The sequence below is a fragment of the Heterodontus francisci genome, chromosome 30 (genome assembly GCF_036365525.1).
Source record: "Heterodontus francisci isolate sHetFra1 chromosome 30, sHetFra1.hap1, whole genome shotgun sequence".
In the NCBI taxonomy this organism is placed as follows: Eukaryota; Metazoa; Chordata; class Chondrichthyes; order Heterodontiformes; family Heterodontidae; genus Heterodontus; species Heterodontus francisci.
This window is the reverse complement of record NC_090400.1, coordinates 58,345,491-58,457,224: the sequence shown is the minus strand read 5'-3', so window position 1 is coordinate 58,457,224 and position 111,734 is coordinate 58,345,491. Positions and strand designations below refer to the sequence as shown.

General features: G+C 43.6%; 2 protein-coding genes across 8 annotated transcripts; one reads left to right on the top strand and one right to left on the bottom strand.

The window, feature by feature from the left end:
* Positions 1–6,169: 6,169 nt before the first annotated feature.
* Positions 6,170–61,560, top strand: LOC137346841 (transient receptor potential cation channel subfamily V member 3-like). Of its 3 annotated transcripts, XM_068010768.1 has the most exons (17): positions 6,231–6,245; positions 6,403–6,621; positions 22,104–22,175; positions 23,568–23,692; positions 24,569–24,721; positions 27,903–28,043; positions 29,994–30,274; positions 32,165–32,341; positions 40,852–41,010; positions 41,745–41,819; positions 43,515–43,588; positions 44,695–44,860; positions 46,769–46,835; positions 48,034–48,305; positions 55,819–55,916; positions 56,954–57,030; positions 58,322–61,560. In XM_068010768.1, exons 3-17 carry the CDS (start codon positions 22,108–22,110, stop codon positions 58,615–58,617), a joined length of 2,229 nt encoding a protein of 742 aa, XP_067866869.1. In that variant the 5' UTR covers positions 6,231–6,245; positions 6,403–6,621; positions 22,104–22,107; the 3' UTR covers positions 58,618–61,560. The 3 variants fall into 3 exon arrangements, with proteins under 3 accessions (XP_067866868.1, XP_067866870.1, XP_067866869.1); XM_068010767.1 differs by lacking the exon at positions 6,403–6,621 and having other exon boundaries at positions 6,170–6,245; XM_068010769.1 differs by lacking the exons at positions 6,403–6,621; positions 24,569–24,721 and having other exon boundaries at positions 6,170–6,245.
* On the bottom strand, positions 55,546–111,454 carry fam222ba (family with sequence similarity 222 member Ba). 5 transcript variants are annotated; one of them, XR_010968801.1, is made up of 4 exons: positions 111,326–111,454; positions 64,141–69,116; positions 60,433–60,730; positions 55,546–56,377 (listed from the first exon to the last, which is right to left on the bottom strand). XR_010968801.1 is itself a non-coding variant. In XM_068010775.1 (2 exons), the coding sequence occupies exon 2, from the start codon at positions 69,097–69,099 to the stop codon at positions 67,777–67,779; it is 1,323 nt and encodes a 440-aa protein (XP_067866876.1). In that variant the 5' UTR covers positions 69,100–69,116; positions 111,326–111,454; the 3' UTR covers positions 60,767–67,776. The 5 variants fall into 5 exon arrangements, 2 of the variants coding, with proteins under 2 accessions (XP_067866876.1, XP_067866877.1); XR_010968802.1 differs by having other exon boundaries at positions 55,547–56,377; positions 60,638–60,730; XR_010968803.1 differs by lacking the exons at positions 55,546–56,377; positions 60,433–60,730 and adding an exon at positions 60,767–60,948.
* Between the last annotated feature and the right edge of the window lie 280 nt (positions 111,455–111,734).

Sequence of the window (111,734 nt, the reverse complement as noted above, 5' to 3'; positions counted from 1 at the left end):
ATTGAGGCCCAGTGCACACTTTCAAACTTGTTTCGCCGGTACCAGAATGTTGCAGGGAGTTTCTGTCTTGAGGCTTAAGTTATTTCCCTGAGTCCCTGGAACTTTGTGTGAGAGAGAGAGACAGAGAGAGAGACAGAGAGAGACAGAGACAGAGACAGAGACAGAGACAGAGAGAGAGAGAGAGAGAGAGAGAGTTGATGGATTTCAAAGCTTTCCACACACACTTGGTGGGGGTGCAATTCTCACTCTTACACAGTCAAAGGATGTTGATCATCACTGTTGACAAAACCCATCTGGCTAATTGGACCAGGGAGTACTTCCATTGTCTATCTGGGCAACTGACTCTCAGAATGCAAATATGCAGCCATGTTTTCAGCCACTGCTCTGTGGTCTTTTTAAACAAGTTATTTCAATGTCCAGTAAACGTTCAAATAAAAATGCTCCATATGACGAAATTAAAATGTTTCCATTTGGCAGGTGTGGTTTTCTGTCACAGCTCCCAGTGAGCAACACTCCATGCGAGGTCACCTGAACAGAGAGTCAACCCTCCAATCTGGCAATCAGGTCTTTGTACTCACTCACCGATTGGCTTATCCTGACATCCATCATAGAATCACAGAAATATACAGCACAAGAGGCCATTTGGCCCATCGTGTCCATGCTGACCAATGAGTAACCATCCAGCCTAATCCCACTTTCCAGCTCTTGGTCTGTAGCCTTGTAGGTTACGGCACTTTAAGTGTATATCCAAGAATTTTTAAATGTTATGAGGTTTCTGGCTCTTCCACCCTTTCAGGTAGTGAGTTCCACATTTCAATGAAAGAATTTTCCCTTGAATCCCCTCTAAACCTCCTACTTCTTACTATAATTCTATGTCCCCTGGTTATTCACCCCTCAACCACAGGAAATAGTGGCCTTCCTATCCACTCTATCTCGACCCCTCTTAATTTTATACATTTTAATTAGGTCTCCCCTCAAACTCCTCTGTTCCAAAGAAAACAACCCTAGACTATCCAGTCTTTCCTCATAACTAAAATTCTCCAGTCCAGGCAACATCCTCATAAATCTCCTCTGTACCCTCTCCAGTGCAATTACATTTTTCCTACAGTGCGGTGACCAGAATTGTACACAGCGCTCCAGCTGTGGCCTAACTGGTGTTTTATACAGTTCCAGCACAACCTCCCAGATCTTTCTTCTATGCTTCGGCTAATAAAGGCAAGTATCCTGTTGCCTTCTTGATAACCAAATCTACCTGTCCAGCCACCTTCAGGGATCTGTGGACACGCAATCCGAGGCCCCTCTGTTCCTCTACACGCCTCTGAATCCTACCATTTATTGTGTATTACCTTGCCTTGATAGCCTTCCCCAAATGCATTACCTCACACTTCTCCACACTGACCACTCTAACTGTGCAAGATGGGGAAAGGGAAACAAAACAAAAGGAAGGAAATGAACAATTGTCACAGCAGAAAAAAGTCAAATCAATCAATGGATGTTCAGAGGTTCAGACTTAAAATGCTTTTTGTTCCTGTCAACTTGTCACTCACCACCAGACCAAGGGTTGTGAGCTCGAATCCCATTCAAGAGACTTGAGAACGTATTTCACCTGACACGCCCAGGGTGTGCTGCACTGTTGAAGGTACTGTCTTTTGAATGTGATGCTCAACTGAGGCCCCATCTGCCCTCTCAGGTGGATGTAAAAGATTGCATGGCCACTATTTTGAAGAAGAGGGAGTTCTCCCCAGTGTCTTGGCCAATATTTATCCCTCAACTCATATCACTAAAACTGATTATCAAGTCATTCACATTGTTTTGTGTGGGAGCTTGCTGTGCACACATTGGCTGTCATGTTTCCTACATTACAACAGTGACTACACTTTAAAAGTACTCAATTGGTTGTAAAGTGCTTTTGGACTTGCAAGATCATGAAAGATGCCATCGAAATGCATGTCCTTCTTTCTTTTACACCAACTCAGTAGCGGAGTTAGAGAGATGCATGTGGTGGGAATATTGATAGTGGCAACATCTCTGAACCATGGCAGGTGGTTCAGAGCTGGAGCTCACAAGGAGTAAACGGTCAAATTTATTGCTCCCATTGCAGAGTACCTATGCTGGAAGAGTCTCTAGGAACTGGAGTGTGGAGGTTAATGCCCCGATTGGTCAATTTCTGCCTTTTGGTGGATGGGGAAGCGTGCAAGCAAATGAATGGTGCACTGGAAATTAATCCAACATTCTGCTGCCGTATCCTAACTCACACCAAGTCCCAGTCACCCATCAACCCCTGTGCTCGCTGACCTACATTGGCTCCCGAACTGCCGATGCCTCAAATTTAAAATTCTCATCCTCATGTTCAAATCTCTCCAGGACCTCACCCTTCCCTATCTCTGAAATCTCCTCCAGCCTGTTATGAAAGTACTTCCATTTCTTAATATTTTTGTTAGGACCCCTGTTTTAAAATTGTGGAAATGAATTCCTTTGGAGGACTGAAGTGATTCCATAGATGCTGGACTTTTTTTTAAAAAAAGGTCATTGGAAGGACTTTGGTTAAAAACATTTACTAGGAGTCACATGTCTTCAGCTAAGTAAACAGCAGGTGCCTTCTGACTATGAGAGTTGTTTACAGAGAAGTGACATGTCAAAATTTATGGTGGTCAAGAGTTGGTTTCATTTTGGCTTGTTTTGAGTCAGTTGAGGGTCAGCCTGCTAAGAGAGAAGGCACCAGTTCATCCTGTCTCCATCTCTGTGAGAAACCTTGAGAATCCAGTGTGTGATAGCTGAAACCCCTGATACAGTATTTCTCCTGAAAAGCCTGCCAGACTAATTCTCAAGGCCGCCTGAAAAGAACTGCTCCAGAAAGATCTCAGTGAGAACCATCTACACGTATTTGGGTTGCCAGAATAATGGGACAGCCGATATCATTCCAAATCTTCTCCTTTTCCTTCAAGAATTAACAAGTATTTGGCCAAAGTGTCTTTTTTGTTTTTTTTGGAAAAAGATCTCTGCAGAAATAATTTCTTTATTTTTAACCAGTGTGTGCGCACACACACGTTGGGCTAAAGTAGTAGGGAATCTTCATATTTCAATGTGTGTGTTAATGCTTTGTATCTTTACTACATACATCTCATTTTACAATAAATTGATAATTTTGTTGTTTATTGAAGAAACCTGGTTGGTGGAGTTTATTCTGAAAGAAAAATAGAGTATATGGTTGACTATATTGGTAACTGGGTAAATATTTAAATATACATTGTGAGCTGTGGAGAAGTGGAACTAGAGAAAGACAGTGCACTCCTCTCACCATGGTCTTAACAAGTCCTACATCTCTCCAAGATCTCTGCACTCCTCCAAGTCATGAGCTTCCCTGAATTTAATTGCTGTACTGTTGGTGGCTATGCCTTCAGTTGTCTGGACCCTAAGCTCTGGAACTCCCCTCTGCCTCTCCCTCCTGCTTTAAGATGTTCCTTAAGACCTATAAACTTTGACGAAGCTTATGGACATCTGTCTTAATATCTTGTTATGTGACTTAATACCAAATTTTGTTTGGTAATACTCCTGCGAAATGCCTTGGCTCATTTTATTACATTAAAGGCACTATATAAATGCAAGGTTTTGTTGTCTTTGGTCTTCATCAGTTAGCCACTTTACCAATGTGCCTTTCCTTTGACCTTTGGAACACACATGACATCTTTATGCATTGGAACAGTTTATAAAGTATTCTCATCGATGCTGTAATTATCCTGATCTCGTTGAATTCCTCCATTCAGCCATGGTGCAATGGGTAGCACTCCTCTCATCAGAAGGTTGTAGGTTCAGGTCCCACTCCAGAGGCTTGAGCCCATAATTAAGGCTGACACTCCCAGTGTTCTACTGAGGCAGTACTGCACTATCAGAGGTGGCGTCTTTCAGGTGAAATGTTAAATTGAGGGTCCATCTGCCCTCTCAGGTTATTAGCACACTGATGTCTGTGGGAGCTTGCTGTGTGCAAATTGGTTGCTATGCTTCCTACATTACTACAGGACTATGTTTCCAAAGTACTTTGGTTATAAAGCATTTTGGGACATGCTGACATTATGAGAGGACACGTACATGCTCGTTCTTATTTTAATTCAGGTTGTCTGGGTTTGTTACAGGAAGACCAGATGGTGCCTGTAAAGCTAGTTTGTGAAAATGAATTTCCTTCCCATTTTGTGTTTCACAAGATCGAATGAACAAATGAATCATTTCAGAACTCCAGTTTCTTAGTTTAAAAACCTTAGCGTTTCCCCTGTACTTAGATCCATATTTGAATTTTGCACAAACTGTTTAACAAGAACAAGTGGTGGGAGAACCGCAAAATCCTGCAGATGCGGGAAATCTGCAACAAAAACCAGAGAACACTAGAAACAGTCAGCAGATCAGACAGCCACTGTGGAGAGACACAGGGTAGTAATTTCCAGCTTGTTCCCTCCACACCAGCTACCCGATCTTCTGCCTTATAACAGTTGTGCAAGTATAAATAAGCAGCAGTCCATTAATGAGGCTCCTCTGAACAGCCTTCAGTAATCAGGGTGCTACTGAGTAACCTTCGCTTTAAGAGGGATGTAGTCTAGAATAACCTCATTGGCTATTGGTCACCCCATCGCACCACTCCTACTGGCTGGGTGGAACTCCATCATCCCCAGCACAAAAGCATCCTTATTCCGAGAAAGAAAGATTTGCATTTCTATAACATCAATTTGCATTTATATAGAGCCTTTAATGTAATAAAACATCCCAAGGCACTTCACAGGAGTTTAATCAAACAAAATTTGGCAAAGAGCTACATAAGGAGATATTGGGGCAGGTGACCAAAAGCTGGGTCAAAGAGGTTTTCAGGAGCATCTCAAAGCAGGAGGGGTGGAGAGGTTTAGGGACGAATTCCAGAGCTTAGGACCCAGGCAGCTGAAGGCATGGCCACCAATGATGGAGTGATTAAAGTCAGGAATGCTCAAGAAGCCAGAATTAGAGAAGTGCAGAGATCTCGGAGGTTGTGGGGATGGAGGAGGTTACAGAGATAGTGAGGAGGAGGAGGAGATGGAGAAGTTTGAAAACAAGGATGAGAATTTAAAATTGGATATGTTGCTTAACCAGGAGCCAATGTAGGTCAGCAACCACAGGGGATGATGAATGAGTGGGACTTGGTGCAAGTTAGGACAGAGGCAGCAGAGTTTTGGATGAACTCAAGTATTTGGAGGGTAGACCAGCCAGGAGTGCACTGGAATCATCAAACCGAGGGGTAACAAAGGCATGGATGAGGGTTTCAGCAGATGAGTGGAGACAGGGTGGAGTTGGGTGATGTTACAGAGGTGGAAATAGGTGGTATTAGTGACGGGACAGATATATGTTTGGAATTTTCTCTCATGATTGTGAATAGTCTGGTTCAGCCTCAGACAGTTGCCAGAGAGAGGGTTGGAGTCAGTGGCTAGAGAACAGAGTTGGTCACAGGTGCTGAAAACAAAGGCTTTGGTCATCCCAATATTGGAGGAAATTTCTGCTCATCTAGTACTGGATGTTGGGCAAGCATATAGAGACCATGAAGATGTTAAGAGAGGTGGTGAGATAGAGCTGTGTGTCATCAACATACTTGTGGTAGTTGAAGTTGTGTCTTCAGATGATGTTGCAAAAGGGCAGTATGTCGATAAAAAATAGGAAAAGGCCAAGGATAGATCTTTGGAGGACACCAGAGGTAATGGTGCAGAAGCGGGACGAGAAGTCATTGCAGCACCTAATGCAAAGCGCCTTTTGCAATTTCTGGACATGCAAAGTGCTTTACAAGTTTTTTTTTTTAGTGTAGTCACAATTTATGGACAGCAAGATCCCACAAACAGCAATGTAATAACCACCAGGTAATCTACTTTGAGTTTTATTGGTTAAGGGTTACTATAATTTGGGTGAGAATTGACAACACTGACAGGGCAGCGATAAACCTAACTTGATCTGCTGTGAGGGACTGAAATGCAGACGCACTGCCTCATGGTGGGAATACAGCTCACTAGAAAGTCAAGGCAGCTTCAGCACTGTAGGTTTGTGTGCTCGGACCTCACCGGATACAATGTTCTGGATCTTTCCATTCATGTGTGACTGTTTCTTTAAGAGCTCAATGGCGCAAAATTTCTACACAGTTGATTGCATTTCCAGTTTCCATTTCCCCATTTTACAGTTTGACTGGAGCTGTTACCAGCAGCTTGTTCTGCCTCAGGGCCCGGGAAGGCATAAGTGTGAACCAGGTAAAGAAACTTCATCCAGTTGGAGATTGTCAACTGGGAACTGTGTTTATGAAATGGTTGATTTGACTGATGAGTGATGCAACAACTAAGTATTATAATATCTTAACAATTCGCTAACTTTAAATTGTTCTATTGCATCGTTTACACTTAATTGTAGACTGGAGACAGAGACAGAGCAAGAGAGAGAAAGGAGCACAGCAGGAGCGGAGGTTTAAAAAGCACGCCAAAAGTCCAGAGTCAGAGACAGAGCAATAGAGAGAGAGAGAAAGAGAGAGAGAGAAAGTGAGAAAGAGGAGCACAGCAGGAGCAGGGAAAAATTGAAAAGTGACAGAGTGTCGTCACAATCAACAGGAAGAGCAGGGAAACAGCCGTTGGGGTGAGTATACAGGTAAGCTTTTAATTTAATTTAAATCAAACATAGCATCAAACATCACAGGCAAACAGGTAGGTGATTGGTTTGGGAACAAGCTACCTGTTTGGTAAGTATCTGGTAAGTGATTAAGGTCCAGTCTAATGTTTAAAATAGTAAAGGTAAGCTTAATAAAATATATTAAAAAAGGAAAATAAAATAATTGAATAAAATAATTTAGTTAATTAAAACACATTAAGGATGGCAGGACAGGTGATGTGTCACGGCTGCAGCATGTGGGAGCTCCTGGATGCCAGTGAGATCCAGGGCAAACAAGTCTGCACTAACACTCTGCCTACCCACATGGCTTCTCTTTCATGGTGCTATCATTGTAGACCAATTTCATGTCAGACCAGCAGTGTAGTGGGACAGGTGGGTGTCCATAAATAAAAAAGCAGGGAATACTTGCATTTCTATAGCATCCTAGATGGGAGTGTGGAATTCGAGACAGAAACAGATCAGCCATGATCTTATTAAATGTCGGAGCAAGCTCGATGGGCTGAATGGCCTACTTCTGCTCCTAACTCGTATGGTCATATGATAAGCGCTCGGGGCTCGAAGAGCTTCGGTTCGGAGTCATTGAACTGGAGTCCGAGCTGCAGACACTGCGACACATCAGGGAGGGGGAAAGTTACCTGGACATTTAGTACCAGGAGGCAGTCACATCCCTTAGGATAGAGTCTTCTGATTTGGTCAGTGGTCAGGGACAGGAGAGTGTGGCTGCAGCTGAGGCAGGTATGGGGACCCAGAGGGCAGGAATGCAGGAGCCTCAGCCTTTGCGATTGTTCAACAGGTTTGAGGTTCTTCCAGCTTGTTTGGATGAGGGTAGGGTCTGCAGGGTGGATGAGCAACCTGACTATGGCACCATGGGCCAGGAAGCCATTCAAGTGGAGGGAGAAAAAAGGAATGTAATGGTAGCAGGGGACAGTATAGTTAGGGGGATTGACACTGTTCTCTGCAGTAAAGAGTGAGAGTCCAGACAGCTGTGTTGCCTGCCCAGTACCAGGGTTCAGGACATCTGCTCAGGGCTGGAGAGGAACTTACAGTGGGAGGGGGAGGATCCAGTCGTCGAGGTCCATATAGGTACCAATGACATAGGCAGGACAAGGAAAGAGGTTCTGCATAGTCAGTATGAGGAACTAGGCACCAAATTAAGAAGCAGAACCTCAAAGGTAATAATCTCTGGATGCAAATTGGCATAGGACTAATAAAATTAGAGAAATTAATGCATGGCTCAAAGACTGGTGTGGTAGAAGTAGATTCCAGTTCGTGGGGCACTGGCACCAGTACTGGGGAAAGTGGTGGCTGTACCGTTGGGACGATCTACACCTGAACTGTGCTGGGGCCGGTGTTCTAGCAAGCTGCATAACTAGCGAAGTAGAGAGGGTTTTAAACTGAATAGTGGGGGCAAGGGATCAAATTTGGGAAGATATGGTAAATCAAGGAGTAGAGACAAGGCAAGAGAGAAAGGTATTAATATGGGAAATGATAAACAGACTGTGACAGGAAGGGACAGAGTATACAAATCTAGAGTAAATCAACAGATAAGGCTAGATGTTACAAAAATAATAAAAAAGGATAAAACTAATGGCTCTCTATCTGAATGCACGTAGCATTCGAAACAAAACTGATGAACTGCTAGCACAAATAGAAATAAATAAGTACGATCTGACAGCCATTACAGAGACATGGCTGCAGGATGACATAGATTGGGACCTGAATATTAAAGGGTATATGGCATTTAGGAATGACAGGAAGCTAGGAAAAAGGTGGAGAGGTAACTGTGTTAATTAATGATGTTATTAGCGCAAGAGAGAGGGATGACCTAAGTTCAGGAGACCAGAATGTAGAGGCAGTTTGGGTAGAGATGAGAAATCATAAAAGGCAAGAAGTCACTTGTGGAAGTGGTGTACAGGCCACCAAACATTAACCACACTGTAGGAAGGGGTATAAAGGAAGAAATAATGGCAGCTTATCAGAAAGGTACAGCGATAATTATGGGGGAATTAAACCTACATATAGACTGCAAAAATCAGATGGGCAGAGGTAGCCTGGATGAGGACTACATAGAATGTTTTCAGGATAATTTCTTGGATCAATATGTTCTGGAGCCAACCAGAGAGCAGGCTATATGTATTGTATTGTGCAACGAGATAGGATTAATTAGTGACCTCATAGTTAAGGTGCCTGGAGGTAGCAATAATCATAATATAATTGAATTTTACATTCAGTTTGAGAGAGAGAAGAGTGGGGCCAAGACTAGTATTTTAAACTTAAATAAGGGCAATTATGAGCGCATGAAAGCAGATCTAGCTAAAGTGAACTGGCAAATCAGGTTAAGGGATAGGTCAATAGAGATGCAGTGGCAGACATTTAAGGGGATATTTCAGAATACACAGAATAGATACATCTCAACGAGAAAGAAAAATTCCAAGGGTGGGACCCGCCATCCGTGGTTAACTAAACAATCAAAGATAGCATCAAACTTAAAGAAAAAGCCTATAATTGCTCAAAAATGGGAGGCAGGTCAGAAGATAGGACAGAATATAAAAAACAGCAAAGAATGACTAAAAGATTGATAAGGTAGGTAAAAGTAGAGTACGAGAGAAAGCTAGCTAGAAATATAAAGACAGATAGTAAGAGTTTCTATAGATATTTAAAAAAGAAAAGAGTTAACAAAGTGAGCATTGATCCTATGGAAAGTGAGTCTGGGGAATTAATAATGGATAATAAGGAGATGGCAGATGAATTGAACAGATATTTTGCATCGGTCTTCACTATTGAGGATACAAGTAACATCCCAGTATTAGCTCTAAGTCAGGAAATGGAAGGGAGGGAGGAACTCAAGAAAATTACAATCACCAGGGAAGTGGTACTGAACAAATTGTTGGAACTGTGGGCTGACAAGTCCCTGGGTCCTAATGGAGCTCATCCTAGGGTGTTAGAAAAAGTGAGTAGTGAGATAGTTAATGCGTTCGTTTCAATTTTCCAAAATTCCCTAGATTCGGGGAAAGTTCCGTTCGATTGGAATGTAACTCTTTTATTCAAAAAAGGAGGAAGACAGAAAGCAGGAAACTACAGGCCAGTTAGCTTAACATCTGTCTTGGGGAAAATGTTAGAAGCTATTATTAAAGATGTTATAGCAGGGCATTTAGAAAAATTCACGGTAAGCAGGCAGAGACAACATGGTTTTGTGAAAGGGAAATCGTGTTTAACCAATTTATTGGAGTTCTTTGAGGGAGTTACATGTGCTGTGGATAAAGGGGGACTGGTGAATGTGTTGTACTTAGATATCCAGAAGGCATTTGATAAGGTGCCACATCAAAAGTTATTGCAGAATTTAAAAGCTCATGGTGTAGGGGGTAACGTATTGGCATGGACAGAAGATTGGCTAGCTAACAGGAAACAGTAGGCATAAATGGGTTATTTTCTGGTTGGCAAGATGTAACGAGTGGTGTGGCACAGGGATCTGTGCTGGGGCCTGAACTTTTTACAATTTATATAAACGACTTAGATGAAGGGACAGAATGTATGGTTGTTAAATTTGCTGAGGACACAAAGATAGGTAGGAAAGTAACTTATGAAGAGGACATAAGGTTAAGTGAGTGGGCAAAGACCTGGCAAATGGAGTACAATGTGGGAAAGTGTGAAATTGTCCACTTTGGCGGGAAGCATAAAAAAGCAGCAAATTATCTAAATGGTGAGAGATTTCAGAGCTCTGAGATGCAGAGGGATCTGCGTGTCCTAGTGCATGAATCGCCAAAGGTTAGTATGCAGGTACAGCACATAATTAAGAAATCTAATAGAATGTTATCGGTTATCGCAAGGTGAATTGAATACAAAAGTAGGGAGGTTATGCTTCAGCTATACAAGGCACTGATGAGACCACATCGGGAGTACTGTGTACAGTACTGGTCTCCTTATTTAAGGAAGGATGTAAATGCTTTGGAGGCAGTACAGAGAAGGTTTTCTAGACTAATACCTGGAATGGGTGGGCTGTCTTACAAGGAAAGATTGGACAGACTATGCTTGTATTCGCTGGAATTTAGAAGAGTAAGAGGCAACTTGATTGAAAGCTATAAGATTCTGAGGGGTCTTGACAGGGTGGATGTGGAAAGGATGTTTCCCCCTGTGGGAGAATCCAGAACTAGGGGTCACTGTTTAAAAATATGGGGTCGCCCATTTAAGACAGATGAGGAGAAATTTTTTCTGAGGGTCACGAGTCTTTGGAATTCTCTTCCTCAAAAGGCAGTGGAAGCAGAGTCTTTGAATATTTTAAGGCAGAGGTAGATAGATTGTTGATCAGCAAAGGGGTGGAAGGTTATCGGGGGTAGGTGGAAATGTGGAGTAATCAGTTCAGCCATGAACTCAATGAATGGCAGAGCAGGCTTGAAGGGCCAAGTGGCCTACTCCTGCTCCTAATTCGTACGTTTTATGTTTGTTAAATATACGGGGTGGCTTCTTTCATTCATTCTCAAAGTGTGGACTTCACTGGCATGGCCAGCATTTATTGTCCATCACTAGTTGCCCTGAGAAGGTGATGATAGGCTGCTTTCATGAACTGCTGTGGTGAGTTTAGTACAACTGAGTCGCTTGCTGGGCCATTTCAGAGGGCAGTTAAGAGTCAACTACATTGCTGAAGGTCTGGAGTCACATAGGCCAGATCAGGTAAGGACTGCAGATTTCCTTGCCTAAAGGGCATGTGAAGCAGTTGGGTTTTTAAGACAATCTGACAGCTTTATGGTCACTTTTACGAAGACCAGCCTTTTATTTACAGATTTTATTTTTAAAGTGAATTTATATTCTCAAACTGCCATGTTGGGATTTGAACTCAAATTGTCTGGATCACCATAACTACTACACTTTGAATATATAATGTTTTAAAGAGTTCCCTCATATTGGGAAAACTGTTCCCTCACTCTGCTGGTTGGAAAAGGTCACGGGAAGACAGGAGTCACTGGACCATCCAGTTCATCTTTACCTTCCCGCTAGTCACATGATACAACAATAATGTTGTTGACTAATCTTAGCAATCAATCTGTCAATTAGTCTCCAACAAATCCCTCGGAAAACTCCCAATGGTGATCAGCTTTAGGTTTCCAAAAACTGTCATAGAACGTCTACAGCACAGAACTGCCCACAATGTGACAGATTTATTCTCTCACTTGCGCACTGAACACTGTTGAAAATTCTGTTCTATTGTCATAGCTTACATTGTTAATAGACACTTGTACCCTCCTGATAACTGGAGACATTCCAGCATTTTCTGTTTATATTTCAGATTGCCAGCAGCCGCAGTGTTTTGTTTTGGTGAGGATGGTTGACAGTGCACAGTGCAATGAGACACTCACGCTCCTGTCTCCCCAGCTGTGTTGGGGAGAAGCTGATGGCTTCTGAATATAAGAATTAAGAGCAGGTGTAGGCAATTCTGCCCCTCGAGCCTGCTCTGCCATTCAATACAAACATGGTTGATATCATCTTGGCCTCAACAACACTTTCCTGCCCGCTCTCCATAACCCTTCAACCCATTTCTAATTAAAAATCCGTCTATCTCCACCTCAAATTTACCCAATGTCCCGGCATCCACCGCACTCTGGGGTAGTGAATTCCACAGACTCACGGCTCCTGATCTCTTTTAAATCTGCTACCCCTTATCCTAAAACTATGACTTCTCATTCTAGATTGTCCCACAAGAGGAAACATCCTCTCTATGTCTACTTTGTCAATTCCCTTAATCATCTTGTATACCTCAATTAGATCTCCTCTCATTCTTCTAAACTCCAGGAGAGTAAAGGCCTAAACTGCTCAATCTCTCTTCATAAGACAAACCCCCCCATCTCTGGAATCAATCTAGTGAACCTCCTCTGAACTGCCTCCAATGCAACTCCATCCTTTCTCAAGTAAGGGGACCAAAACTGTACACAATACTCCAGGTGCGGTCTCACCAATGCCTTGTACATTTTCAGCAACACTTCCCTACTTTTATACTCTATTCCTTTAGCAATAAATGCCAAAATTCCATTTGCCTTCCTTATTACCTGCTGTACTTGCAAACTAGAAGCAAGTCAAACCAGCAATACCAGTCCTCTCGAGAGAAGATGGAGTTAGTTTTTGATAGGATCACATGAACAGTAGGCTCAGAATGGTTTGCTGCCCAGGCATTCCCAGCTTCGGGTCACAGAATGAAGTAGCACAGAAAGAGATCATTCAGCCCATCATGTCTGTCCCAGTAGTTTGAAAGAGCTATTCAATTAATCCCCACTCTCCTGCTCTTTCCCCAAAGTCCTATTTTACTACTTCAAGTCACCTTTTGAACGTTACTACAGAATCTTCTTCCACCATCCTTTCAGACAATGCATTCCAAGTCATAACAATTCACTGCATAAGGGTCCAAATTATTAATGCTGTAAAACTGGTTATATTCAAAGCATGTACTTAAAACTCAAGCTGCCTTCCAACTCTAGGGTGGAATCACAAAATTCCAACATCCTATTAGTAGCAGTTTTAACTCACAAGAGGCAGCAAGATGTGATTGCAGTATAATCAAATCTTGATATAATGATGCATTGGCAAACTAAGTGCATCTTACCAACAGTCACATCATCCTCTTCCTTGCAGCACCACTGAGAATAGCTGCTGGGAATTAGGAAATTCTCAACAGCCATTATCTTTTTGCAGTGAAATTCTGGGAGATGGCTGGTACTCATTTATGGGTTCAAAGTTTGCAGCACACTCTTCTGCATTCAAGTCCAGTTGAGGCTATGCCAGTTATTCACAGGGGTTAAGCAATCTTGGCCTCTGGTGCACCCCTGATTTTAATTGCTCCACCATTGGCGGTCATACCATACCATAAGCTCTGGAATTTCCTCCCAAGACCTCTCGGGGGCCGCCCACACTTGCACCAGTGGTCGCCCAACATCACTATGCCCTGCTAGAAAGTGCTAGAAGGACTCTTAGTCCTAAATCGTCCAATTAGGGAACAGTCAAACATTCTTTGCTTTCCTCTATCTCCAATTTTTTGGAACAAACAGAAATGTTGAAAGAAATTGAAAATAATTTTTTTTTTTATCGTCCCTGTGATGCTGTGTGTGTGTCTGGGAGATTATCTTAAATTCCCTGAGACTCCAGGAAAGTCTGGGAGGTTTGGCAATACTAAGATGTGATGTAGCAAAACTTCAGTTTCCTCCTTCATGCAAAAACAGACAGTTTAGCAACCAGTTTGTGTAAAGTAACCCCTCAAATTTCCTCCACATTGACTCGTGGTACAGATGGGTTATGAAGTGGTTAGAATCTCTCTTGCTGGAGATGGTCATTGCCTATCACTTGTGCGTCTCGAATATCACTTGCCATTTATCAGCCTGAGCCTGAATATTGTTCAGGTCTTGCTGCGTGTAGGCACGGACTGCTTCAGTATCTGAAGAGTTGCGAATGGTACTGAACATTGTGCAATTATCAGTGAACATACCCACTTCTGACCTTATGATGGAGGGAAGGTAATTGATGAAGCAGCTGAAGATGGGTGGGTCTAGGACACTTTCCTGAGGAACTCCTGCAGTGATGTCTTGGGACTGAGATGATTGACAACCACAACCATCTTCCTTTATTCTAGTATGATGCCAGCTCTTCTGAGATTCGGGGAGCTGGTATTGATAACTGGCCAGGCCAATCTGCACGACTCACCTGAAAGCATTCACCCTCGACCTGTATTGGTTACTAACTCTCACGAAGGGGTTGGTGAGATACTCAGCTACAAGTCTTAATGTCAGTGCTCATAATTTAACTTGTTAAGCCCGGGTATCATTCTGGCGAATCTGCCCTGGAGCCCTTCCACAGCCAAATGCTAACAAATACCAAAACTGATTCTTTTCACCTGGACTCAGGGGTAGGACTCTCACCTCTGGGTCAAAGGTAGATTCAATCCCCACTCCACAGACTTGAGCACGTAATCCAGGCTGCACTGTCGGAGGGGGCATGCAGAGAGGGCGCTGCACTGTCGGAGGGGGCATACAGAGGGGGCGCTGCACTGTCGGAGGTGCCGTCTTTCAGGTGAGATGTTAAATCGAGGCCCTCTCAGGTGGTATAAAAGATCCCATTTCCAAGAAGAGCAGGAGAGTTCTTCCCCGGTGTCCTGGCTAATATTTATGCCTCAAGCAACATTTGCTAAAAACAGATTATCTGGTCATTATCATTTCTGTTTATTGGATCTTGCCGTGTGCAAATTGCTGCTGTGTTTCATACATTACAATAGTGACTACACTTCAATAAGTACTTCACTGGCTGTAAAGCGCTTTGGGACTTCCTAAGCTCTTGAAAGGCATAGAAACATAGAAAAATAGGAGCAGGAGTAGACCCTTCAGATCATGGCTGAAAAAAATTCAGTACCCTGTTCCTGCTTTCTCCCCATATCCCTTGATCCCTTTGTCATTAATATATCTATCTCCTTCTTGAATATATTTAATGACTTGGTCTCCATTGCTTTCTGCGGTAGAGAATTCCATAGGTTCACCACCCTGAGTCAAGAAATTTCTCCTCATCTTGGTTCTAAATGGCATACCCTGTATTCTGAGACTGTGACCCCTGGTTCTGGACTCGCCAGCCATTGGGAACATCCTCCCTGCATCTAGCCTATCTAGTCCTGTTAGAATTTTATAGGTTTCTAGGAGATCCCCTCTCATTCTTCTAAACTCTAGTGGATATAGGCCTCATCGACCCAATCTCTTCTCATATGTCAATCTTGCCATCCCAGGAATCAGCCTAGTAAAACTTCTTTGCACTCCCTCCACAGCAAGAACATCCTTCCTCAGATGAGATGACCAAAACTGCACACAATACTCCAGATGTGGTCTCACCAAGGCCCTGTATAACTGCAGTAAGACATCCTTGTTCTTGTACTCAAATCCTCTTGCAATGAAGGCCAACATACCAGTCACCTTCCTAACTGCTTGCTTTCAGCGACAGTTGTATAAGGACACCCAGGTCTCATTGCACCTCCCTCTTTCCCTATCTATCACCATTCAGATAATAATCTACCTTTCTATTTTTACAACCAAAGTGGATAACCTCACATTTATCCACATTATACTGCATTTGCCTACTCACCCAACGTGTCCAAAACACATTGCAGTATTCTTTGCATCCTCCTCACAGCTCACATTACCCACCTCTGCGCGTCCCCACCCCACCCAGCTTTGTATCATCTGCAAACTTGGAAATGTTACATTTAGTTCCCTCACCCAAGTCATTAATATATATTATGAATGGCTGGGGCCCAAGCACCGATCCCTGCGGTACCCCACTAGTCACTGCCTGCCACCCAGAAAAAGACCCATTTATTCCTACTCTGTTTCCTGTCTGTCAACTAATTCTCAATCCATGCCAATACATTACCCCCAATCCCACGTGCTTTAATTTTGCACACTAACCCCTTACGTGGGACCTTATCAAAAGCCTTCTGAAAATCCAAAAACACCACATCCACTGGTTCTCCCTCATCTATTCTACTAGTTACATCCTCAAACTCCAGTAGATTTGTTAAGCATGATTTCCCTTTCGTAAGCCCATGTTGACTTTGTCCAATCCCATTTATGCTTTCCAGATGTTCTGCTATCACATCCTTTCTAATAGACTAGCATTTTCCCCACTACTGATGTAAGGCTAACTGGTCTGTAATTGCCTGTTTTTTCTCTCCCTCCTTTTTTAAATAGGGTGACATTTGCCACCCTCCAATCTGTAGGAACTGCTCCAGAGTCGATAGAATTTTGGAAGATGACCAATGCATCCACTATTTCCAGGGCAACTTCCTTTAGTACTCTGGGATGTAGATCATCAGCCCCTGGGGATTTGTCAGCCTTGAACCCCATCAATTCCCCCAACACTTTTTTTTCAACTAATACTGATTTCCTTCAGTTCCTCCCTCTCATAAAACCCTTGGTTCCCTAACATTTCTGGGAGATTTGCGTCCTCCTTTGTGAAGACAGAACAAAAATATGAGTTTAATTGTTTTGCCATTTTTTTGTTCCCCATTATAATCTCCCCCGTCTGACTGTAAGGGGCCTACATATGTCTTCACGAATCTTTTTCGTTTCATATATTTATAGAAGTTTTTACAGTCAGTTTTCATGTTCCCCACAAGTTTACTCTCATACTCTATTTCCCCCCCTTAATCAACCTCTTTGTCCTCTGTTGAATTTTAAACTGCTCCCAATCCTCAGACTTGCTGCTATTTCTGGCAATTGTATATGCCTCCTCTTTGGATCGAATACTATCCCCAATTTATAGAAATAAATAATTGTTGTAATTCATGCACACGTTCTTTAAATATTATCCATTGCCTATCCACCGTCAACCCTTTTAGTAAAGTTCCCCAATCTATCATAGGCAACTCGCACCTCATACCTTCGTAGCTTCCTTTATTTAGATTCAGGACCCTAGCTTCAGTTTCAACTACTTCACTCTCCATCTTAAATGACAAATTCGATCAGGTTATGGTTGCTCCTCCCCAAGGGACCCGACACAACATTGTTAATTAATCCTTTCTCATGCACAATACCCAGTCTAGGATAGCCTGTTCGCGAGTTGGTTCCTCAATGTATTGGTGTAAAAAAACGTCACGTACACACTCCAGGAAATCCTCATCCACAGTATTACTAATTTGGTTTGACCAATTTATATGTAGATTAAACTCACCCATGTTTACAGTTGTACCCTTCATGCATGCATCTCTAAATTTCCTGTTTAATGCCATCCCTGACATCTCCACTACTGTTTGGGGGCCTATAGACAACCTCCCAACATTTTCTGCCCTTTGGTGTTTCTTAGCTCCACCCATACAGATTTCACAATGATTTTGAGCCAATATCCTTCCTCAGTATTGCATTGATTTCCTCCTTTACTAACGCTACCCCACCTCTTTCCCATGCCCTTCCTAAATATTGAATACCCCTCAATGTTCAGTTCCCATCCTTGGTCATCCTGCAGCCAATGTCTCCGTAATCGCAACTATATCATAACCATTTATATCTATGTGCGATGTTAATTCATTTACCTTATTGCAAATGCTCCACGCATTAAAACACAATGCCTTTAGACTAGTCTTTTTAACATTGTTAGTGCAAAATAAAGCTATGACGACTATGACCCCATTTGTTTCTCACCCTTCCACTTCTGCTTCTTACCTTTCTGTCTTTCATTTCTATCCTGGTTTCCCCCTCCTCTGTCTCCCTGCTCAGATTCCCATCCCCCTGCCATTCTAGTTTAAACCCGCCCCGACAGCATCAGCAAACACCCCCCCAAGGAAACTGGTCCCAGTCCTGCCCAGATGCAACCCGTCCAGCTTGTACTGGTCCCACCTTCCCCAGAACCGGTCCCAATGTCCCAGGAGTCTGAATCCCTCCCCCCTGCACCATTTCTCCAGCCACGTATTCATCTGATATATCTTGCTATTTCTGTCTCACTAGCACGTGGCACTGGTAGTAATCCTGAGATTACTACCTTTGAAGTCCTACTTTTTAATTTTCTTCCTAACTCCCTTTATTCAGCTTGTAGGACCTCATCCCTTTTTTCACCTATGTCATTGGTACCGATATGTACCATGACAACTGACTGCTCACCCTCCCCCCTCAGAATTCCCTGCAGCTGCTCAGAGACATCCTTGACCCTAGCACCAGGGAGACAACATACCATCCTGGAGTAAAAACAAGAAATGCTGGAACCACTCAGCAGGTCTGGCAGCATCTGTGAAAAGAGAAGCAGAGTTAACTCTGAGTTCCGAAGAAGGGTCACTGATCCCAAAAGTTAACTCTGCTTCTCTTTTCACAGATGCTGCCAGACCTGCTGAGTGGTTCCAGCATTTCTTGTTTTTATTTCAGATTTCCAGCATCCGCAGTATTTTGCTTTTATACCATCCTGGAGTCTCTTTTGCAGCTGCAGAAATGCCCGTTTGTTCCCCTAATGATAGGGGATTCAATCACTATCGCCCTGCCACTCCTATTCCTCCCCCATGTGCAGCAGAGCCACCCATGGTGCCATGAATTTGGCTCTTGCTGCTTTCCCTTGAGCCATCTCTCCCAATATCCAAAGCGGTATTATCTGTTAGAGGGGGGGATGGCCACAGGGGACGCCTGCACTACCTGCCTTCCTCTACTCTGCCTGGTGGTCACCCATTCCCTTTCTGCCTTTGCAGCATTTGCCTGCAGTATGACCATCATGCTAAACGTGCTATCCACGACGATCTCAGCATTGCGATCCACTCGCAGCTCCAGCTCCGTAATGTGGGTAGCCAGTAGCTGCAGATGGATACACTCCCTGCACACGTGGTCATCAGGGACACTGGAAGCGTCCCTGATTTCCCACATAGCGCAGGAGGAGCATATCACGGGTGCGAGCTCTCCTGCCATGACTTACCTTTAGATTACTTAGTTACTCCCTTGAATTAAAAAATACTAATTACGCTAGGGGCCTTGTTCTACTCCAAACACTACCCACTACAATCTCAAGTCCTTACCTTTACGTTTGAAGCTAATGGACTGCACTAGTATATATAGTAGAAAAACTCACCTGAACCTACTTACCAATCAGTTGCTTCCCCTAGTCAGTAAAATCCCTCACACACAACTCCTCAGTCTCACGGCGTCCAAACAACAGTATTCTAATCAGTAATATTAATTACACTAATTAAAACAAAACCTTAGTAGTACTAACCTGATCACTTACAAGGTAGCTGTTTGAGGGTTTAAAAACTCTCTTTACTTTAGTTACTAACCCAGCTTACCTGTTAATTCACCCTGGTGGCTCTCTGTTTCCCTGTTGGCTTGTTTATTGTGACGTCAGTTTGATGTCACTTATTGATTTTCCCCGGCTCTGCTCCCGCTGTGTTTTCTCTCCCTCTCCTGGGTTCTTTATGCTCTGCTGCGCTATTGCTGTTTCCCGCTGAGTGAGCTCTCGCTCTCTAAGCAGATAGACTTAGATGGTAAAGAAAAAATAAAAACCGGCAGGAAAAAGAAGAGAACGTAAGAAAATACCCACCAGATACTCACCTACCAGCTCCCTGTGCCTCGCCGCTCTCTCTCCCCTCTCATGCTGTTTGTAGCACCCAAGTCTCATGAAGCCAATCACCTACCTGCTTCCCTGTGATGTCACACCTCGATTTTTCTTTCCGAATGCTGGCAGACTGGTGGCAACAGCAGCAACAGACCCCGCTCAGATCCCGGTGAACTCTCGCTCTCTGTCTCTTTATGCCCCACTCAGATCTCACTGTTTCCTGCTGAACTCTCGCTCTCTCCCGGGCTCTTTATGCCCCACTCCGATCTCTGTTACCCGGTGAACTCACGCTTGCTTTCTCTCTTGGACTCTTTATGCTAAAGGTCTACTCAGGTTGGGAAAAAGAACCCGACTCGAACCCGACCAATCCACAGCAGACCCAAGCCTGACCCGGCCCAAGTCCCACCAATTTTGCCCCGAGCCCGACCACACTCGACCCAACCATCCCTTTACCTACCTTCCTACTGGGAAGCTCCAACGCATGCGAGATGACATCATAGTGACATCATTCGCTCACTGCGCAGTCTCAGTTTCATCCCAGACTCCCAGCTCAGGTAAGTTTTTTTATTTTTAATACTTACCGGCAGAGCACTTACCATGTGTGTCCAGCCCGACCCGACCAGAGCATGACCTGGACTCGACCCAACCCAAGCCCAAAAGCTGGACCCGGAAGAGGGGCCCGACCCGAACCCGACACGTCAATGAGTCCCGTCGGGTAGCAGGCCTTTACTTTATGCCCCGCTCCGATCTCGCTGTTCACTGGTGAACCATAGGTGCTATAGAAAGTCAAGTTTTTCTCTTCTTTTTCTTCAGGAAAAATATTAAGGCCTTAGAAAGAGTACAAGAGCACAAGAATTAGGAGCAGGAGTAGGCCATTCGGCCTCTCAAGTCTGCTCCACCATTCAATAAGATTATGGCTGATCTGAGAGGCCGCAACTCCACTTTCCTGTCTGTCCCTCATAACATTTGACTCCCCTGTTGATTAAAAATCTGTCTAACTCAGACTTGAATATATTCAATGACCCAGCCTCCACTGATCTCTGGGGAAGACAATTCCACAGACTAATGACCCTCAGAGAAAAGATTTCTCATCTCAGTCTTAAATGGGTGACATTCATTTTTTAAACTGCGTCTACTAGTTCTAGTCTCCCCTAAAAGGGGAATCATCTCAGCATCCATCCTGTCAAGTCCCCTCAGCATCTTATATGTTTCAATACAATCACCTCTCATCCTTCGAAACTCCAATGGGTATAGGCCCAACCTACTCAACTTTTCCTCATAGGACAAACCCCTTATCCCAAGAATCAGTCAAGTGAACCTTCTCTAAACTGCTTTCAATGCAATTATATCCTAAGTAAGGAGAGGGGGGGTCTGTTAGCTTAGTTGGCTAGACGGCTAGTATATGATGCAGAAAGATGTTAACAGCGTGGGTTCAATCCCCGTACTGGCTTTGGTAGTTCATGGAGACCTGCCTCACGCTTGAGGAGTGGTGACCCTCATGTGGAGAGATGCCTATGGTCCTTTGCGCAATGGCTGGAGCACTAAGTAAGGAGACCAAATCTGTACACAGTACTCCAGATGCAGTCTAACTAAGGCCCTGTAGTGTTTTTAAAAATTTGTTCATGGGATGTGGGCATTGCCAGCATTTATTGCCCATCCCTAATTGTCCTTGAGAAGGTAGTGGTGAGCTGCCTTGAACTGCTGCAATCCTTGGGTGTAGGTACATCAACAGTGCTGTTTGGAAGGGAGTTCCAATATTTTGACCCAGCAACACTTCCCTACTTTTACATTCTATTCCCTTTGCCTTCCTAATCACTTGCTGGACCAGAGTGCTAATTTTTTGTGATTTGTGCAATTAGACACCCACATCCCTCTATACCAGAGAGTTCTGCAATCTCTCTCCATTCAAATAATATACTGCTTTTCTATTCTTCCTGCCAAAGTGAACAAGCTCACATTTTCCCACATAATACTCCATCTCCCAAATTTTGCCCACACACTTAACCTGTCTACATCCCTTTGTAGCCTCATGTCCTCTTCACAAGTTAGTTTCCTACCTATTTTTGTCTCATCAGCAAATTTAGCAACCATACCTTCGGTCCCTTCATCCAAGTCATTTATATTAATTGTAAAAAGTTGAGGCCCCAGCACAGATCCCTGCGCCACACCACTCGTTACATTTTGCCAACCAGAAAAGTACCCATTTATGCCTACTGTTTCCAGTTAGCTTGCCAATCTTCTGTCCATGCCAATATGTTACCCCCTACACATGAGCTTTGATGTGGCACCTTATCAAATGCCTTCTGGAAATCTAAAAATTCTGTGACTTATTTGCCTTGATTTATCTGTTCTCGACTTCAAGGCAAGCTGAAGTGTGACTGGATTTGTGCTTTTCTGTTATTTTTACACAGGGCAATGGATATAAATTTCCTTGTGTTACTGCAACCTGATACAACAGATGGAGAGACTCAAAACAAGCAGAGGTCTGTAATTTTCCAAATGATATAAAACGAGAAGCAATATGGTCAGATTTATTTCCTTATGTCACCACATTCATGTGAGCCAGCCTTTGATTCAATGATTAGCACTTCTGCCTGAATAAGAACATAAGCAATAGCAACTGAATGATGCCATTCAGCCCCTCAAGCCTACTCCACCATTCAACAAGCTCATGGCTGATCTTCCACCTCAATTCCACTTGCCTACCCTATCCCCATATCCCTTAATTCCTTTAGTACCCAAAAATCTATCGATCTCTGTCCTGAATATACTCAACAACTGAGCATCTACAGCTTTATGGGGTAGAGAATTCCAAAGATTCACAACCCTCAGTGAAAAAGTTTCTCCATATCTCAGTCCTTAAATGATCAGCGCCTTATCCTGAGACTGCGCCCGTGTTCTAGATTTTCTGATCAGAGGGAACAATCTCAGTGTCTACCCTGTCCAGTCCCTTCAGAATCCAGTATGTTTCAACGAGATCAGCTCTCTCTCTTCTGGACTCCAGGGAATACGAGGCTAGTCTACTCAATGTCTCCTTGTAAGACAATTCCCTCATCCCACGAACCAGACTAATGAGCCTTCACTGCACTCCCTCTAGGGAATGTATGTTCTTCCTTAGGTAAGGAGACCAAAACTACACACACTGTGTCCCAGGTGTGGCCTCACCGTTGCCCTGTACAATTGTAGTCCGAAGGACTCCGGTTCGATCCTCTCTCCACAGTCCCAGTGACTGGAGACTAGAGCTCCAGTTTGGAGCTCTGATTGATGTCCAACAGGATACTCACAGCTGGAGGGTATCTCCCCCTCAACACCCATTATATGGGTTGTGGGAGCCCAAAAAGCCTTCTATGGCTGGTATAAAGGTGGTGGCGGCCGTGGAAGGTGCATTCACAACATGGCCTGTTGGAAAATTAATCAGCCCCCCAAAGCCTTCTGCAGCGTTACCATATTTCCCAAGGACAGAATGTGAAAACATCACAACCACACCACCTGCCCTCTCAAGTGATCAAAGAGCAGAGCAGTAGACCTGGGCTAATATTTGCCCCTCTACAAATGTCACTATATAAAAAAAAACTGATTCTCTGTAAATTGGCTGCAGTGTTTCCTACATTACAACAGTGACATGACTTCCAAAGTTCTTCACTGTCTGTAAAGCATGCTGAGATTGTGAAAGGCACTATATAAATTAAAGTTCTATCTTAGCAGTGCAAACAACCTAAGCACTAGTATTAAAATCAGCTTGAGATCTGGTGGGACACTGAGCAGGGGGGAGGGTGATAATTGGCCTCTTTGGAACCTTCCTGATTTACAAACAAGGTTAAGGTGAATTTCTTACCAAACAGTGAACAATTTTTTTTTTTTCTTACTCTTGACAGTCTGAAGCGTGATCTGAGAATGAAGTTGTTCTGCTCCATTGCTGCTGGGGATATGGAGACATTTGACAAACTAATGCACATCTTTCAGGTTACCAGAATGAAGTTGACAGAGCTGTGGCTCATAGGTATTGGATCACATTATTATATCAAATCACACAGAAACAGGCCATTGGGCTCAACTGATCTATGCTGGCATTTATGTTCCACAGAATCCTTTTCCCATCCTACTTCATCTAACCTTATTAATATATCCTTCTATTCCTTTCTCTCTCATGTGCTTATCTAGCTTCTGCTTAAATGCTATGCTATTCACCTCAACCACTGCTGCTACAGTGTGCCAGTGGTAAAGGGAATGAATGTTTAAGGTGGTGGATGCAGTGCCAATCAAGTGGGTTGCTTTATTTTTGATGGTTTTGAGCTTCTTGAGTGTTGTTGGAACTGCATTCATCCAGGCAAGTGGAGAGCATTCCACTCCTCATTTGTACCTTCAGAGTACAGTTAAGAGTCAACCATGTTGACGTGGAACTGCAGTCACATATAGGTTCCAGACTAGGTGAGGACTGCAGGTTTCCTTCCCTAAAAGATATTCGTGAACCAGTTGGATTTGTAGAACAATCCAACAGCCTCAAGGTCACTTTTACTGATCCCAGCATTTTATTTCCAGAACTTTTCAACTGAATTAAAATTTCTCAAACTATCCTGGTGGGATTTGAACTCATTTTTCAGCTTCAGGGTGAGAAGAGACCAGACCACAGCTGTGAGGCTGGTCCAGTGACGGCTGGACATCTCTCACAAAGGGTGAGCTGCAGAAAGTGGGCAGCAGGAGTTCATCAACCCCATTTCCAAAGACCAGTCTGAGACTCTCCTCGGAAGGAAACTGTGATGGGGTGACGGGGGGAAGAGAGGGGAGGGATGGGTGTATGGATGGAGTGTGGGCACAGAGGGATAGAAGAGAGGAAAGGAATTAACAAATTATTCCTAAAACTATGACTCTTTTACAGAACCCAAAACAGGGAAGACTTGCCTTATGAAAGCCTTACTGAACCTAAACGACAATACAAAGGAAATAATTGAGAAACTGATTGCGATAGCAGAGAGAAATGACTGTTTAAAGCAGCTGATTAACGCTCAATATATCGATAAAGATTATAAAGGTGGGTTAACAGGGAGCTACTGAACCCATAGGACTCGGTGCTAAGAAGTTCCACGGCCCCGAGACTGGACTGATCGGGTCAGCTTCCTACCGCAGGCTTTCCGGAAATTCCTAAGATGTAAAGCAAAACATTACATACAAATTCCATTTTCCCCCATTTACTGCTTTGCGCTGTGCTGTCAGATTGATCAGTACCGAGCTTCTTGCCAACTATCACCACACAGATCATAAATAAATTCAATCAGCAGTCCAACCGCTGATCCTCCCTCCATCTGTACTCCCAAATTCCCCCCACCACTCCTGATCTCTCACTCTGTCCCAGCTCCTGATCCCAAAGCTCTTCCCCCACTGTCTGAGCCACCCCAGTCTATTCACCTGAGGTGCTCCAGGGTTCAGTGGCACCCTCCTCGTTGGAGGCAACACTGGGAGATTTGGTGTCAGAGGTACGAGCAGGGAAAAAGATTGGGCTGGACTGGCCGATTGATCTGAGGTGAAACAGGTCAGTCTCAAGCCAATCCTTTGTGACAGTAAATGTAGAATCATGAATTATAGCACGAGGCAGCCATTCAGCTCATCTTGCCTGTGCTGGCTCTTTGAAAGCACTTAGTCCCATATCCACGCTTTCTGTCTGTAACTTTTTAAGTTCTTCATCCTCAAGAACCTGTGCAACTCCCTTTTAAAATTTACAGAAACCAAACATGGAGTGACCCCTGTCCCAAGAATGAGGAGAGGTGGGAGACTGGGTGGTGCAGTGGGTGAGATACTCCTGAGATCCCTTATGGTCCAGACTGATGGGGTCAAAATCTCACCTGCCCAGGCTATTGGGACTGAGCCTCATTTAGATGGTCCAAACCAGCACTTTGGGTCTGTTGGGCAAAGGGGCTGGGGGGAGGGCAGTGGGGGGAAAGTCAGTTCAAGCTGACAGTTGGTGCAGACTTGCACCTGTAAGCAAAGGACAAGAAATTTTGTGGGGTGCCAAGCGGAACATTCTCCAAAAAAAAATCCTTGGGCCATTTGTACTTTGAGCAGCTTCCAGTGGCCCCTCATATCAACAGTTTGGTTGAGTGGGCGGAAAAGTGGAAAATGGAATTCAATCCAGAGAACTGTGTGGTAATGCATTTAGGGAGGGCAAATAAAGCAAGGAATACACAGTAAACAGGAGGATACTGAGAGGTGTAGAAGTGAGAGACCTTGGTGTGCATATCCATGGGTACCTGAAAGTGGCAGGACAGGTGGATTGAGTGATGAAGATGGCATATAGAATGCTTTCCTTTATTGGCTGAGGTATAGAATTTAAAAGCAGGGATGTAATGCTGGAACTGTTTAAAACGCTGGTTAGGCCACAATTGGAGTATTATGTACAGTTCTGGTCACATTACAGGAAGGACATAATTGCTCTGGAGAGAGTACAGAGAAGATTTACAAGAATGCTGCCAGGGCTCGAAAGTTGCAGCAATGAGGAAATAATAGATAGGCTAGGGTTGTTTTCCTTAGAAGAGAGGAGGCTGAGGAGTGACTTAAATGAGATGTACAAAATTATGAGGGGCTGAGATAGAGTAGACGGGAAGGACCGGTTTCCCCTAACAGAGAGGTCAGTTACTAGGGGCACAGATTTAAGGTGATTGGTAGAAGGATTAGAGGGGACATGAGGAAAATCTTTTCCACCCAGAGGGTAGTGGGTGTCTGGAATTCACTTCCAGGAATGGTGGTGGAGGCAGAAACCCTCAATTCTTTTAAAGGTACCTGGACATGCACCTGAAGTGCTGTACCTGGCAAGGCTATGGACCAGGTATTGGAAGATGGAATTAGATTGGGCAGCTAGTTTTTTCGGCCTGCACGGACATGATGGGCTGAATGGTCTCCTTCTGTGCCGTAATCTTTCTATGGTTTAAAGACCATTGGCTAAGCTATGCAACCAGCCGGTACCAACGGGCAGAACCTGTTGAATTTCTCAGAATGAGTTCACAACCGACTCCTCATTAACATATTCCAAGGATGAGATGTTAAACCAAGGTCTGCCCTCTCAGGTGGACATAAAAGGTCCCATGAAGAGGAAGAGCAGGGGAGTTCTCCTTGGTGTCACGGCCAATATTTTTCCCTCAACCAATATCACTAAAACAGATTCTGGTCATTAGCATATTGCTGTTTGTGGGATAATGCTGTGTTTCCTACATTACAACAGTGATTACACTTCAAAAAGTACTTCATTGGCTGTAAAGTGCCTTGGGACATCCTGAGGTTGCAAAAGGTGCTATAAAAATGCAAGTCTTTCATCAAATTCATTTACATCAAATTCACAGCACAGAAACAGGCCATTTGGCCCAACTGCTCCGTGCTGGTGTTTATGCTCATGAGCCTCCTCCCATCCTACTTCATCTCACCCTATCAGCATATCCGTCTATTCCTTTCTCCCCCTAAATGTATTAATGCTATTCACCTCAACCACTCCCTGTGGTAGAGAGTTCCACATTCTCACCACTCTCTGGATAAAGACGTTTCTCCCGAATTCCCGATTGGATTTACTAGTGACTATCTTTATAGACGGCCTCTAGTTTTGATCTCCTAACAAATGGAAACATCTCTGTATCTACCCTATCAAACTCTTTCATAATATTAAAGGTCTCAATCAGATCACCCTGGAGTCTTCTCTTTCCTAAAGAACTCCAGCCTGTTCAGTCTTTCTTGATGGTTATAACCTCTCCGTGCTGGTATCATCTGAAATGCGTTTAGCCAGTCTCAGCTCAATGGGTAAGGGATCTGGAGACAGAGATCAAAGTTCTCCTGACTTGGCATAATCTGACAATCTGGCATGGCAGGGAGTGGGGGAGAGTTAGTTGGTATGGAGGGTGGGAAGATTTACAGTGGTGAAAAATTACCACGATTAGTTTTCAGGAGAGAAGGGAGGAAGATGGGGATTTTGCAAATGAGGGGCTTTGAGGGGGATGAGGGTTTACAGGAGGGCTTTGAAGAGTGTTTCAGGTGGGGTGAGGAGTTTGCAGGGGAGAGTGTAAGGGGGAGAAGGGTTTGTGGAGGTAGTTGAAGGGAGAAGGGAAGGGTTTTAATGGGGGGGGGGGGGGGTTGAGTGGGAGAACCGGTGAGGTTTAAAGGGTATAACCCTCTCTGGATATTGAGCCAGAAACACGTTCTTAGATTTGAGATGTTTGCTTTTGTTTTTCTCTGAGGTCAAACAGCCCTGCACATTGCCATAGAGAGACGTTGTCCTGATATAGTGCGCTTCCTGCTGGAGAAAGGGGCTGACGTCAATGCAAAGGCCAATGGGAAGTTTTTCAGACTGACCAGAAAGCATCATGGCTTTTATTTTGGTGAGTTTACCCTCACTCACTAGACTGCACTCAACTTTTAAAACAATACATTCTTACGGGATGTGGAAAATACTACAATTTATTGCCCATTACCAATTGCCCTTGAGGAAGTGGTGGTGAGCTGCATTCTTGAACCACTGCAGTCCATGTGAGGTAGGTACACCCACAGTGCTGTTAGGAAGGGAGTTCCGCGATTTTGACCCAGCGACAGTGAAGGAACAGTGATATAGTTCCAAGTCAGGATGATGTGTACCTTGGAGGGAAACTTGCAGGTGGTGATGTTCCCATTCATCTGCTGCCCTTGTCCTTCTAGGTGGTAGCAGTCGTGGGTTTGGAAGGTGCTGTCTAAGGAGTCTTGGTGAGTTGCTGCAGTGCATCTTGTATATTGGTACACACTGCTGCCACTGTGCGTCAGAGGTGGAGGAAGTGAATGTTGAAGGTGGTGGATGGGGTGCCGATCAACTATTTCTTTACAAAGTCCAATCAGGATTGGAATACTGCTAGCATATGCCAGGGTCCTTCAGCACAGTGACTAGAATGCCTATAGGACAGGGAGACTGAGGAGTCCCAGAGTTTAGAATGGGTTAGAGTAGAAGACAGTGTAATGAGTCTTGACTTCAACACAGAATGTAGAACAAGGGAAGCATGGGAACACCACCACCTGCAAGTTCCCAACCAGGCAACACATTGATCGGAATTGGAACGATATCATTGTTTTTCACTGTTGCTGGGTCAAAATGCTGGAACTCACTCCCTAACAGCACTGTGGGTGTAGGCACACCAGATGGACTGCAGCAGTTCTAGAAGGCAGCTCACCACCACCTTCTCAAGAGCAATTAGGGATGGGCAATAAATGCTGGCCTTGCCAGCAACACCCACATCCCATGAATGGATAAACAAAAGAGGAAGAGTGTGTAGGTCAGGAGAAGCAAGAGGGAAGATAGAGGAGAGCTATTATTGCATAGAGGTATTTAATATGCTAAAAGGACTTGATAGAGAAACTATCTTTGGTGGGGAGAGTCCAGAACAAGGGGGCAAAACATTAAAATTCGAGCCAGGCCGTTCAGGAGCAATGTCAGAAAACACTGTCACACAAAGGGGAGTGGAAATCTGGAACTCCCTCCCTCAAATAGGCATGGAGGCTGGGGGTCAGTTGAAACACTCAAGACTGAGATGGTTGGATTTTTGTTGGGTAAGGGTAAATTGAGGGATATGGAACCAAAGTGGAATGGAGTTGAGAAACAGATCAGCCATGATCTGAATGAATAATGGAACAGGTTCAGAGCGGAGGGTTGTAGGGCTGGAGGAGATTACAGAGATAGAGAGGGGTGACGAAATGGAGAGATTTAGTTTAGTTTAGTAATACAGCACTGAAACAGGCCCTTCAGCTCACCGAGTCTGTGCCGACCATCAACCACCCATTTATACTAATCCTACACTAATCCCATATTCCTACCACATCCCCACCTGTCCCTATATTTCCCTACCACCTACCTATACTAGGGGCAATTTAAAATGGCCAATTTACCTACCAACCTGCAAGTCTTTTGGCTTGTGGGAGGAAACCGGAGCACCCGGAGAAAACCCACGCAGACACAGGGAGAACTTGCAAACTCCACACAGGCAGTACCCAGAATTGAACCCGGGTCGCTGGAGCTGTGAGGCTGCGGTGCTAACCACTGTGCCACCCTTTGAAAACAAGGTTGAGAATTTTAAATTCAAGGAGTTACCGGACTGGGAGCCAGCGTAGGCAGCGAGAACAGGGGTGATGGGGGAACTGGACTTGGTGCGAGTTCGGATATGAGCAGCAGAGTTTTGAATGAGCTGAAGTTCACAAGGATGGAGGGTGGAATGTGGTGGGTGGGAGGAGAGCATTGGAATAGTCGAATCTGGAGATGACAAAAGGGACAGATGGGTCGTTGCTGTTTCTAAATGTGTCGTACATCACAGGTGAAGTCCCACTGGCCCTGGCTGCCTGCACTAATCAGCCGGAGATAGTTACACTTCTCATGGATAACCCGGAAACAAAGATTGGGGAGCAGGACTCCAGGGGAAACACAGTGCTACACACGCTGGTCACTGTAGCTGATGATACCGAGGACAACACAAAGTTTGTAATAGAAATGTACAACAAGATCTTGATCAAATACAAAGAAAACAATCTGGAAGAAATGAAGAATGGAAAGGGACTGACCCCGTTGCAGCTCGCAGCCAAACAGGGCAAGTTTGAGGCAAGGATTTATCTGTTTCTTTATAGAATGGGCACTGTATGCTACATTACTGAGGTGCAAGCTCATTGCAGAGTTGCTCTGGCCCTTCGCCCACCTCAGCTGTCATCAGAAGCGGGATGCACAGCCAGGACAGATCCAGTCTGAGCCTGACACATGCTCACATATCAGTGCACGCACACACTCATTAAAAAGACATTAACAATTGATTCTTTTGGTGTTACAGGGGAATTCCACACACTAACAATGTAAAGTATTACTTTGTGCGAGACCACCCTCTGCTGACCAAAATCTATACTACATAAATATAATAGATCAGAAAATACACAGTAATACTGGGGGCAATTTCTTCAAGTCTCTCCTGCTTATCGTTTTAACTTCACTGGAAACTCCATTTTCACTCTTAACCAAACTAAACGGCATTTTGCATCTGTGCTAGAGATGCATTGATATATAGTTAAATGTTCATATATAGACCTAGATGTGAAAGGGCTAAAATAGAGATAATGTTCTGTGTGTGGGGCTGGACTAGAGGACTCGACTAATAATTCAGAGAACAGGAGTTCAAATTTCAGTGTGGGCAGTTTGAGAATTTGAATTCAGTTTTTAAATAAAAATACGGAAATATAAAAAGCTGGGATCAGTAGAAGTGACCATGACGCTGTCAGATTGTTTAAAAAAAGACTTCAATTTCTACAGCACCTTTCACAACCTCAGGACATCCCAAAGCATTCTACAGTAAATAAAGCACGTTTTAAAGTGTGGTCACTGTCGTAATGTAGGAAATGCTGCAATCAATTTGTGCACAGCAAGATCTCACAAACAGCAACGCGAATGGCCAGATCATCCGTTTTTGTAATTTATATTGAAGGACAACAATTGTTCAGGACACTGGGATAACCTCCCCTGTTTTTCTTTCAAACTAGTGACATGGGATCGTTTATGTCCACCTGAGGGAGATGCAGATGGAGCCTCAGTTTAACGTTTCATCAAAAGGACAGTGCCTCCAGCACTACAGCACTCTCAGTAATGCACTAGAAGCATCAGCCTGGATTATATGCTCGAGTCTCTGGAGGACTTGAACACACAATCTTCTAATTCAGAGCCAACAGTGCTACCCACTGAGCCACAGCTGACATTTGACACTGGGTAAAAACCCAACTCATTCATGAATGTCCTGCAGGGAATGAAACCTGCTGTCCTTACCCAGTCTGGGCATGTGTGTAACTCCAGTCGTACACCACTGTGTACTGACTCTTGACTGTCCTCCAAAGTAGTCCAGGAAGCAAGTTCACCACCTCTTTTATGGGTTAATTAGGGATGGACAATAAATGCTGGAAATGTGCAAGAGGCCAGAATTGGAGGAGCACAGAGATCTCAGAGGGTGAAAGGCTGGAGCAGGTTAAAGATAGGGAGGGGGTGAAGCCATGGAGAGATTTGAAGCCAACGTACATCAGTGAACACATGGGCCACAAAGAGATGTCTTTAACATGTTTTATACTGCAAACTAACTTAGAAGCACAGTGACTGTTGTCTGGGCACGCACTATCCACTGAGAACCCCCATAAGCAGCTACAAGGTGAAAGACCCAGTATATCTCTTTATGATGGTGCTGGTTAAGGGGTGGAATATTGGTCAGGACAGTGGGAGAATTCACTGCTCATTGGATTATTAACACTCACCTCAGTTTGAGTTGGAGAATGGCACCTCCGGCATTGCAGCATGCCTTCAGTACTGTACTAGACTGCCAGCCTAGATGATGGGTTCAAGGTTCAAACCCACAAGCCCTGACCCAACAGCAGGGCTGCTGCCCAACAAGCTTTGTAAAACAGGCTTACTGCATGGATGTAATAGTTAATGGATGGAGTTAGTTTACATTTTCTGTCCTTGCAGATATTCAGAAATATCCTCGGAAGAGAAATGAAAGACAAGCAGCACATGAAACTTTCTAGAAAAATCACGGACTGGGCCTACGGGCCAGTTTCTTCTTCGCTCTACAACATCACAGGAGTGGACACTTTTGAAGAGAATTCTGTTCTGAAAATCGTAGTGTTTAACACCAAAATCCAGGCAAGCTTGTTTGAATTTATCACTTGCGTCCACCGATTTATCACTTCTGTACCCATGGAGATTTATTTAGCATCTGCTAGTCAGTCCCAGACAGGATGAAAATAGACAATTATCTGATAGGCAGTTCCTCTCTCACCTCACGACTCCAATCTCCTTCAACTCATCGCAACCTTTATCCTACTCCATTTTGCAAGGACTACCATGAGTGTTGCTCTACCAAAGAGCTGGCACAATAGGTCAAATGGCCTCCTTCTGTACTGCAGTATCCTATGATTGTCAACCTTTCTGTTGCCTTTGCTGATCTTGGGCCATCCTTGTCACAGCTCTGAGATTCTTCATCACACTGCCTTCTAATCAAGAGTATTCTTCCTAGTACTTCAAAATAGGAACTATTTGCCTCTCGCCATCATCCTTTCCATTCACAATTTCAAACTCAGCTAAATACCATTTCATTGAACCACTGTTGCCTACTCGGTATTTGCAAAATTTCTCATCTTCGCCGTCAACCTCTTATCTAGGTTTCTGAACTAAACATATGAAAGGTAGGAATGTGTAAACCCAACTGATTGAGCCCAGAGCATTTTCAAATTATTTGCCATCAACTCAGTCAGTTAAGACCATTCTCACATGTATACAATCAACCCAAATGCAACCAGATTGGGAAACCTTGTATTCGCACCAATCTAGAGGAGGCAAAACACCATCATGCTAATCAACAACACTATTTATCTCGCACCTCTAATGCAGTAAAATGTACCAAGGTGCTTCACAGGCATGTTAAAAAATTGACACCAAGCCAAAGATGGAGATATTAGCAGAGATGTGCAAAAGCTTTTTCACAGAATTAGGTTTTAAGGATTGTCTTGAAGGAAAAGATAGAGTTGGAGGGGGAAAAGAATTCCAGAACTTATGGCCTCGAATGGCTGAAGGCATGGCAGCCAATGGTGTCAGAGTCATTACAACACAAAAGGAGGTCATTCGGCCCACTGAGTCCATGCCGGCACTCTGTAGAGCAATCCAGTCAGTCCCACTCCCCTGCTCGATCCCTGTAGCTCGACAAGTTTATTTCCTTCAAGCGCCCATCCAATTTCCTTTAGAAAGCATTCGTTGTCTCTGCTTCCACCACTCTCATAGGCAGCGGGTTCCAGGTCATTACCACTTGCTGCATTAAAAAAAGTCCTTCCTCACATTGCCCCAGCATCTCTTGCCCAAAACCTTGAATCTGTGTCCCCTAGTCCTTGTACTATTAGTTAATGGGAACAACTTTTTTTTGTCTATATTATCAAATCTGTAATCTTGTACACCTCTATCAAACCTCCCCTCCATCTCCTTTGCTCCAAGGAGAACAACTCCAGCTTCTCCAACCTACCCTTGTAGCATAAATCTCTCATCCCTGGAACCATTCTGGTAAATCTGCACCCTCCCAGGGACCCTCACATCCTTCCTAAAGTGTGGTGACCAGAACTGGACGCAATACTCTAGTTGTGGCCTAATCAGAGCTTTATAAAGGTTCAGCATAACTTCTCTGCTTTTGTACTCAATACCTCTATTTATGAAGCCCAAGATCCCATATGCTTTACTAACCACTCCCCCAATATGTTCTGACACTTTCAAAAATCGATGCACATGCACCCTCACGTCCCTCTGTCCCTGCAAACTCTTCGGAGCTGCACCATTAAGTCTATATTGCCCATCCCTATCCCTTTTGCCAAAATGCATCACCTCACACTTCTCTCCTAAATTCCATCTGCCACTTGTCTGTCCATTCTGCTAGCCTATGTCCTGTTGCAGTTGATTTGCATCATCCTGACTATCTGCCACACCTCTAAGTTTAGTATTAGCAAATTTTGAAATTTTACTGTGCTCCAATAGCCAAGTCATTAATGTTTATATACATCAGAAAAAGCACTGGTCCTAGTGTTGACCCTTGAGGAACTCCACAGTCTATCACCCTCCAGTCTGAAAACTGACCATTTATCACAACTTGCTATTTTCTGCCCTTAACACAATTTTTTATTCAAGCTGACACTGACCCTCCTATTTCATGAGCCTACATTTTGTTAACCAGGCTTTTATGCAGTACTTAGTCAAACGCTTCCTTAAAATCCATATAGACAACATCCATTGCTTTCCTGCATCAACCTTCTCTGTTACTTCATCAAAAAATTCAATTAGATTATATAGAATCATAGAGAGATACAGAACTGAAACAGGCCCTTTGGCCCACCGAGTCTGTGCCAACCATCAACCACCCATTTATACTAATCCTACATTAATCCCATATTCCCTGCCATTCTCCTACCTACACTAGGGGCAATTTATAATGGCCAATTTACCTATCAACCTGCAAGTCTTTGGCGGTGGGAGGAAACCGGAGCACCCGGCAGAAACCCACGCGGTCACAGGGAGAACTTGCAAACTCCACACAGACAGTACCCAGAACTGAACCCGGGTCACTGGAGCTGTGAGGCTGTGGTACTAACCACTGCGCCACTGTGCCGCCCCGATTAGTCAAGCATGATCTGCCTTTCACAAATCCATGCTGGCTCTCCTTAATTAACTCAAACCTCTCCAAATGCCTGTTGATTCTTTTTCCTTGACTATTGTTTCTAAACCCTTACCCACCTCTGACGTTAAGCTGATCGGTCTACAGTTAATAGGAATGTCCTTGCATCCTTTCTTGAATAAGGTGTCACATTTGCCACTTTCCAATCCTCTGGCACCTCCCCCGTATCTATGGAAGATTGAAAGATTATGGCAAGCCCTTCCGCTATCTCCACCCCACCACTCCCTTTAGCAAACTGGGATGCAAACCATCCAGACCAGGCAACTTAACCACTCTAAACATTACCTTTCCAGTACAACTTTTCGATCAATTTTCACCCCATCCATTACTTCTATCCTCTGTTTCTACTAATATTTTGTCAGCATCCACTTTCTTAGTAAACACCAACACAAAGTACTCATTCAGTATTCTAGCCTTGCCCTATGCCTCTAAGCATATATCACCCCCTTTGGCCCCAATAGGCCCCACCCCACCTCTTACTACCCGATTATTTACATGCCAGATGATTTTTGGGTTCCTTTTATGCTAACTGCCATTCTATTCTCATTCTGTCTTTGCCAATCTTATTTTCTTCTTCACTTCCCCTCTCAACTTATTGTATTTGGCCTGGTTCTCACTTGAAAAATACATCTGATACCTCCCTAGTCATCCAAGGAGCCCTGGCTTTGGTTCTGCTAAATTTCCCTCCTGTTGAAATGTATCTAGTCTGTACCTGAAACATCTCCTCCTTAAAGATCACCCATTGTTCTGTTACAGTTTTGCCCGTTAGTCTTGGGTTCCATTTTACCATGGCTCGATCTTCTCTCATCCCATTGAAGTTAGTTCTCTTCCAATTTAGAAGTTCTACTTTAGATTGTTCCTTGCTGTTCCCATTACACATGAGCATACGAATTAGGAGCATGAGTAGGCCACTCGGCCCATTGAGCCTGCTCTGCCATTCAATAGGATCATGGCTGATCTGATTGTAAGCTCAACTCCACATTCCTGCCTGCCCCAATAACCTTTCACCCCCTTGCTCAAGAATCTACCTACCTCTGCCTTAAAAATATTCAAAGACTCTGCTTCCACCACCTTTTGAGGAAGAGAATTCCAAGACACTCAATCCTCTCAGAAAAAAAATTTCTCCTCATCTGTCTTAAATGGGCTACGCCTTATTTTTAAACAGTGACCCCTAGTTCTAGACTTTCCTACAAGAGGAAACATCCTTTCCACATCCACCCGGTCAAGACGCCCTCAGAATCTTAGATATTTCGATCAAGTCGCCTCTTACTCTTCTAAACTCCAGCAGATACAAGCCTAGCCTGTCCAACCTTTCCTCATAAGACAACCCACCCATTACTAATCTAAAGCCTATGATACAATGATCACTCTTACCCAAATGTTCCCCCACAGACACTTGGCCCACCTCATTCCCCAGCATTCCAGCAATGCCTCTTTCCAAGTTGGGCCGAAAACATACTGGTCAGGGAAGTCCTTCAGAATGCATTTCAGAAATTCCTCCCCTTCCTTTCCCTTGACTAACATTATCCCAATATATATTTGGGTAATTAAAGTCCCCCAATATCACTCCATAGTCTTGCACATCTATTCTTCTATCTCTCACTATTTGGAGGCCTACAAAATACCCCTAGTCGCATTTTCATAGCTTTCTTTCTTCTCAACTCTAACCAAAGTATTCTGACCTTGCCCTAAGGACATCCTCCCTTTCCAACACTAGAAAGTCTTCCCTAATCAATACTGCCACCCCACCTCCCTTTTCTCCTTCCCCATCTTTTTTGAACACTTTGTACCCTTGAATATGAAGTACCCAGTCCTCAGCATTTTAAGATATGTTTCTGTTTTGCCACTACATCATATTCCCACACGGCTATTTGTGCATTTATGTACATGAGTTCTAAACCTGTCTTTGTATTATTCATAATCTTAGTCTGATATCTCATATGGGGTATCCAACACACTCACTACTTTATGCACCATATTCTCAACTGATAGCACATATTGGAGTAAATATGATCTGATAGCCATTACAGAGATGTGGCTGCAGGATGACAAGGATTGGGCCCTTAATATTGAAGGGTATATGACATTCAAGAAGAACAGAAAGCTAGATAAAGGTGGCGGGATAGCACTGTTAATCAAGGATGGCATTGGTGTAATAGTTAGAGATGATCTTGGTTCAGGAGATCAGGATGTAGAATTGGTTTGGGTGGAGATGAGGAATATTAGGGGGGGGGAAGTCACTAGTGGGAGTAGTCTACAGGCCCCCTAACAGTAATCACAGTGTAGGACAAAGTATACAAGAAATATTGGGTGATTGTGATATAGGGACGGCAGTAACCATGGTGACTTTAATCTACATATAAACTAGAAAAATCAGATTGGCAATAGTAGCCTGGACAATGAGTTCATAGAATGCTTTTGAGTTAGTTTCTTAGAGCAGCATGTTCTGGAACCAACCAGGGAGGTTATATTAGACTTGGTACTATGTAACATGACAGGATTAATGACCTCAGAATAAAGGCACCTCTAGGTAACAGCGACCACAATATGATTGAATTTTATATCCAGTTTGAAATAGAGAACAGTAGGTCAAAGTCTAGTATTTAAAACTTAAATAAGGGCAACTGTGTGGGCAAAGCTGAGCTCGCTGAAGTGAACTGGATTACTAGGCTAGGAGATAGATCAATAGAGAAGCAGTGGCAGACATTTAAAGGGATATTTCAGAATACTCAAAGTATATTCCTACTATGAAGAAAAATTCTAAGGGGAGGACCCACCATCTGTGGTTAACTAAAGTAGTTAAGGAAAGCATCAAACTTAAGGAAAAAGCAGATGATTTTTCAGATCAAATCAGATGATTGGTCAGAATATAAAGAACAGCAGAGAATGACTAAAAGGTTAATCAGAAGAAAGAAATTAGAGTATGAGAGGAAGCTAGCTAGAAATTTAAAGAGAGAGAGCAAGAGTTTCTACAGGTATTTAAAAAGGAAAAAGAGTAAGTAACATGAGTGTTGGTCCTCCAGAGATTGAGTTATGGAGAGCTAATAGTAGATAATAAGGAAATGGCAGATGCAATGAACAAATATTTTGCTTCTGTCTTCACTATAGAGGATACAAAGAACATTCCAGTAATATCTGTAAATCAGGAGGTGGAAGGAAGAGAGGAACTTGGTGAAATTACAATCACCAGGGAAGCGGTACTGAGCAAACTGATGAAGCTGTGGGCTGACAAGTCCCTGGGTCCTGGCAGACTTCATCCTAGGGTCTTTAAAAAGGTGGTTAATGAGGTGGTAGATGCATTGGTGTTAATCTTTCAAAACTCGCTAGATTCTGGAAAGATTCCATCAGACTGGATGTAGTAAATATAACCCCTCCATTAAAGAAGGTGGGGGGGTGGGGTGCAGAAAATGGTTAAGTATAGGCCAGTTAGCTTGACGTCTGTCATGGGGAAGGTGTTCGAATCAATCAATCAAGGAGACTATAACTGGGCACTTGGAAAAACTCTAGGGAATAGTCAGCATGGTTTCGCGAAAGGGAAATCATGTTTAACCAATTTATTTCAGTTCTTTGAAGGAGTAACATGTGCTGAGGATAGAGGGGAGCCCAGTGACATACTGTACTTGGATTTCCAGAAGGCATTTGACAAGGTGCCACATAAAATGTTGTTGCACAAAGTAGGAGCTCATGGTGTGGGTCGGGGGGAGGTAATATATTAACATGGATAGAAAATTGGCTGGCTGGCAGAAAACAGAGTACGCATAAATGGGTCCTTTTCTGATTGGCAGGATGTGATGATTGGAGTCCTGCAGGGGTCTGTGCTGAGGCCTCAACTTTTTACAATTTATATCAATGACTTAGATGAGGGAGTTTGCATGGTATCTAAATTTGTAGATGACACAAAGATATATAGGAAAGTATGTTGTGAAGAGGACATGAGGTAGCAAACCGATATAGACAGGTTGAGTGAGTGGGCATAAATCTAGCAGATGGAGTATAATGTAAGAAAATGTGAAGTTGTTCACTTTGGCAGGAAGAATAAAAAAAGCAGAGTATTACTTAAACAGAACGACCACAGAATTCTGAGGTGCAGAGGGATCTAGGTGTTCTAGTGCATGAGTCACGAAAAATTAATATGCAGGTACAGCAAGTCATAAAGTGGCGAATGGAAATGTTATCCTTTATTATGAGAGGAACTGAAAATAAAAGTAAGGATGTCATGCTTCGTTTATACAGGACTTTGGTGAGACCACATCTCAAATACTGTGCGCAATTTTGGTCTGTTTATTTAAGGAAGGATGTAAATGCATTGGAGGCAGTTCAGAGGAGGTTCACTAGATTGATACCTGGAATGAGCGGGTTGTCTTATGAGGAAAGGTTGGACAAACTGGGCTCGTTTTCCCTGGAGTTTAGAAGAGTGAGGGGAGACTTGATTGAAGTTTATAAGATCCTGAACGGTCTTGACAAGGTGGATGTGGAAAGGATGTTTTCTCTTGCGGGTGAGTCTGGAACTAGGGGGTACCCTTTTAGGACAGAGATGAGAAGAAATTTTTTTCTGAGGGTTGTGCGATTTTGGAACACTCTGCCTCAGAAAGTGGTGGAGACGGGGTCACTGAATACTTTTAAAATCGAAGGTAGATAGATTCTTAGACAAGGCAAGGGAATCAAAGGTTATTGGGGGTAGATGGGAGTGTGGAATTCTAGACGCAAACATCAGCCATGATCTTATTAAATGGCGGAGTAGGCTAGAGGGGCTGAATAGCCTACTTCTGCTCCTAATTTGTATGCTCATATCCCTCTTTTATATTTCTATATGCTGGTGTCAATTTAGTTTAACCCTCGCCAGCCACACTATTGAACCTCCCCAAGAGGACATCGGTCCCAGTCCTGTTGAGGTGCAACCCGTCCCTTTTGCATATGTGCCCCCTGCCCAGAACTGGCCCCAACGTCCCGAGAATCTGAAGATCCCTCTCCTGCGCCATGCCTCAATGCTCCTCACCTTCCTATTTCTACTCTTGCTCGCACGTGGCACTGGGAGCAATCGAGAGAATACTAGCTTCGAGGTTCTGCTTTTTAAATTCCTCCTGAAAATCTGACCGCACAATCTCAATACCCTACCCCCTGCCCTCTGTCATTGGTACCGACATGTACCACAACTTCTGCTTCACTCCCTTCCCCTGCAGAATATTCTGCACCCTCTGATGTCCTTTCCACTGGCACCAGGGAAGCAAATGACCATGTGGAACTCATGATGACTGTTACAGAAATGCCTGTCTGTTCCCCTAACGATGGAATCTCCTATAATCACTGCATTTCTACTCTTTGCTGTTCCCCGCTGTGCAGTCATTTGCCCATTGGTGCCATGGTCTGCATTGCACTCCTTCAAAGTGTCATCACTCCCATCAGTCTCCAATGCTGAGTTCCAGTTTGAGTGTGGCTCAGACCCCAAAGACGCCTGAACTTCCTGCCTCTTCCAGATGGCCAGCCATCTATTATCCTGAACTCTCACTGCCTGTGGGGTGACCACCTCCTGGAATGTACGACCCAGGAAACTCACCCTCCCTGATGCTCCGCAGTAACTCCAGCTGCCCCTCAAGCTCGGAAATCCTGAGCCCAAGCTTAAGCAGCTGGAGACACTTCCCACACACGTGGTCACCCAAAACACACGAAGTGTCCTGAAGTTCCCACATGCTGCAAGAATTGCAACAGGTCTCAGCTACCCATCCATAATCTAAGAAGAAAATTCTTCCCCCTTGTAGAATCTAGTTGGCACCTTGTTTAAACGATTAATTTTAGTTAATGTCTCTAGACCTGCTCTGTGCCAATACAATTTTTTTCTTGTTTACCTCGAACGAAATTGGTCCAGTCTGAAACCTCGATCTTTTTATACCCCACTGCCGGTCTCACTCTAACGGATCTAATTATTGCTCCCCATCACCCCATTTAGAACCGTCACATGATGTTGTCTGTGGAACCTCTGAGCACTCTGCTCGAACAGAAGTGGCAGAAATTTGCAGCCTACATGTTCATATTCAGCTGTTTCCTGTACATGTCATATATAATTGCTTTCACGGCTATTTATTATGACCAGTCTCAACCAAATAAGGTAAGCAGTTCCTCTGAAAAGACTTGCATTTCTAAAGCACGTTTCACAACCTCACAGCATCCCAAATGAAGTACCCCAAAGCACTTTACAGCCAATTAAGTACTTTTTGAAGTGTAGTCACTGCTGTAATGTAGGAAATGTGGCAGCCAATTTGCACACAATAAGTTCCCACAAACAGCAATGCATTAATGACCAGATAATCTGTTTTTAGCAATATTAGTTGAGAGATAAATATTGGCCTGAACGCCAGGGAAAATCTTCTTTGAGGTAACGCTGTGGGATCTTTTATACCCACCTGAAAGGTAAGATAGGATCTCGGTTTACCATCTCACCCAAAGAGACAACACGTCCGACAGTGCAACACTTCCTCAGCACTGAGCTGGCACAGTCAGCCTAGAGTTTGTGCATATGATTCTGGAATGGGACCTCAGCCTCTTTTGAACAGTATGAGGCTGCAAACTTCCCACCTTTAAACACCTGGCTGTTTCATCTGGTGTTGCAACACTGCTGAGATTTTGCAGCTATGCTCCCTCTTGCCGACAGGAATTCCTATAGGCATCTGCCCATACTCCAGACGACCCGAGGGGACAGGGTTAGGGTTGAGGTGACACACACTGCCAGGACCCTGCCCCACTCTAAAATAACAGATCATAATGAAGCCTATCTGAAATAAACACTGGCAAATTTATGGTCTATAATAGTGAACATATTTGTATTTTCGGTCTTCATTTCAGACAACAACCACTTCATGGCAACTAGCTGGACGTATTTTCATTTCATCATGGGCTGGCATTTTATTCATCATGGAAGTAAGTGCAAAATTATTTATTGCATGTTCTGTTCCTTAGCATGCAGGTACAGCAAGCAATTAGGAAGGCAAATGGTATGTTAGTCTTTATTACAAGGGGGCTGGAGTATAGGTGCAAGGAAGTCTTGCTGCAAATGTATAGGGCTTTGGTGAGATCACATCTGGAGTATCATGTAAAGTTTTAGTCTCCTTGCCAAAGGAATAGTATACTGGCCTTGGAGGGATTGCAAAGATTCACTAGATTGGTTCCTCAGATGAGACATTTGCACTATGAGGAAAGATTGTCCTATGAGGAAACCTGGCTTTATTCTCTGGAGTTTAGAAGAATGTATAAAATTGAGGGCTTGATGGCGTAGAGGCCGTTTCCCTGGTTGGAGAGTTTAGAACTGAGGGCAGGGTGGAGGAGGGGTGGGGGGGTTGATAGGATAAGGGGTCAGTCAGGATGAGAGGAGGAGAAATTTGATCACTCGGGCTGGGGTCTTAAATCTATGGAATTATCTACCAGAGGCCTGTGGATGCTCATTGAGTATATTCAAGACTGAGATTTTCAGATTTTTGGGCACAAAGCAAATCAAGGGATATGGGGGAAAATCAGGCAGGAAGGTGGAGTGAAGTTAGAAGTTCTGCCAGGATATTGAATGACTGAGCAGACATGAGAAGCCATATGGCCAGCTGCTGTGCTTATTTTGGTGGTTTTGATTCTGTCCTGGAATATCAGTTGAGTTAAACTAAATTGAGTTGGAGCTGGTCGTGTTGAACTAGCATATTTTGATTGTGCTATGCTGTAGTTTTGGAACATTGCAAGCTTGATTTGGTTATTTGTATAATACAGCGTTAGGGAATGTTTTGTTATGCCATGTTAAGTTTAACTTGGTTGAGCTGGTTTTGACGAGTTGGGTGGTTTTACTGATGCAGGTACAGTGGCATAATGGTCGTGTTAGTGAATTAGTAATCCAAAGACGTAGACTAATGACCCAGACACGTGTTCAATTCCCATAACGGCATCTTAAAAATTAGATTCAGTTAACTAAGTAAAAAGCTAGTATCGGTTATGGTGACCATGAAATTCAGACTGTTGCAAAACCCAACTGATTGACTAATGTCCTCCAGGTAAGGAAACCTCATGTCCTTAACTAGTCTGACCTAAAAATGACTCCAGAATTGCACTAATGTGTTCATAATTGCACAATGACTCAACCGCCCTGTGAAATGGCCTAGTAAGGCAGCTTTAAAGGCAGTTAGGGATGGACAATAAATCTGATTTTCCAATGATGCCCACATCACATGAAGAAATCAACTAAAGGGTTTTTTTTTTTGTTCATTCATTCATGGGATGTGGGGGTCACTGGCCAGGCCAGTATTTATTGCCCATCCCTAATTGCCCTCGAGAAGATGGTGGTGAGACGCCTTCTTGAACCGCTGCAGTCCATTTGGGGTAGATTTACCCGCAGTGCTGTTAGGAAGGGAGTTCCAGGATTTTGACCCAGCGACAGTGAAGGAACGGCGATACAGTTCAAAGTCAGGATGGTGTGTGACTTGGAGGGGAACTTGCATTGGTTTGTGTATTAGCTTTGTTGAATTGAGATGTTTTAAATGGGGTAGTTTTGTTGAGGCAGTCTCTGTTGATTTTTGTTGCATTGCACTGGCATTATCATTTAAATTCAAGCACCAATAAAATGTTTTTCAACCTTTGCAGATAGTGATGATATCCCAGTTGAGACTTTCTGACCTTCAATCAATAATGACAGATGCCTGGTTCCACATCCTGTTGTGAGTGCATCTCATTAGTGGATGACTTTGTATTTGACCATTAACCCATAGTGCAAGATTCCCTTGAAGACAAAAAAAAAGAAAAACTTGTGTCCCACGCCCAGACTTGAATATATAATCCAGTCTAACATTAGTGAATGCTGCAGAGATACTGTCCTTCTGATGAAACAAAGGCAACCAGTGACAGCTCGTGTGCACCCCCTACTGGACAGCACAACAGTACCAGAGAGAGAAGTGTGTCTGTAACTGCTCGCCCATATCATGATCAGACTGTATTGTCTTGGTCAGACTGTTGCTGTATTGTCATTCTCTTTTCTTGTATGATTTCTGTTTGCAAAAGAGGACTAATCTACCCACTGATTTAAATACATGAGGGCAGGAAATCTGAAACAACAAAGGCTTGAAATTCCCAGTAAGTTTGTCACTATATTTATTTCTAAGATTATAGCACCATATTTATAACTTACTAAATTCACCTTTCATCGCACTGCTGTTATTATGGCTGTTTCTTTTGATGGTTTCAACCTTTCTTTCCCATCCTTCCAGTCTTTATTTTTCTTTTCTCTTCAACTCAGACGTCTGCTAAGAGGTAAATCAGACACACTGGAGCAAACTGACTGCCCTGAACATCAGAACGACACATGATCTTTTATATTTGGGTTAGGAGTCTAGCTAACTCTTTGCAAAGCCCCAACTGGGACTCGATTCCCTGGGGATTAGATCGTCACCTTTTCAACCAAGGTCACGGGTTTGAGCCACAGTTTGGAGACTTCAGCACAAAATTCTAGGCTGACACTCCACTGCAGCACTGAAGGAATGCTGCACTGTGTGAGGTGCTATCTTTCAGATGAAACGTTAAACTGTCGCCCCTCTCAGGTTGATGTAAAAGATCTTTCTGGCCTCAAATTTGAAGAGCAGGGTGCCCTGGGCCAATATTTATCCCTCAAGCAAAACTTTTTTTGATGTGATCTGGTTATTATTTCCCAAACATTTGAGAGAGCTTGCTGCATTTCCTTTACATTACAACAGCAACCATATCTCAAAAAGTACTTCATTTAGAGCTTAGGGATGGATATAAAATGCAAGATCTATCTTTCCCCTTGCAGCTTTTTACAGGCCGGGTTAGTGGCCTTCTGCACCGTATTTGAGTGGATAGGTGTGGATCTGCACCTGGCATTTCAGGTAGGAGCGATGACTCTCGGCTGGATTAATATCCTCTACTACACACGGGGATTCCAGACTATGGGAATCTACAGCGTCATGCTACAGAAGGTAAGAGCGAGCTCCAAAACCAGGCTTACAGGATTCAAAGTTGAAATGTTCAGAGGACAAAGGGAAGGTGGATGGAGTGGTTTCCCCAGAGAGTAACTGAAGTAATGGAAGTGAGCAAGAAAGGCTATTTGATGGGGAACAATAATAACAGACTTCAAGAGACATAGAAGTATTGCTGGAGAGGGAAGGGATTGAGTGATAGTGAGAAGGTGGGAGGTATAAATGAACAATGGGAAATGAGGGAACAAAACTTGCGCGTATATAGTGTCTTTAATGCAGGAAACCATCAGCACAGCATCAGACAAAAACTGACACCATGATAAAGACGACATTAGGATAGGGAACCAACATCTCAGCCAATGAGGAATATTTTAAGCAGTCTTAAAGGAAGAGAAGTGTTGAGGCCTAGAGAGGAAATTTGAGCTTAGGGCCTAGATTGCAGAAGGCATGGCCATCAATACTGAGGCAAAAGGACGTGGGGTTCCAAAAGAGGCCAAGAAACATTCTTGAGGGTTTGTAGGATGTTAGAGATAGGGAGGAGTGAGACCATGGAGGCATCTGAACACAAAAAGATAAGCATTTTAAAACTGAGGCATTTGTGGACACATTTTTAGAACAGAGGGTATAGCCAGTTTCAGGTGCTGCATATTGGAGTGCCAATGTACAATAATCTGGTTCCATGTGCTCCCTAAATTAAATGTTGGAGTTCTTTCCCCACAGCCCTTGCCTCTCCAGTCCTGAAGTTGGTATGTTGCAGTAGCAAATTAGCAAGATCAAGACAGACCATTAATCTGGTGGCGATCAAGAATGATCGAAGATGTTGCATTCCTCGATCTTTGTCTCATGTTAGATTAATTGGTCATATACTCCATTCTGGATGAGCCCCACACCAACATCAAATTCATAATCTAGACTCAAATTGCAACTCAGTACCAAGGGAGTGCTGCCTTGTCAGAAAATTCTTAAGAGGGCTTGACAAGATAGATGTTGAGAAGCTGTTCCCCTGTCTAGAGCATCTTGAATGATGAGTCAGTGTCAGGATAAGGAGTCAGCCATTTAGAACTGATGAGAAATTTCTTCAAAGGGTTTTGAATCTTTGGAATTCTCTGCCCCAGAGAGCTGTGAATGCTCAGTCGTTTAATATATTCAAGACTGACATTGAAAGATTTTTTGGGGCACGAAGGGAATCAAGGGATATGGAGTTCAGACAGAAAAGCAGAGTTGAGGTAGATCAGCTATGATCTTATTCAATGGCAAAGCAGTCTTGGCCTACTCCTGCTGCTATTACTAATGTTCTTAAATGCCCTCTTTTAATTAGATGTTAAACCAAGGTCCCATCAGCCTGCTCAGGTGGGTGTGCCCTGGTACTCTGAGGAGCAGGTGGTTAGTTCCCTACATCTTGGGCAACAGTCCTCCCTCAAATACCATTAAAAATTGCTGCTGGTGGAAGCTTGCGGTTTAAAAACTGGCTGTTGGATTTAACGCCCCAAGATCCAGTACCACTGAAATACTTCATTATGTGAAGGAATTCAGGCCCTTGAGACAAAGAAGTGGCAAGGCATTACTCTCTTAGTCGCCCTGCAGTAAAATGATGAAACCGGCTTTATTTTGTACATTTCTCCAATGCCAATAGAGGGTAAAAAGCAACAGGACCAGTGTAGATCTGAAGCCAAGTGCTCAACTTAAATCATCCCATTCTACTGCATACAACACTAACAGCTGTTGGAACCCTGGTAATGTCAAGTCAAGGGAGCCAATCCATCCTGAAGGTCGAAGGTAGATTACAGGGTCATTCTGAAGCTCTGCTTGATTTGGGTAGTGCAAATAACCCATTCCCACTCTACCTGGTTTGTGAATGCAATCATTGACCCCATTACTATATCTCAGTTCTTGTTTTCACTCTTTCAGATTATGTTAACTGATGTTGTGAGATTCCTGTTCGTCTATTTACTGTTCCTAGTCGGATTTGCTGCAGGTATATTTTCTTTTATACGTTTTGATTAGTTATTTCCCTAAGCAATCCACAGGTTAGAGAACAATCTCAGTGAAAGGCCAGCTAACAAGGTCACATTTGATTGGGTTCTGTAAGGTGGTCTTGGAGACTATTATATTGCATATTAAACCAGTGCCTCACTACATTTACTGGCCCCAATTCTATTGTCATATTTCCATTACAGCATCCCTAGTTTGTATTGGGCTGATGCAGTTTACTCATTACTACTTTACCTATGTAAGCCCATTGGTTACACCTTGTTTAAAATGCTATCTTTAAAAAAAGATCCGTGGCTCTTCTGAAACTCTGACAGTCTCCTTTTCACCATGGATATCCAATCCTTCTACACCTCCATCCCCACTAGATGGTCCGAGGGCTGTCCACTTCTTCCCTGTACAGAGATACTAGTCCCCATCCAGCACTGCCACCCTCCTCTTCTGCCTGGCTGAACTTGCTGTCATATCAAGAATCAAAATTCTGGGGCTCCTGACCAAAAAGCGCTGTGGGTGTATCTACACCACACAGACTGCAACAGTTCAAGGAGGCAGTTCACCACAACCTTAAGGGCATTCGGGATGGGCAATAAATGCTGGCCCTGCCAATGTTACCCAGATCCCATGAACAAAATTTAAAAAATTCAAACAACTTCTCCTTTGACTTTACTTACTTCCTCCAAATAAAAAAAGATGTTGCTATGGGAACCTTTGGTTAAACATGGGTCCTAGCTATGCCAGCTTTTGAGGGATGTGTGAAATACTCTCTGTTCCAGTCCTACTCGGGTACCCTCCCTCACTGCTTTATCCAGAAGATTCTTGACTGCATTGGTGTAGTTTCCTGCTCTTGTGCCAACTGGAAAATTTCAACATGACTTCCAACTCCCCCCTGCCCCCCAATTCCTCGTCTTCACATACAGATGCTGCTTGACCAACTGAACATCCCCGACATTGTTTTTATTTCTAATGAATCTTCTCTGCAAGGGGATAGCGAGGGGGGGGGGGGGGGAGAAGCGAGCAAGGGGGGAGCGCGAGCAAGGAAGAGAGGGAAGAGAAAGCACACACGCGCGGACACAACAGAGCCCAAAGCTATGGGTGAAACTGCAGTATTAATACACTAACTTGAGGTAGTGCAGTTTGCATTTCACTTTCTCTTCACACTCATGAATGTAAATTGACACCCACAGCACTCGCCTCCCTGATTGAGGGATGCTCCAACAATGCAACGTGTAGCTCTTTTGACAATTTCAACACTGCAGTGCTGGAACTCTTCAAGCTAACCATTGGACTAGGTGATCTGGAAATACAGAGTGAAGCAAAATACCCACAGCTCTTCCTCATCCTCCTGGTGATATACGTTGTTCTGACCTTCATCCTCCTGCTGAATATGCTGATTGCACTGATGGGGGAGACGGTGGAACACCTTTCCAAAGAGAGCAAGAACATCTGGAAACTACAGGTATCTCAAGCTGTCTTTTTCCAATATCTTCACACCAGGCTTCAGACCAGGAAAACCTTCCCTTTCCAACATTTACCCTGTAGGCCTGAAAGCACTGCCTCATGCTACAGGCACCAATCACCCTCCTAGTGCCTCCTTCAAGTGGCCTCTTCAAACCCGTGAAGCTCTACAAGGGCAGCAGGTGCATAGGAACACCTCCACCTGCAAGCGCTGTTCCAAGTCACACGTCAGCCTGATCTGAAACTGTAATCACTGTTCCTTCACTATCACTGGGTCAAAACCCTGGAACTCTACCGAACCACACTGTGGGTATACTTACACCGCAAGGGGGAAGTCAGAGTTATACAGCACAGAAACAGACCCTTCGGCCCATCGTGTCTGTGCCGGCCATCCAGCACCCAACTATCCTAATCTCATATTCCTGCACTTGGCCCGTAGCAGCGTATGCTACGGCGTTTCAAGTGCTCATCTAAACATTTCCAAAATGTTGTGAGGATTCCTGCCTCCACCATCTCTTCAGGCAGTGCGTTCCAGATTCCAACCACCCACTGGGTGAAAACATTTTTCCTCAAATCCCCTCTAAACCTCCTACCCCTTACCCTAAACCAATGCCCCCTGGTCCTTGACCTCTCCACTAAGGGAAAAAGTTTCCTCCTATCTAACCTATCAATGCCCCTCAAAACCTTGTACCAGTGGCGTAGTAAACCAGAGACCCAGGGTATTGCTCTGGGAACATGGGTTCGAATCCCACCACCGCAGAAGGTGGAATTTGAATTCAATTAATAAATCAGGAATTAAAAGCTAGTCTAATGATGGCCATGAAACCAGTGCCAAATGTTGTAAAAACCCATCTGGTTCACTAATGTCCTTTTGGGAAAGAAATCCGCTGTCCTTACCTGGTCTGGCCTACATGTGACCCCAGACCACAACAGGTGTGGTTGACTCTTACATGCCCTCTGAAATGGCCTAGCAAGCCACTCAGTTGTATCTAACCACTACAAAGTCAATAAAGAACGAATGAAACCGGATAGGCCACCTGGCATCAACCTAGACACCCAGAAACAACAATGGCAAACCCAGCTCTGTTGACCCTGCAAAGTCATCCTTACTAACAACTGGGGGCAAGCGCCAAAGTTGGGAGAGCTGTCCCACAAACTAGCCGAACAGCCTGACAGAGTCATACCCACAGAATCATACCTTATGATGTCCTAGACACTGCCATCACTATCACCAGCTATGTCCTGTCCCACCGGCAGGATAGACCCAGCACAGGTGGGCAGCACTGCAGTATACAGTCGTGAGGGAGATGCCCTGGGAGTCCTCAACATCGACTCCAGACCCCATGAAGTCTCATGGCCTCAGGTCAAACATGTGCAAGGAAACCTCCTGCTGATTACCACCTACAGCCCTCCCTCAGCAGATGGGTCAGTACTCCTCCATGTTGACCACCACTTGGAGGAAGCGCTGAGGGTGGCAAGGGTGCAGATTGTACTCTGGTGGGGGACTTCAAAGTTCATCACCAAGAGTGGCTCAATAGGACCACTACTGACCAAGCTGGTTGAGTCCTAAAGGACACAACAGTTAGACTGGGTATGCAGCAGGTGGTGAGGGGAACCAAGAGGGAAAAACATACTTGACCTCGTCCTCACCAATCTGTCTGCCGCAGATGCATCTGTCCAGGACAGTGTTGGTAGGAGTGACCGCCCCAAAGTCCTTGTGGAGACGATGTCCCGCCTTCACATTGAGGATACCCTCCATCATGTTATAGATGTAAACGGGTATGATAGTGTCAGGATTACGGAGACATAGCTGCAAGGTGACCAGGGATGGGAAATGAACATCCACGGGCATTCAGTATTTAGGAAGAACAGACAAAAAGCAAAAGGCAGTGGAGTTGCATCGCTAGTTAGAGGAGGAAATTAACGCAATAGTGAGGAAAGATATTAGCTCGGATGCTGTGGAATCTGTATGGGTAGAGCTGAGAAACACTAAGGGGCAAAAAACATTAGTACATAAATCCCGAAACTACAGTGATGTTGGGAATGGCATTAAACAGGAAATTAGAGATGCATGCAATAAAGGAACATCTAATTATGGGTGACTTTCATCTGCATATAGATTGGGCAAATCAAATTAGTCACAATACCGTAGAGGAGGAATTCTTGGAGTGTATACAGGATGGTTTTCTGGACCAATACGTTGAGAAACCAACTAGAGAATGGGCCATCCTAGACTAGGTATTGTGTAATGAGAGAGGGATAATTTACAATCAAGTGGTGCGAGACCCCTTGGGGACGAGCAACCATAATATGATAGAATTCTTCATCAGGATGGAGAGTGACGCAGTTGATTGAGACAAGGGTCCTGAATCTTCGTAAAGGAAACTACAAAGGTATGAGGCGCAAGTTGGCCATGATGAATTGGGAAATGTTACTTAAAGGGATGACGGTGGATAGGCAATGGCAAACATTTAAAGAGCGCATGGATGAACTGCAACAATTGTTTATCCCTGTCTGGTGCAAAAGTAAAACGGGAAAGGTAGCCAAACCATGGCTTACAGGGAAATTAGATAGCATTAGATACAAGGAAGAGGCATATAAATTTGATAGGAAAAACAACAGACCTGAGGATTGGGAGCAATTTTGAATTCAAAGGAGGACCAAGGGATTGATTAAGAAGGGGAAAATAGAATACGACAGCAAGCTTGCAGGGAACATAAAAACTGACTGCAAAGGTTTCTATAGGTATGTGAAGAGAAAAAGATTGGTGAAGACAAATGTAGGTCCCTTAGAGTCAGAAACAGGGGAATTTATTATGGGGAATAAAGAAATGGCTGACCAACTAAATGCATACTTTGGTTCTGTCTTCACAAAGGAGGACACAAGTATCATACCAGAAATGTTGGGGAACACAGGGCTTAGTGAGAGAGAGGAACTGAAAGAAATCAGTATTAGCGGAGAAATGGTGTTGGGGATATTAATGGGATTGAACGCCGATAAATCCCCAGGGCCTGATGGTATACATCCCAGAGTACTTAAGGAAGTGGCCCTAGAAATAGTGGATGCATTGGTGGTCATCTTCCAAGATTCTATAGACTCTGGAACAGTCCCTACAGATTGGAGGGTAGCTAATGTAACCCCATTATTTAAAAAGGGAGGTAGAGAGAAGGCAGGGAATTACAGATCAGTCAGCCTGACGTTGGTAGTGGGGAAAATTCTAGAGTCCATTAATCAAAGATTTTACAGCAGAGCACTTGGAGAACAGTGGTAGAATCGGATAGAGTCAGCATGGATTTACGAAAGGGAAATCATGCTTGACAAATCTACTAGAATTCTTTGAGGATGTAACTAGTCGAGTTGATGAGGAGGAGCCAGTGGATGTGGTTTATTTGGACTTTCAGAAGGCTTTCGGCAACATCCCACATACGAGATTAGCGTGTAAAATTAAAGCACATGGGATTGGGGGTAGTGTACTGCAATGGATAGAAAATTGGTTGGCAGACAGGAAACAAAGAGTAGGGATAAATGGATCTTTTTCTGAATGGCAGGCAGTGACTAGTGGGGTACCGCAGGGATCTGTGCTAGGACCCCAGCTATTCACAATATACATTAATGATTTAGATGAGGGAACTAAATGTAATATCTCCAAATTTGCAGATGACACAAAACTGAGTGGGAGGGTGCGTTGTGAGGAGGACGCAGAGGCGCTTCAGGGTGATTTGGACAAGTTGAGTGAGTGGGCTAATGCATGGCAGATGCAGTATAATGCGGATAAATGTGAGGTTATCCACTTTGGTAGCAAAAACAGGAAGGCAGATTATCTGAACAGCTATAAACTGAGAGAGGGGAATATGCAGCGAGACCTGGGTGTTCTCATACACCAGTCGCTGAAGGTAAGCATACAGGTGCAACAGGTGGTTAAAAAAATGGCAAATGATATGTTGGCCTTCATAGCGAGAGGATTTGAGTACAGAAGCAGGGATGTCTTGCTACAATTATACAGGGCCTTGGTGAGGCCACACCTGGAATATTGTGGGCAGTTTTGGTCTCCTTATCTGAGGAAGGATGTTCTTGCTATAGAGGGAGTGCAGTGAAGGTTTACCAGACTGACTCCTGGGATGGCAGGACTGACGTATGAGGAGAGATTAAGTCAGTTAGGATTATATTCGCTGGAATTCAGAAGAGCGAGGGGGATCTCATAGAAACCTATAAAATTCTAAGAGGACTTGACAGGGTAGATGCAGGAAGGATGTTTCTGATGGCGGGGGAGTTCAGAACCAGGGGTCATAGTCTAAGGATATGGGGTAAACCTTTCAGGATTGAGGTGAGGAGAAATTTCTTCACCCAGAGAGTGGTGAACCTGTGGAATTCGCTGCCACAGAAAGCAGTTGAGGCCAAAACATTGTATGTTTTCAAAAAGGAGTTAGATATAGCTCTTGGGTCTAAAGGGATCAAAGAGTATGGAGCGAAAGCCAGAACAGAATACTGAGTTGGATGATCAGCCATGATCATAATGAATGGCGGAGCAGGCTCAAAGGGCCGAACGGCCTACTCCTGCTCCTATTTTCTATGTTTCTATGTTGTGTGGCACTACCACTGAGCTAAATGGGATAGATTTCGAATAGATCTAACAATGCAAAACTGGGCATCCATGAGGCGCAGTGGGCTATCAGCAGCAGAATTGTCCTTAGACACAATCTGTCACCTCAGCCTGGCATATTCCTCACTCTGTTACCATCAAGCCAGGAGACCCAACCCTCGTTCAATGAAAATTGCAGGGGGACATGCCAGCAGCAGCACCAGGCTTACCTCAAAATGGAGGTGTTAACCTGAAGATACAACACAGGACTACTTGCATGCCAAACTGCATAAGCAGCATGCTATAGAGCGAAGCGATCCCATAACCAACGGATCAGATCTAAGCTCTGCAGTCCTGCCACATCCAACCGTGAATGGTGGACAATTAAACAACTAACTGAAGGAGGAGACTCCACAACTATCCCCATCCTCAATGATGGAGGTGCCCAGCACATCAGTGCAACAGGCAAGGCTGAAGCATTTGCAACAATCTTCAGCCAGAAGTGCCGAGTTGATGATCCATCTCGGCCTCCTCCTGAAGTCCCCAGCATCACAGATGCCAGACTACAGCTAATTCAATTCACTCCGCATATCAAGAAACGACTGAAGGCACTGGATACTGCAAAGGCTATGGGCCCTGACAACATTCCGGCAATGGTACTGAAGACCTGTGCTCCAGAACTTGCTGCGCCCCTAGCCAAGCTGTTCCAGTACAGCCACAACACTGGCATCTACCCAGCAATGTTGAAAATTGCCCAGGTATGTCCTGTGCACAGAAAGCAGGACAAGTCCAACCCAGCCAATTACCGCCCCATCAGTCTACTCAATCATCCGTAAAGTGATGGAAGGTGGCATCAATAGTGCCATCAAGCAGCACTTGCTTCGCAATAACCTACTCACTGATACTCAGTTTGGGTTCCGCCAAGGCCACTCAGCTCCTGACCTTATTACAGCCTTGGTTCAAACATGGACACAAAGAGCTGAATTCTTGAGGGGAGGCGAGAGTGACAGCCCTTGACATCAAGACAGCATTTAACAGAGTACGGCATCAAGAAGGCCTAGCAAAGCTGAAGTCAATGGGAATCAGGGGGAAAACTCTCCGCTGGTTGGAGTCATACCTAGCGCAAAGGAAGATGGTTGTGGTTGTTGGAAGTCAATCATCTGAGCTCCAGGACATCACTGCAGCAGTTCTTCAGGGTAGTGTCCTAGGCCCAACCATCTTGAGCTGCTTCATCAATGACCTTCCTTCAGTGATAAGGTCAGAAGTGGGGATGTTCGCTGATGATTACACAATGTTCAGCACCATTCGCCAAACCTCAGATTCTGAAGCAGTCCGTGTAGAAATGCAGCAAGACTTGGACAATATCCAGGCTTGGGCTGATAAGTGGCAAGTAACATTCGCGCCACACAAGTGCCAGGCAATGACCATCTCCAACGAGAGAATCTAACCATCTCCCCTTGACATTCAATGGCATTACCATCGCTGAATCCCCACGATCAACATCCTCCAGGCGACCATTAACCAGAAACCGAACTGCAGTAGCCATATAAATACCGTGGCTACAAGAGCAGGTCAGAGGCTAGGAATCCTGCGGCGAGTAACTCACCTCCTGACTCCCCAAAGCCTATCTACCATCTACAAGGCACAAGTCAGGAGTGTGATGGAACACTCCACTTGCCTGGACAGGTGCAGCTACAACAACACTCAAGAAGCTTGACACCATCCAGGACAAAGCAGTCCGCTTGATTGGCACCCCATCTACAAACATTCACTCCCTCCGCCATCGACGCACAGTGGCAGCAGTGTGTACCATCTACTAGATGCACTGCAGCAAAGCACCAAGGCTCCTTAGACAGCACCTTCCAAACCCACAACGTCTACCAACTAGAAGGACAAGGGCAGCAAATGGAAGGGAATACCACCACCTGCAAGTTCCCCTCCAAGTTGCACACCACCCTGACTTGGAACTCTATCGCAATTCCTTTGCTGTCACTGGGTGAAAATCCTGGAACTCCCTTCCTAACAGCACTGTGGGCATACCTACCTCACATGGACTGCAGCAGTTGAAAAAGGCAGCTCACCACCACCTTCTCAAGGGCAATTAAAGTTTGGGCAATAAGTGCCAACCTTGCCAGCTACACTCAAATCCTCACCTGAATAGTAAGCAGGCTCCCTGACCATAGGGAGGGCATCATAGTGGACCAGATCCTGTCCTTCCCCAAAATCCCTGCATGTGCACCTCCAGTAGGGCTCAAATGGACAGTGATCAAGACTGGGAACTCCAGCCAAGTTTCTTTATCCCCAACCCAAGTGCACTTAAAGCTTATAGATCACCTTCCAACACCCTAGCTGAGATTAGTTGATGTAGCACAGATCAAGGACAGACCCGGACACTTCAAATCAGTGTCCAAGGGCTAAGCGATGAGCCTGGGTGTTTGATTGGCTTTGTCAGATCTGGTAGTACATTCACCTACTAGGCCATCATGGGATCTGAGAGAAAGACGTGAACTATACAGTGAACTAGAACAGATCCCCAAGGGAGGGCAGACTTCAATTTTAGCTTTTAATGAGGACTCGTTCCTTGAGCTCAGGTTGCTTTGTTGCTGCACCTTTACCTAATGATTTAAGTCATTAACAACTTCACATGACGGGACAAGTAATTTGAAAAATAAGATTTGGTGACCAGATTACCTTTTAATATATTGATTTCCAGAAAGCCAGCTCAAAAACTGCATCGATTGCAACACTCCTACCCAAAGTCACCCCAAGTGACAAACCCAGCTTAAACATTATTAGACTACCAGGTTACTAAGACTTCCTTACACATTGAAACCAGCTCAAAACTTTAACCGAGCTGTTTCTGCTCGTTAAAGACAAGCTGATGGTGTAATAACTTTGCTTTGTTCTTTTCCCTCAATGACCAAATTTATCCAAGAGAGCAAGAACTATTCTGAATTTTGAAAATGTTTTGCCAAAGTGTCTGAAGGAGAAATTTCAACTGGGAGAAGAATTATATGGCAAGAGATACATCAGGTAAAAAAATACATGTATTTATGTAGCACATCACATCTCTCAAGAATGCCTCACTTTAGGTACAACGAGCTTCTTTTAAAGGCAGTTTAAAGTCCTGACTCCCCAAAACCCTTCCACCTCCTGCAGTCAGGAGTGTGCACTCACCACTTATCTGAATGAAGCTGGATACCATCCAGGACAAAGCAATCCTTACTGCAGCAGTGAAATAGCTGCCATTTTGCATACCCTTGAAGTGTGAGAATAAGGTGCTGAATTAGGGACAGAGTTGCACAAAAATTCCATCAAGGCTAGGTGGAAGTCTTTTTAACTGATTCTCGGTATATGGATGTGGCTTGTAAAGCCAGCATTCAATTGTCCATCCCCAGTTGCCTTTTAGAAGGTGGTGGTGATCTGCCTTTTTGAGTTGCACCTCACAGTGCTGTTCGGTCCAGTGTTCCTGGTCTTTGACCCAGTGACAATGACTAAACAAAGACAAGAGAAAGAGACTTGTATTCCTGTAGTGCATTTCACTACCTCAGGATATCCCAAAACATTTAACAGCCACTAGAATACTTTGTGTTACATTTCCTATAGTACAACAGTGACACGTCAACTTGTGCAAAGCAAGCTCCCGCAAAACAGCAATGAGGTGATGTCTAGATAATCTGTTTAGTGATATTGGTTAAGGGATACATATTGGCTGGGGCAGGGAGGGCGGGGGGGGGAGGGGGTGGTCAGTGGGAATGGGGAAGAGCTCCCCTGCTTTTCTTTGAAATACCATGGGATTTTTACATCCAGCTGAAACAGATGAGGCCTCAGTTTAACATCTCATCCAAAAGACAGCACTTCAAGCAGTACAGCACTCTCACTCCTGTACTAGAATGTCCACCTAGATTTGTGCTCAAGTTACTGGAGCAGTATTTGAACCCACAACCTTCTGTTTCAGAAATGAGTGCTACCAACTGAGCCATAGCTGACCAGGGCTGCTTTCATTCCAAAACAACTCAAGTTTGAGCTTAAAATTATACCAACTGGATGTTTATCATTTCTCAAATCAGGATCAAAGAAGTTAACTGGACAAAATGGAGCACCACACTAGCTCGTATCCATGAAGACCCAGGCGAAGAGGATCAAGGTAAATAGTTAGGGTCAGCCAGCTGACCATTACTGTGACTGACTGGTCACAATTATCCAGGCACATTCAGTAAAATTTTGGTACGTAATCCCATATCCATTGGTGCTATGAAGGTACATTAAAGGGAGGAGAGATTCTTGCTTTATCATTAGAGACAGAATACAAAAGCAAGGTAATTGTGCTAAAGCTTGATAAAACATAGATTAGGCCTCACCTGGAGTACTGTGTACAATTCTGGTCAGCACACCTTAGGATGGATGTTAATGCCTTGTAGAGGGTGCAGAGAAGACTTACCAAGATGATACCAGGAATGAGGGACTTCAGTTACGTGGGGAGACTGGAGAAATTGGGATAATTCTCCTTAGCGCAGAGAAGGAGAAGGGCAGATTTAACAGGACTGTTCAAAATCATGAAGGGTTCTGATAAATAAGGAGAAATTGTTTCCACTGCCTGGAGGCTCAGTAACTGGGAGGACACAATTAAGATAATAGGCAAAAGAACTGAGCCAGGGGGGTTGTGGATGAGGAGAGACTCTTTTGTTCAGTAAGCTATGATCTAGAATGCGCTGTTTGAACAGGTAATGGAAGCAGATTCAATAGTAACTTTCCAAAGAGCATTGGATAAATACTTGAAAAGGGAAACATTTGCAGGGTTATGGGCAAAGAGAAGGGGAGTAGGACTAATTGGATAGCTCTTTCAAATAGCTGGCTCAGGCATGATGGGCCGAATGGCCTCCTCTTGTGCTATATGATTCGGAGTCTAGCTTTTTAAAAAAAAATTCTTTCATGAGATGTGGGCATCGCTGGAAAAGAATAGTAGGTTTTGTCCATCCCTAATTGCGCTAGACAACAGTGAATTGCTGGGCCATTTCAGAGGGCAGTTAAGAGTCAACCATTTTTCTGTGGGTCTGGATTCACATGTAGGCCAGACCAGGTAAGGACGGCAGATTTCCTTCCTTAAAAGGACATCAGTGAAGCAGGTGGGTTTTAAAGACAATGGTGATGCCATGAAACTATTACGGAGACTAACTTTGAATTGCAGATTTTTATTAATTGAATTTAAATTCCACTAGCTATGGGCATTAGCCTGGGCCTCTGGAGTACGAGTTCAGTGACATTACCACGACGCCACCATCTCCGCCCATTGTATGTGATGTGCTTTAGAGGCATGCCAAGATGCTTTATAAATGCAAATCTATTCCCCAATAAATCAAAATCTTCTCCATAGTGGCAATGTATTGGCTTATCAGAGACCAAGAACAAAAACGTTAAATTATCTATTTGTTTTCCAGAAGAAAGTGTTGATGAAAGCGCAGATGAAACAGACAGCATGCCATCAAGAAAAGACATTTTCAAAAAACCATTAAGGAAAAACTTACACAGAAAACCAAGAATCAAGAGCAGCAGAAAATGGAATCTGGATTCCAGCCGAAAATTTGGAGGGACAGCAAACAGAGAGATAAGGCTGGCAGACCTAGAATCAGAGGTGATAATGGTTTCTGAACAAGATATGCCACCAATATTAGAGACTGTGGATTGTAAGGAAACAGACAGTACAGTTAAGCCAAGAGGAGACACGATGATTTAATTAATTTATGCAGGACATATTCAATCTCATTTATCAGTGTCAACTTGACTCAGTTGGTAGCCAGAGTGTCAAATTCAAGTTGCATTTCAGGGACTCGAGCATGTTCCAGGCTAAAGCCCCAGTGCAGTACTGAGCGAGTGCTTCATTGTCAGAGGTGCCAACCTCCGAATGAGACATTAAAGGAGACCCTATCTGTTTGTTCAGTTGGATGTTAAAGATCCCAGGGCATTATTCAAGCATCTGGCAGTTCTCCTGATGTCCTGGCCAACATTCCTCCCTCAAACACCACCACCAAAAATAAAAATTGGTTATCATATGTGCTGTGTAATGCTTGCCACATTTGACTGCATGCTAATGGTAATTTTTTTTTTTAAATTAAAAAAAAACTGATCTGGAATGCACTGCTTGAAATGGTGGTGCAAGCAGATTCAATAGTAACATTTAAATTGGAATTGAATGAATAGTTAAAGATGATTTGCAGGACTAAGAAAGAGGAAGGGAATGGAACTAATTGGATAGCTCCAAGAGCTGGCACAGGTACTGTGGACTGAATGGCCTCCTTCTGTGCTGTACATTTCTAGCTCATTGGCATCTCTCCAAAGCATATTCAGACAAAGTGCTATATAAATGCAAGTCTATTTTCCCCTCCCTTATGTGGGATGAGCTGAACCATTAGATATTTCAAATTTGGTAGCATTTAAGCAACAGTGGAGCTCAATATTGAGAGCTTATAGGACAAGATTTAATGATTTTCCTGTAGCTTAAAATATGTGTCATCATGTCAACAGAGTTAAATTATACCTAGTTGATGATGTGAAAAAGTACTGCAACCTCCAATACTGAGCCACACTGACCAGGAAAACTTTCACATTCTAGTCCTGATCTGTGTTACTCTCAAAAGGTGGCAAAAGGAGGCACCAGTTCTGATCTCAAACCCCTACTGGGATGGCGGTTGAGAGTTGTGGGGCGGCGGGTTAAGTTAGACAGAGTTCCTGATTCGAGCAGGGGTCACAGAATGCCAAAGTACAAGTTTAGGGACATTGGGTAAAGACAGGATCTGGTTCAACTCAAAATGAACCAGTAGGACTCATGCACAAAGATTGCTCACCTAAGAGATCTGCTGCCCACCCCAATTAACTCCAAGATGATGCAGCTTCATGGGACAAAAAAAAACTTATTCATTATCCAACATCTTTAATGATTTTTTGATTTAGATTTAGAGATACAGCACTGAAACAGGCCCTTCGGTCCACCGAGTCTGTGCCGACCATCAACCACCCATTTATACTAATCCTACACTAATCCCATATTCCGACCACATCCCCACCTGTCCCCTATATTCCCCTACCTATACTAGGGGCAATTTATAACGGCAAATTTACCTATCAACCTGCAAGTCTTTGGCATGTGGGAGGAAACCGGAGCACCCGGAGGAAACCCACGCAGACACAGGGAGAACTTGCAAACTCCACACAGGCAGTACCCAGAATTGAACCCGGGTCGCTGGAGCTGTGAGGCTGCGGTGCTAACCACTGCGCCACTCTCCCACTTCTCTCTGCAGTAAACCAATCTACAGACCATGACTTATGTGGCACAAAATGTTTTAAACTTGGAACGTTTAGTTGACTGCCAGTTAATGCTTTTGGTGCAATTTTAAAAGTACAATATTACTGCACAATTCTGTAAACCAGTTAACAACTCAGTGCTTTACCAACTCCCCCCATTCTGCCTCTCTTGCCAAGTAAACATTCAGAAAACATAGGGAGAGAAATAAAATGCTAGAAATCCACAACAGCGAACTTTGGAAATACTCACCCTCTGTAGCGGGAAGATAGGTTACTGCGGCACACGACAGCCCTTCATAAAAACAGAGACAACATCATTTGTCCCACCAATCCTTCCTGTTTCCCAGCTTCGTGCACAATCCACCCGACCATGGACTCTACCTCACCCACCCTCCTGAAGGAAAAGTACTGTATTAAAATATTCCCCAATCCCCAAATGCAAGAGAGCGTCCAACCTACAACCTCTCTCGTGTGGAAGTCCAGCTCCAAACCATCGCCGGTTGAAAACAGCCAGTCCTATCCACATTTCCCATCTCTGGTCCCATGAGCTGCAGCAGATTTTAAAAAGAAATGTCAAGATCAAGCTTCATGTAGTTTAGATGTGCAATTTTTTTTTTTATTCTTCATCAAAATGTAGTTCTACAATAGTATACATTGTTTTCATACTGAATTTAATATATCCAACAGCAAGGACTGCTCACTGTCCACATTTCCATCTCTGAAAACATTGTAAAACACACACCAACCAGTTAGTGTTGAGCTTTCCCTGCATGAAAGGAAAATTTAAGGTTAATACTTGATTTTTTTTAAATCAAGAAGCCAGGTCATAAATTATGAAGTTTCATACATCAATATCAGACAAGCGACCATTTACCCAAACTGACAAGACACCAGGCGGCTGCTGACAGGGGACATGTTCACTAGGGTCCAGATGTTGTTCTACTCTGCCCTCACAAGCATCCTTAGTCGGCCCTAGTTTAGGTTCACTTGCTCCTAGCAATGAAGCAAGAAATGGGTAGTCTGCAATCACACTCCTGTTTATTAATACTGGTTCAGCCCCCAGCACTAGTGTTAAGTGTTTTGTACAGAGCACGTGAGATCAAACCCCAGCTTTGATGGGTCATTTTGACTTGCAAACATATTGGCAAATTTCTTGGTCCAGCACGACAAAGAGCATTGCCACTTGAAGGCTGGGGAGGGATCAAGAGATGCTGACCCCCCGCACTCCCATGCCCAAGTTGCTCCTCTCCACTAACAGAACTACCAAGAAATCTACAGGCTACATTCTTTGCACTCCTCGCTGACAAGGGCAGTGTGAAGGGCAAAGACTGGAGAATGTATACAGGGCTCCAAGCAGGGGTGGGGACAGAAAAAACAGTCCTGGGCTTTGGGGGGGGGTGGGCTGCTGCTGGTGAATATATCACAGCTTATTTAAAACAATTCTAGTGTCAGGATTCTACAGTTGGTAGAATTTAAAGTGGAATATGCTTTAAACACCTAACAGATACAGCTGTCCAGTGTCAGGGTGCTCAAATAACAGGTGGTCACAGGTGAGTTGGATTTGCTCAAGTTGTTTAGTCAACATACAATTCAAATCCAAAAAATACACACTGCTCTACAAGATCAGCCACTGGCAAAACAGAAGATGTCACATCAGATGATTTCAAAAAAAATCTAGTGACATGTCCAGGTGAGCAACTGCACAGTGAGGTTAGCATCTCAGTGCAAGAGGAGATACTGGACTGTACAACAGGAAGCTGGGCTGGTGGGTTGGGAAGTGCATGTCTGCAGGATGCAAAGTTCACAAAAATACACTTAGAAGGTAATGGAACTGAAGTTATACCGACAAACCTCTGTAAAAATGCACATTGCAGATTATTCATGAAAGTTAGGTACAAATTCTTCAAATGAAAAAGGTGTCACCTCCCCTCAGTTAAGAGTTCTCACAGTAGTGGCTCTGCTTCGGAAATTGGCACGGTCTCTACAGGTTCTATGCCCGAGTCTTGTCCATTTAAGTCCACATAGAAATGCATCAATCATCCATCTATGCATTTATCATTGCGACTCTTACTCCAAACACAAATTCTTATCCCTAGCTAGGTGCACATCAGGTGCAACTGTTCGATCAGTAACTCCATCAACTGCAATGTCTCCTGCAGAAGGATCGAGTTTACCCGTAGCACGTATAAAAGCAGCTTATATTTATCTTTTTTTTTGTTTAAGGAATACAGCAGCAGTCTCCTCCACAGAGGGCAATTGCAGCAAATAAGTTATGAAGCCAAGCTCTGTAGAGGCACCCTCTTCACATTGTAAGCAAAGAAAATAAAAAGTGTTCATTTAGAATTAGCAAAGGGCTGTTAAAACTTAAAATAAAAACACACTTTAAAGCTTCTCAAATTATTAGAATAGGCACCAGTCCCATAGCAGATTATTGGATATTGGAACCTGTAAATCACAGAAAAAAGTTAAATAAATACCCTTTGATGTTGACATATTTAGTTCCATCACCTCAAACTGCTCCTGCCTCCACCAGTAACAGACCTATAAACTGTCAGCACCAGCTCGGAATACTCTCCAAGCTTGCCAGGACAACATCTGGAAGCTTATTCCACTTTTCTCTTCACAGTTCAAGTTGGCGCAGTACTTGTAACTTCACAGGACTATTGCTTATCTTGACTGAAATTTTAGAGGATAAATACTCGCAATGCTAGTACATGATGATTCTGGTACAAGAAGATTTCACACTCCCAGCACACTTTAAAAATCCTAGTGACAACACAGCACGGCATCTTTGCAGATGTTTAATATCACAGAGAAAAGCCTTGGGGCAAAGTTACCATCGAGTGTGTAACATCTAGAACACACAATGAATGAAATACCGAGACAGCAATTCCTGGAGACAGGACTCATCACGACACTCGCCCACTGCATACCGTCCATCAACTAATTTTAAAATCCATTACTAAAGCTTCTGAGTTGAAAATCAAAAACACTGAATGGCAGTTAAGCTGCTTTAGGTCATAACCTGTAAATGCTGTAAAATACTTTTTGTCTGGAATAAAATTGATTTCTACAGCAAGGCCACACATTAAACCACAGTAGTCATCACTGCAGCTATCTGTGCTAGAAGTCAATTAATAGGAAGCTAGGTTCTTCTGTCAAGCATTACAATCAAACTAAGAAAGCCATGAGCTGTGAAGTCTAACCCTTGCTTGGTGTGCAGTGAGACATCCCTCCAAGTTCTCTGATGCAGTGATGTTACGCTGGCCACTCGTCAAAAAACATTGCAATTTTCCTAGACACAAAACTATTTTAATACCGACACAAGGTCTTGTGTTTAATGCTGCTTCTGCTCAAACCTCAGCCCTGCTGACTACCACATCCAAAGAACAACCATTTCAGTGCTCTTGCCAGGCTAATTTAGCATAATGATGCCAAGGGGACATGGGATAGTAAATGTACTTAAAACAATACTCTTAACTTGCCAGCTTACAAGAATTGCCACTAGTGACAAACCCGTATATACCAGTACTTCACCTAGTGGTACACAGCTCAAAATACTCTTGCCAGCCACAACTAAAATTTGGAAAGGCACAATCTGTCATTGTGCTGTTGAGCGATACAAGTAAGTTTCAGAGAGTGAAGTTACTGAAATCTAGTGAAGACACTGAAAACTTACAGTAAACCAGATATTCTACTATTTCAACCAACAGTCTTAAATGTCTCCCAGCTTGAAAATTAATCTGTTAATTCTGCTTCAAATACAAATGAACTCGGTGAAGAAAGATTGCATCAGAGCTGCAGTTCAACAATTGTAGTATTATTTTAATTTATCAAATTGAAGTATTTTTGAAGTAAATTGAAGTTCTTAGGAAGAATCAGAAGCTCGTCTTCCCTCACATGCAAGATACAAAAATAATTAAGAACCGAATGTATTGAAAACCCCAAAAAACTTTACCTTTTTTTCTATTAAGCAGCTTTGATGAAGTATGGTGGTTATTCATACAATCTTTCAAAATTTATGTTTTTTTCTGCAATGCTAACACATCCCACAGAACTCCTGTTGAAAAATGTTTTAGGATAAAAAACGTCACTTCATTATATCCCTCACTGAGGTGTCTGAGCCGTCGTGGCGGGGGCAGGGGGAGGTGAGAGGAGACAAAGAGTTGGCCTAAAGAGAAGGCAAAAACAGGAATATTTTACACAGTTGATGACCAGCTACCATCTGCAGACATTCTGAAGTGTTCATTTATGACCAACATAAACAGACTCCATCTTCATTAAGTGTTTGTCCAGCAGCCTTGATTCTGTGGTACAATGTGCAATATCATGATCGAGCTTATCAAGTAGTGACTCCAATCACAAAACATTTATCACAACTAGTCAACTCAGTAAATTTTTGAAGCCTTGAAAAGGGGGATGGTGGGGCAGGGGGAAGAATTGTTACAGCCCTGAACTACACATATCTAAAAATATTCCACAAAACTTTTTAAGTCTAATTTTTCTGTTGCTTAAGAGAACGACTCAAGAATGATTGTTGTTACCTCGACAGTAGCTTTGCGCTGAAAACAATACCAGCTTTCTATTTTCCAACCATTTTAAGAGCTCCACGGAGAGCAAAGACTTAAGGCTTTTCAATGGGCTTGAGGGAGACCAATGACTTGCAGGTGTCAATGGCATCACTCAATGGCATCACTCATACACAACTGCTGCTACTCAGACCCTCACTAACAGGCAACATTCATACAGAATTATTACACTTAATTTTAAAGTTACAGTAGTATAGCAATATTCAGCCAGTGTATGGAAGAGAAAAATAAAAACGCATTTAATGCATTTGTTGCCAAACTTGTCTGCAATTAAATTAATTATTTGATAAAGGCCTTTTTGTTTATTCAGGACCAGCAGCAGAAATTACTTTAAGCCTCCCAGGTAGGCCAGTCGTAAGTATTGCATGAACATGGGATTTCCGAGATGTATTCCAAGAATAGGTCTCCCTCTGATCAAAAATAGAAGCCGTATAAATAGATTATCCAGAATGAGTATTTAATTTCGAGGGAATGGGGTGGTGAAATCAAATAGTATTTTCAGTTTCTGCAGTTCAGAGTTCCTGGTGATGAAAGTTTAAAGGATTTGCCTCAATTTCCTCCACTTTATATCATTTCCGCTGCCAAAGTCAATTTATATTGGGGCCTGGATGCATTGATGTTACCATTCCTGTCACCTAACCCCCACCACAGTGATCATTTTCCCAGTGTTGGCTCAGACAGCAAACGTCATGTCATTCACCCGTGTAGGGCATCACAGTTGAAATAATATCAAGGACTACCAGCAGGTGTCATTGGAGAGCAACTGGGAGTGGAAATCTGGGAACAGCTGTCCCAGGACAGTAAAGTCAACTGCAGTGACCAGTACAGCCTAGGAATCAAACCCGGGTGATTTACAACTGGTGGTTTCTCCAGCCCATGTGCCAGAGAGAATTCATGAATTTAAGACTGCCTCTTCTAGAGGAAGACTTAACTGCACAGTCTGTTGACCGATTCAGTGCATTGTTTGAGAGTTTAAAAAAAAATAATAATTTATTGTGCTTGCTAGTTTCTTTTTAAAAAACACTCTTGTGATGTAGGCATCACTGGCAAGGCCAGCATTTATTGTCCATCCTCAGCTACCCTGAGAATGCGCTGGCGGGTTGCCTTCTTCTTGAAACACTGCATTCTTTGTAGCAATTTGTGATGCAATTAAATGAGGGCAGCTAAGTTGGTCAACTATGTTGCTGTCGAACTGAAGCTGCATACAGGCCCAGACCCAAGGCAGCATGCTACTGTCCCCAAAACGACACTAATGAACCAGTTGTATTTTTACAATAATCTGACAGCTTCTAGGCCACTTTTAGTACAAACATATCTGATTTAAGTCAAACGATCTTTCCTCCCAGCCAACCCAAGTGTTGCAGGTGTTTAAAGGCATGATACTACTCGATGGCAAACCCTCACAGGTCAATGAAGCAGCGAGCAAGGAAAGGGGCTTTACGAGCAGATTGAGAGAAGTCGGACAGTTTTCATGGTGCCAACGGGTCACAGTGCATCTTTATGATCCAGCAGGATCTCTATCTCTTTATGCTACACTATGGTCATAGTGAGGTTTGCAGTATGAAAGCTATCTGAACTTGAACTAAAAACTAAAACTGGTACCTAACAGAACTAAGCATTGATTGGGATAGTGCATGGCAGTCTCTCTGGACCATAAACACAGTTCAGAAATATAGACTCTGCAGCAAATACTGCATAATCTGATGCAAACAACTGAGAAGCCGCTCCCTCAAACATCTAACAGCCTCTAGGCAGGATGTGTGCTTTGCTCAAAAAACACCCTGTGGTTGGTCACCCACGACACAATTTGGTGATTCCATCTTTGTGACTGAATTTTTTCCGCATTTCCCTACCAACTCCTCCAAAAACAAAAACCCCACATGCACAGCATTCTCCAGTGAGCTTTAGTTGGACGAATGGAGCTTGTCAGTGTGACTGGCCCATGAGAGCTGATGTTAGCATTTCAACACAGAACTGCCCTTCACTGGTGAATCCACAGGCTCTCAATCCTAAACTTTCACTCTCACTCCAGTTCTCTCCCTCTCCCATAAAGAAAATGAGAGGGAGGAGAGACATAAAGGAGCAACAGAGAGGGTGAAAGGAGAACGCTAAAGGTTTTTAAATAAATTACCATAAAACCCAGACTGCACTGTCATCTGCAGTGACAGTTCTTCATTTTGCTTTGAAACAGTGGCCTATTTTGATCTATAATAGCAGAAAAAAATAAACACAGCTCTGCAGATTTAAATGAGTTTGCAATCTGTCACTTCTTCGGTCATAAATATCACTCTGAACATTTTCCCTCCTGGTGACAGCTCTGCAAATGGATCATCCATCAGGGTTAAACAGAGCTCTGCAGTTCAGAGATTACAAAGCCTGCAACAAGCCAGCAGTACAAGTGGGATACAAGAGGAAAGAGAGGGGGTGGGGAAACCACTAAAGTTGTTAAGCAGAAACCACATTAACACAACCTGCTGGTAGGAAAGCAGTACAACGGATGCAAAAGAAAATTCAGATAAATATGCCGACATGCTGTGAAGTGGTATAATGGGCTCCTACATCTCTCTCGAGAACTGCTAATGGGGACAATTGTGCATTTATTTATTTATTTTTTTACACACACACTAAACCCTGCTAGTGAGTGATGCGTGGACACATGCCAGATAATTCAACAACTGCCAAAAGCTTTTCACACCTCACTTCAACTCAAAGATTCTGGTAGTGCAGATGTTTTTTGCAAGATTGCATCTGTTTTGCATTCTTTTCACCCCCTCCAATCCTGTTGCTGAAACTGGTTTCTAATCACACAAAGTGGTGCCGACACACAGACTTCAATCTCACGAAACATCCTTGAGAGAAAAATTGGTCAGCAAAAATTTTCCCAAAACAGAACTGAAAAAAAAAAATCACTGACAAGTTTGGCAATCAAAAGGCATCAACACAAAGAACATTATCCAAAATTGCTGTTAAGACTGACGAGAGCACCACAGTTACTTGAACCCTGTTCATCTGTATACAGGGTGGTGAATATGACTATTCTGATTCAGATTTGGTTCTGGGCCTCGGCTGATAGGGGGCCTGTGAACCTTCCCCAACATCCCCATTGTCTGGTCCCTAAAGCAGGAGTTCTGGTAATCCCCACCCAGGTAGTCCACAGTCTGCAGGACATTCGTTTGGCTAGAGGAACCAGCTCCAGCCCGGAAGTGAGTCCCTGCCACGCAGTCCACTGGGCCCGAGACTCCTGCGTGAAACACCATGCCCAAGTCCTGGGACCCAGAGCTGTCGCTGTTGGGAGTTGGAAGGATGTTGTTCCATATTGGCTGGAAGTACTGCCCGTTAGAGTACGGCAGAGCCCCCTGGATTCCATTGACCGGGGGAGATGGTGACAATTTATCCCCGGGAACCTTTAGATTGTAAGGCTGGCCCAGACACAGCTCGGCAGGGTAACTCAACGTCTTGCTGGTGAATCCAGCTCCAGAAACATCTCTGTGGAGCTTATTGGGATGCCCTGCCCCAGCAGCATCTCTGGTCAGCTGTTGTAACTGTGCCAACTGCTGCTGATGCCATGTGGCAGAATCTATGTCATTCTGGTAGACCGCTTGCATCCTGTTCATACTTCCCATGGCAACGCCACCTGGTGCAATGGCTGTCATGGCGATGGTCGGGTCCCCTGGGTTTACAATGCAGGGTGGCAGGTGACCCGGCACACTGTGGCCAGACATCCGGGTGCTGGCATGGATCAGCACGTTGCGGCTAATGGGGCTGGGGTTGGCGATCTGTCCCTCACAGACTGAGGTAGTGGTAAGGCCCGCGCTGGCCTGGCACATCTGGTATATCTGGTGCACAATGCTGTTCAGGTCAGAGGGCCTGTTCTGCTGCAGGTTAGCAGCCATGGAGAGTGGAATGGTTGAGGTAGACACCGTGACGTTGGGAGGGGCATCCCCGTCTGGGCGCATCTTCCGGTATCCATGTAAACCCGGTTGCAGCAGCATGTTTTGCGGGTGGGGTAAAGTGCTAGGTGCAGCGTACGGAGTGGATGGTGGGTTCATGTCCGGCAGCAGCCTCGCGCGGGTTCCGTCAAAGTCTTTGACAATCCTTTTTGTGGGCAGCTTGACAATTGCAAGTAAACCACGATTGGAACTGGAATGAGAAGGGTAAGGGCTGAATCGCTGGCCCGAAGTGTCCAAACCGTTCACCGTACGACGGAGGTGTTTCCTTTGTGGTACTTTGATGCTGTTTGGAAAGATTTTAATAGTCAGTGGATTGTTGGCAACTTTCTTAGCATATGCATCCAATTCTGCTGGGGTTGGGTACTGTGCAGATCTCATCTTCTGTATATTTACCCCTAAGAATAAAAAAAAAAGGAAGATGAGTAACATAGATGATCAAGATGGTCACTCCTCTGTTTCTGTACCAGCGTTTAGTTTGCTCTGACCATCTGGTTACATGCCGAGCTATCGCGAGAACAGCATTTCAATCATTTCTTCCTTCCAAAAAGTCAAAGCAGGTTTTAATCTTCAGTTATAAACCAGGACTGCAAAGTGAAAACCTGGCAGAATCAGACTCTGAAGTAAAGAGGTGTTTTACATCACGTCAGCTGTAGCTCAGTTGGTTGCACTCATGCCCAAGTCAGAAGGTTCGAGCCCCATGCCAGGGGCATGAGCCCATAAGCGCAGCTGCCAATCCAGTGCCGTACTGAGGAGTGCTACACAGTTGGAGCTGCTGTCTTTTAGATGAAACATTAAACCGAGCCCAATTTGCCCTGTACCTCCCCCTCTCCAGTGGCAAATGATCACAATTCCCAAAATGGCTGCCATGTTTCCTTCCTAATATTTTAGCCATCCTGAGGCCATGGAAGGAACTATATAAAGCCAAGTCTTTCTTTACATCCTCTATAATTAAGGCTTCACCCTCGCTCTTTCATAGAAGATTCTTGTCCTCACTACCTCCACTGATCTCCAAAACAACACCCTGCATACTTTTTCCTGCATTCTCAAAGGCTTGAAGTTAAAGCTCAACCCATTTCTTATTGCAGCTCATTTTCTCCCAGGTCCTCAACTGTGAAACTTAACTCAAATTCCCTCCCTCCTATAATATAAATGGTTTCAAAGCCAGAGCTTGGAGTCACCAAACCACTACTCCCCAATTTAGGCACTCTTAACATAGTGGTGTTGTGCGCTGAGCCTCAACTCACTGCCTTGGCTTTTCAATTTAAACAGGGAAAAATAATGGGGTTAGAACATTTTAAAAGCCTTCAAGAACATTCTTTCTCCAGATCAAATGGACAACGTTACCCTACAGTACTAACAATTAGTCAGATTATTTAATAAACTCTACATAATGCCTCCTGTTCCCACCCAGGTTACTGGAAGGAGAATATTGAATCCTCCATTGTTGTGGATAAATTCACGAATATTGTGCGTCAAAAGTCAATCCCTCCATTAGCTTCTCATGTTGTGCCTCAGACCCTTTGCCACAATCAGTCACAGATTTTCACTTTCTTATTGTAGAGCCATAGAGTCAGTCATTTATGGCACAGAAGGAGGCCATTCAGCCCATCGAGTCCATGCCGACACTCCACGGAGTTATGCAGTCAGTCCCACTCTCTGGCTCGATCCCCGCAGCTCTGCAAGTCTATTTCTCTCAGGTGGCCATCCAACTTCCCCTTGAAGTCACGGATTATCTCCACTTCCCCCATTCGTGGGCAGCGAGTACCAGGTCATTACCACCAGCTGCATAAAAAAGTGCTATTTGCCCAAAACTTTCTATCTGTGCCCCTACTCCTTGGACCAAGTGTTAATGGGAATGGTTTTTCCTTATCTAACTTACAGCACTGAAACAGGCCCTTCAGCCCACCTAGTCTGTGCCGACCATCGACCACCCATTTATACTAATCCTACACTAATCCCATATTCCCTACCTGTCCCGATATTCCCCTACCACCTACCTACACTAGGAGCAATTTACAATGGCCAATTTACCCATCAACCTGCAAGTCTTTGGCATGTGGGAGGAAACCGAAGCACACGGCAAAAACCCACGCAGACACAGGGAGAACTTGCAAACTCCACGCAGGCAGTACCCGGAATTGAACCCGGGTCACTGGAGCTGTGAGGCTGCGGTGCTAACCACTGCGCCACCACTTGTGTTGAAACTCCTCTCAATCACCTTGGTTCTATGAAGAAAAACCCAGCTTTTCCAACCTAACCTTGTATCTATAACCACATCTCTGGAACCATTCTGGTACATCTTCCCTGCACCCTCTCAAGGACCCTCATCATTCCTGAAAAGTGGTGACCAAAACTCATTTTATGAGCCTCCATCTAGCAAATTCTTAACCATTTTCTGCTCCATCAATAACTAGAGATTTGTATGAATGAAGCCTTAAAACAATTCAAACAGGAATTCAGTGAGTCAGGAATATTTTGAGCTGAAATGATCTCCTGATTAGTGACAAAGATGCAATGAGAAGCACTGACTTTACAGGACAGTCAATTCAAAGCAGTCAGGTTGCAGTGCAGGTTATTTGCACTGCAGGCGTCAGCCTGTCGTGACGACTGAAAATGCTCTTTTACTGGTCACGAGGACAAAAATAATCAAGTTTCAGCTTTAAAGATCCAGAATGGAGAGGCAAGATTGGTTTGTAACTGCTCAAATCTGAGGCATGATAACAGCACAAAGGGAGCCCACAACGAGCCATTTGCAGCACAGTTCAGAGTTAAGGAGTTTGATCCATGAACATTGTACTACTGCGTGTGCAGTGCTTTAATCTTATTATTCATACTCTGATAATGTAGCTGCCCTGAAGCTCAAAATGCATGCTTTGTTTTATGGACTGCTTTGAGAATTAGAGACATGAGCAGAGTCTTTACTTGCATGACTCTGCAGTATTGCCAAGGCTGGGCAAAATGGAAATTACATACCAGAGTAATTTACTGAGGGGGGCAATCTCACTACTTTCGGGAAATTTCCAACTTCACTACCTAATTAGGGCAAGCAAGCACCGGGTGCAGGTGGATTGGCTTGCATGCTACTGAGCCATATGGAGCAAAGGGGTTGCTGCTTCTACCAGTTCAAAAGTAGGTTTCTCCGAACCCTGGTGAGAGGGCCATTCACACTAGCTTAGAATGGATAAAACGGATTACATTTTAGGGTAGATTTAAACCCTTCCCAACATAACCTCAAAATCTGAAACTGATCATAAGACAGAATCCCAACTGAAAAGGCGCTTTGACAAATGTTAGGGTACACTACGAAGACATGAAATCTGCACCTCAGGCAGGGGTTGGGACCAAATCTTGATGAGGCCAAAGCACGGAAACCAAACACCTTGTTTTCAGCAATCCTCCAGCAAAGGCCAGGAAGATATCAGCACGGTAAAAAGGGGCAAGTGGCACTCAAAAATCTTCAGTTTCCCCTGGAGTGCCAGTATCAAAGCTTCAATAAAAGTGCCTTAAATAAAACAGACAATGGAAACTGAATCTAAACAGGTTTATATCCCTCAGGGAAAGTCTGAAATGGTTTATTTAAAAGTGACAAAGATCAAAAGGATTCTCATGGAAACACACCTCAACTGCGACATCTGTAGAATGAAAGGCTCACAAAATGAATACCACAGCTCCCAGCATTCAGGAAGAAAAGCATTTTAGAAACTGCCTGAATTGTTAGGGTTAAGAATATAGGTATCGAGCCACTGGGAGAAGTCCTTTTTTGACGTATTCTGTCACTTCAAATTGCTTCCACTAATATCACCAGTATTTGATGCTAGCGCTACACAATGCAAAACTGTTCTCTCCAGGCAACTCCAAGTTTGGATGAACAAAAATCTATGTTACCTTTACTCCTGGATGCTTTTAGTTCCAATGGACCTTGCACAAAGATATCAGACTGCCATCATTATGCTTCACTGCAATGCTCGAGACACTGCCATGATGTTTTTCCTATCTACCAATGTGATAACAGGTGAAGATGTGTAGCACAAAATTAAATAGGGTGAACACACGCACAAGGTTCACATAAGCTGTACTCAGCTCTTCAGTACTGCAACTATTGGGCATGGTGGCAAAAACTTGGTGAGGGGGGTAGGGGAGTGAAAACACACTACAGTCTGAGGGATACAAGCAGTGAAAAGGAGACAATTTTAGGTACAAGGGATTTGGGATGGAGTTTACATAACTCCAATTAATGAGGAGTCCTGAACTCGTTCAGGCTTCAGTTGATTAAAAGCTCTGGTGGAATTCAGCATTTCTATCACCAACAGATGTTGGAATTGGCAAAACTTAGCACAGAAACTCAACATCCCTTTACCAGACTGAAGGGAGTGTTAAACAATTTACACCCATTCACTACTCCTTGAAATAACAGAAAGGAAAGCATTGATGCCACAAGACATTTGTCAGCAAGCTTTTGTTGGACAATCAGAGGCAATCCTCGAAACTGGCAATCAAATATGAAGCAGGCACAATTCACATCTTTTTATTTTATTTACAGCCTTCAGAATACTTGGGCAAGGAGCATACCCTGCAGCCCAAACTGGTGTTTGCAGAAACTACTCCAGGGTTTTATGCTAGGGTAGCTTCAGTGCTGTATTGACTGTCAAAAGTGAAACCAATGCAGTTACAAAATTTGGCAAATACCATATTGCCATCTTAGTATTGTTCGGGGGGGGTGGGGTAAAACACAACTCTTCAAACACGTACTCGTTCAGCACCATTGATACTGTGTCAGCTATGGTTCAGTGGGTAGCACTCTTGCCCGAGTCAGAAGGTTGTGGGTTCAAGTCCCACACCAAAACTTCAGCAGAAAAATCAAAGCTGGCATTCCTGTGCAGTACTGAGGGATTGCTGCATTGTCAGAGATGCCATCTTTTGGATGAGATGTTAAACCCCTCAAATAGACATAAAAGATCCCATGGCCACTACTTTGAAGAGCAGGGGAGCTCGCCAGTGTCCCGGCCAATATTTATTCCTCAATTATTACAAACAGATTTTCTGGCCATGATCACATTACTGTTTGTGGGATTTTGCAGTGCATAAACTGGCTGCTACATTACAACAGTGACTACACTTCAAAAGTACTTCATTGGCTGTAAAACGCTTTGGGACGTCCTGTACTCGTGAAAGGAGCTATAGAATGCATGTTTTTTTTTGTTGATTTCCATGTTTATCAAATGTCCCATGATGCTATTTACAAGAAATTGGAGATATGGAGCAGGAAGTGGGGAAAAACTGGGAGTGAGTAAAAGTATAGCCCAAAATGTAAGGTATGCAGTGACTAAAGAAGGGTGGTTGGAGGGTGACAGAAGGAGAGGGTGAGTGGGTGGCAGTGTTAGGAGCAGGACAGCATGGTGTAGTCCTGGTAACTAAACAGTCTGCCACTGACATAGGAGTGAAATGGGAGAGGAGGGGTGGGATGGAGAACACACACAAGGGACTAGAATCAAAAAAAAAGTTGTTTGTGTGCTAGGATATACAGCTGGAAAAGGATGCAGAGGTCAAGTGCAGCAAAAGGACCATGGAAGTACCTAAACACAAAGGCTTACACAAGGTTCTCTCTGTGCTGTTTCCAAAGACCTCAAAAACATATTCCCAGTTACTTACAAGACCTTCAGCTGTATTACGTGTGAAGCTAATCATCAACTGACCTCAGCACACACCAAAGCTCAAATATGTGTTCTGCTTGCCCAGAAAGAATTCATATCCTCTTTCAGTTGGATAGCCCTCATTTCCTGCCTAATTTCACTAAAGGGAAATAATGCATCCTTGTAACAAATTCTCTGACCCATTTAGGAAGCAGTTCCTTTCTGAACCGAACCAGCTTTGTCACAGTCACTTTCCATCAGAGTCTTTTATTGGACAACCTTTTACAGTGGGAAGGGGCTGAACACACTGAAGGGACTCTGCAAATGCTTCACTTGCCACTAGACTGACCATTCCAATCTCAATGCTGTGACAAAAAAAAATTTAAACGCTGTTATGTGAGCTGCAAAGCCATATGATAAACATGGCAATCATGCACATTTTAATCAGGAAGAGAGAGGCACCTTGGGCTTTGAGGAGTCTGTCACTTCAGCACAATGCTCATGAAAATAATTAAACAGGAGGAAAAACTTCATACAAGTGGTTAGGATCTGAAATGCACTACCCGACAGTGTGTGGAGGCAGGTTCAATCGAAGCACTCAAAAGGGAATTAAAATTATCTGAAAAAGGAAGAATGTGCAGAGTTCCAGGGAAAAGGCGGGGGAATGGCATTAGGCGAATTTGAGTATTGCTGAAAACAGACATTTTGTCGAAGCTTTTCGTCTTACACTCATCAGGACAGCTCACAAGAATTCCAATGTAAGGGTAAGAAACAAATTTATACTGTATGAAAAATTTGTTGATTTCCCTTACATTGGTGTTCTTGCGAGTTGTGCTGAAGAGTGCAAGATGAAAAGCTTCCACAAAATGTCTGTTTTCAGCAATACTCAAGTTCTGTATTACCAAACGACTTATTAGGTAAATTGCTCATTTGGAAAGCTGGTGCAGACAGATGGACCAAATGGCCTCCTTCTGCACTGTAATAATTCTATGATTCTGTAAACTGCCTGGCTGGTGGAATGGACTGTCTGCAAGCGAAGCTGCCCCGGAACAGTTTTTAAAAATATTTTACAGAATCCAAGATGGAACCATTTTGCAGTTAATGATCGAGGTGGTTATATACTTGGGTAATTGCTCCCAGTCTCCAGAACTGGGCCCCAGGCTCCTCTGCGAGCTGCTCTCCATGGGGAAATGTTATCTTCAACGGCCAAGCCACATGCCTGACTTAAAACCTGCTTGGTTCGCACCCTGTAGCGTTCAGTGAAATAAAACTAAATAAAAATCGGGGGGCTTCTGTAATGGGCAGATATTTCACCAGACGACTATTCAGGCGCTTAAGGCAAAGATTATTCCTTCGCTCTTTTGAAGGTGGAATGTCAGCCGTGGCTCAGTGTGGGTAACACTCTCACCTAGTCAGAAGTTTGTGAGCATGAGCCCCTAGTCCATACACTCGAACACATAACCTACAGAGTCACTGCTAGTGTAGTACGGAGGGGGTGCTGCACTGTCAGAGGAGCTGTCTTTCAGACGAGATGTTAAACTGAGGCCCTACCTGTCCTTTCAGGTGGACGTAAAAGATTCTGTGGCACTATTAGAAGAGCATGGAAGTTCTCCTTGGTTTCCCGGCCAACATTTATTCTCAAGGCACACCAGATTATCCTGTCAATATCATATTGCTGCTTTTGGGACCTTGCTGTGTACAAATTGGTTGTCATGTTTCTTGCATTACAACAGTGATGACACTTAAAGCAATTCATTGGCTGTAAAGCACTTTGGGATGTGAGGTTGTGAAAGAAATAAAATAAATTCAAATTCTCTAAACTTGTCAGGCACCAGTTGCTATGCAGCTGCTGGACTCTGCTGTCTAATGCGGAGATAGCACAGTTTGCCAAACTGAGGTTTCAAGGTAATCAGATTTCTGTATTTATTAACCTACTAGCACATTATTTTTATTGCCATCGCTAAGAAAACGCTTTCTGCAATGACTGGACCATTTTGATTGGTCAGTACCATTTGTCAGGAGTTGTCAATAACTGTAGGAGGGTCACTGGGGTGTGGAATGTCAAAATATGTAGGGGAGCCCAGGGTATTGGCAGGAACGCTGACACCCACACACAGGTTTGAAATCCATAAGCCACAAAGCACAGGTTTTAAAGGAGCATGAAGGAGGAAAGGGGGTGGAGAAGTTTCGGGAGGGAATTCCAGAGCTTAGGGCCTAGACAGGTGAAGGCACGATCATCAACGGTGGTGGGATTAAGATCAGGGGTCACGCAAGAGGCCAGAAATGGAGGAGCGCCAAGGTCCCAAAAATTGTTGGGGCTCGTGGAGGTTAGATTAGATTAGATTAGAGATACAGCACTGAAACAGGCCCTTCGGCCCACCGAGTCTGTGCCGAACATCAACCACCCATTTATAGTAATCCTACACTAATCCCATATTCCTACCAAACATCCCCACCTGTCCCTACCACCTACCTACACTAGTGACAATTTATAATGGCCAATTTACCTATCAACCTGCAAGTCTTTTGGCTTGTGGGAGGAAACCGGAGCACCCGGAGAAAACCCACGCAGACACAGGGAGAACTTGCAAACTCCACACAGGCAGTACCCGGAATCGAACCTGGGTCCCTGGAGCTGTGAGGCTGCGGTGCTAACCACTGCGCCACTATGCTGCCGATGGGGCGAGTTGAGGTAGTTCAGATAATGAAGGAAGAACTTGCGCATGCACACTCCTACAGTATACCATTACCTTTGGGTGAAAGGGTGATTGGTCAGAGAGTGGATAAGTGGTAGGGCTTATCCCAGTGAGGGTTTTAATGTGGGGGAAACTGTACAAATCTCTTATTGTGGTGCCTACATTGCAGCCACATGGTAAAACCACCCAAAAAAATTGCTTAAAAGGCACCATTCACACATTAACGTTTACATCTCATACAATACATCGCATGACAGACAGGCAAAGACCAGTCTCTCAATGTGTGATAACTTGTGCATCACAATATATACATTTCCCACCCCACAGGAAACCATGCGATCTCATGAATAAAAATTGCAGTTGTGTTCTGGAAGAGGGTATGTGTGAGTGAAACAGAATCTTATCCAGCAGACCCAGATAAGAAATAAAAATCCAGGAAAAAATTCTCCAACCCTATTAGGTGATTAAAACTAACACAGGCCACCACTCTGGCCCTGACAATTCTTTGCAGCACCTACATTTTGTACAAGGTGATCTCCCCCACCCGGTAACAGATCATTTCAGGAAACTGTCGACCTGGGATGAACATTTAGGTTTCCTCTCGGCTGATTCACTGGGGTACTGAAATAACTATCACATGAATTTGCTCATATGCTGTAACCGATCCAGAGGCTAGTGCCTTGAATGGGAGACATCCCTCAGCTATATTGTCAAAGAATCTTCCATGATAATAAGCTACATAATCAGGAACACCTTTAGCACTGTATTAACCCTAAATTATATCCAGGCAGTTGCACGAAAAAACTTTGGGCTTGTGCTTGCCCTGTTGGCCCTTTTCCATGGAGTTTCCTCTTACTTTTCTACCTATCCTGCAATCTTTTCCTCCACCCACATTAAAATTTAAATTGCCTTTCACCTTCCGCCTACCTGACCCTGTTGTCAATTTATCTGGTAGCAGCAATGCTTTTACAATGTAAGTGACTCAATTTTAGCATCAGCAATGAGGAATCCTGATTCAAGAAGCTGACGCCATCATATTCAATGTGATAATATTGCGATGGAACAGGAAACTGCAAAAAGCAAATCGATTGAACAGAACCACAGGCAATGATGATGTTAATCAAGTTTGAAATAGTACACTTTGGGTGCAAGAGTAGCACATTGGTGAAAGAATGAAGTAATCTAGGAGTCCTGGTATGCAAGTTACAAAAAAAGTTAGCTAAAGTGCAAAACAGCATATCAAAAAAGCTTCATCACAAAAGGCTTACAATAGAAGAAAAAAGTAGTGCTACAGCAATTATACAGAGCACTGGGCATTCCTGTTAAGGAAAGAGAAGGGGTAGGAGCATTAACCCTGCCAAGGACCAGTTGAGCAGAATGGCAAGTTTGTGTGCCGTAGACTCTATGTAACCTCCTCTGGAATACCGTGCTCAGTTTTGCATGCCTCACCTTAAGGAGGGTATACTGGTGTCAGAGAAAGTGGAGCAGTGATTCATCAAGGCGATATGTGGGGTGAAGGAACAGAGTAAACTGGAGTTATATCCTGTAGTAATGAGGAGAGCACGATGGAGTTGTTTAAAATAAGGAATTGGCAAGGTAGCTAGGGAACAACTCTGCCTTTTAATAGTGCAACCCAGAAAAAAAGCAAATCTAGAAATAACTTTACACAAAGGGTTAAGAGAATGTGAAACACTGCCTCACTAGACCCTAGATGTAAAGTCAATTAAGGTATTTAAAAGGTAGACATATAATTACTTAGGAAGTTAGGGTATTGAGAGTAAAATGGCAGAGAATTGGAATTAAGAAAAACTACACAGAGTAACAGAAATGGTAGAGTAGGCTTTATTTTTGTTACCAGTCTTGACTCAACCACTTCATCCACAGACGGAAGTACAGTATTTTCCATCAACTAACCCCCAACACAGCTCTGAGGGTTAAAAATGTTTTCTGTACAAAGAAATTAACTCACGCGAGGGAGGAAGGTGAAGGTAAAAATTGAGACCCGTGCTCCAGGCAGCATAAGAAACATAGGCTGCAGGAAGATCAAATAGGATAGATCACCGACAAAATAAAAACCAAAGAAATAAATGACAATACCCACTGATGAGACTCAGCTGCAAGGAGAAATCACTTGTTCTTCAAAGACAGGCCAACACTGCACAACACCATTATGATGTGGGACACAACCTGAATAGGTGGTGGAATCAGATTCCATGGAAGCTTTTTAAAAAGCAACTGGAGATGTACTTGGAGTACTAATTTTGTAAGGTTACAAAGGAAAAAAAAACTTGCACTTATACAGCGCTTTTATAGTTTAGTTTAGAGATACAGCACTGAAACAGGCCCTTCGGTCCACCGAGTCTGTGCCGACCATCAACCACCCATATCTCCTAATCCTACACTAATCCCATATTCCTACCACATCCCACACCTGTCCCTATATTTCCCTACCAACTACCTATACTAGGGGTAATTGATAATGGCCAATTTACCTATCAATCTGCAAGTCTTTGGCATGTGGGAGGAAACCGGAGCACCCGGAGGAAACCCACGCAGACACAGGAAGAACTTGCAAACTCCACACAGGCAGTACCAGAATTGAACCCGGGTTGCTGGAGCTGTGAGGCTGCGGTGCTAACCACTGCGCCGCCCAACTCATGACCACTGGATTCCTCAAAGTACTTTACAGCCAATTAAGTACTTTTGAAGTGTAGTCACTGTTGTAATGTAGGAAACATGACAGCCCCAATTTGCACACAGCAAACACCCACAGACAGCAATGTGATAATCTGCTTTTATGACGTTGATTGTGGGATAAAAATTGGCCAGGACACCAGGGAGAACTCCCTGCTCGTCAAAGGTAGCCATGAAATAGATCACATTAACCTGCTCACTAACATCTATTGCAGGAGGCACTTCATTTCTCCACTCAGCATATCAGGAGGCCATCAAATGAGGCCAAGCTGGACATCCCAAGTATAAGCTTTTCCTGTCCTTTGAAAGTAGGAGTGGTACTTCAACCATTAAGATTGTTTGCTCATTTCGCTTGGGGAAAAAAAACAAGCTGTACTATCAATGCATCTCTAACCCTCAACTCACACCCCATAATAGATATTGCTCCTGCTCCCTTTAAAGGTCTCAATTGAATAAATTACCCATATCAACTACTTCCTTTGGGAGTCTGGTTAACTCAAACTTAACCTTGCTCAATGTTTGTAAATTGTGCACTTGTGCCCTTCAGTCCTACATTTGCTGTCCAAGTTTAAAAACTTAACTACAAATTTATCAACACTTAGCTCCACCGCCATCATTCTGTTTGTGGAGACTGAAAAGTATTCTATGTAAAATCTGAAACTGCTCAATTTGCCCACACACAATTTCTAATACACCCAAAATGGAAACTTGCCTTTCACAGAGCAGATGTTACCCTGGATACAAGAGATTTCATGTTTCTAAATACTTGAGAATAGATTAAAAGCATGCAGTTACGGAGGCTGAAGTGCTGTCAGGATGCCTGACAGAAGTAGAGAGATCACACCTAGTTCTTTCTTCAGTGTGAATTAACCATCATTTTCACATTGTTGTGAATTTAACTGCACTTTAAAAAGGGTCCTCAGGAATGAAGTCAACTAACTGAGCCAGCCATCCATAAAAAGGTTTCTTTTCCTTAACCACTTGACAGCAAAGTTACAACTGTTTCCAGCAATTCCCACACATTTGTGTGAAACCACCAACTGTGGACGTGCTAGTCCCAACAGCAAATAAGCAGGAATAAAAGTGACATTAAAGGAAGTCATCTCTTAACTAGCTCCTGGAATTTTAGGACAGATTGACTCACTGCTTGCTTCCATTGTGAAAACCTGCTGAATTTTAGACACCAATTACTATTTTGGAATACATATTTTAAAAAAGGAGGGAAAAAAATCAGTTGTGCATTTTATTGTAAAATGCCTGCTTTGAGTAACAAAGCCAGACCCTTTGTAACTCAAATTATATTAAAAACTCAAAGGCATAAAAACAAACCACATCAGGGGATTTTCAAGATGATTGGTAAACTCAAGAGGAAACCACTTCACAGTACTATAAAAAGGTAGGGTCTCCACACTTATAACAAGAACTTTTAGGAAGAAAAAGCCATTAGGTCTGACAAATTCCTTCCTTTTAAATGGGTCAATCCTATCCACCCATCTCCACACCATATTCCTCAAACAATTTCTCTGCAGAAAAAAACAATCCCTCAAGCCATTTGTTCTCCCTGCTTCAATGACATCTCCTTGCAACTTATTCCACAATTCTATTAACCTTTGTGTTAGACTTCAGCCCAACTTTCCTTCTTACTCCCAGCTTACTCATTTTGAACTTGTGGAGCTACTGAAGAGTCCTCTGGTATTTGAATTATAATGACTAATCTGCTTGATGAATTGTGCCAGTTTCCTTGATAATCTTGAAGCTCTCAATTAGGTCATCATGAAGTCTCCTTTTCATAAAGAGAAAACCCCAACTTCCTCATTCTTTACTCAACTTTATTTCTTGATATCCATCCCTGCTAATCTCTGCCGTTTCTCAAAGACAATACCCTTCTACGATCAGGGAATTAACATTCGCAAACATTTAACTTGCATCAGTGGGTAATAAATATCATTTAAGCTCAAGTTACACAACTCACTCATGAATTTAATAATGCATTCGCACTCTGCCAAGTGAGCTGGGAGAAAATTGCCCGCAATATCTCTTTTGGTTCATAAACAATCCACACTAGTACTTCCTAACCCCGATTCTAACCTTGGGAATTGCAGACAGTTGATATTATTTTATCAGGGTTCATGAACAAAAAAAAGCAATTGTTAATTCTGAAGCCATTACACGCAGAAGGAACATGAGAGGAAGATTTCCACCTCCCCGCCAAACTCCCCTTGCCTTGGCCAATTTTGCATTGGGGGGTATTATTTCACCGCCAAATCATTCAGATTGGGCATCAACAAATGTTAAGATACATGCAGGCATTTTACTCATTTTTTTTGAAAACATGTTTCTATTGCACTGTTGGTTGCAAGGAATAGTGAGGCTGACTGGTTAAATAATGGTAGAACAAACTAAAAGGTGCAGGCGCCACAACGTTGGAACTCGCTACCACACCGGGAGCCAATAGCTTTGCATTCCAAACCACGGAAGATCCCATTTATGTTACACTCTGCTGTTCAGGTGTCAAACCCCCAGTTGCCGAGTGCTCAACCTTTGGGTCTGCTAGTCAATTCAATCTGCCATCCACCTCATTTAAAAAATTGGCTCGCCGGGTAGCACTCTCACCTCGGAGTCAGACGGTTGTGGGTTCAAGTCCTACTCCAGGACTTCAGCACAAAAATCTAGGCTGACACTCCTGTGCAGTATTGAGGAAGCACTGCACTGTTGAAGATGCCATCTTTCGGGTGAGATGTTAAACCAAGGCCCTGTCTGCCCTCTCAGGTGGAGATGAAAGATCCTGTGGTACCAGCTCGAACAGCAGGGGAGTCCTCCCTGGTGTCTTGTCTAATATGTATTCCTCAACCAGCATTAAAAACAGATGACCTGATCATTTATTTCATTGCTGTCTGTGGGAGCTTGCTGTGCAGAAACTGGCGGCCCTGTTTTCTACATTATGACAGTGGCTACACTTCAAAAGTATTTCATTGGCTGTAAAGCTCTTTGGGACATCCTGAAGTTGTAAATGGAAGTATATAAAAGTGTTTTACTTCATTTATGGACAAGAATCCTGTCAGTTCAGATCTTTAATTAACTTCCCTGTTTTTCCCTTTCCATCCAGCCACTGACCCAAGTCTTTAAACAGCTTGGAGGTTTGTGCTTCCAAGTCTGGTTTGTGCAATAATACAGTTGACTTTAACAAGGTCCTCCCTACCAGACCAAGGTCAAATAAACCACCTTATCAGTCTCAAAATAGACATTTTGCTCTCCAAGGATCTTAAGAGCCAAGTCCTGTGGAGTGTCACAAGCTATATTGCGTCAAATAATGTTGATACATCACGAATCTGCTGGCAAAATAGAAGCAAAATTTCTCACTGGCATTGAACAACATTAACACTTGAGTCCATAAAACTATACTTGAATTTACATTTTAAAACCTGCAGACCTGGGTGTGTGACAGTGATATGTGGGGGGGGGGGGGGGGGGGGGGGGGAGGCGGAGGAGTACAAATTTCAGCCAAAGTCGCTGATCATTATCCAGCAATGCTTACTGCACACTGATGATATACTGTGACGCCAGACCCCCTGACCAATTGAACAGCATGCCAAAATGCACATTAACAAAGGTCATTTGAATGAGGTATTAGAGGGCACCTTTGGAATAAAATCTCAACAAGGAGGCAACACCATCAGGAGGCAAGGGGATATTAGTGAGAAAAAGAAACTAAACTATAGGCAAATGGACAACCACATCACCACAGCCCTGCTTTTGTTTTTATTCATTCGGGGTTGTGGGCGTCACTGGCAAGGTCAGCATTTATTGCCCATCCCGAATTGTCCTGGTGGTGAGCTGCCTTCTTGAACCGCTGCACTCCTTGGGGTGTAGGTACACCCACAGTGCTGTTAGGAAGCGGGTTCCAGGATTTTGACCCAGCGGCAGTGAAGGAATAGTGATATAGTTCCAAGTCAGGATGGTGTGTGACTTGGAGGGGAACTTGCAGGTGGTGGTGTTCCCATGCATCTGCTGCCCTTGTCCTTCTAGTTGGTAGAGGTCGCGGGTTTGGAAGGTGCAAGCGAATGAGCCATGGTGAGTTGCTGCAATGCATCTTGTAGATAGTACACACTGCTGCCACTGTGCGTCGGTGGTGGTGGGAGTGAATGTTGAACGCGATGGATGGGGTGCCTATCAAGCGGGTTGCTTTGTCCTGGATGGTGTCAAGCTTCTTGAATGTTGTTGGAGCTACACCCATCCAGGCAAGTGGAGAGTATTCCATCATACTCCTGACTTGTGCCTTGTAGATGGTGGATAGACATTGGGGAGACAGGTGGTGAGTTACTCACTGAAAAATTCCCATCCTCTGATCTGCTCTTGTAGCCACAGCATTTATGTGGCCAGTCAATGGTGACCTCCAGGATGTGGGTAGTGGGGAATTCAGCAATGGCAATGCTATTGAATGTCAAAGGGAAATGGTTAGATTATCTCTTATTGGAGATGCTTGGCACTTGAGGGCACGAATGTTACTTGCCACTTGTCAGCCCAAGCCTGGATGTTGTCCAGGTCTTGCTGCATATGGAGCTGAGCTGCTTCAGTATATGAGGAATCACAAATGGTGCTGAGCACTGTGCGATCAGCAGCGAACATCCCCACTTCTGACCTTATAATGGAGGGAAGGTCATTGATGAAGCAGCTGAAGATGGTTGGGCCTGGGACACTACCCAGAGGAACTCCTGCAGTGATTTCCTGGGATTGAGATGATTGACCTTCAACAACCACAACCATTTTCCTTTGTGCTAGGTATAACTCCCACCAGCAAAGAGTCCCCCCACCCCCCAACCCCAGTTTTTCTTGGGTTCCTTGATGCCACACTGCTGCCAGCCTCCAGAGTTATGATACTAATGCAAAAACTGTGGATGCTAGAAATCTGGAAAAAAACAGTGCAGGTCAATGCTGAGCAGGTCAGTAAGCATCTGTGGAGAAAGGTCATTGATGTGAAAAATTAATTTTCTATCAGAACTGACGGAAGCTCATCAATCTGAAACGTTAACTCTGTTGCTCTCTCCACAGCTGCTGTCTGACCTGCTGAGTATTTCCAGCATTTTCTGTTTCTATTCCAGAGTTACTAAGTTATGTTATACTTGCTTCATTCAGCAAAGGGACAAGGTAGCTATGCTCCATGCCAGACTAAACTAGGTATGGCTACTGCCAATTAGATTTGAAACATGATCTCAAAACAGCATAAACCCCATGAATTTGACACACAATCAGTCCCAATTTCATATCCTCTCACCTTGGGGTAGGCATCATGCTGGGACAAATTCACTGACAACGCAACTTGAAACGACAGCTGCATCACCATACCCACATAAATAAATGCCAGCGAGCTGCTTCTGCGGGGAGCCAGCAATATAAATGGATAGAACAGACGCCAGTACCTTGACCTGATTACAGCATTGAATTTCCATCTCAGCATATAACAGGATACTAGTGCCATTAATGAGCAACTGACATTGGACCATAAACACACACAACACTTCAATAAAAAATCCTTGTGTAATTCCTCAAAGCCAACCCAGATGAGTCAGCCTGGCTACTGCCAAGTTAGAGGTGTTAATTTGCTCTATTTTATTAGCTCCTCTGAAGTTTTTCATTCATTATTCACTGGCTGAAACAGCTGTCAACAGCAATATTTTCCAGCTTGACTGTCGGGCTGATGTCAGTGGAACCAGCACCTTGAACATTACAGCCTTAATAAAAGACTGCCAGATGAATTGCTAAAACTAGACATCCACATTCAAGTTCTTCACACTGATGTCAATTTTTACGAATACAGATGAAAAGAATGATTAGCTCCCCCGGAACACCCAAGTGAGAAAATCACTCTGGCTCATTGTCATTTTCACTCACCACTTCTTCCTGTGCGCATTAGTAATGGCTTGTCGTGAATCCCAAGACCTAACCAGTCCGCAAAGCATCCTAACCCTTTTGGTTGAAAGCAATGTGTATGCATAAAACTCTGTCAAGAAAGGGAAACCATTTTGTCTGTATTTCTGCTGGGTGTGGCATATTGTTCAGTCATGATTTACATCAAAAAAAATCATTCCTGTGCACAAACCCCAGTCCTACAGGATATAAACCAAAAGTGTGACTTATGCAATAACAACTCGCATTTATACAGCACCTTTAACATGGAAAAATATCACAAGGCACCTCACGGGAGCAGAGAAAAAAAAATTAACGCTGAGCCAAAGGAGAAGGGGTGACTAAAAGCTTGGTCAAAGAGGTGGGTTTTAACAAGGGTCTTAAAAGGAGGAGAGGGCGAGGACTTTAGGGCGACATAGAAGAGTTAAAGAAACGCAGAGGGTTGTAGGGCTCAATGAAGTTAGAGATAAGAAAGGATGAGGCCATGGTGGGATTGAAGCACAAACATGGGAATTTGAGCACGGAGGCATTGCCATACCGGGAACCAATGGAGGTCAGAGGGCACAGGGTGATAGATGAATGGAACTTGGTGCAGAATAGGGTACAAAAAGCAGAGTTTTGGATGAGCTCAAGTTTATGGAAGGTGGAGGATGAGGCTGGGACACTGGCCAAGAGTGGGTTGGAATTGGAGTGTCTAGAGGAAATAAAGACACAAAATGAGGCAGATGGACTGAGGCCATTGGGTGACAATACTAAGGTGGAAGCAGGCAGTTCTTGTAATGAGACATCATGGGGTTGGTAGCTCAACAGCAGATTTTACGAAAATTTTAAACCAATATCCTTATGCATCTATAAAACCAGGTCAAAAAAAGTACAAGGAAGTAGATAATACTGAACTAATAAATCCAACTGGAGCTGACAGATCAAGAAAACTTGGTTAAAGACTCCCTATTCCCACTAACAGTCCTTAGTGAATCTGTACTGTGATGGAAACCACACCAGCCAAATGGAAACATTAATTTCGTCACATGGTGCACGACTTGAACTTTTCTGCTGGACATTGAACATAACTTGTTTCAAAGGACCACAGAGCTGAACAGCTAAAACCTGGCTGAACATTTGCATTGAGAGACAGTTCAATAGAGAGACAATGGAAGTGCTCACTGATTCAATTAACAAGATTGGGCTGGGCAACAGTGATGATCAAAAGACATCGAGAGCCATTGTCTGTGTAAGAGCCAGAACTCCACTCACCCCCGTCCCCCCCCCCCCCCCCCCCCCCCCCGAGTGTGACTAGTAAGCTTTGAAGAATCAACAACCCTCGCAGACAATAATGTTTCAAACAAACAGCTGGTCACACGACTAACCTGCTGGCCAACATGGGAACTGTTTGAATTGTGCCTCACAGAAAGGTTTGGGGCAGACTGCAATTTGAAGACAAAAAGGGGAAGGAAAGTCTCTCTGTCTCTCTCTCAAGCAAAGTCCTAGGAAGCCACAGAAGCAGCTTAAGCCTCAAGACAGAGGACCTCTTCAGCCTTCTGGTACAGGTTTGAAAGTGTGCGCTGGGGCCCAGTGAGAACTGCAAGACTTAACTTCAATCACGGTCTTTACAGCAAAACTAAAGACAGTAACTAATTCCATTTACTACTCCAACACCCCCTCCCCCCCCCCCCTTGATTCTTTCTTCCCCTCTATCTATTTTTGTGTGGGTTTCTCTCGTATGCATGCTAGCGTGGTCGCATTGCGTATTTTAATAATTTTAAACCAGTTAGAGTGGCAAGATTAATAAACTTACATCTTTCTTGTTTAAACCCAAGAAAGCTTGTCTGGTTGGTTCATTTACAATTACAATTAGAGAGCAGTGAGCAAGGACTCACTGACGCGAAACTAAAAACACTGCGTTTTAAAAGTTAAACCCTGCTACGACCAAACCAGGAAAGGGGCAAGAGTCTGAGACCCCCTTCCTCACACAGTTGTAACAGCACACAGGCAACAGATGCATGAAGGTCATTGGACACCTGTGTTTTCACATAGGTGTCCTTGGGCAGCAGCATCTGTGACTGAGCATTCCTCTTCAGGATGCCCTCTACTCACCCCAAATGGGGTGGGGGCTAGCTAAGGTGCCCTAAAAATAGGCTGTCCCACTTTCTCCTAGCTGGGGAAACCACACCCTGCAGGATCACCATCTTCGTGGTGAAACAAAGAAAATTTCAAATTTTGCAACTTGGAATGTTAGATCACTCCTGGATAATCTCAAGGATGACCATCCAGAAAGACGACCTGCAATCATATCACGTGAGCTATCAAGACTCTGAATTGGCTTCGCTGTCCTCAGAGCCCCGCCTTCCCAGGAAGGGGCAACTGGAGCAACAAGCAGGGGATACACCTTCTACTGGAAAGGAAATGCGAACAGCAACCCTCGTGTCCAGGGAGTTGGTTTTGCCATCCAGAATAGGATCTTGGATGCACTGCCAGAATTTCCCAACTGCATAAAAGACTCAGGACACTTCACCTACAGCTCAGCCATAATCAACATGCCACCATCAACATTTATACCCCAACCCTTGACTCTGATGAAGATGTTAAGGAAAAGTTCTATTCTGACCTTGATGTCCTCACTGCCATCCCAAAAGAAAACATCCTTCTGGAGGACTTTACCAGGGTTGGCCATTACTCAAGATGTCTGGAAAGGAATCACTAGGAAAAATGGGGTGGGAAAAGCCAATGCAAATAGTGGCCTCCTGCTGACAAAGTGTAGTCAGCATGGCCTCATAACATCGAGGGCCGAAGGGCCTGTACTGCGCTGTAATGTTCTAATTATAACAAAGACCCTCTTCCACCAGAAGGGCAAATACAAAACCACATGGTGGCATCCTAGATTGCCTCCTGGATTGTCATTGTTCGAGTCCAAGATCGAAGTGATATCTGTATCACTCGATCCCATGCGGGGATCTGATGCCTGCTGGACAGATCATCGACTTACTTGATCGGTGATGAACATTCACCTAGCAGCAAGACATTGTAAGACCCAAAAGTCCAGGAGGAAGATTATCAATGTCTCAGCCCTAAACCAGCCCGACCAAAGACAGGAATTCCAAGTGCAGCTCACAACCAATCGGGAAAATCGTCACACATCCAACTCAATTTCAGAACAGTAGCAACAAATAAAAAGTCAGCTGTACTCGGTGACCAGACCATTGAGTTCTTGCATCGTTGTCACCAGGACTGGTTCTACGAAAATGCTGCTGCAATATGTGACCTCCTGGAACAAAAACGAGCAGCCTTTATTGCCTGGCAGAAAAACCCAATTTCACAAATTAAGGCGGCAGAATTCCAACGGCACAAGGCTGACACCCAAAGACAAATCCGGAAGATAAAGGACAAATGATGGGAAGAGAAAGCCCGAGAGATCCAACAATATGCTGATCATGACATGCATAGTTTTTTTTGAAGCCACCAGGGCCATCTATAGACCAAGGTCAAATGGAAAAAATCCCCTTCACTCACAGGATGGGGTCTGTTCTGAAGGATGACAATGCCATCTTCAATGCTGAAAAGAACTTTTTCAACAACTTCTCAATTGTGAATTCACAGTAACAGCTGATACTCTCCAGGTCATTCCCCAGTACTCTGTGGTAGAATCCATGGGTGAACCACCATCGATGGGAGAGCTGCAACAAGCAAACAGATGAAAAACAAAGCCTGCGGTACCAATGGCATTCCAGCTAAGTTTTTTGCTGACATCAAGACTCCATGCACTCCTCTTACAGATTTGAGGGGAAAATGAACTCACCATCACACCCCCCACCAACCCTCCCATCCCCCAAAAACTTCAGGAATGTGACAATTGTAGCTATGTTCAAGAAAGGAGATAAATCATGCTGTGGGAACTATCAAGCTATTTCCCTCGTCCATAGCAGGGAAAATCCTGACATGCATTCTCCTGAATCGCCTACTTCCTGCGGCTGAGGAAATCCTCCCAGAGACAGCGTGGTTTTAGAACTTCCAGAGGAACCTCAAACAAATCAAATTGAAGCAAAATTTTAAGAACACCAGGAGCTCTTCATTGCATTCATTCATCCACCTGACCAACGTATATGACTCAGTAAATTGCGAGGCACTATGGACGATGGTTCAAAGATTTGGACGCCCATGAAACTTAACAATTCTGCAATTGCTGCATGATATGACTGCAATTGTCGAAAAGGAGATCTGAAACAGACACCTTCAAAATCCAGACTGAGATCAAGCAAGGCTGCGTGATGGGCCCCATACTATTTACAATCTACCCAACAGCGGCTAGTAACCTCATGAAAGATCAGCTGCCCTCTGGTGTGAGTATTAAATAACGCCTAGAAGGAAAACTCTAACTTCAGTTGCCTGTACTAAATCTAAACTGACATATGGTCTACAGTTCGTGGACGAGTGCAGCATCATTGCCCACTCTGCACCAGATTTACCAACAGCTGTGTCTCCAATTCTGCATACATAAGACTCGGCCTGCTCTTCAATGTTGCCAAAACAAAACTCAAATCAAGCCACTGATATGTCTTCCTTTTTCCTCAACCAAGGACTCCCTCCCCACCCACCACACCACCCCCCCCCCCCCCCCGCAGTGTGGTCGACAGGGCACTCAACTGTGTCCAGTCCATTTCCCACAGCTCTACCTTCACCCTTCCCCCTCCCTCCCAGAACCATGACAGGGTACCCCTTGTCTTCACTTTCCACTCACCAGTCTCCACATCCAAAGGATCATCCTCCGCCACGTCCAGCATGATGCCACTACCAAACGCATCTTCCCCTCCCGTCAGCATTCCGAAGGGATTGTCCCCTCTGCGAGACCCTGGTCCACCCCTCCAGTAGCCCCAATACCTCGTCCCCTTCCCATACAATCGCAGGAGGCGTAATACCTGCCCTTTTACCTCCATTCTCCTCACTATCCAAAGCCCTAAACATTCCTTTCAGGTGAAGCAGCGATTTACTTGAACTTGTCAATTTAGTATACTGTATTCACTGCTCACAATGCGGTCTCCTCTACATTGGGGAGATCAAACGTAACACCTCCACTCAGTCTGCAAGCATGACCCCGAGCTTCCGGTTGCTTGCCATTTCAACACACCCCTGCTCATATGCCCACATATCTGTCCTGGGCTTCCTGCAGTGTTCTAGTGAACATCAATGCAAGCTCAAGGAACAGCACCTAATTTACCTATTAGGCACGCTACAGTCTACTGGACTGAACATTGAGTTGAATATTTTCAGAGCATGACAGGCCCCTCTTTATTTTATCTTAGTTTGTTTCATCATTCACTTTTTTACCACGTGCCTGCCCACTATTTTTTTTCTTGTTTATGCTTTTGGCCAGGGCTGTTCATTTTTCTGTCAATTAACACCCTCTCTACACTAACACTTTGTCTTTCAGCTCATTAACACACCCTTTGCCTTTGCTCCATGACCACCTTGTCAGTTATTCTCTGTGACCCTCTGTCCTATCAACACCTTCCCTTTTGTTATCTCTTGCCCCACCCCCGCTTTATTTGCTTAAAACCTATTACATTTCTAACCTTTGCCAGTTCTGATGAAAGGTCACTGACCTGAAACGTTAACTCTGCTTCTCTCTCCCCACAGATGCTGCCAGACCTGAGTATTGCCAGCAGCTTTTTTGTTTTTATTTCACATCAACCTACATCTGGGCAGCCAAATAGTCCACCTCCCATATATGTTGAAGGAGACACTTGAAATATGTTGAGCACTTCCCATACCTTAACAACCACCTCTCTCAAAAGGCCACCATTGACGTGGAGATCCAACACTAGATCAGTTGCACCAGCTCAGCCTTCTACAAACAACGGCAGCAAGCGTTGGACAACAAAGACCTCCGCGAGTCAACAAAAGTCCTAGTGTACAGACCAGTTGTTGTCACCATACTCCTGCACTGCAGTGAGACCTGGACTGTGCATCAGTGACACAAGAGCGCTAGAGAAATTCCATCAGCAATGCCTCCACCGCATTCTCCAGAGTCAATGAGACAAACAAACAAAGCTAGCATCCTTCTTGAAGCAGACTCCACAAGCATTCAGACAAAGCTCCTGCAAAACCAACTTCGATGGACTGGAGACCGCATCCAGATGGCCGAAAATCATCTCCCCTGCCAGGTCCTGTTTTCTCAACTCTCAAATGGTCAGCGTTGCAGGGGAAGACAAAGAAAAGGCTTCAAAGACACACTGAAGCTCTCTTTGAAGTGCAGCAGCACTGACATTGGTAGTAAGCTGCTCCCAGTCATCAATCATTCAAGATGGCGACAACTCGTCCATCAACCTGCATCACTCTGAGTCCAAACACCTTAATGATGAGGCAGAGGAGGAAAGAGAAGAAAGCAATCCTACACTCTGGATCTCACTATCGCATGGGACATCCTGCCCCATGTGCCCAAAGATCTACATGTCGAGAATCCACCTATTCGATCACCTGAAGACCCATGGCAGAAACTTGCGACCTTGAGCAAACATTGTCCTCAAAGCAAAGAACAGTCGTGATGACATAAATACAAGTTGTTGCAGCTGAAGCAGAAACCCAATAATAGATGGTCTTGTAACCCAAAGAGGAAATGGATCACAGTACAAGGAACTTTGGTTGGTGAAAGAGGAGATAGTGAAATGCCCAATCAGAACAGACAAACATTTAGTTCTCTGGAGCTCCAGAATTGCAAATTGAGTTACCATACAAGATTTACAGTGCACCTAATAACAGGTTGATTTGTTGCAAGACATAATGGAAACCTTTTTTGAAAGAAGCCTGGGGAGTTTACTGTTTCCAAGACATTAGCAGACTGTTTCCATGGGGAATAGGATGGTCAGAGGAGAAAGACTGGCCAAGTCTGGGGAAAATTAATAGTCTTGCAAAACCAATTATTAGCCCTGTTTTGCATTTTCACAAGCCAGGTGCAATATTATATGAAATACTGTGGTTGAGCAAATAAGTAATTCTGTCCTTTCTACCCATTGTTGAAATGACGGTATTCACATTCAAAAGGTCTGCATTGTATGCAAAAGAATTAATGCAGACAGGACCCTGAACCAGTGCATCTGCTATAAAAATCTCCGCTAAGGTGGTGGAGGAGCAGGTTATCTGCAGCATGAATTTATAATACTTCATTAACATATATGTTATTCGTTCACAAGTGGCTAACAACAGGCTTGCAGCTACAATCATTAAAGAGACAATGGGCACCATGCCATCAGCAGAACCGATGCTAAATATGAAAGCCTCAACAGTTTTTACTCAGACCTGGGAGGTGACTGGCAGAAGCGACAGACACACTGAGATTAGTTATCTTCCAAGCAGTCAAATATTAAATGGTTGGCTCTGTTACTTGCAAAACCAGAAATACCAATTAAACTTTTATTTAAATTAGCATAATTTATTCAATAAGCCTGCAATGGGAATAAAGTTTGTTCAATAAGTCGGGTTACATTTTAGGTGCATACAAATTAATTCCAAACAAACTTCCAGGAACAGATCAAGTAATGCCAGCCAAGGGTTTAATGGAAATTCATCTCAAATCTGAATGAGTAAACCAACAGCATTTTCTTCATCTTTTCCGTCCTTCCTTTTGCTGACAGCTTTTCCCTCTTGCTTCTAAAAACATTGGATTTGCAGCGGAGATCCTCATGCCACCTCGAAGTGACCATTTCTCACAGAAGCCTTAAGGCCCAAGATACCCAACTGTTAAGAGCAGGCTGTTCTACTCAGAACTTAGTCATGGCAGAAGGCCCCCAGGAGGACAGCCGAAATGCTTTAGAGATGTCCTCAAAGCATCCCTGAAGAGATGAAACATCCCCGTCCACTCATGGGAGTCCCTGCCTTGTGACTGTCCAAGATGGATAAAGCATTTGCGAAGGCATCGTATACCAAGGGACTTTGTCAAGAAATGCGGAGGCGAAAGTTGAGAGGTCAGAGGGAGCGCACAAACCTCCAAACTACTCAAATACCTGACCCTTCAAGCACCACCTGCCCCTCATGTGGCAGAGTCTACAAATCACATATTGGCCATCTCAGAACCCATTAAACCAGAAAGAAGCAAGTCATCCTCTATCCTGAGCGACTGCTGAAGAAGACACCCCAATTTGCACACATGCACTAACTCGATACATAAAAGTGACCACGGGACCTTCTTGGTGCAGATGACCTAATTACTCACTGCCCTAACCAGCCGAGCCATTGGGGAACTTTGCAAGCAGTATTTTTTTTTTTTTTTTTTTAATTGTCTGCATTTCTCAAGAAAATTATTCTCCCTCCCATCATTCCTCTTTTCTCTTCCCACCCCTCACGACCATCCCACCCCTAACAAAAAGGGAATACATTTATCAAAGCTATCTTCAAACTGTGACACAGAAGTCAAGTCTGATTTTATATTTTCATCGCCATGGCTGACATAAAAGAAACAAACTCAACTCCAATGATTCAGGACATGGGGAAGAGGTGGAACAACAAGGCCAGCCATTTGCATCCCTCCCTTCCCCACATATAGGACAAAGCTCAAAGGGCACTTCAAGTTCTAGAAAGCTGGAGATGCTTGTTCAGAATCCTAAAATTCTCCAAAAAAAAAGGGAAAAAAACTTGCATTTATATCTTGCCTTGCACAACCTTGGGACATTCCAAAGGACTTAACAGCCAATTAAGCACTTCTTAAAAAAATGTTTTACTTAGCATCTTGGCGGAGGCAGAAGTCTCAAGTTCCCTGTTGTAATGTAGGAAAGGTGTCAACTTTCAAAAACAGCAACGTGATCAGAAAACCTGTTCTTTTGGCGATGTCCATTAATAGTTACAGATTGACCCAGGGCACCAGGGATAATGCCCCTGCTCTTCTTTGAAATAGTGACATGGGATCTTCTACACCCACTTGAGGGGGCAGATTAGATCACAGATCAACATCTCATCCAAAACACAGCACTCCGACAGCGCAGCACTTCCTCAGCTCCGCGCTGAAGGGTCATCCTATAGTATGGGCTCATGTCTCTGGAATGGGACTTGAACCTATAACCTGACTTAGGTGGCAAGAATGCTACCTACTGGGCTATAGCTGATAGGTTGCTGTATCATTGCGACTAGGACTGCAGTGGTTCACAGGGAAAGCCCTTCAGAGTACACCTAGGGATGGGCAATAGAGCCAGCCATGCCAGGGCCACCCATATTTTGGAGGGAAATAAAATGTTATTCTTGGCCGGACACCACTCGCCAATTTTTTGGAGCAGAGAAACAAAAAGGGAGGGGGAAGGGATTTCATGGTTGGCTATAGTGTGTGCATTCATAAATAACGTTTGTGCTCTCTCTCTTCCTCCTCTTCTGTGTCCCCCCCCACCCCACCCCCCCAACTAATCTCCTCTGCAGGGAACCTGGGACTTCTGCCTGAGCCAAAATGGTTGCAGCCAAGATCTATTTAACTGGAGGGTGAAGTAGTTTTTCCTCACAGCTTGTTAGGATCAAGAATGACAGGTTAGCTTGGAGAACTCAAATCCACTACATTTCACCTACCTTAATTATGTTTTTTACATTTGATTACATTGAACCTTATAACCTGGGCTAGGCATTTGCTTTGGATAAGGCTGCACTTGATCAATGTAGTACACAAGATTACCTTCCTTATGTTTAGTTTATAACACACAAAGGCTTCACCTCACTGACAATGACCTTCCTGTTATCTATATTTGAACAAAGCCTGCTGTACGGGTATATTTTCTACCCACCTGCCATGTGAACAGAATTCACTTCAAACTTGAAAGATCAAATGTGCCTTGTGGAGCTGACCCATTTTCAGAGGATTAGGAAATATATTGTTTAATATCCTGCAGTCTCCAATATAATACCTTAAACTCCTTTAACGTATCACTTCTGTTTCAAATTCTGGGAATGAAAATACCAGTGCAAGATGTCAAAGAATAGCCCTCACTGTTACAACAATGCAGCAAAGGAAACAAAAAAAGCGTAATAACTCGAGTCAGGCCAGCACAAACTCCAAAATATTAGAGCACAGATGGAATTCAGCTGGTGTATGCAACATCTTAAAAGCTAAACCATCACACAGCCAGTGACCTATCTTCAATAATTTTTTTTTTTAATTTCCAAAATATACTTTATTCATAAAAATCTGTAAAAATTACATTGCCAAACAGTTTCCAAACAGCACCAAAAAATACAAACATTGCAAGGGAGATCAGTTTCCTTCAATACTGTCATGAGTTTCTTCCCAACCCTTCTGTTTCACAATTGTCATGTCAATTACAGTTTTACATTTACAGCAATTGAGAATATTAACGATACAGTTCGAGGGGTTTCTCATTGATCCAGCCCCTCAGTCCAGCTTGGTGGGGGAACCTTACACTGTGGTCTTTCCCCATTGAGCCTTTGCTGCGGCTGCCCCAAGCTTTTGTGCGTCCCTCAGCACGTAGTCCTGGACCTTGGAATGTGCCAGTCTGCAACATTCGGTGGTGGACAACTCTTTGCGCTGGAAGACCAGCAAGTTTCGGGCAGACCAAAGGGCGTCTTTCACCAAATTGATAGTCCTCCAGCAGCAGTTGATGTTTGTCTCGGTGTGCGTCCCTGGGAACAGCCCGTAGAGCACAGACTCCTATCTTCAATAATGTAAATAGCCCACTGCAATTCAACCAGTGAAATTACTTTCAATACGACTAAGTTTCATATTGCCCTATACCAGAGGGCGTCTCAACTAGGTCAAACAAGCTCTATATAGGTTCAATAATGTTCCATCAGCTGTGCACACCTGAATCTCCTGCAGTGTTTATTTGCACAGAGTACATAAAGCCAGATGTTCCTCAGAGCAATCCATCTCATTCATCTATAGCCAAGTTTCAAAATGCTTTGCATGTGTCAATTCACCATCACAAGCTGGACTTGGGACCCCAAGACATCCAAACCAGAGTGTCTCAGCATGTGGTGAGTTTACAGATCGAGCCTCTGCATCTTGCTCCCAAAAATTATTCGGGCTACCATTTCCAAATCAGTCCAGTGCACTCCCAACCCAACCTCCTCCCCAACCCCAAAAAACCAAGTATCCCCTATAGTTCCTGAAAAAATGTATATCTTTTGAAAAGTATTAAGTTCCTGAAAAAAACTGCTATAATTGGACAACTATATATAAATTATTTTTAAAAAAACAGATGCCACAAGTTAGAAGTAAGTTATACCTTCAAATCTCTCAGATCACATCACATGGGCCACCATGACCAGGAATGGATGCACTCATTCCCTCATTCTGGTTTCTACTGACAACTATGTCCATACAGTTCAGGGCAAGAGGGGTGAAGGGTGGCATTATTGCCCCATTAATCCCAGATTCACATTTACTAACACAAGTCTCAGGCAATACTCTTGCTTCACAGACCCAGACAAAAAGCAGGCCACGTGAGATCTGTTCACTTCAAACACCTATGCTTGCTGCAATAATTTCAGTCAAGTCTAAACAGGATATCAGCAGTCCACATAGATCAGATATGAGCCAAACTTGGCTGAAGTGCAATCTCCATTAGACAACACAACTACAATTTGCCTTGGAGTAAATTTTGTGCAGAACAAAAAATTTGGAGGGTTCCCAATATGAGCCAAGTGACTCAACAATTTTCCTGCATTCTGGTGTCAGACATGCTCTGTACTTGCAAAAAAAAATTGGTGAAATATAAACCAACTTTATCGGGTATTGCAGATTCAAGTAATGATTCCATACTATATGAAGTCCTAGCACACAGAGGATAATAGCTGGCTGCTCAAAACAAACTTAAATGAAAACCCACATGCCCAACACTGTATTGATTAATGCTGAGGAGGGTTTACAATACCAAGTGTTGTTAGATTTGCACAAATTTCAGCATTCATTTATCTTAACCCACAACTCAAAAAGCTGCATCGCATACATGTCCATGGCTATTTTTCCCCCACTCTCCCTCCACAAAAAAGCAAAGGATGACCTAAAACAAGATTACATTTTGAATTTGCATTTGTATTCCTATGATGGTATCCGAATTTGAAATCTATTTGGTTTCAGTAATTTCTACCTGGAATATTTACTAAAACTGCAGCTAAACATTCTAGTCCCAAGGCACTTGCATTCTTAGTGCTCCTGTTCTAGCGCACAGTACAGAAATGCACTACATGTAGAACCATTTGCTCAATTTTCAGCTATTCCCACCTCCCATTACTTCCACATAGCCAGACTGCATCAGAAATAGGGACTGAGGGTCACATGTTTATTGATATACACAGAACCTCAAGATAAAGACAGCCAACTTGACAGGAGATGGATGCACCATACCTTTTCCTCCTTACCCAAGGACTTGCCCTGTGCAAGACCAGCAGTTTTCCTTTGGAGGGTGGGTGAGGGGAGTACCAGCATAAAATGGCAGAGGTAGGACCAAATTGTTTCACAAGAGCAGCGCATGAATTAAAAACATTTCTGGAGAATTCACCTTGCAATTACTACAGTAGGTGACATGCACTAACTTCCAAAATGCCATGGGAGGTACTATAAATAACTAAGTGAACACTCCTGTTATCAGTTCTTAGCTAAACTGATGAAGATGTGTAGCATTCCAAAGGAAGGTGACAGGTGCAGGGTGGGTTGAATAAAGGAAGGAGAAAAGAAGCCTTCAATTAACTCCTTCTAAATACTGCTTCTTTCTGGTTGATCATAAATCAGCCTGGGCAGTGGACACAGAGGAGGTGCTGCACAAACTATATAGCTAACTCCAGGAGACATGATGGTCAACCACCTACAGGGGAAATGAAAATATATTCACTGCCACAAACATTTTAGTTGCGACATTAGTCCCACTCCCTCCTGTTGGGATACCTTCATCTGATGGCCTGAGAAGTGCTCACATATATGGATAGCTATAGAATTCAGCCTTAGATCATCTCCAAGAACCTATAATTACCGATGTGCCTCACAAAAATCTTAACTGTTACACTCCCAGGCTGTTCAGATTTTCAGCTCACAGAGCCAAATAAAAAGAAATCTTACCTGAAGAAATACATTAGTTGCCATTTCAAAAGTCTACCACAAAAAGATTTACAATCTTCTGCCTCACTCAGGAATTAAGCACATCCTTGCTTTTGCAGATTTCAATCCGGAGAGTCAATTTGACATTGTATTGCTAGAAACTAAAGCTGCTACATGCATCCGGGATTTGGATTTCTCCTGCATATTATGCTCCAAGGATGTACAAGTTGCCAATGTTCCTGACATTCATTATGTTATCACACTGGCGCCATCACATGCCAATTTTTCCAATTTAAGTGACAGACCATTCACTCAAAGGAGAAGTCATCCAATTTCCCCATTTCTTTTGCTCTCCGCAACCCCCCCTTCCAACCCCTCCCTCAAAAGAAACTAGAAACAAAGCTTGCACAAATTGACAGCATCAGGAATACAGAGTTACTGTTGAACTTGTCAGTAAACAAGCGGAGGGGCCTGAAAACTAACTAAAACATACATGCATCTAATTCATCCTGAACCATCCATCAAACTAATGGTCTTGTCATCAAGTGAGGTGCTGTGGGCATGATACAGCATTGTACATATATCATCCCATCATTTGCATTCCATTCTGCGGAGGACTGATGACATTCCACTAACATGCAGAAATGTGCTCTTCAAATCAGTTCAGTACCTGGGGAACAGACAGGCACTGGTTCATTGAGCCGAAGCTCATGGTACTTTGCATGATGAATTTAAATCAGGAAGACATCCCAGGATGAATATGATGGAATATGCCACAATTTTGGATATATTTATCAAGTGTAATATAAAATTTTCAAGTGCATTCTCAATTAATGTACAGATGAAAAACAGGCCTCTGCTACCAATTAGCCTCATTAACCATGGGCATTATCAGTATTAGGGACTTTGAAATATTCAACAATTCGAAGCTTATGGGGATAAGGGTCAATGTACCTCACTGGGAACAATACATTCAAATCAGGCGAACAGTTCTTGCAGTTATGTACCTCTGTGTTCCCTTTTGGCATTTTTATTTCCACAGGTTATCATCTACAAGTGCCTCATTTTCATTGAGGCTCCCATAACATTCTCAACATAAGTATATGTTGCACTCCAACCAAAATCGGCTGTCCCAGGACAACCGGTGATCTGCAATACCAAGGCATTGTTAGATTTGTGGTGGGAAGAGAGAGGGGCATTCTAACGTAGGGGCCTTCAGTCCTAATCCCACAAACAGTAGCTTTGCACCACTGGCTCCTAACCCAAGCAAGTCTGAAGTCTGAACCTGTGGTTCTTTTGGCAAGGAGCAAGACTATTATTACAGCAATACATTAGGGTAAAACTAACCTGTCTCAACAATCTAAGCCCAGCTCGCGTCCCCTATTAGCAAGTAAACAATCTGATGCTCAGTGAATTCTGCTTCACAATTCAAACCACCACCTACACTCCTTGGTTACGTGTCTAGGGGGTTTAAATTAAACTGATGGGAGCAAACAGCAGCAAATAAAGGCAAAAGGAGCATTAGCCAGCACTGGGTGATTTCACCACAAGGTCTATACAGGCAATAAACAGCCATGCATTCGAAACAGCACCAGCACTTGACCTAATTTGAGGTATGTTGTACTTGGAGACTAATTTAGAACAGCGTAACCTACTTCAAGTAATGAGTCGGTAAATTACATTTTAAGTTGATTTGGACTTCTGACTGCCATCATAAATCACAGAACAATTTTGCCAACTTAAAGTCAGAGTCATACGGCATAGGAGGCGGCCATATGGCCCATCGAATCCATGCCAGCTCTCCACGGAGCAGTCCCACTTCCCTGCTCAATTCCAGTAGCTGTTATAAAGGTGTTGAAGGAATTGCTCTGCAGACTCATCCACACAGAACAAAACCAATACTGACTCAACTAATTTCAGGGCAACAGTAGACAGATTGAATACAAAACTGCATCATTTCCCTTGACTGAGAAATTAAAACTGTAAATCACTACTTTAGCCACGTTGCTATGGAAAAGCGGTTTTATTTTTTCTGTAAGCATTAGTGAGAAGTTAGAGGTGAGAGCTCCCAAATCAACTGCACACAACTGACAACCTGCACAAAACATGCAATGCTACAGATTTCTAATAATCAAGGATAAAATCTTAAGATTCAGTTTGGTGGTAACAGCAAATTGTTACTCAACACAAGTTTTGGAGGGTGAATGTTTAAAATCAGCTTCAGGATAATGCCCATCCTCAGTCAATTTCAAATTTTCAACAGGCAATGGGAAACCAATGACTACTTTTTTTCAAAGATGTAGAAACCTGAAGTTTAACACCAACTTACTAGCAAATCAGAATCATACAGAATCGGAGGCCATCCAGCCCAACATGCCTCTGCCAGCTCTTGAAAAAGCTATCCAATTAGTTCCACTCCCTTGCTCTTTCCCCACAGCCCTGCAATTTTTTCCTTGAAGTATTTATCCAATTTCCTTTTGAAAGTTACTATTGAATCTGCTTCCACTATCCTGTCAGGTGGTGCATTCCAGATTGTAACTTGCTGCATAAAAAGAAATTGGTTTTAAAGCAAATTCCTCTGTAAAAGGAGTCACATCTGATGGTCAATCATGTCTTTTTAGATACCCGCTGCCTTTATCTTTCAAGACCAAAATGCCGATGGGCAGATGCTTATTGAAGAGATATTTGCAATTACCACAACTACCATTAAACTCAATCTTTGCAAGATCCTTTGTTTTGCAGAGGGAAGGTACTGATCAGAATGTTCACAGAACAATCCCACAATTTCTTTTAATGCTGAAAACACAAGATATTCAACAGAATCAGAAAAGGGAAAATATGATGGTTTCTCACAAGAGTCCATCAAAATGGATCTTACTTCAGGTTTACAGCTTTCTTTTTAACCCCCAAGCCCCAATATATCTGTTCAGTCAGCAATTGGGTTTCAGTAATTGCCATTACGCAGTCAGGAATTATGGCACCCTATAATGGTTTTACATTAATTTCTTCAAAAAAACTTGAATAGCTGTTTACGGAATGAGATCAAGCCAGGCCCTGGGGACTTTACTCCATGAAGTGCAATGTATTTATTCTTAGTTTGCCATTTGTTTTGCATAATTACAACTACAGTTTGTGCTTGCAGTTAATTATACGTAATTAAACATTAGCCTGGATTTGCACCAAGTTGTCAGTGGCAACCAACCTGCCCTTGCTTGTAAAATGCAACAGAAATTCTTAATAATGCAGTACATCTAACAAAGGCAAGCTGTGCTAATACCAGGTCTCCATCCATTTTCCTGTGCTATTAACAGCAGCTGCATGGTTCGATAGATATTTGAGGCCTTTCCTTATAAGCCTGTACTCTGCTTAACCCTAGTGCAGTTTGGGTAGGGCAAGTGATTTGGCATGCTGCAATAAATCATGCCAATTACTACACTCCGCATGCAGCAGCATTTTGCTGCCCAAATACTGCAACTTGTATGGCCCAACTGCAGTTGAAGTACAATTTTTGATTAAGCTCTGGAATTTACTCCCTAAACCCCTCTACTTCTCTCTCCAAGACACTCCTTAAAAAAAAATCTACCTTTTTGCTTAAGCTTTTGGTCACCTGTCCTAATACCTCCTGATATAGTTGAGTCAAATTTTGTTCAATAACACTCCTGTGAAGCACCTTGGGACGTTTATATTAAAGGCACTATATAAATGCAAGCTGCTGTTAGTAATACATCACTTTCTCTTACTCTGTAAATCCAGTAGCGTTCTCAGAAGTCTACAGTGCTGGCAAATAAGTTTCTTAGTAAAGCCTGGTTCCGGTATAAAATTAAAACCCAACCCAGAGTCCTTGAATTTTTTTTAAATGCCCGCCCCCGACCCATGTAGTCGGGTTTGGTCGGCTAGCCAGTCTTTACTGCGGAGTGCGGACTGCATGTTTCCCACCATGACGTCCTGAATGTTCATTCGAAGATTACTTCCTAGAGCAAAGCAGCACTGTTCACGTCCAGCCAGACCCAGCCCGAGCCTGAATGCTGGACCCGGAAGAGAAACCCGACCCGATCCAGACACGTCATCGGGTCTGGTCAGGTTTGGATCGGGCAGCCACGCTTTATTTCTTAGCCATTTCCTATTCCAAGGAACAATCCATGCATTTAACAGTTTTGCGAGAGATCCTGCATGGGGATAAGTCGGAAGACTGAAGACACTTATTTACCCAAATGTGCAGCCCAACCCCTCCCCCATTCTACCACCAGGAAGTTGATACGAGGATAAGCTCCTTCATCCTTTCCCCTTCCTTTCACTTCAAGCAATTCAGGTTTTTTTTGTCTTAATGCCTGACCTCTCCCCGGACACCCTCGGCTAGCGCCCCACATTTTGAACAACAACAAATTAAGCCCAGTGCTCCTGCTCCAAGTCACAGAATATTTGAAAAGGTTTGGAAACCCAGTTATGACTTCTGCATTTCAATCTGAAACATTGGTTAATTATTAACCACATAATCCAAGTACAGAATGTCTGCTCTCCTAAATCACTTTTTGTGCACTCAGGATACAAAACTCATGATCCAAGCAGCAAAAATTCCACCGAGAGATTTATTTCAATATTTCAAGTGTTTTAATGAGTTTTTAGGAGAATTAAACAGGCTAAAAGGAGGAGTTCAAATTTATCATTTTTATTCCCATTGCTGCTTAGGTGGAAGTTTCAAATAACTTGAAAACTGACTTCTATACAGGCAATAGAAATCAATTAGGACCACTGTCAATCCTCGTACATTGGATAAAATCAAGTTTGTTTTAGAATATCAGTTTGTATTTGAGCAGGAAGCTTCTGCAGATGTTCTGATATTACAGTAACAGAAGCATATCCATATTCACGACCAACCTCGTGTCAGGCAATATGGAAAGCGACAAATTTTAAAGTGAAAGAAATAAAGGCTTCTCCAATGACTCAATAACATTCGAAAAAGATTCATGTGGATGAAATCAAAACGAGAGAGATTCTAACTAGCAGGAAAGACTGAACAGCTTGGGGCTCTTTTCTCCAAAAAAAAACGAGTGTAGACCTGGTAGAGGTCTTTAAAATTATGGAGGTATTTGACAGAGCAGATGCAGAGAAGATATTCCCATTTGTGGGGTAATCCAAAACTAGGGGCCATTAACATAAGATATAGGCACTAATACATTTTTTTTTAATTCGCTGGGGGAATGTGGGCATCACTGGCTAGGCTGGCATTTATCACCCATCCCTAATTGCCCTTGACAAGGTTGTGTGAGCTGCCTTCTTGAATCGCTGCACTCCTTAGGGTGTAGGTACACCAACAGTGCTGTCAGGAAGCGAGTTCCAGGACTTTGACCCAGCAACAGTGAAGGAACAGCGACATAGTTCCAAGTCAGGATGGCGTGTAGCTTGGAGGGGGAATTTGCAGGTGGTCGCATTCCCATGCATCTGCTGCTCTTGTCCTTTTGGGGGTAGAAGGCATGGGTTTGGAAGGTGCTATCGAAGGAGCATTGATGAGTTGCTGCAATGAGTCTTGTAGATGGTACACACTGCTGCCACTGTGTGCCGGAGGTGGAGGGAGTGAATGTTGAAGCTGGTGAATGCGGTACCAATCAAGCAGGCTACTTTGTCATGGATGGTGTTGAAGCTGCACCCATTCAGGCAAGTGGAGAGCATTCTATCACACTCGTGACTTGTGCCTTGTAGATGGTGGACAGGCTTTGGGGAGTTAGGAGGTGAGTTACTTGCTGCAGAATTCCAACCATCTGACCTGCTCTTGTAGCCACAGCATGTGTGTGGCTGGTCCAGTTCAGTTTCTGGTCAAAGGTGACCCCCAGGATGTTGATAGTGGGGGATTCAGCGACGGTAATGCTAGTGAATGTCAAGGGGAGATGGCAAAATTCTCTTACTTGAAATGGTCATTTACTGACACTTGTGTGGCGCGAATGTTACTTGCCAATTATCAGTCCAAGCCTGGATGTTGTCCAGGTCTTGCTGCATAGGGACATGGGCTGCTTCAGTATCTGAGGAGTCACGAATGGTGCTGAACATTGCACAGTGAACATCCCAACTTCTGATCTGATGATGCAGGGAAGGTCATTAATGAAGCAACTGAAGATGGTTGGGCCAAGGACACTACCCAAGAACTCCAGCAGCGATGTCAGAGGACTGAGATGATTGACCTCCAACAACCACAATCATTTTCCTTTGTGCTAGGTATGACTCCAACCAGCGGAGAGTTACCCCTGATTCCCATTGACTTCAGTTTTGCTAGGGCTCCTTGATGCCATACTTGGTCAAATGCAGCCTTGATATCAAAGGCAGTCACTCTCACCTCACCTCTGGAGTTCAGCTCTTTTATCCATGTTTGGACTAAGGCTGTAATGAGGTCAGGAGCTGAGTGGCCCTGGCGGAACCCAAACTGAGCAGCACTGAGCAGTTTATTTCTGAGCAAGTGGCACTTGATAACACTGTCGATGACATCATCCATCACTTTGCTGATGATCAGGAGTAGACTGATAGGACAGTAATTGACTGGGTTGGATTTGTCCTGTTTTTTGTGCACAGGACAAACCTGGGCAATTTTACACATTGTCAGGTATATGCCCGTGTTGTAGCTGCACTGGAACAGCTTGGTTAGGGGTGCAGTTAATTGTGGAGCACAAGTCTTCAGTGCTATTGTTTCGAAAGTACTTCCATTACTTTTTATATTTTTATTTTGAGAAAGTTAAAACTGAAAAGATTCCAGGGATTTTTTTTCAAACCATGTTCACAGACAGTACAAGATGTTGTTTGAAAGCTACCTGTGCTGGAGGCCACTTGTGATTTGGGCTCAGAACCCTTGGTGACTTGGGGGAAAAATGGTTACAGAATAGCCACATGTCAAGGTTTATGTTAGTCAGTAGGTCGACTCACTGTTTGGGGTTTGGACATTTTCAGTTGTGCTGTGAACTGCCTGAAGATAGTTGGTGGTGTTTTCATGCCAAGGAGAAAAGAAACCACTCAGATCATCTCCTTCTCAACCTTTTTGAAGAAATCCTGCCAAGATTCAGTGTGCAAGAGCAAAAAGAAAATCCCTGGTGCCACATAGCTCCTGAGGAACTGAAAAAAATCCTGCAATTCAATTGTGTGCTGGCAGAAAAACCTCAATGCCATATTTCTCCTAGAAAGTCTATTAGAATAATTTGACATCTCCAGAACTGACTGCTTCTGAAATGAATCCAGTGATCTGTCTCAGGATAACCAGATGCCAGACCAAAAAAAGGACAACTGACTTCCTTCCAAATCTTTCTTTTTTCAAGAATTGGTAAGTATTTGGACAAAGACGTTTTTTTTTGGTATCAGATCTCTGCAGAGTGAATTCCTGTATTTTTCCCAGTGAGAGTGTAACTGGGGAATTTTAACAGGGAACTTTCATATTGTAATCAGTGTGTTAATGCTTTGCTTCATGACTGGTTAAATCTTATTTTATAATAAACTGATAATTTTGTTGTTTATTAAAGAAACCTGATTGGTGTACTTTATTCTGGGATAAAAAAAATAGAGTATCTGATTGGCTGTATTGGTAACTGGATAAACATTTAAATAGGTGTTGTGACCTGTGGAGAAGTGAAACTAAAGGCAGTGCACTCTTCCTGCGTCGGTTGTAACACCATTGCTGGATTGTTATCAGGGCCCAAAGCCTTTGCACTATCCAGTGTCTTCAGCTGTTTCTTCATATCACATGGAGTGAATTGGATTGGCTGAAGACGGACATCTGTGATGCTGGGGACCTTAGGAGGAGGCTGAGATGGATCATCCACTCAGCACCTCTGGCTGAAGATGGATACAAATGCTTCAGCCTTATCTTTTGCACTGATGTGCTGGGCTCCCCCATCGTTGAGGATGAGGATGTTTGTGGAGCCACCTCCTCCTCAGTTGTTTCATTGTCCACCAGTCACGATTGGATGTGGCAGGACTGCAGAGCTTTGATCTGATCTGTTGGTTGTGGGATGACAGTCTTGTCTATTGCATGCTGCTTCCACTGTTTGGTATGCAAGTAATCCCATGTTGTAGCTTCACCAGGCTGACCTCATTTTTAAGTATGCCTGGTGCTGTTCCTGAAATGCCCTCCTGTACTCTTCATCGAACCAAGGTTGGTCCCCCGGCTTGATGGTAATGGCAGAGTGCAGGAAATGCCGGGCCATGAAGTTACAGATTGTGGTTGAATACAATTCTACTGCTGCTGGTCCACAGTGCCTCATGGATGCCCAGTTTTGAGTTGCGAGATCTGTTCGAAATCTATACCATTTAGCAGGGTGGTAGTTTCAATGCCTTTGAGCTAGGGAAGTAGGACAGGGAAGGACAGTGTTGCAGCTCCTGATTGCAATCCAGTTACCCCCACTAGACCATGTGTTGAGTGGACAGGCTCATGTTTGATTTTGTTTCCCACCAAACAGCCTGGCAATACTAGGATTGGCACAAAGACTAGACAACAATTTGGACAAATCAGAGGCCAGCATATGGATAGTTGAGGGCTGGACACTAAACTCAAATTGGCAATAGCTGAATGCTATGATGGGAAGACAGCTAGTGGGTATCCTGGAAGGATGAGGTCAAATAGTCTTGGGACTTGGCACTAATGAGTAGCCAGTAGCCAAGCACCTTCAAAATAAGATATATGGGGGAAAAATGGAAAGAGGAGAATATTTTCAATTAGTAATGAGTAAACAGGACCTGCGCTAGGGTTTAAATTGCAATTGCTATCTTCTGAAATTCTAAATCAACGAAATTCATATCCTGATCCAACAGCTCAGAAATGTGGCATTTATCAAGATTCAACTCAATAGCAAAGGGCCCAGGGCACATTTAGTAACATGACTCAAATCAAATTCCAGCCTTAAAACTCAAACCCACCCACTTACAATTGGATAGATTGACCGCCTGACTAGGACAAGAACACTTCTATCAAACTGAATCTTAAATGCCAATTTTCCCAAGGGATGGGTTAGGATGTGCATTATAATTTGTATAGACTGTGTACGAAAATAAAAATTGGTTCAGTGCCTGTCTATGGAGATATTATGGCACAATATTCTAAATTCAGCATTCCCCTTCCCCACCATCCCAGGGGCAAGGCAAACAAGAGAGAACAGAAGAACTAGGAGCAGTAGTAGGCAATTCAGCCCCTCGAGCCTGCTCCACCACTCAATATGATCATGGCTCACCTCATTTTCACCTCAACTCCACTTTCCTGCCTGCTCTCCATAACCCTTCAACCCATTTCTAATTAAAAATCTGTTTATCTCCTCCTTAAATTTACCCGATGTCCCCGCATCCACCGCACTCTGGAGTAGTGAATTCCACAGATTCACGACCCTTTGAGAGAAGTAATTTCTCATTTGTTTTAAATCTGCTACCCCTTATCCTAAAACTATGACCTCTCGTTCTAGATTGCCCCACAAGAGGAAACATCATCTCCATGTCTACTTTGTCAATCCCCTTAATCATCTTATATACCTCAATTAGATCTCCTCTCATTCTTCTAAACTCCAGGAGAGTAAAGGCCTAAACTGCTCAATTTCTCTTCATAAGACAAACCCCCCCCCCCCCCCCCATCTCTGGAATCAATCTAGTGAACCTCCTCTGAACTGCCTCCAATGCAACTACATCCTTTCTCAAGTAAGGGGACCAAAACTGTACACAATACTCCAGGTGCGGTCTCACCAATGCCTTGTACATTTTCAGCAACACTTCCCTACTTTTATACTCTATTCCTTTAGCAATAAATGCCAAAATTCCATTTGCCCTCCTCATCACCTGCTGTACCTGCAAACTAGAAGCAAGTCAAACCAGCAATACCAGTCCTCTCGAGAGAAGATGGAGTTAGTTTTTGATAGGATCACATGAACAGTAGGCTCAGAATGGTTTGCTGCCCAGGAATTCCCAGCTTCGGGGCACAGAATGAAGTAGCACAGAAAGAGATCATTCAGCCCATCATGTCTGTCCCAGTAGTTTGAAAGAGCTATTCAATTAATCTCCACTCTCCTGCTCTTTCCCCAAAGTCCTATTTTACTACTTCAAGTCACCTTTTGAACGTTACTACAGAATCTTCTTCCACCATCCTTTCAGACAATGCATTCCAAGTCATAACAATTCACTGCATAAGGGTCCAAATTATTAATACTGTAAAACTGGTTATATTCAAAGCATGTACTTAAAACTCAAGCTGCCTTCCAACTCTAGGGTGGAATCACAAAATTCCAACATCCTATTAGTAGCAGTTTTAACTCACAAGAGGCAGCAAGATGTGATTGCAGTATAATCAAATCTTGATATAATGATGCATTGGCAAACTAAGTGCATCTTACCAACAGTCACATCATCCTCTTCCTTGCAGCACCACTGAGAATAGCTGCTGGGAATTAGGAAATTCTCAACAGCCATTATCTTTTTGCAGTGAAATTCTGGGAGATGCTGGTACTCATTTATGTGTTCAAAGTTTACAGTACACTTTGCTCCATTACCTCGCTAGGAACTGGAAATGCTGTTGCAATGCTATTAGACTTTAACTAGGTAAACTATACAACATAGCTAGCATGCCTGGAAAAGGATCAGCCTCCAGCATAGAACAATTTTTTTAGGCACTTCTGTTTGTTCAGCTTACTTTAAAAACTAGACCCCAAATAAACACCCCTTCGTGATTTAATGAAAGCTTGAAGCTAAACAGGTGTGTTGGGAATAAATTATATCCCAACACAAAGGAGAAAATATAGATGAACATTAAATGGGTTTCAAAACCGGAAAACGATTTTTTTTTAAAAAACAGCCACATGGGAACAATCAAAAAACATTTATATAAAATCTGACTCCCTAGAAAATTACTGTCCTCTCGCTTTAATTAGCCCAATTTGTTAAATACGCAAGCAGTTAGAAAAAGTACTTCTACTGCAAGAATTTTTTTTAAAACGTCAAGCTAATTACAAGACAAGTCAACCACAACACTTAAAGTCCACTGAAAATCATATTACAGCTCAAGTTTTAAGTACATGGTTTGGACATCTGAAGGCCTCGCAATTGCTGTCTCGAAAGTCTTAAATGCGAGCAAGTTGACTGCATCACCCGGCATCTCAAAGTGTAAACGACATCTTGAGGATTAAACTGATCGAGATGAAATTTGCCTAGCAACCAACTCATTAAAAGCAGGGTTCAGAAACAGGCCAGCAATCTATTCTCTTATCTCTCCTGCAACAGATAACACAGTCTGCATCTATTCACAATGAACAGCTTCTTCGGGAACTTCATATTCACGATTTTTTCCCCTCATTAAAAAAACAAAATAATATCAGCTCCTGAATTACCCACATTACCTCGTTGCCATGTGTTTTGTTCTTTAAAATGCACAACTAGGAAAAAAAGGACGACCTTTTTTCGAAGTACAAAAACGTCGCACGACCAAAATCAATTGTTATTATCTGGGGATGCAATGGGTGGGGGGGGGGGGGGATATCTAATGACAACTGCTGCCGTTCTGCGCAAATGATTAGTCACGCTGGATTCCCTGCTAATCAATTCAAGATAAACTGGTTTTAAAAACAGTTCGAGAAGGGGAAATGCCTTTGTAACAATGGCGTACTGTAAAGATTGCAGATTGCCTAAACTGATTAAACCGTGCATCAGCCACAAGGTTATGCCACCACCTAACACCACAATTCCTCAAGATCTGAGATGAAAAGGGGCTGGCAATTCAAATCAAGCAGCGATTTTCTCTCTCTCTGTCCTCCCTCTCCCCACATTAATCTTCATGTGACACGGACAGACGGCTCTGGTTTAATAAAGATTTGCAGAGCGCACAACAACCCTCCCCTTGAAGTACTGCATTTTAAATAGCATTCTTTGAAGCTGCCCTTTTATATGAATATATTAAAGAAAAGCCTTGACATCAGAGAGAAATTTCACACACAGACACACAAAGCCAGTCTGACGTCTCGGAGACTGGATTTTTAAGATGAATTTAGGCTCCCATTTTCTACATTTTTTGAGAAATCACCTCAAAAACTTTAATTTTTTTTAAAGTTAACTTTAGTACTTCTTGGCAATTTCGATACAATAAAAAACAGTAGCCACAGCAACGAGTTTACTATTTGCAGGCATCTCACCCTTATTGAGTTACAAACAAACAAAAATTAATCGTTCAGGTATGAATGCCAGAGAAAATTTCAGACATTTAAAAAGTTAAATAGACACAACCGGTGGATTCTTACTTTTAAATATTCTCTGCAAAGGCTACAACCTCCACACGACAAGGCCGGCGGCGTTTACTTTGCATCGTTTAAGGCATTATTTTAAAACATAAAATACCAGGATAATGTAATTTAATTTAGAAACACTTTTCAGAGAGAAAGCAAAAAAAACCCACTGAGGCTCCCGAGCCCAACTCCCTGCCGGAAGTCAGGCAGCAGCTGGCGTGATCGACACCGCCGCCCGACCAATGGGGAGCCAGGCCCTGCAGCGGCGCCCCGCCCATTGAGGGCACAACGGACCAATACGTATGGAGGTAGAGGGCGGGTCATCCGCTGGCAGGTTCGGTTGCCCAGCGCCCGCCCCTCTTTTGTTAACTGTCCGACGCCACCTCAAGAGTTAAACTACGATCTAACCACCTCGGCAGGGGGGAAATCGGTCGCCAGGTGAACACTTACTTTCTGTGGAGCTGACAGGACTGCATAGTTAAACTGTTGGTAAGGTCATGAATTCGTTCGCTTCTCGGCCCGTGCCGCTCGCTCGCAACCGGTGCGCTGCTTCTGCGGCAAAAAACGCCAGACGCATCGATTGGCGGCGAGTACACATGCGCTCTAACCTAGCAGCGGCAGATACGCGTGCGTACTAGCCGTCACATGCGCCGTGTACGCATGCGCTCTCGTAGCGACAGGCCTCACGCACCTGCCTCACGCCGGCGTCTGGCTTTGCCGCAAACTGCAGCTCACCTTAAAATGTTCACAGGCGAATTTCACAATATATTTCAGGTCGTTCTGAATTAACTTCATGGCCTTCACATTGTATTGCCAATTATATCCTATTTGAGGATCCGTGGAAGTGGAGTGTGGCGAC

Excerpts from the sequence above, each read along its gene's own strand:
- LOC137346841 (XM_068010767.1), top strand. The coding sequence starts at position 22,108 with ATGGATATAAATTTCCTTGTGTTACTGCAACCTGATACAACAGATGGA. Across the intron at positions 22,176-23,567 it reads GAGACTCAAAACAAGCAGAG|TCTGAAGCGTGATCTGAGAA; the intron begins GTCTGTAATTTT and ends TACTCTTGACAG. Across the intron at positions 55,917-56,953 it reads TATGGCAAGAGATACATCAG|GATCAAAGAAGTTAACTGGA; the intron begins GTAAAAAAATAC and ends TTCTCAAATCAG.
- fam222ba (XM_068010775.1), bottom strand. The coding sequence starts at position 69,099 with ATGAGATCTGCACAGTACCCAACCCCAGCAGAATTGGATGCATATGCT.